Below are 144,179 nucleotides of genomic sequence, written 5' to 3' on the forward strand. Positions count from 1 at the left end.
ACACCCATTTTTCAAGCTAGCATATAATGTCACAAAAACCCAGAAGACAGCTAAATGCAGCACTAACCTTTGATGATCTTCATCAGATGACAACCCTAGGACATTATGTTATACAATACATGCATGTTTTGTTCAATCAAGTTCATATTTATATCAAAAAACAGCTTTTTACATTAGCATGTGACGTTCAGAACTAGCATACCCCCGCAAACTTCCGGGGAATTCGCTAAAAATTTACTAAATTACTCACGATAAAACGTTCACAAAAAGCATAACAATTATTTTAAGAATTATAGATACAGACCTCCTCTATGCACTCGATATGTCCGATTTTAAAATAGCTTTTTGGTGAAAGCACATTTTGCAATATTCTAAGTACATAGCCCAGGCATCACGGGCTAGCTATTTAGACACCCGGCAAGTTTAGCACTCACCATAATCAGATTTACTATTATAAAAGTTTGATTACCTTTTGTTGTCTTCGTCAGAATGCACTCCCAGGACTGCTACTTCAATAACAAATGTTGGTTTGGTCCAAAATAATCCATCGTTATATCCGAATAGCGGATATATTCGAAATATTCCATTACCGTACTTCGAAGCATGTCAAACGCTGTTTAAAATCAATTTTTATGCAATTTATCTCGTAAAAAAGCGATAATATTCCGACCGGGAATCTCCTTTTCGGCAAACAGAGGAAAAATCACAAAGACGGGGGCGGCCGGGGTCACGCGCATAAGCCCAGTGTCCCTTGATCGGCCACTTGAGAAAGGCGATAATGTGTTTCAGCCTGGGGCTGGGATGACGACATTCAGGTTTTTCCCGGGCTCTGAGCGCCCATGGAAGACGTAGGAAGTGTCACGTTAGAGCAGAGATCCTTTGTAAAAGATAGAGATGGCAAAGAAGTTCAAGAATTGGTCAGACAGGCCACTTCCTGTAAAGGAATCTCTCAGGTTTTGACCTGCCATTTGAGTTCTGTTATACTCACAGACACCATTCAAACAGTTTTAGAAACTTTGGAGTGTTTTCTATCCAAAGCCAATAATTATATGCATATTCTAGTTACTGGGCAGGAGTAGTAACCAGATTAAATCGGGTACGTTTTTTATCCAGCCGTGAAAATACTGCCCCCTATCCTAAAACAGGATATCCTTCACGTTGGAATAAAGTGATGAAGTCACAGTCACAGTATGCTTCTTAGTTAATACTTCTCCAAAGGTGGTGTCACTGAGATAAGGAGTAATGAAGGCCTAGACAACAGTTGGTCATAAGTCTATTTCACTACTTCCACTACTTCCTAATTGCATGATTGGTTGTTGGTAGTCATTCCCATGCAGCAGCATGATGGTGGCTCAGTAGCTCAGGCAGAGATCCCATTGCATGTTCTTATGTGGCGCTCCGTAGTCCTCACAAACAGACTGCTGGGTGTAGAGGTCAGAACTGGAGCCAGTCTGTCACATTGCTGACAGTTCAGATTTACTTTTTATCTTGTGGATGAGGGCTTGCCACACAGATCATGTGCCTTGTTACCGTCAGGTGGAGAGCCATAGCGCTATTACTTTGTGCTCTTATACAAAGTTAAAAACCTTGGAAAAGGTAAAGCCTCAGTAATGGGAATTCAGTATGAAAGAAGGCTGAACGACACTTAATTGTTATTCCGACCACCCGTTATTGTTTCCCTGAATGTAGAAATTGCTTTGCTTGTGTACATTGAAAAAACAGGTAATTTTTCCTCAATAAAAATATGAATAACATTTGACCTCACTCAATTTGGTTTTGTCATATTGGGAATGTAGGTTATTATGTAGAACTATATGGGCCCCTGCAGGACGTTATGTTGATTGTATTTACCATATTTTCATTCTTGGTCAATTTCTTTAACAGTGGTTGAAAAATGTCGTTATCATTGCTTTAGCAAGCTGTCTAAAGTGACTGCGGTCACCGAGGCAATTTTGCTGATGGCAGTTTCTTTCTCTCTTTCTCGCTCTGTCTTTCTCTCTCTCTCTCCTCATCCCTTTATTCTGATAGGTGCCAATTACTCCACCTCTGTGGTGAAGAAGCAAGCTTCCCTGTCACTATTGACCCCCCCTCTATCCACCTTCAATGTCAAATCTCGGTCTCCAAAGTGGAGAGAATTACCAAGGCTTTTGTATACAATCAAGACCAAGGAACAGCAGCACTATTCCTGTACACAGAGCTTGACTTTTTCCCTTTTCTACAATCAAAGCTCTCTTCTTCAAGGTTATATCCTCTTTGTCTTTTTTCTTTTTTGGAAAACATTGGGTCAAGAGGACAGTAGGAAGCAGGCCCTGAGGATTTTTACATTTTCTCCTCCGCTGTGTGATTTTATTCTCTCCTGTGCTTGGTGCTTGTTGGAGGGGGCCTAAATGAGGTGGTTTGGCTCAGGAAGCTTGGGGAGAGCAGGAACTCTCCTTGCTCTGCTGCTTCCCCTCTGGGAGCTGGGCTGCTGGGGGTTGATCTCCGCCTCTGGGGGCCAGAACCAGGCACAGCACACTATTGTAGGGCCCTGGGAGATGCTTCGCAGGCACAAACGCAGCTGGGTATGGAACCAGTTCTTTGTCCTGGAGGAATACACAGGCGAAGAACCTCTGTATGTTGGCAAGGTAAGTGTTTGTATGTTGTCAAGGTAAGTGTTTGGACTTAATGTGTGTTTATATACAAGTGTGGATGAAAAACAAACAAGAGCTAGTGTTTAACTTCACCATATTTTCAGATAACATATTACAAGATTTAAACACTCTGATCACATGTACAATATGTAAAGAAAATTCACACTAACTGCTTATTTGTTTCGTTAAACACATCCATATCTATTTTCAGAATAGGTCAATTAAACTAATGTTCCAGAAATTAGTCACTCTCTCAAGTTCAATGTATTCCAAACAGATAAAAAAATTTTTTTATCATTAAGTATCCTTAGTGATCATTTGAATGCTGTTGTTTTTTTGTTCTATATATATATAATTAAAACATTTTTTAGGTGATTTTGTTCAGTGTTGAGACACTCTCTTTCAAGTGTTACCACTCTATCAGCAACACACAGCAGGTGCTAGTAGTAACCACAGCTAATTTGACCACCACATGTAAGTGGACAGTTCCTCAGTGAGGGCCTGAGCTCATATTGAGAAGATGGGCTTTATTTGGTTTTCCTGGATATCTGTTTTCTTGAGGAATTTTCTGTTTTTATTACCAAATCAGGTTTCAGCTTTCCACTAATCTGCAGAATAATAACTCTGGTCTGCATGTGTTTGCAGGCTCTGCACTCTAACTCAATTCCTGACAGCCAGTAAACTAGATAAGTCGCACAAGCAGCAGAAATAAGATGATTTGTAACTCTCCTATCATTTCCTATTGAGTGCTCGAGCGGTTAAATATAGCATTTAAGGAAAATACATATGCAGACCTGTTTAAAGGTTTCCAGCTATATGAAATGAAGGCAAGTTGTTTCCACTTCACATCTTGTTTAAAGTCTTGTGTGTCTTAAAGTATATGCAGTATACCATTAGATAGTATACTGCATATACTGTATTGGACTCAGGGATTATGTATATTTTACTTACAAGTACTTACTATGATTGTGACAGGGAAAAAATATGTTTCTGTATTTTTGTCTTTTGTTAGTCATTTCATTGCTTTCTTTGTACAGTGCTGACATTTAAAAGTTGGAATGAGAGCAGTGCAAAAAGTCAATCTGGGTTACTGATTTGAACCTTTGGCTGGAGAATTTCACCTGCCTTACACCTGGTATTAGTGCTGGGTGATATGGCGAAAAATTAATATCACAGTAGTTTTACAAAATTTTACTGTATGACGGTATTTGACGGTATTTTATGTTTTGAATAATACAAATTCTAAATTTGCTTTATGAGTTGTGCGTGACCTTAGGGTGGCAACAAATTATTCTAAGTGATTTCAATGGGTCTTTCTCCATTCTTATTGTTTTATACTGTTCAATACAACTTCAAACAAAAATGATTTTTTGCATTGTCATCAGTTTCTGCATTTCCTGCACTATATATATATATATATATAAGGTCCCACAGTTGGCAGTGCATGTCAGAGAAAAAAACCAAGCCATGAGGTCAAAGGAATTGTCTGTAGAGCTCCGATACAGGATTGTGTCGAGGCACAGGCCTGGTGAAGGGTACCAAAACATTTCTGCAGCATTGGAAGTCCCTAAGAACACTGTGCCCTCCATCATTCTGTCACGTCCTGGCCAGTATAAGGTTAATTGTTTTTGTAGTTTGGTCAGGACGTGGCAGAGGGTATTTGTTTTATGTGGTTCGGGGTGTTGTGTTTGTGTAAAGGGTGTTTGATTTAGTATTTCCGGGTTTTGGTTTATGTTTAGTTAAATCTATGGTTAGTCTAGTGTGTGTGTTTCTATGTTTGGTTGATTGGGGTTGGGACTCTCAGTTGAAGGCAGGTGTTGTCTATCTGCCTTTGATTGAGAGTCCCATATATTAGGGTGTGTTTGTATGTGTTATTTGTGGGTGATTATTCTGTGTATAGCCTTGTGCCTTACCAGACTGTTTATTTGTCGAGTGTTCGTTTTTTTCGTTATTTTGTATGTTCATTTTTGAGAGTAATTAAAAATCAAGATGAGCATTCACGTACCTGCTGCGTTTTGGTCCTCATTCACCGACAACAACCGTGACAGAATCACCCACCACTCAAGGACCAAGCAGCAGAAGAAGGAGCAGAGGGAATTCGAGTTGGACTGGCGGGAGAAATGGACCTGGGAGGAAGTTCTGGACGGGGCCGGACCTTGGCACCAGGCTGGGGATTATCGACGCCCACAGTGGGAAATTGAGGCAGCCAAGGCGGAGAGGCGGTGGTACGAGGCCAAGTACGCGCTGAAGGAGAAGCACGAGAGGCACCCCCAAGAAATTTTTTTGGGGGGGCACACGGGTAGTTTGGCTAGGCGTAAGAAGAGCCGGAAGCCAGCTACCCGTGGTTATATGGAGGAGCGTATGGGGTGGAGAGCGCTATGTTTCGCTGAGGAGCGCACTATCTCACCCATACGCACGCACAGTCCGGTGCGCGTTATTCCAGCCCCTCGCAGGTGCCGTGCTAGAGCGGGCATCCAGCCTGGTAGGAGGATGCCTGCGCAGCACATCTGGTCGCCGGTACGCCTCCGAGGACCAGGCTACCCAACTCCCGCTCTACGCACGGCTACCATCAGGCCCCTGCACAGCCCAGTCTGCCCTGTACGGGCACCCCGCTCGTACAGGGCTACTAGTTCCATCCAGCCAAGACGGGTTGTGCAGGAGGTAAGATCGAGACCGACTGTGCGCCTCCATAGCCCTGGGTTTCCAGCTCCTGTCTCTCGTGCGGACCCGGAAGTGCGTCAACCCAGTCCGACTCGTCCTGTTCCCGCTCCCCGCACTAGCCTGGAGGTGCGTGTACATAATCTGGTAAGCCCAGTACCAGCACCACGCACCAGGCTACAAGTGCATCAACCCAGCCTCGCCAGTCAACAGTCTTCATCAGAGCTGCCCGCCAGTCAACAGTCATCATCAGAGCTGCCCGCCAGTCAACAGTCATCATCAGAGCTGCCCGCCAGTCAACAGTCATCATCAGATCTGCCCGCCAGTCAACAGTCATCGTCAGAGCTGCCCGCCAGTGAACAGTCATCGTCAGAGCTGCCCGCCAGTCAACAGTCATCGTCAGAGCTGCCCGCCAGTCAACAGTCATCGTCAGAGCTGCCCGCCAGTCAACAGTCATCGTCAGAGCTGCCCGCCAGTCAACAGTCATCGTCAGAGCTGCCCGCCAGTCAACAGTCGTCAGAGCTGCCCGCCAGTCAACAGTCGCCAGAGCTGCCCGCCAGTCAACAGTCGCCAGAGAGGTCAGACTGCGCTGAACTGCCGGAGTGGTCAGACTGCGCTGAACTGCCGGAGTGGCCAGACTGCGCTGAACTGCCGGAGTGGCCAGACTGCGCTGAACTGCCGGAGTGGTCAGACTGCGCTGAACTGCCGGAGTGGTCAGACTGCGCTGAACTGCCGGAGTGGTCAGACTGCGCTGAACTGCCGGAGTGGTCAGACTGCGCTGAACTGCCGGAGTGGCCAGACTGCGCTGAACTGCCGGAGTGGCCAGACTGCGCTGAACTGCCGGAGTGGCCAGACTGCCCTGAACTGCCGGAGTGGCCAGACTGCCCTGAACTGCCGGAGTGGCCAGACTGCCCTGAACTGCCGGAGTGGCCAGACTGCCCTGAACTGCCGGAGTGGCCAGACTGCCCTGAACTGCCGGAGTGGCCAGACTGCCCTGAACTGCCGGAGTGGCCAGACTGCCCTGAACTGCCGGAGTGGCCAGACTGCCCTGAACTGCCGGAGTGGCCAGACTGCCCTGAACTGCCGGAGTGGCCCGAATTGCCAGACTGCCCAGACTGTCCCGAATTGCCAGACTGCCCAGACTGTCCCGAATTGCCAGACTGCCCAGACTGTCCCGAATTGCCAGACTGCCCAGACTGTCCCGAATTGCCAGACTGCCCAGACTGTCCCGAATTGCCAGACTGCCCAGACTCTCCCGAATTGCCAGACTGCCCAGACTGTCCCGAATTGCCAGACTGCCCCGACTGCCCCCCGGCGATGCCAGACTGGCCCGACTGCCCCTCGGCGATGCCAGAGTGGCCCGACAGCCTGGAACGGCCGGAACCAGAGCCACCTCCAGAAATAGGTGGGTTGGGGATGGGGGGTGTAGCACAGTGCCGTCGTTGACGGCAGCCACCCTCCCTTCCCTCCCTTTAGAAAAGGGGAATTTTTTTTTTGGTGTTGCTTGGGGTTACTTTTTAAGGTGCTTCTGGGGTAGCACCTTTAAGGGGGGGTACTGTCACGTCCTGGCCAGTATAAGGTTAATTGTTTTTGTAGTTTGGTCAGGACGTGGCAGAGGGTATTTGTTTTATGTGGTTCGGGGTGTTGTGTTTGTGTAAAGGGTGTTTGATTTAGTATTTCCGGGTTTTGGTTTATGTTTAGTTAATTCTATGGTTAGTCTAGTGTGTGTGTTTCTATGTTTGGTTGATTGGGGTTGGGACTCTCAGTTGAAGGCAGGTGTTGTCTATCTGCCTTTGATTGAGAGTCCCATATATTAGGGTGTGTTTGTATGTGTTATTTGTGGGTGATTATTCTGTGTATAGCCTTGTGCCTTACCAGACTGTTTATTTGTCGAGTGTTCGTTTTTTTCGTTATTTTGTATGTTCATTTTTGAGAGTAATTAAAAATCAAGATGAGCATTCACGTACCTGCTGCGTTTTGGTCCTCATTCACCGACAACAACCGTGACACATTCTTAAAAATGGAAGAAGTTTGGAACCATCAAGACTCTTCCTAAAGCTGGCTGCCCGGTCAAAAGGAGGTCAGGTAGGTGACCAAGAACTGGTCAGGTAGGTGACCAAGAATGGTCAGTCTGACAGAGCTCTAGAGTTCCTCTGTGGAGATGAGAGAACCTTCCAGAAGGACAACAATCTTTGCAGCACTCCACCAGTCAGGCCTTCATGGTAGAGTGGCCAAACAGAAGTCACTCCTCAGTAAAAGGCACATGACAGCACACTTGGAGTTTGCCAAAAGGCACCTAAAGACCACGAGAAACAATATTCTCTGGTCTGATAAAAAAAAGATTGAACTCTTTGGCCTAAATGCCAAGCCTCACATCTGGAATGCTTCACATGCCACCACCATGCTTCACCGAAGGGATGGCACCATCCCAAGCATGGTGGTGGCAGCGACTGGGAGACGTATGTGGCAGGGTCTACAGAAAATCACGGATTACAAAATGAAAACCAGCCCCGTCACGGATATCGACATCTTGCTCCCTTACAAATTAAAAGACTTCTTTGCGCGCTTTGAGGACAATACAGTGCCACTGACATGGCCAGCTACCAAAGATTGTGGGCTCTCCTTCTCCGTGGCCAACATGAGTAAAACATTGAAACGTGTTAACTCTCGCGAGGCTGCCGGCCCAGACGGCATCCCTACCCGGGTCCTCAGAGCATGCGTAGACCAGCCATCATTAAGCTTGAGACCCTGGGTCTTGACCCCGCCATGTGCAACTGGGTTCTGGACTTTCTGACAGGCCGGCCCCCAGGTGTTGAAGGTAGGAAACAACTGCACTGATCCTCGACACTGGGGCCTCACAAGGGTGCGTTCTCACAAACTGAAATGGTCCACCCACACAGAGAGCATGGTGAAGAAGGCACAACAGCGCAGGAGGCTGAGGAAATGTGGCTTGTCACCTAAAACCCTCACAAACCTTTACAGATGCACAATCGAGAGCATCCTGTTGGGCTGTATCACTGCCTGTTACGGCAACTGCACCACTTTCAACCTTCAAGGCTGTCCAGAGGGTAGTGCGGTCTGCACAACTCATCACCGGGGGTAAACTTCCTGCCTTCCAGGAAACCTACAGCACCTGATGTCACAGGAAGTAGAGACATAAAAGGATCTCTAAGGTCAGGGCGTGACACCTATATTGGCATATATACAGCTCTGGAAAAAATTAAGAGACCACTGCAAAATTATCAGTTACTCTGGTTTTAGGTATGTGTTTGGGTAAAATGAACATTTTTGTTTTATTCTATAAACTACTGACAACATTTCTCCCAAATTCAAAATAAAAATATTGTCATTTGGAGCATTTATTTGCAGAAAAATGACAACTGGTCAAAATAAGAAAAAAGATGCAGTGATGAAAAGAAATTAAGTTCATATTCATTTTTAAACAAACAATACTAATGTTTTAACTTAGGAAGAGTTCAGAAAACAATATTTGGTGGAATAACCCTGATTTTCAATCATGCGTCTTGACATGCTCTCCACCAGTCTTTCACATTGATGTTGGGTGACTTTATGCCACTACTGGCACAATTCAAGCAGCTCGGCTTTATTTGATGGCTTGTGACCATCCATCTTCCTCTTGATCACATTCCAGAGGTCTTCAATGGGGTTCAGGTCTGGAGATTTGGCTGGCCATGACAGGGTCTTGATCTGGTGGTCCTCCATCCACACCTTGATTGACCTGGCTGTCTGGCATGGAGCATTGCCCTGCTGGAAAAAAACAATCCTCAGAGTTGGGGAACATCGTCAGAGCAGAAGGAAGCACGTTTTCTTCCAGGACAACCTTGTACGTGGCTTGATTCATGCGTCCTTCACAAAGACAAATCTGCCCAATTCCAGCCTTGCTGAAGCACCCCCAGCTCATCAACAATCCTCAACCAAATTTCACAGTGGGTGCGAGACATGGAGAGGTCTACAAGCCAAAGTGTGTCGCACCCACTGTGAAGTTTGGTGTAGGATCGGTGATGATCTGGGGGTGCTTCAGTAAGGCTGGAATCGGGCAGATTTGTATACTATGGATGTAGCCGATCTGTGTATGGACCCTAAAACATTTTGTATAAATATTAGTTCCGAACAGTGGTTTTAATTGTTCTAGCTAAAATGTTTACACGGGTAATGAATGAGTTAAGGAAATGTGACTATTGCATCTGAAACTGCTATTAAATGAACGTTCTGATTCAGTAACCTACAGCCAGGGGATGGCTACATTACGGGCACATTGTTGTTCTGCTGTTTTTATTTGTTGCTTATATGGTAAGTACGTATTTGTAGCATGAGAAATATAAGAAAAAGCTTTTACTACCGCCAGTACAGGCATTGTAAAAAATACAATGCCTGTCATTAACAAATTGCGTGGTATCAGTTGTCAGTTTCTAATGTGCTTGAGAGATGTAGTGATGTCCCTTTCCCAAGGCCTAATTTATCTCTCCCCATCACTAGTTGCTCCAGTTTCGAGTGCCACACCCCCACCGAGGTATTGGGATTGAGTCACTGTCTCCATATTGATGTAAGCGTGTACTCATGTATCAGTCTGTATGTGAATTGACAAAATTAATGACCGCAATTATGCCAAAATAATGTAGTGTGATTTCATCATCATTTTGGACTCTTCTGTTCCCGCAATTCTTGAGTAAGAATATCTATACACTTATAGGCTGTTCGTTATTACACAGTAAGTCACTCTTAATAATGATCTATACTGAGTCAATAGTGCCACTGTGCCAGCCATGGATAGTCATAATTTGACATCTGTTTGCAAACAATCTGACAGACCCCTTAATGGGATCTGGTAATTTTTCTAAGCAGAAACAGTATGATATATGATATAATGAGAGGGAAATGGGAAGTCATCACTTTGGCCTGGCTGATTCTGCCCCCACTGCATCTGCAGCCCTGCTTGGCTTTAATGCATTCTGGCAGATTGTGAAATTCAGAAGCAAATTTCTCATTATGCCTTGGCACTATGCCTGGGGTAAGTGCACTGTCCTGGAATAACCTGCTGTCACAGCAAGCCGGTGAAAACATACATTAAAGACACTCAAAACTACACAGTGTCAACTGCAAATTGGTGACACGCATATTTAAGCAAGTGGGAATGGCGTCGTTGGAGTAGCGCTTACACTTAACGGACGCTCGGCGGTAAACATTACATCAGTGTATGGTGATTATCGTTTTGTGCACAGGGTGATCGAGTGACAAAATATTTGCAAGTACCAGTGTGGAGTCTGGGCTGAATTAGTTATCTAAGTAGGCATGCAATTCAGTATACATTTTATGCCGAATTAGTTGTCAACTTTCATGTCTAAGCTTTAGATTTTGTGTCTTGGGTACACTTCCCTGAATGTGTAAAGAACTCATTTTTTTTTTTAAGCCATTTTACAAACTTTGAAAAACGTACCCTGTGTTATACTGACTCTGTTATACTGCGCTTGCTCACATCAAATGGACTGTCGTAGTGCACAACAGACAGGACCCTTGTGCTGCAGCTCACTTATTTTTAGAGCCCGCTTCCAAAAGCGGAAACCTGAATAACCATCCAATTAATGGATAACCTTCTTTCCCCTTTCTTCCCTTAATGGCTGCTTTCAGGGCAGTATTATGCATGCTTTTTCCTGCCAAAGACACAACTACGGGCACAACTATAGAAGCAGGAGATCGTAAAACATCTGTGGATGTGCAGCTGGAAAGTTGAGCTTAAAGTAGACTTGGACTGAGTTCACAACTAAGCAAAGTAAACATCATTTTGTAGTAACTCTATCAACAGGTAGTCTGTAACTTCAAAACAAATGGATCTGCAGCTTGGGCTTTACTGATCACCTTCAGTTGCAAGATGCTTTCCACCCTTTAGCTCTTAGATGAAGCATTCCTACTCTGGTGGCAAACATACTCTGCAATAATCCTATAACGACAGTCGTTACATTTTGAAGAATTCACACACACAATCACACACACAGACACACACACAGGAACATGTGTCTGAGATATTAAGATCAGCTCACTCATTAGCATTCTGTTAGAGGTTCCCTTTCAAATGTATTAGCGTCCTACAGCCCGGCGTGCTACAGTGTGCTTCGACTGAGAGGTCAGTCCCAATCGTATCCACTCACTCTCTCCATTCACTTACCACAAACCCATGAGATAGTGCCGTACTGTATGGCTGCCGTCTTGAGAGTTCTGACCCAATTTAACAATTTTGTGACTATTTTGGCCTTTATCCCCCAGAAAATACATGAAATGTATCTGCTATCATTTCTTATGATCAACAAATACTTTTGAACATCAGATCAGCAGATACTAACCTCAATTTTGGCTTCGACTGATCATTCCTGGGCTCTTAATGTACCTCCGATCCAATCTATGTGCTACCTAAGAGGAAAGGTCGGGTGCCCTGTTGAGACTAAGGCAAAGGGAAAACTGGCCACCACTTCCGTCCATTCTATTGGCCAATAAAATGGATGACCTCCGGGACTATTGTAACTGAGATATCATCCGTTTCTTTTAACATGTCTTTCGGGCAAGACACCCCGCATGGCTATCCAACTCGATGGATTCACTATTCTCTGAGTGGACAGGTAATTGGATTCAGATATATCCAGGTGGAGAGGGCTATGTCTCTTCATCAACAACAGATGGTGTGCAGACTCTAGCGCAGTAGGTCTTGACCTATTGTTCACTCGTCTTGGAATACCTGATGGTCAAATGCCAACCCTTCTACCTCCCGAGAGTGTTTTCATCTGTTACAATGACTGCTGTATATATTCCACCTCACGACAACACATAACAAGCTGACACTTAGCTATGAGGCTATAAAAAAGCAGGAAACCATGCACCCGGAAACTGCTTTTCTTGTTGCCAGTGATTCCGCATCACTAAGATACATGATGCCCAACTTCTATCAACACGACCACTGTTACTCAACCCACAAGCAAGCATACATGGCCATCCCTTGTCCCTCCAAATCAGATCATGTCCTGTTTACAAACAGAAGCTCAAACAGGAGGTACCCGGGATGACCTCCATAGAGAAATGGTCCTCCAAATTGGAGGCAACAGTATAATGCAGGACCGCCTTGCTAGCGCTGACTGGAGTATGTTTTGTGACTCTATCGATAGCATCGACGAGCTAACCAGATCTGTCTTGGGCTTCATCAGGAAATGCATCGTAGACGTTGTCCCCACAGTAAAGGTTCGCTGCTTCCCCAATCAAAAGCCCTGGATTAGTAACGAGGAACACGTTAAACTAAAGGACAGAGCTACCGCACACATGTCTATCCCAGCCAACCACAAGGCCACGGCTGCGGACACATACAAGTAAAATAAGTCCAGCTACAACCTACGCAGAGCCATCAAACACGCAAAAGGAAAATATAGGAACAAAGTGGAATCCTATTACACGGTCTCCGATGCTCAATGCACGTGTTCTCAGAGCATGTGCAGACCAGCCGGCGGTCATTTTCAACCTCTTCTTGTCCCAGTCTGTAATCCCCATGTCTCAAGCTGACCACCATCATTCCTGTTCCCAAGAACTCTAAGGCTACCTGCCACAATGACAATAAAGTGCTTTGAAAGGCTGGTCATGGCACATATCACCTCCATCATCCCAGACACCTTAGACCAGGGATCTCCAACATTTTCTAGCCTGATGCTACTTTTAAAATATGAAAGATGTTACACATTTTTCTCTAGTTTTCTTCTCCTCTCCCCTGCAACTCTCCCCTAGGCCCTTAGTGTACAAGATAAAGTAGTAGACTATGTTTTCTGTAGGTGACATGGTAAAATAACGGGGGCCCTGTTTTTTCCCCCCAAGTTCTGTTGCATTTTTTTCAAAATGTAGTTCTGTTTTATTTTTCCTGGTTTTGGGTTTTTCACCCTCAAAATTACAATTGTTCATAGAGAAACAACGGAATGGGATGTTCTGAGTCGAAGTCAATGCTTAAATCACATCAGAAGACCACATTTATATATTTTTGGTGTATTTTCCCATTAATAGCGCATCTGTCCCTAATTTCTCATCTAGTGTGACATCTAATGTGCCGGTCGAGCGATGGCTCTTTACTGCTGCTGCTCATTTTATGGAAAAGTGTGCAAATAACAAATAATAGATACAAATGATGTACTTACTCATTACATACATCAGCCATGTAAGCCTACTTTGCAGTTAACATTCAATTAAGAAGATTTTGGGGAAAGTATCTATTTTAACACACATGACAGATATCACATCAACTGGCTACTAGTGATAGGCATTCCTAGTCTTTTCTGTGAGCCGGAACATTTGGCTCCGTTCACCTAAAAGAGCCGTTCATTTGGCTCCCAAATGGCTCTTTATTCAGTAATGCTTAGAAATTGACCTAAAACTATGAAAACAATGTCAATCTCTATTTTAAATCCTAAAATGTTGCCTACCATTATGTCAGATTATGAAATGTGAGTTCAAATAATTGTTTATCTTAAAACGCAGTGTGGACCAGAATGATGCTCTCTCCTCATCTTCTCCTTATCTTCAGAGAATGATTTTTATAATTTATCTGCAGATAATCGCTGTGTGGAGCTCAAAAGTAATAGTAAAAGTATGCAAATCATGGAGCCAAAAGAACGTCTCTTTCACCTATGCGATTCGCTTCCCGACGATTACCAAAAAGAGCCCTTCAGAAAGAGCCGTCCATTCGCGAATATCCTATCACTACTGGCTACACACGGAGTGATAGACAAATGCCTGTTTGCCTTTTTAAGCCAACAGTGGCTAACTAGGGTTAAATAGTAGCTGGGAGCTTGCGGTGTCTGATATTGTGAGATTTGTTTATGACAGTTTGCACGTGGAACATGTGAAAATTGCATGTACTTTCAGAATAATTTGTTGAGCTACTCATAGGTCTACCTGTTGGAGACCCCTGCCCTAGACCCACTCCAATTTGCATATCGCACCAACAGATATACAGATGATGCAATCTCAATTGCACTCCACACTGCCCTCTCCCACCTGGACAAGAGGAATCCCTATGTGAGAATGCTGTTCAACGACTACAGCTCAGCGTTCAACACCATAGTGTCATCCAAGCTCGACACCAAGCTCGGGAACCTGGGACTGAACATCTCGCTCTGCAACTGGATCCTGGACATTCTGACAGGCAGACCCTAGGTGGTGAGAGTAGGCAACAACACCTCGGCCACGCTGACCCTCAACACGGGGACCCCAGGGATGCGGGCTAAGCCGCCTCCTGTACTCGGTGCACCAAGGCTCAGACAAACAGACTCCGAAACAGCTTCTATCCACTGGCCACAAGACTGTTAACTTCTTTGGGATAGGGGGCAGTATTTTCACGGCCGGATAAAAAACGTACCCGATTTAATCTGGTTACTACTCGTGCCCAGAAACTAGAATATGCAGACAGACCACCTGTTCTCCTGAAAAATGTCTTGATAAACTTGGGAATTGATTTTTCTGTCGATGACAGCAAGCTGTTCAGGCCCTGAGGCAGCAAAGCAGCTGTATGGATACTTTACTGTTGGGGTGAGGTTTTTGATGTTGGTGTGCTGTGTCTTTTTTTCTCCACACATAGAGTTGTGTGTTCCTTCCAAACAACTGAACTTTAGTTTAATCGGTCCACAGAATATTTTGCCGGTAGCGCTGTGGAACATCCAGATCCTCTTTTGTGAACTTCAGACGTGCAGCAATGCTCTCTTTTGGACAGCAGTGGCTTCTTCCGTGGTGTCCTCCCATAAACACCATTCTTGTTTAGTGTTTTACGTATCGTAGACTCATCAACAGAGATGTTAGCATGTTCCAGATAACTGTCCAAGTCTTTAGCTGACACTCTAGGATTCTTCTTAACCTCATTGAGCATTCTGCGCTGTGCTCTTAACCTCTCTTAACCTCTCTTAACCTCTCTGAACCTCTAGCCAACAGCCAATGGCATCGCACGGCGCGAAATACAAAACCAACTAAAATACCACAATTAAATTTTCTCAAACAATCAACTATTTTACACCATTTTAAAGATAACCACGTTGTCCGATTTCAAAAAGGCTTTACAGCGAAAGCAAAACATTAGATTATGTTAGGAGAGTACATAGACACAAATAATCACACAGCTATTTTCAAAGCAAACATATATGTCACAAAAACCAAAACCACAGCTAAATGCAGCACTAACCTTTGATGATCTTCATCAGATGACACTCCTAGGACATTATGTTATACAATACATGCATGTTTTGTTCAATCAAGTTCATATTTATATCAAAAACCAGCTTTTTACATTAGCATGTGATGTTCAGAACTAGCATACCCACCGAAAACTTCCGGTGAATTTACTAAATTACTCATGATAAACGTTGACAAAATACATAACAATTATTTTAAGAATTATAGATATAGAACTCCTTTATGCAAACGCTATGTCAGATTTTAAAATAGCTTTTCGGCGAAATCACATTTTGCAATATTCTGAGTACATAGCTCGGCCATCACAGGCTAGCTAATTTGACACCCACCAAGTTTGGGGCAACCTAAACTCAGAATTACTATTAGAAAAATTGGATTACCTTTGCTGTTCTTCGTCAGAATGCACTCCCAGGACTTCTAATTCAACAACAAATGTTGTTTTGGTTCCAAATAATCCATAGTTATATCCAAATACCTCAGTTTTGTTTGTGCGTTCAGGCCACTATCCGAAGGGTAACGCGCGAGCGCATTTCGTGACAAAAAAAATCTAAATATTCCATTACCGTACTTAGAAGCATGTCAACCGCCGTTTAAAATCAATTTTTATGCTATTTTTCTCGTAAAATAGCGATAATATTCCAACCGGACAATGTTGTATTCATTCAAAGACTGAAAGAAAAAAATGGAGAAGTCTCGTGAAGGTACATCTCAGTCTCACTGTCCCCAGGCAGGCCACTTACAAACTCTGCTGCTGTACTTTGCCCAGAGACAGACACGTCATTCCACTTTCTGAACACTTTAGAGAGCCAATGGAAGCCTTAGAAAGTGTCACGTAACAGCACAGATGCTGTAATGTCGATAGAGATGCAACAGAAGGACAACAAATTGTCAGACAGGGCACTTCCTGCATGGAATCTTCTCAGGTTTTGGCCTGCCATATGAGTCGTGTTATACTCACAGACACCATTCAAACAGTTTTAGAAACTTTAGATTGTTTTCTATCCAATTATATGCATATTCTCATTTCTGGGCAAGAGTAGTAACCAGTTTAAATCGGGTACGTTTTTTTATCCGGCCGTGAAAATACTGCCCCCTAGCCCCAACAGGTTAAAGTAATCTTTGCAGGACAGCCACTCCTAGGGAGAGTAGCAACAGTGCTGAACTTTCTCCATTTATAGACAATTTATCTTCCCATGGACTGACAAACATCAAGGCTTTTAGAGATACTTTTGTAACCCTTTCCAGCTTCATGCAAGTCAACAATTCTTAATCTTGGGTTTCTGAGATCTCTTTTGTCCAAGGCATGGTTCACATCAGGCAATGCTTCTTGTGAATAGCAAACTCAAATTTCTGTGAGTGTTTTTTATAGGGCAGGATAGCCTAGGGGTTCACATACTTTTACCAACCTACACTGTGAATATTTAAATGATGTATTCAATATAGACAAGACAAATACAATAATGTGTGTGTTATTAGTTTAACCTGTTAGGGCTAGGGGGCAGTATTTGCACGGCTGGATAAAAAAATTTACCCGATTTAATCTGGTTACTAATCCTACCCAGTAACTAGAATATGCATATACTTATTATATATGGATAGAAAACACCCTAAAGTTTCTAAAACTGTTTGAATGGTGTCTGTGAGTATAACAGAACTCATTTGGCAGGCAAAACCCTGAGACATTTTCTGACAGGAAGTGGATACCTGATGTGTTGTATTACCTTTAAACCTATGCCATTGAAAAACACAGGGGCTGAGGAATATTTTGGCACTTCCTATTGCTTCCACTAGATGTCACCAGCCTTTACAAAGTGTTTTGAGTCTTCTGGAGGGAGATCTGACCGAACAAGAGCCATGGAACGATGATGGCCCATTAGAAACCTGGCGCGCGAGTTCATGTTGGGTACCCTCGTTCCAATACGTTATAAAAGAGAATGCATTCGTCCACCTTGAATATTATTCATGTTCTGGTTAAAAAAGGCCCTAATGATTTATGCTATACAACGTTTGACATGTTTGAACGAACGTAAATATATTTTTTCCCCTCGTTCATGAAGTGAAGTCCGGCGGGCTTAGATCATGTGCTAACAAGACGGAGATTTTTGGACATAAATGATGAGCTTTTTTGAAAAAAACTACATTCGTTATGGACCTGTGATACCTGGAAGTGACATCTGATGAAGAGAATCAAAGGTAATGGATTATTTACATAGTATTTTCGATTTTAGATCTCCCCAACATGACGGCTAGTCTGTATCGCAACGCGTATTTTTCTGGGCGCAGTGCTCAGATTATTGCAAAGTGTGATTTCCCAGTAAGGTTATTTTTAAATCTGGCAAGTTGATTGCGTTCAAGAGATGTAAATCTATAATTCTTTAAATGACAATATAATATTTTACCAATGTTTTCTAATTTTAATTATTTAATTTGTGGTGCTGACTTGACTGCCGGTTATTGGAGGGAAACGATTTCCTCAACATCAATGCCATAGTAAAACGCTGTTTTTGGATATAAATATGAACTTGATAGAACTAAAAATGCATGCATTGTCTAACATAATGTCCTAGGAGTGTCATCTGATGGAGATTGTAAAAGGTTAGTGCATCATTTTAGCTGGTTTTATGGTTTTGCTGACCCTGTCTTTGAATTGACAAAACATTACACACAACTCTTGTAAATGTACTGTCCTAACATACTCTAAATTTATGCTTTCGCCGTAAAACCTTTTTGAAATCGTAAAACGTGGTTAGATTAAGGAGATGTTTATCTTTCAAAGGGTGTAAAATAGTTGTATGTTTGAAAAATTTGAATTTTGACATTTATTTGGATTCAAATTTGCCGCTCTTGAAATGCACCTGCTGTTGATGGAGTGCACCACGGGTGGGACGCTTGCGTCCCACCTAGCCCATAGAGGTTAAGCAGACTGTGTTTGTTTGTTGTTGTGACTTAGATGAAGATAAGATCAAATTTTATGACCAACTTATGCAGAAATCCAGATAATTCCAAAGGGTTCACATACTTTTTCTTGCCAGTGTATGTCCCCTGGGCCCTGAGAGAGTGAGGTACAGAGCAGAGGCATATCGCTCTCACTTATCACCTTGCCATGAGAAGCATCCTTTGGGGCTTGATTTTCCCACTTTATGGTACACAGTTGGTGGATTTGCTAAGAAACACAGGTAGCAAGAAGAGCTAAATAATTGCTGACTAGTTCAATTCTAGTATGGTTGATGCCCCCTATTAAAACGGAATCTTGCTCATTTGAAGGGAGCACAAGAGGGATACATAGTGTGTCTTGGGAAGGGGTTGTTTGTCTATCATAAGTACTATTATTGTTTGAGGTATGGTTAGAGGTAGGGGATTGAGTTGTTAAAAATTGTTGTCTAAGTTCTGTGTTGACTTTTAAGGATCCAAGTCAGACCTATTTGATATGGTGTCCTCAGCCTTTGTTGAAACTATTGTATAAATACAAAGACCAGGGGGATGTATACATTTCAAAATCACACTCACACAACCTGCCTTGTGGTCTCGCCTGTTTTCATACCAAAAATGTACGATGTTGGCTCACAAAATACTTTGGATCATTCGACATTGTACTCTACAGCTGTTGGGCCTCAAGAAAGTTATGATAGCCCTATTTTTATTCATTTTAATATGTTATTAAAATATAACATATTGCACTATAGCTTGAAATTAATAGGAGTCAATTGCTTTTTTCTCTAAATCAAATGAGACAATGAATGTGAGGGCGTCATTTTCATGGAATGACTAATCAGATTACAGTATCGACATTCATTAACAGTGTATTTTTTTATGAAACCAGTTTAATCTGGGTGTATAAAGTGCTGAAGCGGTTATCCATGTTGTCTAATGCACCAGTAGATAGAAACTATTTTGGAAATGTATCCAAGTCATCAGTGAGGCTTTCAGGTAATACCTGCTGTCAGTAGCTAGGTTAACATCCAACTGACTACAGATTTTCTTGCAAATATTCTAAAACCTGTATAAAGAAAATATGCACTTTTTCCCAACAGTGGTGTGTTTCCAGCAAACGGACTTCTTGCAGATAAAAAATCAGTGTGTGATGGTGTAATGCACAACATTTTTGTTTTTTCCGCTTAACCTCTCTGGGCAAGGCGGGACGAAATTGTCCCACCTACGCAACAGCCAGTTGAATCCTGTGGCGCGATTTTCAAAACCTTTGAAATGCTATTACTTCAATTTCTCAAACATATGACTATTTTACAGCTATTTAAAGACAAGACTCTCGTTAATCTAACCACACTGTCCGATTTCAAAAAGGCTTTACAACGAAAGCAAAACATTAGATTATGTCAGCAGAGTACCAAGCCAGAAATAATCAGACACCCATTTTTCAAGCTAGCATATAATGTCACAAAAACCCAGAAGACAGCTAAATGCAGCACTAACTTTTGATGATCTTCATCAGATGACAACCCTAGGACATTATGTTATACAATACATGCATGTTTTGTTCAATCAAGTTCATATTTATATCAAAAACCAGCTTTTTACATTAGCATGTGACGTTCAGAACTAGCAAACTTCCGGGGAATTCGCTAACAATTTACTAAATTACTCACGATAAACGTTCACAAAAAGCATAACAATTATTTTAAGAATTATAGATACAGAACTCCTCTATGCACTCGATATGTCCGATTTTAAAATAGGTTTTTGTGAAAGCACATTTTGCAATATTCTAAGTACATAGCCCAGGCATCACGGGCTAGCTATTTAGACACCCGGCAAGTTTAGCACTCACCAATATCAGATTTACTATTATAAAAGTTTGATTACCTTTTGTTGTCTTCGTCAGAATGCACTCCCAGGACTGCTACTTCAATAACAAATGTTGGTTTGGTCCAAAATAATCCATCGTTATATCCGAATAGCGGCGTTTTGTTCGTGCGTCCCAGACACTATCTGAAATGGTAAATCAGGGTCGCGCGCATGGCGCAATTCGTGACAGAAAAAATCTAAATATTCCATTACCGTACTTTGAAGCATGTCAACCGCTGTTTAAAATCAATTTTTATGCAATTTTTCTCGTAAAAAAGCGATAATATTCCGACCGGGAATGTCCATTTAGCTAAACAGAGGAAAGAAAACACAGCTTTCGGTCGACGCGGGCATGAGCCTGAGTCTCACAGTACTGTAACCAGCCACTACCCAAACGCGCTACTTTGTTTCAGCCAGTGCCTGCAAAGCCAAGATTCAGCTTTTTGCCGCCTTCTGAGAACCTATGGCAGCCGTAGGAAGTGTTACGGGACAGCTAAGATCCTCACTCTTCAATAAACAGAGACAAGAAGAACGACACCTTGTCAGACAGGCCACTTCCTGCATGAAATCTTCTCAGGTTTTTGCCTGCCATATGAGTTCTGTTATACTCACAGACACCATTCAAACAGTTTTAGAAACTTTAGGGTGTTTTCTATCCAAAGCCAATAATTATATGCATATTCTAGTTACTGGGCAGGAGTAGTAACCAGATTAAATCGGGTACATTTTTTATCCAGCCGTGTCAATACTGCCCCCTAGCCCCAACAGTTTAATTTTCATGTACCGAATAATAATCTAAAGTTCAATGTGTTTCCATCGCATTTTGAACTCTACCGACAGTTTTGTCACAAAAACTATTGCTTTTAATATCAAATGTGCCTACTCTGCTCTTGGCACGTTCACTCTAGCCAACAGCTCGCAGATACAGTGCGGGTAGGCTAGTCTGCATCAATCATCATGTCACCAGAATAAGACCCTCAATATATATTGGATAGGAACATCAAGCTCATTACTGTGCACTTCCCCCCCCCCCCCCCCCCCCCGTGAAGTTCATTACAATTTATTTAATCTGTTGCCTAATAAACTGCATGGTTTCCAAGTCATAGTGGGAGGACCACACACTATATCATCAACATTTGCACAAAAAGCCAGTTACCCCGCCATTTCTCGCATAATTAATTTTACGGACAAAAACAATTCCACTGTGTCGAACAAACAAATTATGTGTCGGCATATGACTTTACTCTCATAACATCTGTGGATGGAAATGTGGTTTGTCCCATAAGATATTCTCTCCCCAAAATTCACAAGTTGTGAATAGTTTTTCTGTTCTGCATTGTTTTGCTTTAATATTGCAGTGAAATAAGGTCAGACTATTTATTTAATTTCAATGCCCATAGGTATTATTCTTGACTTTTCAGACTGAATTCAGTTGTGTCCTTAATTGTCTTGTTGGAAAGAGTTTGTGTGAAGTCATCCTATTCTTGGAATGAGGCCCATTCATTTTCAGTGGAGGAGATGAGTCCATCGTCTAACAGTAATAAATTATGCCCTGGGCTGCAGCTAGCTATGTAAAGCAAAAACTATGGGATGATTTAGAAATGATTGGGATATGATTTAAAGTTCTTGAGTTCTGTGTGACTGTTCTTGATATCCCACAGAAGGGATGTTTAAGACGGTATAATTATTTCATGTGTTTCTTGGGCAGCGGATGTGTATTCAATTCTGCAGAGAATGTGTTTACACATCAAAAGTGTCCCCTCCCAAAGGCCCTCTCATGTTGAGGTTAAAGGTATCTTATTGTTTGAAGTGGTATTGCTTGTTTGAGTTGGTTTTAATCCCATCGGATTTTAGTGGTATTGTAGACTATGTGAACGAGAATTACATTTTTATCCCCCATGTTCTCTTCAGTCACAGGTATCAAGTTTCAGTAACAATAGTTTTTTTCAGTAATAATGAGAGCAAGTCACAGGAGTCATATTATCCACTTTAATGCCTGAGCTATCCACATCCACAGACAATTTTACTCAGGTCTTTTGTGTATGCCGAATGGTTCTTTACTTGAGCACTATTCAATCAAAACAATTAACCGAGATAAAATAAATACCATTCTTCCCAACATTGAGAAGCAAGTTGGAATTTAAATGTGGTTGGCTTTCTAATTGTTTTGCGCTGTAACGCCCTGGCCAGAGAGAGGGTTTTTTTGTTCTCTATTTTGGTTAGGCCAGGGTGTTACATGGGTGGGCGTTCTATGTTTATTTTTCTATGTTGGTTTGTTTCTTTGATTTGGCCGTGTGTGGCTCTCAATCAGGAACAGCTGTAGATCGTTGTTGCTGATTGAGAGTCATACATAGGCAGCCTGTTTTTCCTTCGGGGTTTGTGGGTGATTATTTTCTGTCGTTTTTGTTCATCCTGACAGAACTGTTGGCTGTCGTTTCTTTTCATGTTTTGTTTGTAGTGTTCATTTGTTGATTAAAATCCGTTATGATGAACACATTCTCCGCTGCACCTTGGTCTCTTTCTGACGACGGTCGTTACATGCGCAGCCATTATTGTGTTGAGTACATGATTTCAAACATGCACTCTTGAATTACAAGAAAAAATTGGTTTTCGACTTATGCCACATGACATGGGGATAGACTTCTGTCAAAACGATATGTGTACACCGTGTATTGGCAGATATCTATAGCAATATCTGTACAATAAGTTTTGGCAGGTCTCTATCTACATATGGATTGATTGAATAGGGACCATTGTTTTCTTTCTTTGTCATCTTGTTTTGAAAATTCACATTGTACAATGGTCACAGTGATTTGCATGTGTTTATCCTCCTGGGGTTCCCCAATGGGTAATTTATTGGCTTTAATTTATTGGCTTACAAGCTTGTTTTGGCTGGTCTGTGACTTATTCTTTAGATGTTAGGGACTGCTGGTGAACCATGCTGTGCAGGAATAATCGAAGTGAAACTGGACTACCTGTCACGGCTTTCTTCGTCGGAGGACGATATAGCGAAATCGTCGTCCGAAAAGGTGGACCAATATGCAGCAGAGTTGGTGTTCATTTTCTGAATTTATTAACAAACGTTGAACCCGGAAAAACAAGAAAATAATAAGCACGACAAATGACAGTTTTGCAGGCTGACAAAAAACACGCAATGCAAAAACAATCTCCCACAAAATACAAGACAAACACACCCAACTAATATAGGACTTCCAATCAAAGGCAACACCGAACAGCTGCCTTCAATTGGAAGTCCACCTCAATTAACTCAACATAGAAACACACTCACTAGACTACACATAGAAATACATAAACATAGACCATAACTCAAAACCCGGAAATAATAAATCAAACGCCCTCCTAACTAACACACCACCCCGAACCACATAAAACAAATACCCTCTGCCACGTCCTGACCAAACTACAATAACAATTAACCCTTATACTGGCCAGGACGTGACACTACCGCACTTGCCAGAGTCTTGAAGGTGTCTACAGCTAAGTTTCCCTCCAATTGGTGACAGATTTTCTTGTGAATAATCTTAAATCTGCATAAGAATAATATGCACATTTGCTCATCAGTGTTGTGTTTCCATCAAATTGACTTGTTGCTGATAGAAGTCTGTGCGTAAATACATAGTGCACATACAACAAATTTAGCTGTTAAATTCCCATGTACCGAATAAAAATGTATTTAACCTTTATTTAACTAAACAAATTCTTATTTACAATGATGGCCTACCTTGATATAGGGGAGGCACATGCAAGCAGATGAGGAAATTTGGCTAGATGGAAGAAATTCTATAGTAAAACCTGCAAAAGAGCTAATATAAACCATGGGAAAAAATGTGCTACCCTCCCTTGTGTAAAATAAAAACAACACACAACCCCTCCCAAAGAATCATCAAAGAACCCTTTCTTCCAAAAAATTATTCTTAGGATGTTAAAAGTTCTAGGTAGAACCCTTTGACTTACAAAGAATCCTTGTCTTCCAAAAAGGGCTTTTCTGATGAAAATGGTTGTTGGTAGAAACCTGTCCCTTTGCAAAGAACACTTTTGGTACCACTTTTTCTAAGAGTTTAGTGTTGGCGGCAGACCTGGTTTCAAATACAATTTGACATTTATATATACGTCTATTGTTTGCTCTAGTCTGCCTGCCGTGCCAGGTAAGCAGAGTTTGCACTTTTGTGACTATTCATTGGTTCCATTGCACCAGGTAAGCTCAATCAAGCCCAGATAAAGAATGTGAAATGATTTCAAATAGTATTTGAACCCAAGTTTGGTTGGTAGACGTCTCAAAAAGCTTAAGACAAATGTCACGTCTCTGAAACAGTGACCTAATAGCACATCCTTTCATTTGCTTTATAGATCACAAGGTAATATGTTGCCCATGATAACCTTGATGTTACCACGGGGATGGATATGGCCGGCACCTGGCCCTACCATCCTAGCACATTGTGGCATCTCGTATAACCTAACCTGATTGTCTCCTATGATAGGCCATTCTATTATGGTATTAAGCAAATTTACCGTGAGATTCTATGGGATGATCAGTCAACCCTATAGAGACAGGCCACGTTGCTCACTGGCACCTGGATATTGATGTGTAAATACGGTCACGTTTTTTTTGTTTGTAGCTTTTTAAACACTGTTAAAGCTACTTACTGACACATCTAATCCACAAACGATGCAATGAGTACTTAGAAATGAATGCCAAATACATCTAAAGATTTGGCGCAGAGTAAATAAGAAATTAAAATGAACACACTAATTTCAGTACCGGCTTCCCTTTTCCCAGAAATCATTGGTGCACTCAGTGCTCCTTCATTACACATTCAAATCTAAAGACCCAGAATGGTACCTAAATGAATGCTTAGTCTAGCTTTTAAAGCAACGCTAGTGTGACAAGTCTTGTTAATTCCATACACTCTTAGAAAAAAAGGTGCTAAGTAGAACAATATAGGGTTCTTCGGCTTGTCCCAATAAGGAGAACCCTTTTTGGTGCTAGGTAGAACCATTTAATCTTCCTAGAACCCTCTGAATGGTTCTTTCTAGAACCTTCTATACTGTAAATGGTTCTACCAAGAACCCTTTTATCATCTGAAGCAGGGGCATTCAACTCTTACCCGATGGGATCTGGAGCCTGCTGATTTTCTGTTCTACCTGATAATTAATTGCATCTACCTGGTGGCTCTTTATGACAATACATTACATATATCATAAGGCCTTTCTAAGGGCCTAGTTATAACCTAACACCGTGGTCTGAAACTACTGTTCTACAGGCCACATAAGGCCTGTAAGTCACATTATGCTGGCTTGCAAAGTGATGTGTAATTCCTATAGGAATTCAGACAAAGTGAGGATAACAATTGGAACCTTTAAATCACCCGCAATCTGCATTCAGAATGACTGCCAGGCTGGGGAAGATTGATCACTGAGACTACCTAAATCATCTAAACTGGAACAACCATATCAGTAAGAGGTGCAATAAATCCTACAGATTGGATTAGTTTAGAAAAATGTATGTTATTTATCTTTGTGTAGCATAAGATTAATAAACCATTCAAAGTTAATGCAAAAGTTCAGATATTGAAAAAAAAAGTAAAATCAACATGCAATAGAGCAAGCTGGGAAATGTGATAATGATGAGGGTAGTCTTGAGTTTTTTACTCTATTTAGAGTACATTTTACAAAAATCACACTAATCACACTGGTTATTAACCAACACTGGGGTTCTTTAACACCACTCAGTCACTGAGTGTTAATTTAACTCCTGAATGAAAACTAGAAATGTTACACTGAAAAACACTAGGTAACACTGGCCAATTTGCTGTGTACCTTACACTAGTCTGCTGGTTCACTCAGAGTCCCATCTATTCTCCTACTAATTTGACAGAGAAATCATGGCAAAGATATCAACTATGTCAGTACTGTATATGTACAATTATAAAGGGAATAACAGATACATACACACATATTCCCTTAATATAGCTACACGTTAAAAGATTCTCACACCTATTGTCAATTAACCCAATCTTCTAAAAACAGTTCTTAGGATGAAAAAGAGTTTAGGTAGAACCCTATCCCTCTGTAAAAAGTGTAACTCTTCACTGGCTAATATAAATGTTTAATATACAGTACATTGCTAATGAGAGAACTGGGCCAATTTGTGGCTAGTCAAGCTCAACCCACTGAAGACACAGTGCGTCCTCTTCTCCAAGCACCCCATAAGTAACAGGAAAGGGAAGCTGAAACTTGATGGGCACACCCTCCAACCCCGACAGCCAAGTTCCCCGGAGTCACAATCCATGAGAACATGTCTTGGAGTGCCCATGCAGTGTGTTTGGAGAAGGAACCACCTGAGAGTACTATACAGAAGAAAAAGGGGAAGCCTCCCCAGGAACAACCATCCGAGTGTATCAGTGCTATATCCAGCTGCTCTTTGAGTACGTGACATCGGCCTGGTGTAATGTGAGGAAGTCTCACATCAAGAAACTGCAGACCATCCAGAATCTGGCCATCAAGATGGCATGCAGACTCCCCACGTACACAAACACACAATATGTACACAAACAGAGCTGAGGACAATAGAGGAGAGGATGGCTGTTCTGGGGCACAGGTTTACCATGAGGATGGTGGACAATCCATCTCTGAAGCCCATGATTCAGGAGGAACAAGCTGACATGCACATATTTTATCCAGCACCCTCTCTCTGTGCTTTTTAAATATTTAACATTTTAATACTTTTACTCTGCTATTTCAACCATGGAAGTCTTGAATTTTAAACAGATTTGATCCACTTTTTCTCCCACTGATATTTTAACTTTGGTTAGTCATGGTTTTAACCCAAAATAAAAATAAAAATATTTACAACCTTTTTAACACACCTATGCAGAGTGGGGGCACTGCACTGGAGGCCACCCTTTTTTTAGCCATTAACATTTATTAAACTGCACTGAAAGCTGACATTTTTTGCCTTTTTTTTATGCGCTGGATGTTCACGTTTTACTTGCTCATGCTGTATCTGTTTTAAAATACGGCCCTTAAGGAACTTCACTGGACTTTATGCAAACTGGAAACCATAAATCCTGAGGCTGCATTTATTGTAGCTGGGGATATTAACAAAGCTAATTTGAGAACAAGGCAACCTAAATTCTATCAGCATATCAAATGCAGTACATGAGCGAGTAACACGCTCGACCATTGCTACTCTAACTTCTGCGATGCATACAAAACCCTCCCCCACCCTCCTTTTGGCAAATCTGACCATTACTCCATCTTGTTGCTCCCATCCTATAGGCAGAAAGTAAAACAGGAAGCGCCCATGCTTAGGTCTATCCAACGCTGGTCTGACCAATCGGATTCCACGCTTCAAGATTTTTTTCGATCACGTGGACTGGGATATGTTCCGGAAAGCCTCAGAGACTAACATTAATGTATACACTGACTCGGTGAGCGAGTTTATAAGGAAGTGTATAGGAGATGTTGTACCCACTGTGGCTATTTAAACCTTCCCTAACCAGAAACCGTGGATAGATGGCAGCATTCATGCTAAACTGAAAGCACGTTCAACCGCATTTAATCATGGCAAGGTGACTGGGAATATGGCCGAATACAAAACAGTGTAGTTATTCTCTCAGTAAGGCAATCAACCAAGCAAAGTGTCAGAATAGAGACAAAGTGGAGTCGCAATTCAACGGCTCAAACATGAGATGTATGTGGCAGGCAATCACAGATTAAAAAAAGAAAACCAGCCACGTCGCGGACAACGACGTCTTCCTTCCAGACAAACTAAACACCTTCTTTGCCCACTTTGAGGACAATACAGTGCCACCGACGCGACCCACTACCAAAGACTGGGGCTCTCCTTCTCTGTGGCTGACGTGAGAAAAACATTTCAAAGGGTTAACCCTCGCAAGGCTGCCGGCCCAGATGGCATCCCTAGCTGCGTCCTCTGAGCATGCGCAGACCAGCTGGCTGGTGTGTTTACGGACATATTCAATCAATCCCTATTCCAGTCTGCAGTCACCAAATCAAATTCAAAATCAAATCAAATGTATTTATATAGCACTTCGTACATCAGCTGATATCTCAAAGTGCTGTACAGAAACCCAGCCTAAAACCCCAAACAGCAAGCAATGCATGTGAAAGAAGCACGGTGGCTAAGAAAAACTCCCTAGAAAAAACTCCCTAGAAAGGCTAAAAACCTAGGAAGAAATCTAGAGAGGAACCAGGCTATGAGGGGTGGCCTCTTCTGGCTGTGCCGGGTGGATATTATAACAGAACATGGTCAAGATGTTAAAATGTTCATAAATGACCAGCAAGGTCAAATAATAATAATCATAGTAGTTGTCGAGGGTGCAACAAGCACGTCCGGTGAACACCACATGCTTCAAGATGGCCACCATTGTTCCTTTTCCCAGGAATGCAAAGATAACTGAAATAAATTACTATTGCCCCATAGCACTCACTTCTGTCATCATGAAGTGCTTTGAGAGGCTAGTCAAGGATCATATCACCTCAACCCTACCTGTCACTCTAGACCCACTTAAATTTGCTTACCGCCCCAATAAGTCCACAGACGATGCAATCACCATCACACTGCACACTGCCTTATCCCATCTGGACAAGAGGAATACCTACGTAAGAATACTGTTCATTGACTACAGCTCAGCATTCTACTCCATAGTACCCTCCAAACTCATCATTAAGCTTGAGATCCTGGGTCTCAACCCCGCCCTGTGCAATTGGGTCCTGGACACCCCATGGGCCACCCCAGGTGGTGAAGGTAGGAAACAACATCTCCACTCCGCTGATCCTCAACACTGGGGCCTCACAAGGGTGCGTTCTTAGCACCCTCCTGTACTCCCTGTTCACCCACGACTGCGTGGCAATGCACGCCTCCAACTCAATCATCAAGTTTGCAGATGACACAACAGTGGTAGGCTTGATAACCAACATTGACAGACAGCCTACAGGCAGGAGGTGAGGGCTCTCGGAGTGTGGTGTCAGGAAAATAACCTCTCTCTCTCAATGTCAGCAAAACAAAAGAGATGATCGTGGACTTCAGGAAACAGAAAATGGAGCACCCCCCCTATCCACATCGACTGGACAGCACTGGAGAAGGTGGAACGTTTTAAGTTCCTCTGTGTACATATCACCGACAAACTGCAATGGTCCACCCACACAGAGAGTGTGGTGAAGAAGGCACAACATTGCCTCTTCAACCTCAGGAGGCTGAAAAAATGTGGCTTGTCACCTAAAACCCTCACTAACTTTTACAGGTCCACAATTGAGAGCATCCTGTCGGGCTGCATCACCGCCTGGTATGGCAACTGCACCGTCCACAAACGTAGGGCTCTCCAGAGGGTGGTGCGGTCTGCACAACGCATCACCGGGGGCAAACTACCTGCCCTCCAGGACACCTACAACACCCGATCTCACAGGAAGGCAAAAAAGATCATCAAGGACAATAACCACCCGAGCCACTGCCGGTTCATCCCGCTTCCATCCAGAAGGTGAGGTCAATACAGGTGCATCAAATCTTGGACCAAGAGATTGAAAAACAGCTTCTATCTCAAGGCCATCAGATTGTTAAATAGCCATCAGGCGGCTGCGTACAATACAGACTTGATATCATTGGCCACTTTAATAAATGGAACACTAGTCACTAATAACGCCACTTTAAAAATCTTTACATATCTAGCATTACTCATCTCATATGTATATACTGCATACTGTATCCTACACTATCTATTGAATCATAGCCGCTCTGCCACTGCTCATCCATATATTTTTATATTCATATATTCTTATCCCATTCCTTTACTAGATTGTGTGTATTAGGTTTTGTTGTTGAATTGTTGATATTACCTGTTACATACTGCTGCGCTGTCGGATCTAGAAGCATAAGGATTTTGCGATACTCGCAATAACATCTGCTAACCATGTGTATGTGACCAATAAAATTTGATTAGATTAAACCATTTTTTTCTATCTTATGGAGGAACAGCATGCCTGAGGCGGATTTTAAGACATTTTAACTTGGAAACAGACACACCCCTTTTTAACCCCTAACCAATCCCTTTAAAAACATTTATACTTACCTTATACTTATCCAGAGTGGCATTTTAAAGACATGCTTGACCTTTCAACATGTATACTTATGTAACGCCCTGCCCATAGAGGGGTTTTTTGTTCTTTATTTTGGTTAGGCCAGGGTGTTACATTGGGTGGGCGTTCTATGTTCTTTTTCTATGTTTTTTGTATTTCTTTGTTTTGGGCCGTGTGTGGCTCCCAATCAGGCACAGCTGAAGTTCATTGTTGTTGATTGGGAGTCACACATAAGGAGCATGTTTTTCCTTTGGGTTTTGTGGGTAATTATTTTCTGTTTAGTTTTGTACCTAGCAGAACTGTAGGCTGTCGTTCATTTTCTTGTTTTGTTTGAAGTGTTTCTATTAATTAAATATTGAATATGAACACATCCTCCGCTGCGTATTGGTCCACCTTTTCCGACGATGACTTCTCTGTTTCATCTGACGACGAAGACAGCCGTTACAGAATTACCCACCAACAACGGACCAAGCAGCGGAGGAAGGAGAAGCGCCAGGAGAGGAGCGTTCAGGATTCGTGGACTTGGGAGGAAATCCTGGACGGGAAAGGACCATGGGCTCAAGCTGGGGATTATCGCCGCCCGCAGTGGGAGATCGAGGTGGCGAGAGCTGAGAGGCGCTGGTATGAGGAAAGGGAGCGCAGCAGACACGAGAGGCAGGTCCCCAAAAAAATGTTGGGGGGCACATGGGGAGATTGGCGGAGTCAGGCGGTAGACCTGAGCCAACTCCCCGTGCTTACCGGAGCAGCGTGGTACTGGTAAGACACCGTGTTACGCTGTGGAGCGCACGGTGTCCCCAGTGCGCGTGCATAGCCCGGTGCGCTACATACCAGCCCCCCGCAAGTGCCATGCGAGTGCAGGCATCGAGCCAGGGCGGATGGTGCCAGCTCAGCGCGTCTGGTCTCCAGTGCGCCTCCTCGGTCCAGGTTATCCTGCACCGGCGTTGCATACTGTGTCTCCAGAGCGCTGGGAGGGTCCAGTTCGCCCAATGCCTGCTCTCCGCCCGTGCTGGGCCAAAGTGGGCATTCAGCCTGGAGTAAGCATGTCGAGCGTACATACCAGAACTCCAGTGCTCCCCCACAGCCCGGTTTATCCTGTGCCTCCTCCTCGGTCCAGGCCTCCAGTGGGTCTCCCCATCCTGGTCTGTCCTGTGCCTCCTCCTAGGTCCAGGCCACCAGTGGGTCTCCCCATCCTGGTCCGTCCTGTGCCTCCTCCTAGGTCCAGGCCACCAGTGGGTCTCCCCATCCTGGTCCGTCCTGTGCCTCCTCCTAGGACCAGGCCACCAGTGGGTCTCCCCATCCTGGTCCGTCCTGTGCCTCCTCCTAGGACCAGGCCACCAGTGGGTCTCCCCATCCTGATCCGTCCTGTGCCACCTCCCAGGACTAGGACTCCAGTGGGTCTCGCCAGTCCGGAGCCGCCAGGGACGCCCGCCAGCCGGGTGCAGTCATCGCCGCCCGCCAGCCAGGCGTAGCCATCGCCGCCCGCCAGCCGGGCGCAACCATCACCGCCCACCAGCCGGGCGCAACCAGGGTCACCCGCCAGCCGGGCGCAGCCATCTCCGCCCGCCAGCCGGGCGCAACCAGGGTCGCCCACCAGACCTTCGGCGCAGCCAGGTGCGCCACCTAAGAGGGCGACGCCGCGGTTGGAGCAGAGGCCACGTCCCACACCTGAGCCGCCGTCGTAGGAAGGCCCACCCGGACCCTCCCCTTCAGTGTCATTTTTTGTGGCCGGAGTCCGCACCTTGGGAGGGGGGGGGGGGTTGGGGGGGGGGGGGTACTGTAACGCCCTGGCCATAGAGAGGGGTTTTTTGTTCTTTATTTTGGTTAGGCCAGGGTGTTACATTGGGTGGGCGTTCTATGTTCTTTTTCTAGGTTTTTTGTATTTCTTTGTTTTGGGCCATGTGTGGCTCCCACTCAGGCACAGCTGAAATTCATTGTTGTTGATTGGGAGTCACACATAAGGAGCATGTTTTTCCTTTGGGTTTTGTGGGTAATTATTTTCTGTTTAGTTTTGTACCTAGCAGAACTGTAGGCTGTCGTTCATTTTCGTGTTTTGTTTGAAGTGTTTCTATTAATTAAATATTGAATATGAACAGATCCTCCGCTGCGTATTGGTCCACCTTTTCCGACGATGACTTCTCTGTTCCATCTGACGACAAAGACAGCCGTTACAACTTAGCTGCACTGAACTTCTAAAAACATTCAAGGCTTTTAAAATATAAATTCTGAACAAAAATAAATGCCACATGCAACAATTTCAAAGATTTAATTGAGTTACAATTCATATAAGGAAATCAGTCAATTGAAATAAATTCATTAGGCCCTAATCTAGAGATTTCACTTGACTGGGATTACAGATGCATCTGATACAGATACAGTACCTTAACCATTGTGTGGTGTTCATGTTTTAGTTATTCACCCAATTTTCGCGGGTCTGATGGTCCCACAACATTATTGGATTTGTAAAACAATATAGCCATAACAATTACGTAATAATACTTATGTTGATTTATATCAATTACAGGCGATATAGACAGCATACATGGTTAATATTTGCCCTTTACCTCAGCTAGATCCCATTTATCAATAAAAGCGCAAGTTTTACATACAGTATTTTATGGAAATTATAAATGAGCCCCATTGAACACAAATTAAGGCCAGTCTACACACCACATGAGGTACAGAGATTTACTGTGTGTGTTGCAAGTGTTTTTCTTGCACTTGATGCATTTGTCTTTCTGTCCTTCTTGGGTCCACACACATCGCAGCGCTTCTTATTGCTACTGGCTGCAATCTAGATTGATAGGAATTTTACTAGCATCTCACTCACTTACATATGTAGTTAAAGCAGGCTAAGGTAGGACAGTCAGACACACACACACACACACACACACACACACACACACACACACACACACACACACACACACACACACACACACACACGCAATAACATCACTCACACTTCCAATATTGGAGTTGTTGGTTCTGTGGGTCGGGCAAATGGGGCACCAGCATCCTCCTGAATTGTCCTGACGATGGCTGCAGAAGCTGGGGTCCTTGGGATATGTTGCCTCCTCTGGATTTGAGGTCTTACCAATGCCTTTCCCAGCTCCTCGAGAAGAGCCGTCTCCTCTGGAGTTTCCCTCTGTTCCAATCTGGGTTCAAAGCCATCCAGATGACAAACGCATTGTACGCCGAAATGTCCAAGATCTTGAATTTTATCACAAGTGGCCAGCGTAGGGTTCTACTTTTGCAGTTGTAGCCAGTCACCAGCTTATCTTAATCCTTTTGTGGCATTGTAATCCATTATGATTTCTGGTTTTTGATGTTCCTGGCCACAGATTCTCTCATCCCTATGCAGCGTACACATGAGTACGACATTTGTACCTTTTTTTGGCACGTAGGACACTGAGGTGAGAGATATGGCTTTTTTTTCGTACTGTTTCTTCCATCATCAGCATCCTCATAAGGAACTCTTTAAGGAGTTCCTGATCCAAAAAGTTATCACATGTGATTTTTTGGCCACGGAGTCCCTGTGTCACGTTCAGGACAATCCCTTGGTTATTCTCAGGGGCTCCTTCATCTGGCTTCCACGCATATGATGAAGCAGCATCACAGGCAGCCCAGATCTTGATTCCATATTTTGTGGGTTTAGATGGTATGTAATGCCTGAAGGGGCAGCGGCCCCTAAATGGCATAAGCTGCTCATCAACAGTAACGTTGGGCCCAAGGTTGTAATGCAGGCAAAGGAGGTCCACCCTCACTGACCTTATTGCAGCTAGCTTGTCTCTCTGCCGCCGAGCTGTTCTGGTGTCTCGGTTATCGAAGTGGATAATCCTGGAAATAATGTGGAAGTTTTCCAGAGACGGAAAAGTTCTCTGCCAGTTTTTGCATCCCACAGGGATTCTGTGGACTCCCCATTGGATCTAAAAACACCAGCAAGGATAAAAAAAACAAAAGTATACAAGTAAATGAGTTTGATCCATCTCCTTCCATCTCTCTCCAAAAACATGCCTTCCCTCCAAATTAGCGCAGTCCAGAATGATTTTCTGGATGGTGTCTGTGATGAACAGTCCAAAAGAACACTTTATGTCCTGCACATGAGTAACTGTCATCCAGACAGTCAGTGTTGCATCCTTATCACATAAGGATGCAACTGAGGGTCAATCTCATCCTCTTTTTCCAACTCACTGTCAGACTCCAAATTGACAGAGACATGATCCTCATATTCGGAAAATTCTTAATCTTCCGAAGTGGAATCCTTCCACCCTAGCTTCTCGCTCTGCAAATTAAAATTCTAAGCCCGTCTGAAAAGAGCATGGATCAGAAAACCAGTAAGTGTCTGGAGTGACCACCATATAGTTGATCAGGCTGTTGATTGTGGCCTGTGGAATGTTGTTCCACTCCTCTTCAATGGCTGTGCGAAGTTGCTGGATATTGACAGGAACTGGAACACAACGTCGTGCACGTTGATCCAAAGCCTCCCAAAACTGCTAAGTATGCAGGCCACGGAAGAACGAGGACATTTTCATCTTCCAGGAATTCGGTACAGATCCTTGCGACATGGGGCTGTGCATTATCATGCTGAAACATGAGATGATGGCCGCGAATGAAAAGCGCGACAATGGGCCTCAGGATCTCGTCACGTATCTCTGTGCATTGAAATTGCAATCGCTAAAATGCAATTTTGTTCGTTGTCCGTAGCTTATGCCTGCCCACACCAGCAAACCACTCACCCATCTGCCCAGTACAGTCGAAACCGGGAATTCATCCGTGAAGAGCACACTTCCCCAGTGTGCCAGTGGCCATCGAAAGTGAGCATTTGCCCACTGAAGTCAGTTACTACGTCGAACTACAGTCAGGTCAAGACCCTGGTGAGGATGACGAGCACACAGATGAGCTTCCCTAAGACGGTTTCTGATGGTTTGTGCAGAAATTATTTGGTTGTGCAAACCCACAGTTTCATCAAACCCACAGTGATTATTATTATTTGACCATGCTGGTCATCTATGAACATTTGAACATCTTGGCCATGTTCTGTTATAATCTCCACCCGGCACAGCCAGAAGAGGACTGGCCACGCCTCATAGCCTGGTTCCTCTCTAGGTTTCTTCCTAGGTTCTGGCCTTTCTAGTAAGTTTTTCCTAGCCACCGTGCTTCTACACCTGCATTGCTTGCTGTTTGGGGTTTTAGGCTGGGTTTCTGTACAGCACTTTGTGACATCAGCTGATGTAAGAAGGGCTTTATAAATACATTTGATTGATTGATTGATTGATTGATTGATTGATTGATTAATCAGCTGTCTGGGTGGCTTCTCAGATGATTCCACAGATGAAGAAGCCGGATGTAGAGGTCCTGGGCTGGCATGGTTACACGTGGTCTACGGTTGTGAGGCCGGTTGGATGTACAGCCAAATTCTCTAAAATGATGTTGGAGGTGACTTATGTTAGAGAAATAAACCATCTGGCAACAGCTCTGGTGGATATTCATACAGTCAGCATGCCAATTGCATGCATCCTCAAAACTTGAGACATTGGTGGCATTGTGTTGTGTGACAAAACTGCACATTTTAGAGTGGCCTTTTATTGTCCCCAGCACAAGGTGAACCTGTGTAATGACCATGCTGTTTAATGTGTTTCTTGACATGCCACACCTGTCAGGTGGTTGGATTATCTTGGCAAAGGACAAATGCTCACTAACAGGGATGTAAGCAAATGTGTGCACAACATTTGAAAGATATAAGCTTTTTGTGCATATTTTCAGTGTACTTACCTGGAATGGTCTTAACCTCAAACAATACTTACCTTTTCTGGAAATGACCTGTGTTGTGCGTAATCCTATCTTCCCGCACCTGTTGGACAAAAAAACTAAGCTCATTACAACAACAACCACAACCACTCATACAACCAGTCAATCACAGCCACAAAGCACTCCCCCCTCTGCATCTAGAAGAGCAGAGTTATCCATACCTTTCATTATATTTTTAATTAAGTTGTTTATCCCCCCCAACCCAAAACCCTGACCCTAAATCGAGTCCATATCCCATCCCCAACCCTCCCCCAAACCAAACCCTTACCATAAACCAGGTTTTTATCCCATACACTTCCCTACCCCCTCTTTTATTGTATTTATATCTTTTAAACCAAATAAAGTTTGTTTTAATAAAGTCAAGCCGAGGACAACAACAAACGTTGAACTACAATTACCGCCACCCTTGTCCCTTGCCCAAACCCAAACCTCAACCAGAAATCAAGAGGGATAGAAGAGGGCACAGAGCCCTGAGCTGTCACTACAAGTATCCGTTTGTTGTCTCGTATCATTGCTAAGGAAAATATGTTGGCTGTGATTTGATCTTTCATGAGTAATTATGTGTTTCTCAACCAATTAGCCATTGGACACCGATGATATTCAGTCCTGTATATATGTCTATGTGTGTGTGTGTGTTTGTGTGTGTTTGCGTGCGTGCTGGGTTTGTTTATGAGCAAAGGCATAGTAACTACATAGCTACGAACAAAGGGAACTAGAGAGGATGGTGATCACTAATGCTCCAAGCAATGTTGTAAGGACTGCTCCCTGATAACTATACAGTATCTCTTTTGATACACTCACAAAAGGGTTCCAAAACAGTTCTTAGGCTGTCCCATTAGGACAAACCTTTTTGGTTTCAGGTAAAACCCCGTGTGGAAAGGGTTGTACACTGAATCCAAAACTGTTCTACCTGGAACTAAAATGGTTCTACCGGGAACCAAAAAGGGTTTTTCAAAGGGTTCTCCTATGGGCACAGCCAAATAACCCTTTTAGGTTTTATAAAGCTCCTTTGTTCTATCTAAGAGTGTAGACCATCCAGTACCTAGTTTGACTTAATGGCCTACAACTAAGGCAGAATTTTTTTCACAGCATATGCTTCCTTTTATTTTCCCCACAACATGTATTACAGTAGCCCACAAGTACAAAACACAGTCAGATCAACCAATTCTTTAAGGGTTTTATTTTGGTTTGTTTGTGAACCATGTCATCATCCCCGTGGAAACCCCATTACACTCGAGTGTTCGATCCGCAGTGCTCTGTGAAACGATTCTGCAGGGCGATTGTTGATTAACACGCCCCGGAGCATTAGCTGTAGCCAATAGGCTGTTTGAGTGTACCAGAGCCAGTGTTGCTCACAGGATGCTTCTGTGTATGGACTTTGTATTTTCACTTGGCTCAAAACTGTGTACACAGTGTCCATTGAATAGAAGAAAACTCTCTCACTCTCCTCCTGAGAGATTAGTGGAAATTCAAAGCTTGAAACATGCATCTCTTTCTTCCAAGGCCTCTAGTCGTCTTTGCCGTTTTCTACAAAGTACGTCAGCCAAACAGGGAGGAAGAAAAGAGACATGGACAGTGAAATAATAACAGCACTAACACACTGTGACTGAACAGTACAGCGAAAATTAAAACCCCATTAAGCGACTCCAGAACCATTAAAAACCAAACGACCTCTCAGCGATTGTGATGAAAATGTGCCATATATCGTAATATGGATAACAGGTGAGATATGGCCTTGGTGACATTGTTTTCCTTAAAGTTTTACTCTTCCAGTCTTTTTACACTCTAAGGTAAACAAGTGAACACAAAGCAAACATGATTGTCCCAGGAGGACTGTCTGCATACAAAGTGATGATAAGTGTCATCATTGATTTCACTGGAGCTTTTCTGTTCTGTTCCACTCAACCATTTGTACTCTCGCTGCATCGCTGCTGGCAGTATCTTTAAGGTACGCTGATGTGCTAGGCTCACATCAAGGGAGGCAAAGAGAAGAATTACAAAAGGGATATTTAAAATTTTTTAAGAGAAGCAACTATGGTGCTTGATGACATAATAACAGCAGAAGTTTGAAATAGCACCTGAAAATGAGCAGTGACGGTTTAAAAACAAGTTAGATTAACTGAAGGAGGCGGTATTCTACAGGGATACACTTTTTAATAGGTCCTACTGTGGAACACGTTTTATGTAATTCACTAACTTCTGAATAGATTTAAAGTGAAATACTTGAAGCCCATAGGGTCCCTTCTACTTCTACAGCAGGTATTGAAGAAAGTGTTAAAAAAGCCAAGCGTAAAGCTAACAACTGATGTTTTGAGAGAGAGACTACATACTGCATTTAGCTGACCAGTGACCTTCAGTTGCATGCTTTGTGGGCTGTCAGCTTTGTCCTCCCTGTCCGTGGTATTTACCTGAACACACTGCCACGGATGGCTTTCTCAAGATTAAATGTTGACTCTCTACTGCGGTTGACAATTTACCTCAAGTTTGCCCCTGACAGCAGGGGATGGTGAATAAACATATGGCCTCCCTATTGGAGTGTCAGGAGGAGCACGCTGAGGCATGCCCATGCAACCAATACCATCATTATGCCCCAGACATGCCATTCATCAACAGCCTGATGGAATCCATGAATAAAATACTGTTGGTTTCCGGCTGAGACTCTATTGGATATATAAAACATACACTAAGCCCGCAGCGATAACCAGGCAATCATTTGATACACCTATTGACTTGGAAACAAAAATGGATACAGCCAGATGCAGTGAAGTGCTTGAGAAATAACCCTCCTTCAAACGTACCACACTGTAATCCCTGGGCAGCTCTGGGCTTCACATCCTACAGAATTGTGTTAACACTCAACGCTCCTTATTACTGCCAAAGTGCATTCAGATAGCAGACATACAGCCATGCTCAGAGATTTGAGACTTCTGGTTTCCTGTTTTACAAACAATGTGCACTTTGTTCACTTGTTCAAAGAGTTGTTTTTTAGCACCATGTTTCTGCACATGAAAACCCACCCTTGAACCTATGTTAAAATAATACAGATGAACATAATGGATGGATCATAATGGTGAAGTATATAATTGGATATGTTATTATAAGTCACCAATCCTTCTGAATGTCTCCTATCCACTGACTGGTCTCTGGTCTCTAATAACAGCTCCACTCAGATGTGGACAAAGGGGATGGCAAGGTGAAATACGTGCTCTCAGGAGAGGGCTCCACCTCCATCTTCACCATCGACGAGAACACGGGAGACATCCATGCCACCAAGCGTCTGGACCGGGAGGAGCAGGCCTATTACACGCTTCAGGCCCAGGCCGTGGACCGGATCACCAACATCCCTGTAGAGCCCAGGTCAGAGTTCCTGGTCAAGGTCCAGGACATCAATGACAATGAGCCCAAGTTCATGGACGGGCACTACATGGCCGGGGTACCGGAGATGTCAGCATTGGGTGAGCCTCTTTCTCTGCAACTCCCTCTGTTTGTTTGTCCTTTGTCCTCGTTTCTGTTGTATGTTGTCGGTCTCCCTCTCTCTCTCTTAATCTCACTCTATATCTCTTGCATCTACCCACCGTAATCTTCAATATCCTTAATTTATCTCTCTCCCACTCTCATCTCTCTCACTTCGGATATTAATGAACACAGCCTATGCTTCATTATAAACATGAAACTGAATCTGTGGCATTCATTTGTCTGTCAGGCTGTGCATGATATTCATAGACACAATTGTATTAGCAAGTCGTGAGGTAGATAAATGCTGAAGAGGGTCCTTATCCACACACAGAGGTTGTCTCTACAGTCTTAACTGTTGTGGTTTCAAAACACTGTGGTTTTAAAAGCTCCAATATCTAATCTGACCCTCTACAAAGTAATTACTGCAACCGGTCAGTTCATTTAAGTGGTTCCCATTGTACTGCAGTTTGAATGGTGAAAGCGATGAAATACTTGCTTAGACAAACAAAGACACGAAACCCCAATGTAGAGCAATGAATCTAGCGAGTTCAGAGATGGCAGATTATTCAAATTCAATGGGACATGTAACGGAGCACCTCCCGAGGTGTTTTGCCACGGAAACAAAAGTGTACCACAAGGCACTTGGGGACACCGTGAGCCAATCCTATGTGAATGCAAAATATTGATTAAGCCTCCATTTTAAATTCATGTGACAATTTGCCAGGGAGAGGAATAACAGGCGCCAAATGCCAAGTGCCTTAATGTCTTCCAATCTTCAGGGTTAAGTGATATGACAGCCACAAGCACATGCAGGCGCAGTATTCTCATCATGCAGATCCAGAGACAGGAGAACATTGCATCTATGTGTCTTATCTTGCTCGGGCTGATAGGCATAGATGCAAACAAGTGGAGACATTGAGGTACAGTACAATTTGGTGTGAATAAAGTTGAAATAGAGCCTATGCTAGGCATCTACTGGCAGTGGTAAGAGTATTTTCCAGGCCAATGCATTGCTTTGCTCATAACATTCATAACATAGGCAGTGAAATCTCCTTAGGATTAGGCAGCCCTGAGTCAATAGGGGTACAGTACAGGGCTCTGACTTAACTTCTCTAGGGTAGGGGGCAGTATTTTGACGTCCGGATGAAAGGCATGTCCGTAGTGAACTGCCTGCTACTCAGGCTCAGAAGGTAGGATATGCATATTATTAGTAGATTTGGATAGAAAACACTCTGAAGTTTCTAAAACTGTTTGAATGATGTCTGTGAGTATAACAGAACTCATATGGCAGGCAAACACCTGAAAAAAAAACAACCTGGAAGTGTGGAAATCTGAGGTTTTCAAGTGATTGCCAATACAGTATACAGTGACTTAGGGTTCATTTTGCACTTCCTAAGGCTTCCACTAGATGTCAACAGTCTTTAGAACGTTGTTTCATGCTTCTACTGTGAATAGGGAGTGAACAAGAGCTCCTGGAAGTAGATGAGTGAGAAAATGACATGAGCTCAGAGGCGCGCGCTCACATGAGAGTTAGCTGTGTTCCTTTTCTTTTTTGAATACATTGGAATTGTCCGGTTGGAATATTACTGAAGATTTATGATAAAACATCCTAAAGATTGATGCTATGCATCGTTTGACATGTTTCTATGAACATAAATATAACTTTTTTTTACTTTTCGTCGTGACATTTTGCGCACACTTCCTGCAGTTGGAGTAGTGGACTAATCGCGCGAACAAAAAGGAGGTATTTGGACATAAATTATGGACTTTATCGAACAAAACAAACATTTATTGTGGAACTGGGATTCCTGGGAGTGCATTCTGATGAAGATCATCAAAGGTAAGTGAATATTTATAATGTAATTTTTGTCATTTCTGTTGACTCCAAAATGGTGGGTATCTGTATGGCTTGTTTTGATATCTGAGCGCTGTACTCAGATTATTGCAAAATTTGCTTTCGCCGTAAAGCTTTTTTGAAATCTGGCACAGTGGTTGCATTAAGGAGAAGTGTATCTATAATTCTTTGAATAACTGTTGAATATTTTATAAACATTTATGATGAGTATTTCTGTAAATTGATGTGCTCATTCACCGGATGTTTTGGGAGGGAAAACATTTCTGAACATTACACGCCAATGTAAAATGGGGTTTTTGGATATAAATATGACGCTAGCGTCCCACATACCCCAGAGGGAAGTAGAGGGCTTACACTACAAGGGCTTGGTGTCTCGTGTCCAACAGGGGATAAGAAAGTGAGAGAGAGCAGCTTAGGACGTCATCTGCAGTAAAGGATGAGCTCCCAGTTCCACACACACCGTGAACACAAGCACACCAAGTCACGCTGGTTTATTTACATCGCAGGGTTTCACCTGAAGTTGTTAGAAAAGCATATGAATAATGCATCCCGCTCTTTGTAAATAGCTGCTCAGGGCAATTTACAGTGCAGTAAAATAATGGAGCCGGCCAAGCACCTCGTCCTCCATAACTCCTTTATAGATGTGTTTAAATCATTAATGGGCATAGACCGGCTACCCGTGATGAATGGGTTCAATTTAGGGGAAATCATTAATTTAATTAAAGTAATTAGGCTACGGTTGCTAGTCCTTACGTAGACCTTATGGCCCGGGGATCTGGGAAGACTGTCTTAATCACGCCTCTGGGATGTCAAATAAAAGACAAGGGGCTTGAGGACAGTTGGCCATGTGACAAGGCACAAGTCCCAGGTCTACATGGCAGACAGAGGTGCCCAAGGAGCAGATGAGAGCTCATTACAAGGCATAGGAAATGTAATGTCAGATCAAGGCTTACCTAACGTAGCAGGCATAAAAAACACCTGAAACTAGATCCTCCTACACACTGGTCTTGATGCACTGTTCAAAGTAAATGTGGAGGAGTTAAGATGGAGTGTCGTCTTGATAACGTCCAAAAGCAGAAGTTGCGTCACAGGCTCTCCTTCCATTTCCCCTGAAAACCGGAACATCCGGTTGTTGGGTACATTGGTGAGGCTAGAACAAGGCTACCGCCTCATCAAAATGTTAGTAGGCTACAGATTAAAGAAATTATAATGAACTTCACAGGATGGTGAAAGTGCAAGGTTATGAGCTTGATGCTCCATTCCCAAAAAATCGAGGGTCTTATTCTGGTGAAGTGATGATCGATGCTTGCCTGCAATTTGACAAACTAAAATAATCTCGTATTTTTTGTCCATAATAAGCTCATTATTATTCAACTCCTACCCTACGAGGTCCTGGAAGATGCTTTTAGAGGCAAACACGCTCACACAGTTCTGGGTTGCTCATCTACAGAAAGAAGTGGTCTCCTGCCTGACTGAGAAAGCAGTAGATGCTCTGATCCAATTTGGCGCCACATACCTATGCGAGTCAGGGTTCTCAACTCTGGCCTACTTAAAAAACAAGTACAGAAACAGACTCAATGCTGAGCATGACCTCCATGTTGCACTGTCAAAACCTGAGTCCAGAATAGACATGCTTGTTGAAAACGTCAACCTGTGTGATTTGATCAATCAGTGTATTCCAGTTCAGAATAAACAAATAGTTATTGTATTTTAACAGCAACAGATCCAGCTTTGACTTTCAACAATACTTTCTACAGTAAGATGTGCAGTAGGCCTGATCATTTTTCATCTGTACTGTTCCAACCTAGACAGATATGTGTTTTTAATGGAGAAAAATAAACATGAATAGATATTTATATGGGTATTTCATTTCATTGTTATTTGTTTTTGTCGATATTGCATTTGTTCTAGGCATAAGGGTAATGAAATGTACAAATCTTCCCATAGTTGCATATTTTCATAAGCTTGGGTCACAGGAAAACAGAATTTCTCATTTGGGCCCCAGGCTGAAAAAGTTTTAAGAACCCATGCTCAGAGCACTGCCAACTACCTATTGCCTCAAAGCACAGCAGGGCAATTATGGGTTTGTCTTTGTTTGAATTGTGTCATTCATATTCACATGCCAATTACAAATAAAGTCGAACTCGTATCCAAGCTATAATCCCTGCTTATCTCAAATGGAGGGGAGCAGGTGTGAGCGTGCATGAATATTATCAACTTAATCATGTGTGCCCAATGTTGAATACTCATCAAGACATGACTTAGTACTTGGTGGCAAAACCCTTGTTGGCAATCACAGAGGTCAGACGTTTCTTGTAGTTGGCCAGCAGGTTTACACACATCTCAGGAGGGATTTTGTCCCACTCCTCTTTGCAGATCTTCTCCAAGTCATTAAGGTTTCGAGGCTGACGTTTGGCAACTCGAACCTTCAGCTCCCTCCACAGATTTCTATGGGATTAAGGTCTGGAGACTGGTTAGGCCACTCCAGGACCTTAATGTGCTTCTTCTTGAGCAACTTCTTCTTTGATTTCACATAAGTGTGATTGACTTGGAGTTACATTGTGTTGTTTAAGTGTTCCCTTTATTTTTTTGAGCAGTGTATATATATATATATATTGCTCCAAAAAATAAAGGGAACACTTAAACAACACAATGTAACTCCAAGTCAATCACACTTATGTGAAATCAAACTGTCCACTTAGGAAGCAACACTGATTGACAATACATTTCACATGCTGTTGTGGAAATGGAATAGACAACAGGTGGAAATTATAGGCAATTAGCAAGACACCCCCAATAAAGGAGTGGTTCTGCAGGTGGGGACCACAGACCACTTCTCAGTTCCTATGCTTCCTGGCTGATGTTTTGGTCACTTTTGAATGCCGGTGGTGCTTTCACTCTAGTGGTAGCATGAGACGGAGTCTACAACCCACACAAGTGGCTCAGGTAGTGCAGCTCATCCAGGATGGTACATCAATGTGAGCTGTGGCAAGAAGGTTTGCTGTGTCTGTCAGCGTAGTGTCCAGAGCATGGAGGCGCTACCAGGAGACAGGCCAGTACATCAGGAGACGTGGAGGAGGCCGTAGGAGGGCAACAACCCAGCAGCAGGACAGCTACCTCCGCCTTTGTGCAAGGAGGAGCAGGAGAAGCACTGCCAGAGCCCTGCAAAATGCCCTCCAGCAGGCCACAAATGTGCATGTGTCTGCTCAAACGATCAGAAACAGACTCCATGAGGGTGGTATGAGGGTCCGACGTCCACAGGTGGGGGTTGTGCTTACAGCCCAACACCGTGCAGGACGTTTGGCATTTGCCAGAGAACACCAAGATTGGCAAATTCGCCACTGGCGCCCTGTGCTCTTCACAGATGAAAGCAGGTTCACACTGAGCACGTGACAGACGTGACAGAGTCTGGAGATGCCGTGGAGAACGTTCTGCTGCCTGCAACATCCTCCAGCATGACTGGTTTGGCGGTGGGTCAGTCATGCTGTGAGGTGGCATTTCTTTGGGGGGCCGCACAGCCCTCCATGTGCTCGCCAGAGGTAGTCTGACTGCCATTAGGTACCGAGATGAGATCCTCAGACCCCTTGTGAGACCATATGCTGGTGCGGTTGGCCCTGGGTTCCTCCTAATGCAAGAGAATGCTAGACCTCATGTGGCTGGAGTGTGTCAGCAGTTCCTGCAAGAGGAAGGCATTGATGCTATGGACTGGCCCGCCCGTTCCCCAGACCTGAATCCAATTGAGCACATCTGGGACATCATGTTTCGCTCCATCCACCAATGCCACGTTGCACCACAGACTGTCCAGGAGTTGGCGGATGCTTTAGTCCAGGTCTGGGAGGAGATCCCTCAGGAGACCATCCGCCACCTCATCAGGAGCATGCTCAGGCATTGTAAGGAGGTCATACAGGCACGTGGAGGCCACACACACTACTGAGCCTCATTTTGACTTGTTTTAAGGACATTACATCAAAGTTGGATCAGCCTGTAGCGTGGTTTTCCACTTTCATTTTGAGTGTGACTCCAAATCCAGACCTCCATGGGTTGATAAATTGGATTTCCATTGATTATTTTTGTGATTTTGTTGTCAGCACATTCAACTATGTAAAGAAAAAAGTATTTAATAAGATTATTTATTTCATTCAGATCTAGGATGTGTTGTTTAAGTGTTTCCTTCATTTTTTTTAGCAGTATATATATATATATATATACACACACACACACACACACACACACACACACACACACACACACACACACACACACACACACACACACACACACACACACATATATATATATATATATATATATATATATATATATATATAGAACAGATCTACCTCTTCATAGACTTGCTTCAATGAGAGTATATACATATATACATATACATATATATACATATATATATACATATATACATATATATACATACATATACATATATACATACACATATATATACACAAATATACATATATAGAACATCCCTAATTGTAGCCCATATAGAATAAGGTGTGATTTTTACTGAATATATAACATTGACATTTGTAAGCTTTGTGGAAATGTCACACATACTGTTGATGTGAGAGCCGTTTGTCTACAAATAGCTCTGGTGGACAAAAATGGCTGATGTTGTCTTGATAACTAATTGGATGCTGTCTGTCTACAGGAACAATGGTGGTCCAAGTGGCAGCCACAGACGCAGATGATCCCACATATGGGAACAGTGCCAGGGTGGTCTACAGCATCATCAGCGGACAACCCTACTTCTCAGTGGAACCAAAAACAGGTAGGCTGCTGACTGTTGGGAATAAGAATTGAACATGCAGTCTGGACTGGTCAGACATACTGTATGACTAAATGTTAAAAGTCTAAGCCGTTGGTCTAACAAACACCACTGTAGCTTGGCGACCTTCCACCGCAGATGCGGAAGACTGATTAAGACACAGCTCATACAAAAACTGATATCTCCATCTTAAGCTGACAGATTTTAATGGGATTTTTTTTATTATGTTACTTAGATTGACGCACAGGTGCATAAATATACTCCTAAGGATTTTGAATGTATTTAAAAAAAAAAGTGCTATGCTATCAAACTGTTCAAATGCCTCACATGAAAATGTCAGTTTACATTGTAGCAGATACACATGGTAGCAGTATGTATGCTATCACAAACAGATAATTGGCCAGTGATAAGTAGTGTTATTTTTCAGTGTAACATTTCTAGTGTTGATTCAGGTTTTAAATGAACTCTAAGAATTAAAGCTGCAATATGTAACTTTTTGGGGGCGACCGACCATATTCACATAGAAATGTGTGTTATAGATCTGTCACTCTCATTGAAGCAAGTCTATGAAGAGGTAGATCTGTTCTATAGCGCTACATCTATGCTTCCCTTAAATTACATTTTCTTGTCTTTTACTTTCGGTTTTGTACACCAGCTAAAAATACAATATTTTGTATACAATATTTCAAAGTGATTTATATGGTACAATGATTCTCTACACTATACTTGCTTGTTTTGTCACAAACTGAAATTAAGCAAACTATTACATTTTTTGCAACCAGGAAATGTCTGAGCGATTTCTTCATAATGCATCTTTAAATTAACACTCATTGGTGTAAAATAACCCCAGTGTTGGTGATAATAACCAGAGTTGAGTTTGGGAGTGCTTTACCCTTGGGAGAAAAAAAAATTCCCATCCAAACCCAGCATGCTCTACTGTAGGTTGTTGTTTTTTGGAATGTTTTTATTATCTGTGTTTTTGTATATACATTGATTACTCAATCAATCTTATGCTACACAAAGATAAAAAACATACATTTTTCTAATCTAATCCAATCAGTTAGTTAGATTTATTGCACACATTACTGAAATGGTTGTTCCAGTTTAAATGGTTTAGATAGTCTCCTTTATCACTGTTCACAATCTTGACAGCCATTCTGAATGCAGGTTGTGGGTGAATGAAAATTCCAGCTGTTCCTAACTCTGCCTGGATTCAATAGTAATTATGCTTCACTTTGTAAACCATCGTAATGTGACTTGTAGGCCTGATGTGGTCTGTAAACAATGCGCTCCAGGCCATAGTATTACGGTAAAACTAGGTCTCAAAATAAGGCCTAATGAGATATGTAATGTATTGTCATAAAGAGTTACATTTGTATGATAATATTTACATAATAACTCACTAGATGAAGGCTAAATGACTGAAAATGTATGAATTCAACAACCATTTCTCTGTCACTAACAAATACAGTCATTGGTGGTAACTCTACAATTCACTCTTAAAGGCAAGGGACACTGGAAAATTATATTGGAGGTGTGGCTTAGTGGGGGCATGGCTTTCAGTTAGTTGTTTTTGGCCTCCTGTGAAAGTGGAAGTGTTGTACCAGTTTAGGTGGTCTATGCTTCTACATCAGCATTGTTTGCTGTTTGGAGTTTTAGGTGATGTAAAAAGGGCTTTGTAAATACATTTGATTGATTATGAGGTGATATTATAAAACCTGATTGTCTCAAACTATATACACTTCCTAGTGTTAATACAACTTTATAAGGTGTTATTGCATAACACTAAAAGTGTAAAGTCCCTAACACTGACAAAGTGTAACAGCATCAGCACTAAGCACAATGTTAATTTAACACTGAAAAGTGTGGACCAATATATACTGTGACCCAGTGTTAAATTTAACACTGGCAGTGTTGATTCAACGCTGGAGAATTTTCCATATACATTCTCTAAACTCAAGAATATATATTAGTTTTTTTTGTTTAATTCGACAAATATAAAGCAATGAAACTGCATAACATTGCTGGGATGTGAAGTAGTTGTTCTGACTCTTGGGGTGCTTCGTTGGAGGGTACAGCTGTTGTCCTCGGCTACAGCTAGCTAGTTGGCTCATTAGCCACCACCCCACTGTGGGGGACGCTAGCTTCATGCAAAGCACTCTGGGAAGAAAACAGAACATTGGGCGTAGTTCCATTATTTTTGGCTTATCACCATCTTTTTCTTCTTGCAACACATCCAGGGGAGATCTGCTTACATGCTGAGGTTTTATAAGTCAGACAGACTTATAGACAATAAGTGAACTCACTGATTTATTAAAAGTTAACTTATCATTTTCTTGAATTAACAGTCATCTTTTTACAGAGTCCATGAGACTGGGTGGGCAAGTAGCATCAAGCAAGTCCCCTGATTCAATACCATATGCGTTTCAGGAAGTTCAGACTAGCAGACAGTGGAAGCATTTTCATGCTGTGAAGCCTAGCACATTAGTCTGTGCGGGGAACAAGGTTGATGGAAATTTGACTTCTTGAATGTGTGCTCAAAATGATCTTTAACAGAGTTAGCGAGACCACTTCAGCTCCGCAATAAGTCTCAACTGAGAATTTGTGACATCAATACTAATCAGAGTGAGCCGACATTTGCTTAAGTGATGTTTAAGCAGCATATCTACCCCATAAAGGCTCATTACTATGTCTGCATAGTTATTTTTACTAAAAACTCATCCAGTTCAAAGAATGGAGCCCACACGCAAGCCATGATGTGTGTTTCATTACCTAAGAAGGCTCTTGAAATTTTATATTTTTTATTGTTTTAAGCGGTTGGGATTACTGAAGTGGCTACATAGTGTAGAAAGTGCAATGAAGAAAGAGTACTCTTCAGGCGGTGTAATAGTGCTCTTTGACTTCCTGGAAAGCCAGAACAGACTATGTTTCATGTATTTGCTGTGGATATTTCTGTGAAAATGTATTTTGAGTGGCACCTTAACTTTAGCATATTTGAACAGAATTTGTATGCACTTTACATGTGCAGACACAACATGGAGGAAATACAGTACATACTGCAAAGCTAAATCAAACTAATTGTGTCTGGCACAGGAAACAAGAAAATTAATTTACAATACATTTAAATGTGGCTACCTGTGAAGAAAAGACCAGAGGTGAATGCTGTTTCTATGACTGCAAACTACTAATTAGACCAATTCATTGAAAAAAGCTGTGCCTTAGCGAAGGGGTGACTGACAAAGTGCTCGTGCTGAAATGCACTCCTTGAGCTCGAGCTACACAGTAATACTGCACCACCAGCGATTAAGTGGTTGAGGAATAGTGGTCAAGGAGGTGGACAACGCCAAATGTGACTTGGAGGGTTTGAATCCTGGCTCACTTTGGTCAGGCAAGTCCCTATACTGGGAGTCTTTAATGGCAAATTGAATCCGCAAGGTGCCCTTGGGAAAAAAAGTGCTTAATCCTGAATAGCTTCAATAATTTTGAAGCTGTAAATGTAATGCATAATGTGGGCAAAATGCATAAATTGCTGTGGGTGACTGTGACCTATTAAGCCTCCATTTTGGAATGTAGCTCAGGAAATAGGGCACTTGAGTTTGAAGGGGAAATCAAAACGCGGTGCACTGCTAGGCGTTGAGGCTTGCATGTGGGTAATTGATGAAAGACTCAATTAATAAATGTAGCTATTAATGACTGTCTAGTCCGTCTACTGTTTTCTATGATACTCATTTGGCATTTTGGAATGGCATTAGTAGAAATGGACCATAACTAACAGGGATTAATAATGCACAGCTCCCTGCAAAACACACACACACACACACACTCACACACAAATGCACGCAAGTACTCAGTTTTGTACACCTTAGGTCCGAGATGAGCACTCGAGCACATCGGCAATGCCAGACATGTCTGCTTGCCTCAGACCTCTGTCCTAACGACGGGTGGGAGCGGAAAGGCCAGGTGTCTGTGCGAGGATTCATTATGTTTAAAAAAAAATGTAAGAGCGGGCCTGCATGCATTTCAATTTGATGTATGCGTTACTTCTGCAATGACAGCGTTTAGAGCTTCACCATCATCTTTTTCAGCTCCTCTGGTCATGAGGAAGGAGATCATTTAATTAAATGTAAAATGCTCAAATAAGGGACAAGGCCAATGCCAGTCTAGCTGCTCCCCAACTGTTTTCTCAGCGCTAAGATACCAAATACAGAGACTGGGAGATGGTTCCAAAACCTGGTAATCCCGTTCTGATTAAGATATTGCAGGGCCTTTTGGGAGCTTTCTACTCGAGGTGTTCTCTAATCTGTACAAGTCATGACACCAACCCACGCACACACACACAATTGTGAATCGCCTATGACGGAGATCCTTTTACAGTACTATCCACTCCAGTGACTGGAGGCCATTACAGCTCAGGGTAGGTATAAATCTGGCCTCACATCGTTATGCCACGTAGTGTGCAATACTATAGCTTTGCAAAAAATCCATTATCTCAACCCCTTCATCACATTTTGCATATACAGTAGCATTTCCTCCTGTATTTCAAATATAATAGTAATGTTACTGAAGATGAGTCACAATTATCTACGTCTCGTAATGTTACATAATTGTTAAATGTTACACCACATCCAGACCACCAAGAGATGGGACATTTAACGTATCATACAGAGTCAAGGTGGCGAATGATGACTCAGCTGATACTAGTTCCGTCTGGGTATCTTTCACAGTATGAGTGTAATGAACACAATGGGAGACAGAGATCTGGTTTCAAGCGCAGGGCGCAGCAGGTGTTTACTGTAAAGGACCACAGGAGGAGGCAGGTAGCTGGGTCCAGGGGCAGGCAGAAGGTTTTGGTTCAGTTTTTCTGTGCTCGGTTTTTTACTTAACAAATAGGGAACACTCAAAATGTGCATAACAATTTTAATCAAAATACAGCTGTAGACAGAAGTCAAAGATCAAACATCACACATACAACTGATGTCTCTCCTGAGTTCTGCCAAATAGGAGAAGTCCCAAGTTGCTTTTATCATGCTTGTAGTCAACCCCCTGTGATGTAACTGTCTACGTCACTACCTTCTACTCATGAGACCAAGCGCATGCATCCACAGCTATACAAACATAGTTTCAGCTTTATCTAAAGGCTTAGCAGTAAATGTCCGCTCCCCAAGTTGATTTATAGTGGCATGTCTAACTAGTCCCTTATCTCTTTCCCCTGCAGGGTTCTGTGTTTATCTTTGAGGTGCTTTTCTCACAGACAATTTCTTTATAAGAGGCAGAGACTAGAAAAGAACTGTGAAACAATTTTAAACCTTGTAATATACTTATATTGTTAATCTGTAGACTAGGACCCTATACATGTGGAGGAGGAGGGTCCCATAGCCCCTCCCCTTCTATTAATACAACATAAGCATAATCAATTATTATAATATGTCAAAGATATGGTGCAGCCCCTATCATGACCCCAATTTGACCCCATCAAAGGTCATACACAGGGACCCAAAAAGGCAACAGTTCAGGTAGGGAAAAGGCTCGTAACGTCGTCCGGGAGATCAGGCAATAGGTTGATAACAGGAAATCCGATAGGCAAAAGTACAGGCAGGGAATAGGCAAAAAAGCATCATTATTGAGGCAGACAAAAACTGTCATACATCGGAGGAGTAAATTACGGGAAAAACAGAGCTCCGTATAGAGGTGTGTCACAAAACAAACAATACCTCACAATGATGGGGTACAAAGAACTGAACTAAATAGTGTAAGATAATGACATACAGGTGTGTGAACAGGTGATCAGAATTCAGGTGATTGGGATCTGGAGAGTGAGCTGCGTTCAGGGCATATACGTGTTTGAGAGTGTGAGTTTGAAGCAGACGTTACAATGAGTGAGATCAATTTTTATTCAAATACGTATCTGTGCTCTGGGTTGGAATCTTTCAAAAGATAAGAGTTAGATGTAGAGTATGCCTAGAAGGTGGCTTTTCATGGACAAACTAAAAGTCAACCACCAGGCTTGGAGGTTGTACAATTCCCAGTATACTGTATATGGCCTGTTTTTATCTAACATGGATCAATTGGCTGTAAGTGGACCCCTCTGGCCTACGTCTCCTGTTTAAGTGTCCATCACCTTCATCAATACCTCTCATAGCTACACGGATGGTAGGCCAGAGGGGTTCCTATCCTAGCAAAGTGCTCCAGTCCCCACACTTTTATTTCCTCTTCCCTAGACAAATATCAAGGATCCTAGGCTTTCTGCAGGGAGAGTGGCCTACCCCTCTGCCACCAGCGCTGGGTAGAGGAAATGCGCGGCTGCTATAATGTGTATTTTCCGGCAACCCAGGGACACACGGCACAATGCCGATGCGGGGCCATGCCGTGACAGCCACAGAAGGATTTTAACCTCTATGGGCTAGGTGGGACGCTAGCGTCCCCCCCGTGGTGCACTCCATCAACAGCAGGTGCATTTCAAGAGCGGCAAATTTGAATCCAAATAAATGTCAAAATTCAAATTTTTCAAACATACAACTATTTTACACCCTTTGAAAGATAAACATCTCCTTAATCTAACCACGTTTTACGATTTCAAAAAGGTTTTACGGCGAAAGCATAAATTTAGAGTATGTTAGGACAGTACATTTACAAGAGTTGTGTGTAATGTTTTGTCAATTCAAAGACAGGGTCACCAAAACCATAAAACCAGCTAAAATGATGCACTAACCTTTTACAATCTCCATCAGATGACACTCCTAGGACATTATGTTAGACAATGCATGCATTTTTAGTTCTATCAAGTTCATATTTATATCCAAAAACAGCATTTTACTATGGCATTGATGTTGAGGAAATCGTTTCCCTCCAATAACCGGCAGTCAAGTCAGCATCACAAATTAAATAATTAAAATTAGAAAACATTGGTAAAATATTATATTGTCATTTAAAGAATTATAGATTTACATCTCTTGAACGCAATCAACTTGCCAGATTTAAAAATAACCTTACTGGGAAATCACACTTTGCAATAATCTGAGCACTGCGCCCAGAAAAATACGCGTTGCGATACAGACTAGTCGTCATGTTGGGGAGATCTAAAATCGAAAATACTATGTAAATAATCCATTACCTTTGATTCTCTTCATCAGATGTCACTTCCAGGTATCACAGGTCCATAACGAATGTAGTTTTGTTCAAAAAAGCTCATCATTTATGTCCAAAAATCTCCGTCTTGTTAGCACATGATCTAAGCCCGCCGGACTTCACTTCATGAACGAGGGGAAAAAATATATTTATGTTCGTTCAAACATGTCAAACGTTGTATAGCATAAATCATTAGGGCCTTTTTTAACCAGAACATGAATAATATTCAAGGTGGACGAATGCATACTCTTTTATAACGTATTGGAACGAGGGTACCCAACATGAACTCGCGCGCCAGGTGTCTAATGGGCCATCATCGTTCCATGGCTCTTGTTCGGTCAGATCTCCCTCCAGAAGACTCAAAACACTTTGTAAAGGCTGGTGACATCTAGTGGAAGCAATAGGAAGTGCCAAAATATTCCTCAGCCAATGTGTTTTTCAATGGCATAGGTTTAAAGGTAATACAACACATCAGGTATCCACTTCCTGTCAGAAAATGTCTCAGGCTTTTGCCTGCCAAATGAGTTCTGTTATACTCACAGACACCATTCAAACAGTTTAAGAAACTTCAGAGTGTTTTCTATCCATATATAATAAGTATATGCATATTCTAGTTACTGGGTAGTATTAGTAACCAGATTAAATCGGGTACATTTTTTTTATCCAGCCGTGCAAATACTGCCCCCTAGCCCTAACAGGTTAATCATCGGCTCTCCCCAGGAACGACACGGCCGTGGTGCTTGGTTAACAGAGATGTGAAGCCTTTCTTTTCTTAGTGACATGATTCACTTGGTTTACTGCCGGCTGCAAACACAACCTATTTTCTTACAGGCTTCATTTAAAGTTTTTGGGGAAGCCGCTGTTGTTTTTTGGGGGGGTGGGGGGGGGGGGGGGGGGGTAGTTTGGTAGCCATTAGCCAACTTTTTATAACAGCCAACTTCTTCTTCAGAAAGCTTTTTAAGAATGTTTTGTTCTTTCAAGTTAGAACTTTGTTTCTTTGTCTCTGTGGTGTCCCTAGAATTTCTAAGCAAACAGCTGGAGGTAGGGCTTTCTCCCGTTTTATTATTAACAGCAAATTCTTATTTACAATGACGGCCTACCCCAGCCAAACCTGGACGACGCTGGGCCAATTGTGCCCTATGAGACTCCCAATCACGGCCGGATGTGATGCAGCCAGGATTCGAGTCAGGGACTACAGTGATGACGCTTGCTCTGAGATGCAGTGCCTTAGACTGCTGCGCTACTCGGGAGCCAGAGTGGCACAGCTCCTATAGAGCTACATTTTTATGGAATTGTCTGCCTATCCATGTGAGAGACGCAGACTCAGTCTCGACCTTTAAGTCTTTACTGAAGACTCATCTCTTTAGTAGGTCCTATATTTGAGTGTAGTCTGGCCCAGGGATGCGAAGGTGAATGGAAAGGCACTGGAGTGACGAAACACCCTTGCTGTCTCTGCCTGGTCTGTTCCCCTCTCTCCATTGTCATTCTAATAATATAAGGCCTCAGGGGCTGAGTCACTGGCTTACTAGTGCTCTTCCATGCCGTCCCTAGGAGGGGTGCTTCACTTGAGTGGGTTGAGTCCCTGACCTGATCTTCCTTCCTCTTCTGCCTGCGGCTATGGAACCCTGACTTGTTCACCGGAAGTGCTACCTTGTCCCAGACCTGCTGTTTTCAAATCTCTCTCTCTACCACAGTTTTTCCTAGCCACCGTGCTTCTACATCTGCATTGCTTGCTGTTTGGGGTTTTAGGCTGGGTTTCTGTATAGCACTTTGTGACATCTGCTGATGTAAAAAGGGCTTTATAAATAATTTTGATTGATTGAGAGTTTTGTTAATTTTGTACCTCAGCTGGTTGAGGGACCTTTGTTGAATTGATGGCTTGAAGCTAGCTCTCTCATGCATGTCAGCAAACAGGGTTCACAGGTGTCACAGCAGCTGACACGAGCGCTGTTGATGCTCTTTAAATGGCTACAGGGTAACACAGTGGGAGAAACTAGCAGCAAACCTGATGAATTGATGAATGAGTGGATGGATGGAGGAAAGGGGGATACAGCTAGGATATAGGAGCAGATGGATGGATCCGATCCACACATCCACACATACAGTAGCTCCATAGACAGATACTTTGATCAACATGAACGCATCAGGAGTTAAAAATAAATCAGCTTATCGACTGACATGTTGATTCCTCGTCTTAAACAGGGAACTAAAGCATTGAAGAAGAGGCAGCTGTGGTTCTCCCATTAGGAAAACTTCACCCACAATTAATTAGTTTGTTCTGTATGGATATTGACAAATACTTGGCTTTATTGACCATCATTATGGCGTAGCGAGAGCATGGCAGAGGCCTCAGATAAAGAGGCGGACAGCGGCGTATAATTTCACTAATTGAGCCATTTACTTAGACTGGCCAATAACACTTTTCAGCTTGAGGGCTTTAATGGCATTGATAAAGAAAGACAGAGAGAGAAAAGAAAACACTTAACAGAGTCTTTGATTTGTAAGCATAACAAAGGTTTAGGCAGTTGGTCTAAATACCTCAACAATGTTTTTCCTCAGTGATCCCAGGCTTAATTTGTGAAATGTATGCATCCTTCTGTCAAGTCTCCAAGCTCTGTTCACAATGTTGCTATGAGAGTGTATGCTTTTGGGTAGTCAGCGGCAATGTTCTCTCTTTTTTTCATCACTGAGCAAATTTCAGGTCTGCTGAGCTGTCACGTCCTGACCAGTAAAAGGGGTTATTTGTCATTGTAGTTTGGTCAGGGCGTGGCAGGGGGTGTTTGTTTTGTGTGTTTCGGTGTTTTTTGGTTTAGGTTCCAGTGATTGAGCCTCCAGCGACGCTCCTCAGCCCTGAGCATCCAGCGACGCTCCTCAGCCCTGAGCCTCCAGCGACGCTCCTCAGCCCTGAGCCTCCAGCGACGCTCCTGAGCCTCCAACGAAGCTCCTCAGCCCTGACCCTCCAGCGACGCTCATCAGCCCTGAGCCTCCGGCAACGTCCCTCAGCCCTGAGCCTCCAGCAACGTTCCTCAGCCAATAGCCTCCAGCAACGCTCCTCAGCCAGGAGTCTCCAGCAACGCTCCTCAGCCAGGAGTCTCCAGCGACGCTCCTCAGCCAGGAGTCTCCAGCGACGCTCCTCAGCCCGGAGTCTCCAGCGACGCTCCTCAGCCCGGAGTCTCCAGCGACGGCCCTCAGCCCGGAGTCTCCAGCGACGGCCCTCAGCCCGGAGTCTCCAGCGATGCCCCTCAGCCCGGAGTCTCCAGCGACGCCCCTCAGCCCGGAGTCTCCAGCGACGCCCCTCAGCCCGGAGTCTCCAGCGACGCCCCTCAGCCCGGAGTCTCCAGTGCCGCCTCTCAGCCCGGAGTCTCCAGCGAAAACCAGCTTTTTACATTAACATTTACATTTAAGTCATTTAGCAGACGCTCTTATCCAGAGCGACTTACAAAATGGTGCATTCACCTTATGATATCCAGTGGAACAACCACTTTACAATAGTGCATCTAAATCTTTTAAGGGGGGGGGGGGGGGGTTAGAAGGATTACTTTATCCTATCCTAGGTATTCCTTAAAGAGGTGGTGTTTCAGGTGTCTCCGGAAGGTGGTGATTGACTCCGCTGTCCTGGCGTCGTGAGGGAGCTTGTTCCACCATTGGGGTGCCAGAGCAGCGAACAGTTTTGATTGGGCTGAGCGGGAACTGTGCTTCCTCAGAGGTAGGGGGGCCAGCAGGCCAGTGGTGGATGAACGCAGTGCCCTTGTTTGGGTGTAGGGCCTGATCAGAGCCTGAAGGTATGGAGGTGCCGTTCCCTTCACAGCTCCGTAGGCAATCACCATGGTCTTGTAGCGGATGCGAGCTTCAACTGGAAGCCAGTGGAGAGAGCGGAGGAGCGGGGTGACGTGAGAGAACTTGGGAAGGTTGAACACCAGACGGGCTGCGGCATTCTGGATGAGTTGTAGGGGTTTAATGGCACAGGCAGGGAGCCCAGCCAACAGCGAGTTGCAGTAATCCAGACGGGAGATGACAAGTGCCTGGATTAGGACCTGCGCCGCTTCCTGTGTGAGGCAGGGTCGTACTCTGCAAATGTTGTAGAGCATGAACCTACAGGATCGGGTCATTTTTACATTAGCATGTGACGTTCAGAACTAGCAAACATACCGAAAACTTCCGGTGAATTTACTAAATTATTCACGATAAATGTTCACAAAAACATAACAATTATTTTAAGAATTATAGATACAGAACTCCTTTATGCAATCGCGGTGCCAGATTTTAAAATAGCTTTTCGGCAGAAGCACATTTTGCTATATTCTGAGTAGATAGCTTGCCATCACGGGCTAGCTAATTTGACACCCACCAAGTTTGGCGTTCACTAAACTCAGAATTACTATAAGAAAAATTGGATTACCTTTGCTGTTCTTCATCAGAATGCACTCCCAGGACTTCTACTTCATCCACAAATGTTGTTTTGGTTCAAAATAATCCATAGTTATGTTCAAATATCCTCTGTTTTGTTCTTGCGTTCAAGACACTATCCGAACGGTGACGCGCGGACGCATGTCGTGACAAAAAATTTCAAAATATTCCATTACCGTACTTCGAAGCATGTCAAACGCTGTTTAAAATCAATTTTTATGCGATTTTTCTCGTAAAATAGCGATAATATTCCGACCGGGAGACGTCTTTTTTGTTCAAAGACTGAAAATGTAGAATGGCCCCTTCACGTGCATGCGCCCACCCGTCTCATTGTTCTCAGATTGACCACTATCCAAATGCGCTACTGTTTTTCAGGCAGGGGCTGCAAAGTCATCATTCAATGTTCTGGCGCCTTCTGAGAGCCTATGGGAGCCTTAGAAAGTGTCACGTTACAGCAGAGACCCTCTGTTTTCAATAAAGAGGGTATAGAAGGCCAAGAAATGGTCAGACAGGGCACTTCCTGTACAGAATCTTCTCAGGTTTTGGCCTGCCATATGAGTTCTGTTATACTCACAGACACCATTCAAACAGTTTTAGAAACTTTAGGGTGTTTTCCATCCAAATCAAACAATTATATGCATATTGTAGTTTCTGGGCAGTAGTAATAACAGATTAAATCGGGTACGTTTTTTTATCCGGATGTGAAAATACTGCCCCCTACCCTAGAGAGGTTAAGTGTTTTCTTTAATAAATTAAGAAGATGAGCACTTTACCCGCTGCGCATTGGTCCAATCCTTACGATGCCTATGACATGAGCGCAAACTTCAACTTTGTGAAAATGCTGTGCAACTTCCAGCTGGCGTTTATTGTGAATACTGAGGCTCTACCCGCTTTAAAAAAATTTTTTTTACAGTGGCCATGTTGTCTTCTGTGGCTAATTGATCATAATATAGGCTACTCTGGCCTACCATCAAAAACAATGGAGAAATGCATCCCATAACATTTTAACATGGAAATAGCTGTTCTATCATCAGCCTACAGTAGCAGCCAATGTGTGGTGTTTAATGTAGGCCTACATTTCATAAGACTCCTTCAGACAAGGAGGTGACTGAAAATGTTGCTGTGTTTTTTGATGCAAGAAACCAGTTTACAAAATAAAAAGCATTATTATTCCCATTCCATTATTACAGAGAATCAGACAAATTATGCTACCCTCTGCCTATTTGCTACTTAGCTTTATTCAAGCCTGTCTCAAAATGCAACACTAGCCCTTTAGGACAAAAAAAAAGCTTTTTACCTGACTCGCTTTTCAAATTTGCCTAGAAATGTACACATTTTGTGCTCGTAGGAAGCAATCACTCCCCTATTGCTGACTACAAATGATCTATAACTACGCTAATAACTCACTAAGTAGCAAAGGATATGAACAAAATGTGCACAAGTGGCTACATGCAGCTCTCGCTTTGATCTCAAAACAAGCACATCTACTCGCAATCGCTCATGCTCTCATCACAGTGCAGTTCAAAGTAAATGGCACAGATCCATATATGGCAATGCTCTATTTGCATATAGGCCTACTGCAGCTCTGATTGTCTATGTCACACCGGTCTGTGTAGACTATGGGCTGAGTAGTGCATGTCAATGCAATAGAATCCTACTCCGATGCGCTCTGCCTAAACAAAATCTCTTGCATAGTTTGTTTTGTTTCTGCATGATGCATTAAAAGTGACTCATTTTGAATTCATTTAATCACAATTGCCACAGTAAAGGGAAATGTTGATAGTGTTAACAGGGAAAACTCTCCAACAGTGGTCACCAACCATTTCTGAGTCAAGATCACTTCCTGAGTCAAAATGTAAGCCGAGATCTAACGTAATTCGAGATATATATATTTTTTTACCTAACATAAAAAATGTACGTCTATGCAACATTAACCAGTTAAAAACAGTACTGTAGCAATGAGGTTTGTGGTGTAAGTTAAAGCCCCAATACATTATCACCGCATAATGGCTTTACTTGAATTGCCCTGCCACTGCATTGTTGTTTGGGACATTTTAAAATTATATTTCAAAATTTGAGGTAGGCTACATGATCACACCGGTAATAGATCTGTTGTTGTATTCATTGTGAGGCACAGCTGAATGAGCATTGAAATAATTAGCTTTTTATTTTTATTTTACTGGGCTGATGGTGCCTGCATTTGATGGTCAGTCTCTGCGGAGGGAGAGAGCAGCAGACCTAGGGTCCGCCTCTCAACATCCCTTTCCCTTTCTTCCACTAACACTGACCAAAAAGGATCGAGTTGCACCGCATTATTTCTGCCTCATGCTCAAAATCATGTTGTTACTCCTATGAAAAGAGAAAGTGAAATATTCCTCGATATTAAAAAAGACCCAAGCCGCTAATAATAGCAACACAAGCCTATAGATACGCTTTCCTACTCATTAATTACTGCTGCAGTGCTTGTTGTAGGGTTGAGTGGAAATAGGAAAAACACACATTTTATGGCTTATAAAAGTGTTGACAGTGCTGGCTAAGTATTTAAACATGAACTCAGTCATAAAAACAGCAGCTCCTTGCTGTGTTTGTTGACAGTCTCCTTCTAGTCATGGTTTTAAACATTTTGAAATATCACAGTATCAATTTTGCTGTAGCTTTCTTTTATGCCTGCTACATTATTGCAGGCACGGTAATCTGAGCCATCCGATTGGCCAGCGGTAGATTTATAGTGCACTTGATTTTCTCTCTGGGCCCGCCGGGAAGGCAGGGTTTGTACCTTCAGACACATGAAATGGTTCAAAATGGCAACAGTTCGCCTACCCGGCACACAGGGCAGCTGCATTGGGTGCATCTACGGCAACGAATAACAAAAATAGGAACACATGGCTATGAATGCCTTGGGGAACGACCAGTCGATCGCAATCGCCAGGTGACCACTGCTCTAGAAAATTGAGTGAAATTCAATATCGTGCTTCTCTTTCTGGGCTACTGCTCTTACACGCATGTGCGCAGTTTAGAGGGAACATTGGTCAGCAGGTGTAGGGGTACACACAGGTAAATAAGCTTCTAAAGCATTTTTTCCAAAGACAATATAAATAATTTACTATTATTTACATTAGAGACAAGTGGACCTCTATGCATGACTTCTAATCCATGCATACATACTTAGCCTACTTAGCCTACATACATACTTAGCCTACTTAGCCTTACGGTTGTAAAGACACAATTCTCATGTTTTATTTACTACAAAAGAGAGATTAGAAATGTTAGTTTCCAAATAAGTCATACCAATTTATTTGCATTGTTTAAGCAAATCAAAGTCCGGACCATACAATGTCAAAAATGCCCTACAAGAGAGTTAGAGCAAGGAAACGTACGTGATCCAATTTTTCAGGAGCTACTTAATGAGTAATCTTCCATGTTCTGTTGGAATCCCCAATAAATGCCTTTTAATAAATGAAACTGAGTTACTGTTTTTCCTAAGTAAGTCGTTAACTATGAATGCAACAGTAATTGCCTTGGAAGGATTATGACTTTTTTTCCATTCAAGATTTGTGGTAATTTTGTGGGATTATTGTTATAATTTTTCCAGTTAAGAGTTAAAGTGCTGATTTCAAATGTTATTAGTCGGTGTATTTCTTCCAAAGCAAAGCAACTGCACTGGGCCACGGCCTTTGCTTCAGACTAAAATTTACTCAGGACCTTGCAGAGATACTGTATAAAGTTGACCACAATAGTGTTTGGACTGCACACTTGTTGCAAAAATTAAAGATAATATTGCATGTTTGACACTTTGAGTCCATGTAAATTCTGTATGATGAATAGATTATGACAGAGTAAGACAGACAGGTAATACATTCCTTGACAACACAGGTACAGCTGAGAAAACTATGCTTTCACCCCTTTGCTCTCCGTTCAAAAATGTCCCATCATCCCCGCTCTCTCTCTCTCCTCTCTTGTCACCCCTCTCTCTATCCATTCCTGTCCTTCCCTCCTCTCTCACCACTCTTGTCATCCCTTTCTCTTCTTTCCTGTCATCCCTCTCTCTATCTCTGAATCGCCCTCTTTCTCCTCTCCAGGCATCATCCGGACAGCGCTGCCCAACATGGACCGAGAGGTGAAAGACCAATACGTTTTGGTCATCCAGGCCAAAGACATGGTGGGCCAGATGGGCGGCCTTTCAGGCACCACCTCTGTCACGATCACTCTCACCGACGTCAATGACAACCCGCCACACTTCTCTCGTAGTAAGACTGAGTCCTTTATGCTCTGTGCGTCACTGACACTGACAACATTCAATCTACTGTGTCTCTCTCCCTCGCAGACAATGCCCTGAACCCCTCCATTCACTGTCATCTCAGTCTCACATTTGACATGAATCTCTAAAATCACTCACATTCACAATGACAGTTTTGGGGAGAAAGCTTTGAGTGTAAATGTAGGCTATACTTTATATTGCAGATTCATTTAACCACAGTACCCCTTTCATGCATATGTGTAAATTCGATAAACATTGTGTATCTCTCCATCTGATCATCAGGGTGTTCACAGCACATTTATGACTTTTTTGATCAAAGGCTTCAAATGTAGGATACCCTAGGAGGTATAAACCTCTCCTCCCCTCACTCCATGTCAGAGCAGGGAGTGAGGGGAGAATGTAGATACCAGGATTAGGCCAAAAAAAAATTGTCATCAGCCTATTTCACAGCCCACTAATGGGTTCCAGGTCAGGCGTTGGGATTCAAAGGTGTGAGGTGTTTCTCATGATAATCTGTGGCCCCGGCAATTGCTTTACCGCTGATAGTCCTAACGACCGGCCGCTTTAACCAAGCACTGTTGTCCTAGGAAGAAAGAGGCTTTGGGACCAGACTTGGTGAAAAGCCCCCCCCCCCCCCACCCGTATCCCCCTCACCCCCCACCCAAGGTCATGGGTCAGTATTACACAGCACCACAGTTTATAGAGTCTAGAAACACTAGACCTTGGAGGATAGGAGGGGAGGCTGGAGGAAGGTGGCAAAGAGGGGCATACACCGTATGAGGGAAGGGGAGGAAAGCCTTTTTGTCTTTTAAGGAGCCTCTATTCCATGGCAAATTAATAAGCCATTACAAAGATTACAAGACAGCAAACAATGTCAGGAGGGCAATGTCGGGAGCCACTGGGGTGAGCTCTGCCATAGTGATTGGTGAAATTATGATTGTGAATATGATTCCCTCCTTTTATGCTTTAAGTCGGAGAAGTGCAGACAAGACTTTGGGAACACAATGGGAGAGTTTGCATGTAATAGAATCTTCCAGTAGACATTTCATCCCACCAAAACACACAGTTGAAGTCGGAAGTTTACATACACTTAGGTTGGAGTCATTAGAACTCGTTTTTCAACCACTAAACTTCTGACCCACTGGGAATGTGATGAAAGAAATATTCTGACATTTCCCATTCTTAAAATAAAGTGGTGATCCTAACTGACCTAAGACAGGGAATTTTTACTAGGATTAAATGTCAGGAATTGTGAAAAACAGAGTTTAAATGTATTTGGCCAAGGTGTAACTTCCGACTTCAACTGTATTATGCACGGATCGGGGACTCTTCCATTCACTTTGGTCAAGAAATATTATGTTTCATGTAGCGTGGAGTGGTCAGAATGTGTAATACATTTTCATGTGAATACAAACAACTCCATTGTTCTAAAAGTTGTAGGTTCAAGAAAAAATATTTGTCCTTACCACCATAAATGTATTCAATGTAAAACTACTTATTAAATATAATGTCACTATTTCCTCTTATAAATTGAGAAGAAAAAAAACAAATCCATTAATTTGCTGTTTTACCAGTCATTGTGAGAGAGGGAAATCACAGGCAGCTGGGGGGCAATATAAATATGAGCTGCTAAGGAGTAAGGAAACCACCTCATCTCTAACCACTACTCCGCTATCCTCCAGAGAACTATCAGTACACTGTGCTGGAGTCCTTGCCTGTGGCATCCGTGGTGGCCAGGGTCAAGGCTGTGGATGCAGACATAGGCCCCAACGCAGAGATGGAGTATAGGATCATGGAGGACGGACCTGGATTGTTCAACATCACTACAGATGAGGACACGCAAGAGGGCGTCATCATCCTTCAAAAGGTACACATGCAGAGATTTTGTATCCATCCAAAAATTGTTTTTCTATGGAGCTCATACATTCATGGACAATGTTGTTTTTACACATGCAACACTTCTGACTTTGTCCGTCAAAAGTTTAAGTCAAACTTTTGGCGGACAAAAACGGATAGTGACGAATGCATATCTTTCATCCGTTTCCATCGATCTCTATCTGGCCATGGCCTTGCACTGTCCAAAGATGATGACTCACTCTGAGAATGTGATGGGATGCTATGGCGTAGCAGAGTTGTGTAATATTAATGCTTTGATGTCTAGCTTCAATTGCATTATAGGCATACGTTTTTTTCAGTTGACCAATTATAATGGCTTTTATTTTATAGCCTATAGCACTCATAAACTTCACTTACTTTTTACTTAGTGGTCGAAATATAAAACATTACTGCTATGTCAATAGTTTATTTACTTGCAGGCTATTTTAGTGTTTTTTGAAGGTTTAAAAAGATATCCCCAGGCCACTCAAGAATTTGAGACTGGCCGCCATGAGACTTTGTAGGTGTGAGAGCTATTGTTGGCCCCAAGCCAGTTGTCACCGGGTTCAATCTGATCTTTTGTTTGTTTTCACCATCACCAGTCATAGACGAGTACCACAGAGTGGAAAGTCATACAGACAATAAACACAGACAATAAATCTGTCACATCAATGTCCCATATTATAGGGCTACAACTGTGAGTCAATAAGACAAAAATATGACAATATACCTTCTAAACACTCCCATTTTTAAATGCCTTTCAACGTGATGTGTTGTGTGCCTTTTCTTGCAATTAAAAACTTGCTTTCACACTACACAGTAAGTCAATATAAAAATGTCTGGATGAAAGAGTCTGATTATGTGCAAGGTTGGATAGGGTTGTTGTATTTCTTCAATATACTGGTGTACCACGAGACCATGTTGGCATGAGCGATGCGCATTCAAATACAGTATCTTTATGGCTTGCCCTCACCATTTATAGCAAATGTGGCCAGTGCTTATAAACTAGCCAATCAGAACATGCTTTACCTTGATTGGAAAGTCACTCTGTTGATATCTGGAATTCGGCTGACCTATACTCTCAAGCCACAGTTGAAGTCAGAAGTTTACATACACCTTGGCCAAATACATTTAAACTCAGTTTTTCACAATTCCTGACATTTAATCCTAGTAAAAATTCACTGTCTTAGGTCAGTTAGGATCACCACTTTATTTTAAGAATGTGAAATGTCAGAATAATAGTAGAGAGAATGATTTATTTCAGCTTTTATTTCTTTCATCACATTCCCAGTGGCTCAGAAGTTTACATACACTCAATTAGTATTTGGTAGCATTGCCTTTAAATTGTTTAACTTGGGTCAAACATTGCGGGTAGCCTTCCACAAGCTTCCCACAATAAGTTGGGTGAATTTTGGCCCGTTCCTCCTGACAGAGCTGGTGTAACTGAGTCAGGTTTGTAGGCCTCCTTGCTCGCACACGCTTTTTCAGTTCTGCCCACAAATTGTATATAGGATTGAGGTCAGGGCTTTGTGATGGCCACTCCAATACCTTGACTTTGTTGTCCTTAAGCCATTTTGCCACAACTTTGGAAGTATGCTTGGGGTCATTGTCCATTTGGAAGACCCATTTGCGACCAAGCTTTAACTTCCTGACTGATGTCTTGAGATGTTTCTTCAATATATCCACATAATTGTCCTACCTCATGATGCCATCTATTTTGGCACCAGTCCCTCCAGCAGCAAAGTACCCCCACAACATGATGTTGCCACCCCCATGCTTCACTGCTGCCACCCCCGTGCTTCATGGTTGGGATGGTGTTCTTTGGCTTGCAAGCCTCCCCCTTTTTCCTCCAAACATAACGATGGTCATTATGGCCAAATAGTTGTGTTTTTTAACATGTGGAGCAGTGGCTTCTTCCTTGCTGAGCAGCCTTTCAGGTTATGTCGATATAGGACTAGTTTGGCTGTGGATATAGATACATGTGTTCCTGTTTCCTCTAGAATCTTCACAAGGTCCTTTGCTGTTGTTCTGGGATTGATTTGCAATTTTCACACCAAAGTACGTTAATCTCTAGGAGACAGAATGCGTCTCCTTCCTGAGCGGTATGATGGCTGTGTGTTTATACGCATGGTGTTTATACTTGCATACTATTGTTTGTACAGATGAACATGGTACCTTCAGGCGTTTGGAAATTGGTCCCAAGGATGAACCAGACTTGTGGAGGTCTACAATTTTTTTGTCTGAGGTCTTGGCCGATTTCTTTAGATTTTTCTATGATGTCAAGCAAAGAGGCACTGCGTTTGAAGGTAGGCCTTGAAATACGTCCACAGGTACACCTCCTATTGACTCAAATTATGTCAATTAGCCTATCAGAAGCTTCTAAAGCCAAGACATCATTTTCTGGAATTTTCCAAGCTGTTTAAAGGCTTAGTCAACTTAGTGTATGTAAACTTCTGACCCACTGGAATTGTGATACAGTGAATTATTAGTGAAATAATCTGTCTGTAAACAGTTTTTGGAAAAATTACTCGTGTCATGCACAAAGTAGATGTCCTAACCGACTTGTCAAAACTATAGTTTGTTAACAAGAAATGTGTGGAGTGGTTGAAAAACGAGTTTTAACAACTCCAACCTAAGTCTATGTAATCTTCCAACTTCAACTGTATGTTTTTTTATTAATATGAAATAGCTTTTTCTTTTCTTTCTTTTAATCTATATTTGTCTCTCTTTATTGGTGGTCTTACTTGTTTAGCCGTTAGACTTTGAGACCAAGAACAGCTTTAATGTGCGAATCGAAGCCACCAATCGGAACATCGACCCTGCGTTCGTGCACCTGGGTTCGTTCAGCGACACAACGTCGGTGAAGGTGACAGTGGAGGACGTGAATGAGTCGCCTGTGTTCTCAACGCAGCTCAGCAGGATGGTGGTCTCTGAGGACGCCAGAGTTGGCACCTCCATCGGGAGGGTCTCTGCGCACGATCCGGACTCCTCCAACAGTGCCATCAGGTAGAGCCCAGCTCTTCAGTTATTACACACCATCACAGCCAATCTCTCTGTTGTCCCAGCCAATTTCTGAAGTGGGACCTGTTTCCTAAAACAACTATACCCAGCTGGCCCTATTCAACAGAGTGGTGAATTCCAAGTCATTTCACCAATTATTTTCAACATGTTGCTACACCGTCAGGTTGACAGGAGGTCCAAACACCTTTAGAGTAGGACTGTAAATACACGTTCACCTTCTCACATCTCAGTAGAGACACATTTAAGCACCACCTACACAACACACTTAAACCACTGACACCATGAGTTCTAAACTCCCTCTGTGACTGTGTGACACACACTAAAGCCAGATGGTGTTGTGGTTTTTGAGGGAATGCAACATTTGCAAAAGTGAAATGTCATCAACAAGCGAAGGGCAATCCCCCAGAAGGGTCAACAGTCTGTACCAGCTACATGGCTTTTTTTGTTATATATATTTTTTAATGGCAACCACTCATAAACGCGATCTGCCCCATGTCACTCATGAGACTCCCTCTCATTATGTATTAATTGAAAATTAAAAGTGTTGTGTGGTGATATTCATGCTAGGACCCTTAGGATTGTTAGTAATGTTAATCAGAAAATCTAAGCCATTGTGGGTGTGGCGGCTCTCAGCGTCTTTAATAATCTTGCATAAAATGGCCCTACTAATGGTAACATTTAAATTATTGTGGAACTAATGCAACCAATTATATTGAGTACAATTACATTGAATAGTTCTCTTTGGATATAGGCTTATTGAAGTTGTCATTTTGTCCAGAAATATGAGCTGCTGTATAGGAATGGATAGTGTTTGTTCTGTGTTCAGAGTTAACCCATCTCTGTCTAACTTCTATCTTAAAAAAAGTTTGAGAGCAGTTCTCGTCAAAATCTAAAAGTTGAAGATGTATAGATCTCTCATTCATAGTTCAACATGATTGTTTTATCTAGCATTGTAAATGGATAAGACAACTACATCATTCCACATGTTGACAGCTCAGTAATGATCTGTACCAATGGACTGAATCCAAAAGCACTCTTAAATTGTTCATTTGGCACGTTTTGATGGTACAAAGTTCTTATTCCTCCAAAAGTGTTTCAGAGATACAGTTAATAATTTAAAATCAATAAGAACTTTCTACAAAAGGAAAATACCTCATCATAGCTATGTCTGTCTGTCTGACTTACTGACTGTGGATCGGTGTGTCTGTCTCCAGGTACTCCATAGATAGAAACACAGACCTGGAGCTTTTCTTCATTGTGGATGCTCTGAGTGGGGTCATCAGTACTGCCAAGCCCCTGGACCGAGAGGTCAACTCTGTCCACAACCTCACCATACTCGCCATGGAGAGCCGTAAGAGCACGCACACACAACTTTCCACATCAGGCCTCAAAGTCAGACTAGTCAATGTTTTATAAAGGCCCTGCATGAAGTATTGTAGTCCCTTCTGCGACGGAGGCGAATGTTAATTCTGACCTATGGCGGTCACTGCGACCTCTGGGTCTCCGTGAGTCATGGCGTGTGTGAGGAGCGAGCTGCTGACTAAGGGCAGGCGCAGGCGATGGTAAATCCGCTAGTGAACTATGCTAATGTGAGGAGAGGTGCTGTGATGCCTTTGACTCATCCCTCCACAGCTTCAAGGACAAAGGCACTCGCTCATCCCCTCTGGCCCACTCTGCCACGCAGACACAATGGATAGGAATCATCTCACAAGCTCCATTAAACGACATACTAGTTACTCTACTAAGTAACTATAATCAGTATGAGTTTAAAACCACAATGAAGATAAAATGTACATCAAATTGTCATTGTATCAGTCTTGCACTCAATGCACAAATAGTCACAAAACCAAACATGGTAGTCTTCATCACTCAAGTAAATGCATTGTGATTCAAGCACAAATATAAGCCTAACACGAATGATTCCTTGTTACTCTCAATAGAGTAACACAAAGTAAACATTAATAATAACAGTGCAAAATGTCTCAACAGCCCTTCACTGAGGAAACATTGGCCTCTGACACACAGTCAGAGGCTATAGAATCAGACGTCCAGGCAGTCTCTCTCAGAGCCCAGGACGCCTTATTACGCCTTTTAGAGTAAAATGGGCTTTTGTAACAAAAGAGGGGAAAGAAGCACTTCTTCATGCATTTGAGCCGCGGTCGGATTGCGCCCACATTTCATCCGCGCTCCGACTTTGCTCTAAAGACGCCAATGACAACAAGTCTGTGCCCCGGGGTGCCACGTGTCCTTTTTATTACCAAATCAGCCATCCCCAAATGTCAGCCAACACGTCATCTCTGCTGTCAGCGTGGCTGCCGACGCCAGGCTAAATCATTGTCCATCCAGGCTTTCAGAAGCCAGCCTTTTATTCAGTGCTGCATTTGTGTGAGAGCCTGTGGTACAGGATGGCCAGTGCTACTACAGTCACTTAGGCTGTGTCTGAAATGGCACCCTATATTCTATATACTGCAGTACTTTTGACCAGAGGTGGACTCTATCAGTGGAGGCTCCTCAGAGGAGGAAGGGCAGGACCATCCTCCTCAGTGAATTTCAAAAGTTATCCTTTTAAGATAAAACTATATTAAATATATTCACGTCACTTGTCATGACTTGCCCTTTGGGGAGGATCATATGCGCCCCCCCCCTCGCTCTCTCTCCACAGTTTATGAGGGTCATAAATACCTGCAGGAAAATGCTCTCTCCCACTCTCAGAAATTGACGTTAAATCCCTTTGTTACCACAGAGAGAGACGTTGCGGTACGGTAACATCAAAAAGGTAGAAAAATTAAACAGTATTTCTGTAATCCAAACATTTGGAATGGTCCATGTGTATTTAAAGAACAATCCTGTTGAATTTGTTAATAATTTGCAATGTAACTAAGGACAGTAGAACAACATAACTGTATCTCTGAATGTGTATAATTCTCAGTGATCAGATTCACATTCAAATGTTTGGGAACTGACATGATTAAATATGAAACTATTTGTGAGAAGATGTAATGTGATGTTAGCCTTCAAAATTAGAGAATTGTTTTTCATATGAAGTCTTAACCAAGTGAGTGGCCACGCCCATGTGAGCACAGACATTACGAAAAAAGGAGGGAATGCCCCCTACCCCCTAGGGACTTTTCATTGCAGTATGTAGCAATCAATGTGTAACCTATTCTGTATGTGTTTATGTAATTCTGTGTGATTATTTAGTTAGCAATTAAATAATTAAGCCAATTTGTATATCGCTGATTCATCATTTATGCCAGGGTTCGTGCAGATATTCAAGGATTTTGCGACATTCAGAATGAGGCTAATAGAAGGTAAACAATTAATGACTAATGTCAGATATATTATATCTAAGAGTTAATTTGAGAAATGCTAACTCGTTAAATAAAATGTTTCCATGGTGCTCCAAGATTGCTGATGAGTTGATTGTTACAGGAGTAATTAAATCATCGTAATAATTAAACATAGTTTTTCGATTTGATAAAACAATCGTCAACATTAATGATAGTCCAAAGACACGACACCCAAATAATTGATTAAAAAATACTGTTCTGCAATTAAGGTCTACAGTAGCCTTAACAGCACTATGTAGGGTAGCACCATGGTGTAGCCAGAGGACAACTAGTTTCTGTCCTCCTCTGGGTACATTGACTTCAATACAAAACCTAGGAGGATCTTGGTTCTCATGCCCTTCATAGACTTAGACAGTAATTATGACAACTTCCTGAGGACATCCTCCAACCTATTAGAGCTCTTGCAGCATGAATTAACATGTCCACCCAATCAAATAATTAGAAAATGAATCTAGGATTGAATGCATAAGCTACAGCTAGCTAGCAGAGCATAAAATGTGGTGAGTAGTTGACTCAGAGAGAGAATGACAATAGTTGAAGAAATAAATGTTTTCAAAACGGTTAAAAATTGAAGGAGAAGCAAAAGAGAGAGAGCTATATTTCAGTGATTTTTTTGGTCACTTTCTCTTTCACTTACTTAGCTATCAAATGCAGCTAGCTTGTTTAGCCTACTCAAACACCCAGCTCAATCAGAGAGGGATGCCATGTTAGCTAGCTTGCTATTGCTATACAACACTGGAACTTTTCCAAGTCAAGGTAAGCTTTTAGTTTTATAAATGTATTGCCACCGTGGTCTGCCGGTGTAACTGCTAAACTGCTTGTTGACTGTACTGCATGATTGTAGTGGATTTAGTAATGGGTTACTTGTAGTAGCTATGTTGACTATGGCATTGTGTATAGGCTGTGTGTAGTTGTTACCGGTTATGGCTTGGAAATGTTTTATTTCTCAATATTTTCTCTTGACCTGTGCACCTAAGTTGTAAACTTTCATTCATGGGCTAGGTTGTAACAACCTCATGATGGGTATAGAGAAAACCTATCAATGTTACATTGCGCATCCAATATGCTGTAATAGAAAAAAGGCCATGCTCATAAAATATTTTTGGGTCTTCCCTCATCTTAAACGACACTGACCGCCACTGCTCCAGATAGTGCACTATTTAGGGTATAGGATGCAATGTCGTAAGCATCCCTAGCCATTTTCACCTAAGCTTTAGCTCCGCTCCAATCGTAATTAGCTGCCTGATCATGTTGGCTGATCCTCACCAGAGCAACTAAGGATGACAGCTGATTGTGAATGCCTTGGATATGTCATTAGAATGGGCACTTTTGGCCACAGTTTTGCTCATTTCGCTCAACCTTTGTGATGAATTAAAAAGACATGAGAAAGATTGATAGTAGGGTAAGTGGATGAAGGTTAACAAAGTTAAGTCAGTAAAGTACTGACGGGAACCAGCTATGCTTATAAAATCTTGTTCTCTCTCTCCTCTCTGTCTACTTCTCTCCCTCCCTCTTTTTCAGAGGATCCAACAAAGATAGGAAAAGGTTTTGTGGCCATCACAGTGCTGGACATCAATGACAACGCTCCGGTGTTTGCCATCGAGTATGAGACCCTCCTATGTGAGAATGCAGCTCCTGGACAGGTGAGAAACTGGAGATACATTATCTGATGGGGAAGGAAATTATTGGTACTGCATTCTCCAACCTTGTTGATTCAGTTCATATTCAGATTTACCCACTGCTTATTTGCACTTAACTTGTTATGGATATGGGGCAGTATTTTCATGGCCGGATAAAAAACATACCCAATTTAATCTGATTATTACTCCTGCCCAGAAACTAGAATATGCATATAATTATTAGCTTTGGATAGAAAACACTCCAACATTTCTAAAACTGTTTGAATGGTGTCTGTGAGTATAACAGAACTCATTTGGCAGGCCAAAACCTGAGAAGATTCCAAACAGGAAGCGCCCTCTCTGACTATTTCTTGCCCTTCTTGATCATCTCTATCCAAAACAGGGGATCTCTGCTGTAACGTGACATTTTCTAACGCTCACATAGGCTCTCAGAAGGCGCCAGAACGTTGAATGATGACTTTGCAGGCCATGGCTGAAAAACAGTAGCGCATTTGGATAGTGGTCGATCTGAGAACAATGAGACTGGGGGCGCGTGCACGAGACGACTCCATGTTTTTATTTTTTCGTCTTTGAACGAAAACAGGGTTTCCCGGTCAGAATATTATCGCTTTTTTACGAGAAAAATCCCATAAAAATAGATTTTAAACAGCGTTTGACATGCTTCGAAGTACGGTAATGGAATATTTTGAAATGTTTTGTCACGAAACGCACCGGGCGCGTCACCCTTCATTACCCTTCAGATAGTGTCTTGAACGCACTAACAAAACGCCGCTATTTGGATATAACTATGGATTATTTGGAACCAAACCAACATTTGTTATTGAAGTAGAAGTCCTGGGAGTGCATTCTGACGAAGAACAGCAAAGGTAATCCAATTTTTCTTATAGTAAATCTGAGATTTGTGAGGGCCAAACTTGGTGGGTGTCAAAATAGCTAGCCATGATGGCCAGGCTATCTACTCAGAATATTGCAAAATGTGCTTTCACCGAAAAGCTATTTTAAAATCGGACACCGCGATTGCATAAAGGAGTTCTGTATCTATAATTCTTAAAATAATGTATGTTTTTTGTGAACGTTTATCGTGAGTAATTTAGTAAATTCACCGGAAGTGTTCGGTGGGAATGCTAGTTCTGAACGTCACATGCTAATGTAAAAAGCTGTTTTTTTATATAAATATGAACTTGATTGAACAAAACATGCATGTATTGTATAACATAATGTCATAGGAGTGTCATCTGATGAAGATCATCAAAGGTTAGTGCTGCATTTAGCTGTGGTTTTGTTTTTTGTGACATTATATGCTAGCTTGAAAAATGGGTGTCTGATTATTTCTGGCTGGGTACTCTGCTGACATAATCTAATGTTTTGCTTTCGCTGTAAAGCCTTTTTGAAATCGGACAGTGTGGTTAGATAAAGGAGAGTCTTTAAAATGGTGTAAAATAGTCATATGTTTGAAAAATTGAAGTTTTGGGATTTTTTAGGAATTTGTAATTCGCGCCACGCCTATCATTGGATATTGGATCAGGTGTTCCGCTAGCGGAACGTCTAGATGTAAGAGTTAAGCATCCCATTAGATGAGAACTTTTAACATTCAAGATATTGCCTTACCCACACGCAATATTTGATTCCCATTGGCAACCTGAGAAACAAATGTAAATAAAATCAGCATCAGCCTCAGACTGTGTATCATCCCTTTTCAAAGCTTGAGGTCAAGTCGAGGGAGACACATTTGTCAGATCCACATTTTTAGATCAAATTGCAGGCATTGTTGGTGTTTGTATCCTTCATTAGAGATGTTAGTCATTTCTGCTGCTGCACCTAGCTGAATAATGAAAGTGTTTGAATTTTCCAGTGGCTTGGCTCTACAATGATATCACACACTACAATGATATTTCATGCCGGGGCAGAGTGGGTGTCTGCCCGGGTCTAATTTCTCATTCGGCGTGTGTGTCTATGTGTGTGTGTGCGTGTATAATTAGAGGATCAGTGTAGTGGGCACTAGACAAAAAATTAATCACAACATGATGTAAACAAAACGGGAAGGCTGGAATATATATTGGCCTCAATGTTGCTAAATGACTTGTGCTCCGGCGATGCCGATTCGTCTACTCCTGGCATTTGGAAAATAGGATCAGAGGGGGAGGGGGAAGAGAGAATGTAAAACTGAATAAGTACAATTGCTCAAAATGATGCATTGATTTGAGAATTACTATTCGGCTCTTTTAAATACAGTTGAAGTCGGAAGTTTACATACACTTAGGTTGGAGTCATTAAAACTCGTTGATCAACCACTCCACAAATTTGTTGTTAACTATAGTTTAGTATTGGGAAGTCAGTTAGGACATCTACTTTGTGCATGACACAAATAATTTTTCTAACAATTGTTTACAGACAGATTATTTCACTGATTATTCACTGTATAATAATTCCAGCGGGTTAGAAGTTTACATAGGCTAAATTGACTGTGCCTTTAAACAGCTTGGAAATTCCAGAAAATGATGTCATGTCAATTAGCCTATCAGAAGCTTCTAAAGCTATGACATCTGACGCACTGGAATTGTGATACAGTGAAATATAAGTGAAATAATCTGTCTGTAAACAATTGTTGGAAAAATGACTTGTGTCATGTCGATAAAGGACTCGTTTTACTGTGGATATAGATACTTTTGTACCTGTTTCGTCCAGCATATTCACAAGGTCCTTTGCTGTTGTTCTGGGTTTGAGTCAATTGGAGGTGTACCTGTGGATGTATTTCAAGGCCTACTTTCAAACTCAGTGCCTCTTTGCATGACATCATGGGAAAATCTAAAGAAATCAGTCAAGACCTCATAAAACAAAAATTGTAGACCTCCACAAGTCATCCTTGGGTTCATCCTTGGGAGCAATTTCCAAACGCCTGAAGGTACCACATTCATCTTTACAAACAATAGTACGCAAGTATTAACACCATGGGACCACGCATCCGTCATACCGCTCAGGAAGGAGACGAGTTCTGTCTTGTAGAGATTAACGTACTTTGTTGCGAAAAGTGCAATTCAAATCCCAGAACAACAGCAAAGGACCTTGTGAAGATGCTGGAGGAAACAGGTACAAATGTATCTATATCCACAGCAAAACGAGTCCTATATCGCTCAGCAAGGAAGAAGCCACTGCTCCAAAACCGCCATATAAGTGAAATATACAGTGAAATAATCTGTCTAAACAATTATTGGAAAAATTACTTGTGTCATGCACAAGTAGATGTCCTAACCGACCTGCCAAAACTATAGTGTGATAACAAGAAATTTGTGGAGTGGTTGAAAAACGAGTTTTAATGACTCCAACCTAAATGTATGTAAACTTCCGACTTCAACTGTATACAGTGAGGGAAATAAGTATTTGACCCCCTCTGCAAAACATGACTTAGTACTTGGTGGCAAAACACTTGTTGGCAATCAGAGGTCAGACGTTTCTTGTAGTTGGCCACCAGGTTTGCACACATCTCAGGAGGGATTTTGTCCCACTCCTCTTTGCAGATCTTCTCCAAGTCATTAAGGTTTCGAGGCTGACGTTTGGAAACTCGAACCTTCAGCTCCCTCCACAGATTTTCTATGGGATTAAGGTCTGGAGACTGGCTAGGCTACTCTAGGACCTTAATGTGCTTCTTCTTGAGCCACTCTTTTGTTGCCTTGGCCGTGTGTTTTGGGTCATAGTCATGCTGGAATACCCATCCACGACCCATTTTCAATGCCCTGGCTGAGGGAAGGAGGTTCTCACCCAAGATTTGACGGTGCATGGCCCCGTCCTTTGATGCGGTGAAGTTGTCCTGTCCACTTAGCAGAAAAACACCCCCAAAGCATAATGTTTCCACCTCCATGTTTGACGGTGGGGATGGTGTTCCTGGGGTCATAGGCAGCATTCCTCCTCCTCCAAACACGGCGAGTTGAGTTGATGCCAAAGAGCTCCATTTTGGTCTCATCAGACCACAATACTTTCACCCAGTTGTAATCTGAATTGTTCAGATGTTCATTGGCAAACTTCAGACGGGCATGTACAGTGGGGCAAAAAAGTATTTAGTCAGCCACCAATTGTGCAAGTTCTCCCACTTAAAAAGATGAGAGAGGCCTGTCATTTTCGTCATAGGTACACTTCAACTATGACAGACAAAATGAGAAAAAAAAATCAAGAAAATCACATTGTAGGATTTTTTATGAATTTATTTGCAAATTATGGTGGAAAATAAGTATTTGGTCAATAACAAAGGTTTATCTCAATACTTTGTTATATACCCTGTGTTGGCAATGACACAGGTCAAATGTTTTCTGTAAGTCTTCACAAGGTTTTCACACACTGTTGCTGGTATTTTGGCCCATTCCTCCATGCAGATCTCCTCTAGAGCAGTGATGTTTTGGGGCTGTCGCTGGGCAACACGGACTTTCAACTCCCTCCATAGACTTCCTATGGGGTTGAGATCTGGAGACTGGCTAGGCCACTCCAGGACCTTGAAATGCTTCTTACGAAGCCACTCCTTTGTTGCCCGGGCGGTGTGTTTGGGATCATTGTCATGCTGAAAGACCCAGCCACGTTTCATCTTCAATGCCCTTGCTGATGGAAGGAGGTTTTCACTCAAAATCTCACGATACATGGCCCCATTCATTCTTTCCTTTACACGGATCAGTCGTCCTGGTCCCTTTGCAGAAAAACAGCCCCAAAGCATGATGTTTCCACCCCCATGCTTCACAGTAGGTATGGTGTTTTTTGGATGCAACTCAGCATTCTTTGCCCTCCAAACACGACGAGTTGAGTTTTTACCAAAAAGTTATATTTTGGTTTCATCTGACATTCTCCCAATCCTCTTCTGGATCATTCAAATGCTCTCTAGCAAACTTCAGACGGGCCTGGACATGTACTGGCTTAAGCAGGGGGACACGTCTGGCACTGCAGGATTTGAGTCCCTGGCGGTGTAGTGTGTTACTGATGGTAGGCTTTGTTACTTGGTCCCAGGTCTCTGCAGGTCATTCACTAGGTCCCCCGTGTGGTTCTGGGATTTTTGCTCACTGTTCTTGTGATCATTTTGACCCCACGGGGTGAGATCTTGCGTGGAGCCCCAGATCGAGGGAGATTATCAGTGGTCTTGTATGTCTTCCATTTCCTAATAATTGCTCCCACAGTTGATTTCTTCAAACCAAGCTGCTTACCTATTGCAGATTCAGTCTTCCCAGCCTGGTGCAGGTCTACAATTTTGTTTCTGGTGTCCTTTGACAGCTCTTTGGTCTTGGCCATAGTGGAGTTTGGAGTGTGACTGTTTGAGGTTGTGGACAGGTGTCTTTTATACTGATAACAAGTTCAAACAGGTGCCATTAATACAGGTAACGAGTGGAGGACAGAGGAGCCTCTTAAAGAAGAAGTTACAGGTCTGTGAGAGCCATAAATCTTGCTTGTTTGTAGGTGACCAAATTCTTATTTTCCACCTTAATTTGCAAATAAATTCATAAAAAATCCTACAATGTGATTTTCTGGATTTTTTCCCCTCATTTTGTCTGTCATAGTTGACGTGTACCTATGATGAAAATTACAGGCCTCATCTTTTTAAGTGGGAGAACTTGCACAATTGGTGGCTGACTAAATACTTTTTTGCCCCACTGTATATGTGCTTTCTTGAGCAGGGGGACCTTGCGGGTGCTGCAGGATTTCAGTCCTTCACGGCGTAGTGTGTTACCAATTGTTTTCTTGGTGACTATGGTCCCAGCTGCCTTGAGATCATTGACAAGATCCTCCCGTGTAGTTCTGGGCTGATTCCTCACCGTTCTCATGATCAATGCAACTCCACGAGGTGAGATCTTGCATGGAGCCCCAGGCCGAGAGAGATTGACAGTTCTTTTGTTTCTTCCATTTGCGAATAATCGCACCAACTGTTGTCACCTTCTCACCAAGCTGCTTGGCGATGGACTTGTAGCCCATTCCAGCCTTGTGTAGGTTTACAATCTTGTCCCTGACATCCTTGGAGAGCTCTTGGGTCTTGGTCATGGTGGAGAGTTTGGAATCTAATTGATTGATTGATTCTGTGGACAGGTGTCTTTTATTCCGGTAACAATCTGAGATTAGGAGCACTCCCTTTAAGAGTGTGCTCCTAATCTCAGCTCGTTACCTGTATTAAAGACACCTGGGAGCCAGAAATCTTTCTGATTGAGAGGGGGTCAAATACTTATTTCCCTCATTAAAATGCAAATCAATATATAACATTTTTGACATGCGTTTTTCTGGATTTTTTGTTGTTGTTATTCTGTCTCTCACTGTTCAAATAAACCTACCATTAAAATTATAGAGTGATCATTTCTTTGTCAATGGGCAAACGTACAAAATCAGCAGGAGATCAAATACTTTTTTCCCTCACAGTAAAACGAGTCCTGTATCAACGTAACCTGAAAAGCCACTCAGCAAGGAAGAAGCCATTGCTCCAAAACCGCCATAAAAAAGCCAGACGACAGTTTCCAACTGCACATTGGGACAAAGATTGTAGTTTTTGGAGAAATGTCCTCTGGTCTGATGAAAGACAAATATAACTTTTTGGCCATAATGACCTTTTGTTATGTTTGGAGGAAAAGGGGGAGGCTTGCAAGCCAAAGAATACATTTACATTTACGTCATTTAGCAGACGCTTTTATCCAGAGCGACTTACATACCATCCCAACCGTGAAGCACGGGGATAGCAGCATCATGTATTGAGGGTGCTTTGCTGCAGGAGGGACTGGTGCACTTCAAAAAATAGATGGCATCATGAGGTAGGACAATTATGTGGATATATTGATGCAACATCTTAAGACATCAGTCAGGAAGTTAAAGCTTGGTCGCAAATCGGTCTTGCAAATGGACAATGACCCCAACCATACTTCCAAAGTTGTGGCAAAATGGCTTAAGGACAACAAAGTCAAGGTATTGGAGTGGCCATCACAAAGCCCTGACCTCTATCCTATAGAACATTTGTGGACAGAACTGAAAAAGTGTGTGCGAGCAAGGAGGCCTACAAACCTGACTCAGTTACACCAGCTCTGTCAGGAGGAATGAGCCAAAAATCACCCAACTTATTGTGGGAAGCTTGTGGTAGGCTACCCGAAGCTTTTGACCCAAAACAATTTACAGGCAATGCTACCAAATACTAATTGAGTGTATGTAAACTTTTGACCCACTGAGAATGATGAAAGAAATAAAAGCTGAAATATGTCATTCTCTCTACTATTATTCTGACATTTCACATTCTTAAAATAAAGTGGCGATCCTAACTGACCTAAGACAGGGACTTTTTACTAGGATTAAATGTCAGGAACTGTGAAAAACTTAGTTTAAATGTATTTGGCTAAGGTGTATGTAAACCTCCGACTTCAACTGTGGGACTTGACATTGGTTAATAAAATTTCCCATTTGTTGTCTATTTTTGGATGCCTTCTCAAACAGCTGCAATTGAATATGCATTCGCACATCAAGTCCTTTCTTGAGTTGGGCTCGGGGATGAAACAATTTTTGAACGTCTGAGTTTGTGGGGTTGAGTATGAACGAGTATGTATGTTTCCCACATCTGTTATGGGGTAATGATGTTAGGGATAATATAGGATGAATCACAATAATTCTTTGCTAAAATAATAATTGCTTGCCAAAAATGTAATTTTTGTAATGGCAATCCTAGTTATAGGTAACAATCCTTCACATGAACTGCCTACATTATTACGCATATTATTCGTTACTTGAGGAAATTAAGATATGCAAGATTTTTTTTAAATAAATACTGTATATTTTTTAATAACTATAAACCCTGCCATTCAAAAGTTTTGGGTCACTTAGAAATGTCCTTGTTTTTGAAGGAAAATCACATTGATCCATTAACCTCTCTCGGGTATGTGGGACAAAATCGTCCCACTTAGTCAACAGCCAGTGGAATCGAGTGGCGCGATATTCAAAAACCTTAAAAATGCTATAACTTCGATTTCTCAAACATATGACTATTTTACACCATTTTAAAGACAAGACTCTCATTAATCTAACCACATTGTCTGATTTCAAAAAAGGCTTTACAACGAAAGCAAAACATTAGATTATGTCAGGAGAGTACGCAGCCAGAAATAATCACACACCCATTTTTCAAGCTAGCATATAATGTCACAAAAACCAAAACCACAGCTAAATGCAGCACTAACCTTTGATGATCTTCATCAGATGACACTCCTAGGACATTATGTTATACAATACATGCATGTTTTGTTCAATCAATTTCATATTTATATCAAAAACCAGCTTTTTACATTAGCATGTGACGTTCAGAACTAGCAAACATACCGAAAACTTCCGGTGAATTTACTAAATTACTCACGATAAACGTTCACAAAAAGCATAACAATTATTTTAAGAATTATAGATACAGAAGTCCTTTATGCAATCGCGGTGTCAGATTTTAAAATAGCTTTTCGGCAAAAGCACATTTTGCAATATTCTGAGTAGATAGCTCGCCATCACGGGCTAGCTAATTTGACACCCACCAAGTTTGGCGTTCACTAAACTCAGAATTACTATAAGAAAAATTGAATTACCTTTGCTGTTCTTCATCAGAATGCACTCCCAGGACTTCTACTTCAACCACAAATGTTGTTTTGGTTCAAAATAATCCATAGTTATGTTCAAATATCCTCTGTTTTGTCCGTGCGTTCAGGTCCCTATCCGAACGGTGACGCGCGGACGCATGTCGTGACAAAAAATTTCAAAATATTCCATTACCGTACTTCGAAGCATGTCAAACGCTGTTTAAAATCAATTTTTATGCAATTTTTCTCGTAAAATAGCGATAATATTCCGACCTGGAGACGTTGTTTTCATTCAAAGACTGAAAGAAGAAAATAGAGTCTTCACGTGCACAAGCGCACCCGTGTCATTTTTCTCAGATCGACCACTATCCAAATGCGCTACTGTTTTTCAGCCAGGGACTGCAGAGTCATCATTCCCCATTCTGGCACCTTCTGAGAGCCAATGGGAGCCTTAGAAAATGTCACGTTACAGCAGAGATCCTGTGTTTTCGATAAAGAGGCTATAGAAGGCCAAGAAATGGTCAGAGAGGGCACTTCCTGTATAGAATCTTCTCAGGTTTTGGCCTGTCATATGAGTTCTGTTATACTCACAGACACCATTCAAACAGTTTTAGAAACTTTAGGGTGTTTTCTATCCAAATCAAATAATGATATGCATATTCTAGTTTCTGGGCAGGAGTAATAACCAGATTAAATCGGGTACGTTTTTTTATCCGGATGTGAAAATACTGCCCCCTACCCAAGAGAGGTTAAAATAACATCAAATTGATCAGAAATACAGTGTAGACATTGTTAATCTTGTAAATGACTGTTGTAGCTGGAAACGGATTATTTTTTATGGAATATCTTCCTAGCAGTACAGAGGCCCCTTATCGGCAACCATCACTCCTGTGTTCCAATGGCACGTTGTGTTAGCTAATCCAAAGGCTAATTGATCATTAGAAAACCCTTTTGCAATGATGTAAACACAGCTGAAAACTTTTGTGCTGATTAAAGAAGCAATAAAACTGGCCTTCTTTTGACTAGTTGAGTATCTGGAGCATTAGAATTTGTGGGTTCGATTACAGGCTCAAAATGGCCAGAAACAAAGATCTTTCTTTTTTAAGGATAGAATCCCACTGATGGGATTGCTAGCATGGCGCGAGATTCAAAACAACAAAAATCTAATAATTTCAATTTCTCAAACAATCAACTATTTTACACCATTTGAAAGATTAACATCTCCTTAATCGAACCACATTGTCCGATTTCAAAGAGGCTTTACGGCGAAAGCATAAAGTTAGATTATGTTAGGAGAGTACATAGCCAAAAAAGTACACACAGCCATTTTCAATTCAAGGACAGGCGTCACCAAAAGCAGAAAACCAGCTAAAATTATGCACTAACCTTTGACAATCTTCATCAGATGACACTCCTAGGACATTATGTTAGACAATACATGAATTTTTTTGTTCTATCAAGTTCATATTTATATCCAAAAACAGCATTTTACATCGGCGCGTGTCGTTGAGAAAATGTCTCCCCCAAAACTGCCAGTGAATTTACAAAAAAATACTCATTATAAAACGTGGTTAAAGTATTAAACTGTTATTCAAAGAATTTTAGATCAACATCTGAATGCAACCGCATTGACAGATTTCAATATAACTTTACTGGGAAAGCACACTTTGCAATAATCTGAGTAAACTGCTCAGAAAAATACACTACGCAATACAGATAGGCGTCATGTTGGAATCATCTAAAATCATAAATAACATTACAAATATTCCCTTACCTTTAATAATCTTCATCAGAAGGCACTTCCAGGAATCCCAGGTCCACACCAAATGTTGTTTTTTTCGATGAAGTTCATAATTTATGTCCAAATAACTCCGTGTTGTTCCGTGTTGTTAGCGCGTTCAGTAGGCTACTCAAAATGTAGGGCGCGGGAGGGAAAAGTCACGACGAAAAGTAAAAACAAAAATCTATTTAAGTTCATTCAAACATGTCAAACGTTCTTTAGCATCAATCTTTAGGGCCATTTTTAACGTGAAACATCAGTAATATTTCAACCGGACCTTTCCTGTGTCTTGAAAAATGTTTTGAAAAAAGTCTCATCTCACATGAACGCGCAATAATGAAGTGACGACATCCCAGGGACATCAACTTCCCTTCCTTCTCATCCGGTCTCTGTTCATCATAGACGCTTCAAACAACTTTATAAAGACTGTTGACATCTAGTGGAAGCCATAGGAAGTGCAAAATGAATCCTTTGTCACTGTGTGTTCCATTGGCAATGACTCCAAAATAGTACAGCCACAAGATTTTCATTTCCTGCTTGTATTTTTTTCTCAGGTTTTTGCTTGCCATATGAGTTCTGTTATACTTAGAGACACCATTCAAACAGTTTTAGAAACTTCAGAGTGTTTTCTATCCACATCTACTAATAATATGCAAATTCTATTTTCTGGGCCAGAGTAGTAACCTGTTTAATTTGGGTACGTTTTTCATCCGGCCGTGAAAATACTGCCCCCTAGCCCCTAGAGGTACTCATCAGTCTATTCTTGTTCTGAGAAATGAAGGCTATTCCATGCGAGAAATTGCCAAGAAACTGAAGCCGCTGTGTACTACTCCCTTCACAGAACAGCGCAAACTGGCCCTAACCAGAGAGAAAGAGGAGTGGGAGGCACCGGTGCACAATTGAGTAAGAGGATAAGCACATTAGTGTCTAGTTTGAGAAACAGACGCCTCACAAGTCCTCAACTGGCAGCTTCATTAAATAGTACCTGCAAAATACCAGTCTCAACATCAACAGTGAAGAGACAATTCTGGGATGCTGGCCTTCTAGGCAGAGTTCCTCTGTCCAGTGTCTGTGTTCTTTTTCCCATCTTAATATTTTGTTTTTATTGGTCAGTCTGAGATATGGCTTTTTCTTTGCAACTCTGCCAAGAAGGCCAGCATCCTCTTCTTCACTCTTGACTTTGAGACTGGTGTTTTCTTTCAAAAACAAGGAAATTTCTAAGTGACCCCCTTATATATTACAAAATAATATATGGGGGATTGGAAATGATGCAGAAAATTACATCGATGAAAGCTACATTCTATCTGCAGTATTAAAATTGATCTACCCCATAAAAGAAAAGTTATCTCTGTCAAGCAGTGAATTTCAGACACAGATTCAACCACAAAGACCAGGGAAGTTTTTCAATGCCTCTCAAAGAAGGGCACCTATTGGTAGATGGGTAGAGAAAAATCAGACATTGACTATCCCTTAGAACATTTACATTTACACCCAGTCACAACAAAGATAGAGGCGTCCTTTATAACTCAGTTGCCAGAGAGGAAAGACACCGCTCAGGGATTTCACCATGAGGCCAATGATGACTTTAAAACAGTTACAGAGTTTAATGGCTGTGGTAGGAGAAAACGGAGGATGGATCATCAACATTGTAATTACGCCACAATACTAAGCTAATTAACAGAGTGAAAAGGCAGCCTATACAGAACAAAAATATTACAAAACAAGCATCGTATTTGCAACAAGGCTTTAAAGTAATGCTGCAAAAATGTAGCAAAGCAATTAACTCTACCAATGATCAACTACCAACTTGAAAGAGCTTGAAGATTTTTGAAAAGAATAATGGGCAAATGTTGCTCCTAGAGACTTACCCCAAAAGACTCTTTAATCACTGATTCTACAAAGTATTGACTTAGGGGTGTGAGTACTTATGTAAATGAGATATTTCTGTATTTAATTTTCAATAAATTTGCAAACATTTCTAAAAACATGTTTTCACCTTGTCATTATGGGGTATTGTGTGTAGATGGGTGAGAATGTTTTTTATTATGTTTTGAATTTAGGCTATGACACAACAAAATGTGGAATAATCAAAAGGGGTATGGATACTTTCTGAAGGCACTGTATCCAAATCATTCAAACATATTTTTTTAAACTGCAAGATATTCAGAAGCAAGGACATGGACACTGGTGCCCTCCGATGGTAGGAGTCTTTCTCACCTCCTGTGTGGTCTGTCTTGTGCCTCATGTCTACTGTTCAACAGCACACTAATCAGACAGGACACAGCGATGGCATGAGAAAGTCATAGAAAGCAGAATGAGCCTCAGCAGTGTGAATTTTGATTTTATTTTATTTGGATCTCTTTTAGTCCCCATTTGGAATAATCTTCCAAGAGTCCTTAAACATTAAAATACAATTTATAATACGAACACATTTTCACATATAACACACTATTACAAACATACATAATATACTAACATAATGACCCAATAAATACTCAATCTAAAAAATATTGATTCTTCATCTACTATAGTCCCACAACATTTCTATGTATTATATTTAAATCGTATTAAAATAATGTTTAAATGTATATATTGAAAGGTTTCTGGTTTGCTCAGTTAATTTATTCAATTTCTTAATTGCTCTAAATTGAAATGTTCTTTTGCCTATTTCTCTTTTCTGTCTGGATAACGCATAGATGGTGGACAATCTATTCCTAGTATTTACGGAATGTCTGTCTCTTACCAACTGAATGCCATTGTGAATAGAACTTGGCCATTTTTAAATGATGTATATGATGAAATAAAATAAGCATGTTTTTTTCAATTATCTTGTCGATTGATGACCAACTAAGAACATTGCGCATGACTGCAACAGAAGAACCATATCTCCACCTTAAAACAATCCTTGCTGCTCTGTTCTGTGCAATCTGCAGCCTCCTAACTTCACTTGATGATGCATTTCCCCAGACCACAGAACAGTAGTTCACCTGACTCTCAATTAATGCTTGTGTTATTTGCTGAATAATTTTTCCTGGTAAAAATTTAGCTATCCTTCTGATTATGCATGCTGTTCTAATCTTCTTCTTTTTTTTTTTTACATAGATCAGTTATTTGAGACGACCATGATAAGCAGTTGTCTAGCTGCACTCCCAATAGTTTGGTTTCTGCCACTTCTTCAATTAGTACTCCTCCCATACTTAATTGTATCCCATGCTGTTTTGGCCTTTTCCTAGTGGAACAGACCAACATAACTTTGGTTTTCTTGGTGTTTAAAACAAGTTTGTTTTGGCAAACCCACTCCCTGATATTCTCCAAATCTCCTTGTAAAGCTTGCTGTACCTGTTGAACCGATTGTCTTGCTGCATAAATTGTAGTATAATCTGCAAATATTGTAGCTTGAGTTTCAGCTAAGGCATAGGGAAGGTCATTGGTATATATTAAATAAAGAAGTGGCCCAAGCACAGTTTAACACATGAGGGGAAGAAAATGAACCATTGATAGAGGTGGACTGTTTCCTATCAATTAGATATGACTGTACCCAATTCAATGCTACTTCCTTAAAACCATAATGCATTAATTTTGTCAAAATGATTTCATGATCCACTAAATCAAATGCTGCACTGAAATCTAAACATAATACACCCACAAACTTGCCATTATTCATAGCATTGAGCCACTGGTCAGTCATGTCAACCAATGCAGTGGTAGTGGAATGGTTTTTGCGATAAGCATGCTAATTGGCTGTAATCAGATCATTCTTTTCCATGTACTCCCATATTTGTCTACTCACAATACCCTCCAATATCTTACTGAGTGTAGGGAGTAGACTAATTGGTTGACTATTGGCAGGAGTAATGGGTTCTTTGCAGTCTTTCGGAATAGGACACAGTTTCACATGCTTCCATACATTTGCAAACATCCCCTTTTCCAGTGACCAATTAAATATGTTTCTCAGTGGAACTGCAATCTGGGAAGCAGCACAGCGAAGCAAAAAATTGTCCATAAGACCATAACCTGTAGATTTACCATCAGGTAATGACTTCAATAGGTTTAACACCTCCTCCACTGACACCATTTGCAGACTAAAAGAGCAGACCTGGATGAGTGATTACTCAGCCGAACCATACTGCTTACTGTGAGACACCAGGGTCCTTCAGGTGTGGCTGAGAGCCCTGGGGTGGAAAGGCTCTGCTGCTGCTGAGATGGCTATATATTATGCCTGAGATGCCTCTCGACTGCCAGACAGCCAGTTGGCTGTACATCCACCTTAACCTCACAGGTGCATACTCTTATTATAGACCTGAGGTCCATAGAAAGCAAGGTTGCTGTTTAACCTGTATGGGCTAGGTGGCAGTATTTTCACAGCCGGATAAAAAATTTAACCGATTTTCCCAAAAACGAGAATATGCATAGTATTAGTAGATTTGGATATAAAACCCTCTGTAGTTTCTAAAACTCTTTGAATGGTGTCTGTGAGTATAACAGAACTCATATGGCAGGCAAAAACCTGAGAAGATTCCAAGCAGGAAGTGGCCTGTCTGCAAATTTGTAGTTTTTCTTTCTAGTCCCTTTCGAAACTACAGTATCCCTGGGGTTACGTTGCACTTTCTAAGGCTTCCATTGGCTCTCTAAAGCCTTCAGAAAGCGGGTTGAGGCGTCTCCTGTCTCTGGGCAGAGTATGGTAGCTCAGTTTGTCAGTGGCCTGCCTGGTGACTAAGAGATTGGAAATGCGCAGTCCCGCGACCATGCTGTTTTTTCTTTCCCTTCTTGAATGAATACACTATTGTCCGGTTGGAATATTATCGCTATTTTACAAGAAAAATACAATGAAAATTGATTTTAAACAGCGTTTGACATGCTTCTAAGTACGGTAAAGGAACATTTCGATTTTTTTTGTCTCAATATGCGCTTGCGCGTTACCCTTTGGATAGTGACCTGAACGCACGAACAAAACAGAGGTATTTGGACATAACTATGGATTATTTGGAAAAAGAATAACATTTCTTGTGGAAGTAGCAGTCCTGGGAGTGCATTCTAATGAAGATCAGCAAAGGTAATACAATTATTCTAATAGTAATTCTGAGTTTAGTGAGCCCCGAACTTGGCGGGTGTCAAAATAGCTAGTCGTGATGGCTAAGCTATGTACTCAGAATATTGCAGAATGTGCTCTCGCCGAAAAGCTATTTTAAAATCGGACATAGCGATTGCATAAAGGAGTTCTGTATCTATAATTCTTAAAATAATTGTTATATATTTTGTCAACGTTTATGGTGAGTAATTTAGTAAATTCACCGGAAGTTGTGGGTGGGAATGCACATTCTGAACATCACAAGCCAATGTAAAAAGCTGTTTTTGGATATAAATATTAACTTCATTGAACAAATGATGCATGTATTGTATAACATAATGTCCTAGGAGTGTCATCTGATGAAGATCATAAAAGGTTAGTGCTTCATTTAGCTCTGTTTTGGGTTAATGTGACATATATGCTTGCTTGGAAAATGGCTGTGTGATTATTTGTGGCTATATACTGTCCTAACATAATGTAATGTTTTGCTTTCGCTGTAAAGCCTTTTTGAAATCGGACAATGTGGTTAGATTAACGAGAGTCTTGTCTTTAAAATGGTGTAAAATAGTCGTATGTTTGAAAAATTGAAATTATTGCATTTTTGAGGATTTGTATTTCGCGCCACCCTCTTCCACTGGCTGTTGAATAGAGTGGGACGGTAACGTCCCATCTTGCCCATAGAGGTTAAAGAAAACTGTTTTAGGAAATGGTATATCAGTTTTTTGAGGAGGTGTTTGATATACATCTGGAGTTGAAGTGTTGGATTGTTGTCTGTGGGGTTGTAGCCAGGGTTGGGTAGGTTACTTTCGTAATGTAATCCATTACAGTTACTATCTACCATTACCCAAACTCAGTAACGTAATGTGATTACTTTCAGTTACTTTTGGATAACTTTCCCCTTAAGAACCACTAGAAGAAGACAAAAACGATCCATCAAACATATTTAGTGTGTCGTCATAGTGGTCTCTGACTTGTGGTCAGACTCGCTGAGGTGGAACAAACTTAAACTTGGCGCCTTTTTTTCAGTCCTGAATTGAATGTCATTGACAAAACAGAAAGGCTTCACAATGTTTTTTTTTGCTAACATCCTTTCTGAATTAGAACATAATCTAAGAAATAATCATCACATTTTTAAAGCATCTGTATTCTGATTACAATATTTGCGCTGGTAATGTAACTGATTACAGTTACAGTTTTTTGTAATCAGATGGCATGTAAGTGATTGTAATCAGCTACTCCCCAACCTTGGTTGTAGCATACCCATTCTTGCACATCTCTCCCATCTCTGATTAAGGAGATTGTGTCAATGATTTACACCTGAAATCAGGATTGTGTTGATATTTTTTGGTCTCACATTTTTTATTCTCACGCCACAAAGAATCCTAACCAAATGTGCTGTTTTCTGTATTTTTTTACGCATTGTTTGTAACTTCTTTTGTACATATTGTTGATGCTACTGTCTCTTATGACCAAAAAGAGATTCTGGATATCAGAACAGTGATTACTCACCTGGAACTGGACAACATTTCTTCTTTAACCTCTCTATGGTAGGTGGGACGAAATCGTCCGCACTATTCAACAGCCAGTGACACATCAGAGCGCCAAATTTAAAACCACAAAATGTCATAATTCAAAGTTCTCAAACATAGGACTATTTTACACCATTTGAAAGACAAGACTCTCATTAATCTAACCACATTGTCCAATTTCAAAAAGGCTTTACAGCGAAAGCAAAACATTAGATTATGTTAGGAGAGTACATAGACCAAAATAACCACACAACCATTTTCCAAGCAAGGACATGTGTCAGTAAAACCCAAAACACAGCTAAATGAAGCACTAACCTTTGACGATCTTCATCAGATGACACTCCTAGGACATCAAGTTACACAATACATGTATATTTTGTTCGATCAAGTTCATATTTCATCCAAAAACAGCATTTTACATTGGCGCGTGATGTTCAGAAAACATATTCCCACCAAAAACTTCCGGTGAATTTACAAAAATACTCATCATAAACGTTGACAAAATACATAACAATTATTTTAAGAATTATAGATACAGTACTCCTTTATGCAACTGCTGTGTCAGATTTTAAAATAGCTTTACGGAGAAAGCACATTTTTCAATATTCTGAGTACATAGCTCGTTATCACAGAAAGCTATACAGACACCCGCTAAGTTCGGGGCAATCTAAACTCAGAATTAGTATTAGATAAATGCTCTTACCTTTGCTGATCTTCGTCAGAATGCACTCCCAGGACTGCTACTTTCACAAGAAATGTTGTTTTTGTTGTAAATAATTCATATTTATGTCCAAATACCTCCGTTTTGTTTGTGCGTTCAGGTCGCTATCCAAAGGCATAACGCGCGAGCACAATTCGAGATACAAAAATTCAAAATGTTCCATTACCGTACTTAGAAGCATGTCAAACGCTGTTTAAAATCAATCTTTATGGTATTTTTTACGTAAAATTGCAATAATATTCCAACCGGACAATAGCGTATTCATTCAAGGAGAAAAAGAAGGAACAGCGTGCTCGCAGGACCGCGCATATCCAATCTCTTTGTCCCCACGCAGTCCACTCAGTGACCAAGCTCCTATACTCTGCCCAGTGACAGGAGAATGCTCAATCCAGTTTATGAAGGCTTTTGACAGCCAATGGAAGCCTTGGGAATTGCAACGTGACCCCACAAATACTGTAGTTTCGATAGGGACTAGAAGAACTACAATTTTCAGATCCTCCACTTCCTGGTTGAATTTTTCTCAGGTTTTTGCCTGCCATATGAGTTCTGTTATACCCACAGACACCATTTAAACAGTTTTAGAAACTTAAGAGTGTTTCCTAACAAATCTACTAATAATATGTATATTCTAGTTTCTGGAAAAAAGTAGTAACCAGTTTCATTTGGGTACGTTTTTCATCCGGCCGTGAAAATACCTCCCCCTACACCTCAACAGGTTAAAGTTCCTTGGTGTCCAAAGCACCAACTATCTTGGTCCAAACACACCAAGAAAGTCGTGAACAGGGCACAACAACACCTTTTCCCCCTCAAGACACTGAAAAGATTTGTCATGGGTCCTCAGATCCTCAAAAATATCTACAACTGCACAAACGAGAGCACCCTGACCGCTTGCATCACCGCCTCGTATAGCAACTGCTCGGCATCTGACAGTAAGGCACTACAGAGGGTAGTGGGTACAGCCCAGTACATCACTAGGGCCTAGCTTCCTGCCATCCAGGACCTATATACTAGGCGGTGTCAGAGGAAGGCCCCAAAAAATTGTAAAATACACCAGTCACCCAAGCCATAATCTGTTCTCTCTGATACCGCACGGCATGCGGTACCAGAGCGCCAAGTCTAGGTCCAAAAGGTTCCTTAACCTCTCTAGGGTAGGTGGCACCAAATCGTCCCACCTACGTAACAGCCAGTGTAATCCCGTGGCGCGTTATTCAAAAACCTCAAAAATGCAAAAACTTCCATTTTTCAAACATATGACTATTTTACACCATTTTAAAGACAAGACTCTCGTTAATCTAACCACACTGTCCGATTTCAAAAAGGCTTTACAACGAAAGAAAAACATTAGATTATGTCAGCAGAGTACCCAGCCAGAAATAATCAGACACCCATTTTTCAAGCTAGCATATAATGTCACATAAACCCAAACCACAGCTAAATGCAGCACTAACCTTTGATGATCTTCATCAGATGACAACCCTAGGACATTATGTTATACAATACATGCATGTTTTGTTCAATCAAGTTCATATTTATATCAATAACCAGCTTTTTACATTAGCATGTGACTAGCATGTGACTAGCATTCCCACCGAACACTGCCGGTGAATTTACTAAATTACTCAGCATAAACGTTCACAAAAAGCATAACAATTATTTTAAGAATTAAAGATACAGAACTCCTCTATGCACTCGATATGTCCGATTTTAAAATAGCTTTTCGGTGAAAGCACATTTTGCAATATTCTCAGTAGATAGCCCGACATCACAGGGCTAGCTATTTAGACTCCCAGCAAGTTTAGCACTCACCAAAGTCAGATTTACTATAAGAAAAATGTTATTACCTTTGCTGTCTTCGTCAGAATGCACTCCCAGGACTTCTACTTCAATAACAAATGTTGGTTTGGTTCAAAATAATCCATAGTTATATCCAAACAGCGGCGTTTTGTTCGTGCGTTCAAGACACTATCCGAAAGGGTAAATAAGGGTGACGAGCATGGCGCAATTCGTGACAAAACATTTCTAAATATTCCATTACCGTACTTCGAAGCATGTCAACCGCTGTTTAAAATCAATTTTTATGCCATTTTTCTCATAAAAAAGCGATAATATTCCGACCGGGAATCTGCGTTTAGGTAAACAGACGAAAGAAAAGAAAGCATTCGGTCGACTCGGGCATGCGCCTAAGCCCATAGTATTCTGATCGGCCACTTGACAAAAGCGATAATGTGTTTCAGCCAGAGGCTGCCTCGATATCGTTCAGCTTTTTTCCGGGCTCTGAGAGCCTATGGGAGCCGTAGGAAGTGTCACGTTAGAGCAAAGATCCTCAGTCTTCAATAAAAAGAGCCAAGATGAAACACAACTTGTCAGACAGGCCACTTCCTGCATGGAATCTTCTCAGGTTTTGGCCTGCCATTTGAGTTCTGTTATACTCACAGACACCATTCAAACAGTTTTAGAAAATGTAGGGTGTTTTCTATCCAAAGCCAATAATTATATGCATATTCTACTTACTGGGCAGGAGTAGTAACCAAATTAAATCGGGTACGTTTTTTATCCGGCCGTGTCAATACTGCCCCCTAGCCCTAACAGGTTAACAGCTTCTACCCCTAAGCCATGAGACTGCTGAAAAATTCATAAAATGTGCCTTCATACTATTTGCACTTACACCCGCCTTTGTTTTTACACTGCTGCTACTCGCTGTTTATTATCTATGCATAGTCACTTTACCCCTACTTAAATGTAAGAATTACCTTGACTAACCTGTACCCCCGCACGTTGACTCGGTACCGGTTCCCCCTGTATATAGCCTCGTTGTTGTTATTTATTGTGTTTCTCATTATTTTAATTGTTTTACTTTAGTTTATTTATTAAATATTTTCATAACTGCATTGTTGGATAATGGCTTGTAAGTAAGCATTTCACGGTAAGGTCTTCACCTGTTGTGTTCGGCGCATGTGACAAATCAAATTTGATTTGACAAAGGCGGCATAACCTTGGTGAGAAATTATTCTTGTCTTGGTTGAGGTGTTGGAAATGATTAATTTGTCTAATTGAGATGTTGGATTATACTGTAGAGCACAGGTGTGAAACTGCATGGAGGGCCGAGTGTCTGCGCGTTTTCGCTTCTCCCTTGTCCTTGATGAATTAAGGTAACTCCCCACACCTGGTTGCCTCAGGCTTAATTGAAAGGAAAAAACTAAAACCTGCAGACAATAGCCCTCCATGGAATGAGTTTGACACCCCTGCTGTAGAGCATTCCATTTCTGTCCATGCCTTTTGAAAATCTGTCTTAATAAGACACTGCTTTTTCAAATTTTAATAGAGAGCTCTCTGCTGCCCTATAACCTAGCCTATACATCACATGCATTTGCCCTTGTCACATCATGATACATAGGGAAATTGCTAAGCCTTTACATGCCATCACCCTCCTTACTTGTTCTCATACACTACAGTGTTGTGTCAGAAGCAAACCTAGGGCCATATACATAAAGTGTCTCAGAGTAGGGGTGCTGATCTAGGAGCTGAAAGGCAAACCCTAGATCAGCACTACTATTCAATTTTTGAATACAGGCCTAAGGCTTGAATTCATTTTCTTTCAAATACTTTACTTGATTGAGCTTGCCTGGCAAGATGGGACCAATTGATTGTTCTAAACCCTGTCCATCTGGCTCTCCAGACAGGCTAAATTAAATGCTAATTTCAAAAATAAAATCTAATGTTATTGTTTTTTTCAGATGTTAATGCAGGTGCAGTGAAATGCTTATGTTTCTAGCTCCAACAGTGCAGTAATACCTAACAATGCAAAACAATACACAAATTTCAAAAATAAAAAGGAATTAAGAAATATCCGAACGAGCAATGTCAGAGTCCGGACTAAATACATACTATGTACTGTATATTATGGTGTTTATAGACATTATGGACAGTATATGAATAGGAAAGATGTGTACAGCTGTAGTTATATAGGATGAGCCTTGACTAGAATACAGTATACAGTATACTGTACATATGAAGTGGGTAAAACAGTAAGTAAACATTATGACAGAAGACATTTTAAAGAAAACCAATACTCTTTGAACCCAGGTCTGGTCAAAGAATGGCCTGCCTTTGGTGCCCTCCTTAACTCCTGTAGAATGGCCAGCCCAATGTTTCACGGTTGACCTATTGAAACACATGTATCACACGTGTTCTCCAGATAGAACTTGAAGTTCAGATGCCCCGTCTTGTTTTTGAGTGGTTACTGCCTGTGGCATTATGCAAATGTCCACCTAAGAAAAGAAAAAGAAAAAAAAGAAGGAGAAAAGGTTGACATTTGAACACTATTTGAATAACATGGAACAGTCAAGCCATCTATTTGCTATCAGGATGGGTGGACATTGTGGCTGTACAAGGCAAGGCAGAGCCTTCCTACATTCTAATTAACATGTTTTTCTCCATACGTCCACTCTTGGGGATGGAACAGCAGAGAGCACACAAATAAACTCCTATAGACTCTATCTGCACATCCGCCTCCTTCCCAACAACTTAGTGTTTAGTTAAAAACCCACAGCCGCTCACTGGAAGACATCTCCCCAATGGCCTGATAGACGAAATTTGCCAGTAGTTCGGGCACCGTGGCTCTTTAGCGCAGATTAGCCAAAAGCCTGGTGTTTGGAATAACCTGCCCTTGTTCAGGCTTAACTTCTATGGGCTACGTGGGACGCTAGCGTCCCACCTGCGGGACACAGCCAGTGAAATATCAGGGCGGCAAATTCAAAAACAACAAAATGTCATAATTCAACTTTCTCAAACATACAACTATTTTACACCATTTTAAAGATACACTTCTCCTTGATGTAACCACATTGTCCAATTTCAAAAAGGCTTTACAGTGAAAGCAAAACATTAGATTATGGTAGGAGAGTACATAGACAAAAATAATCACACAGCCATTTTCGAAGCAAGGACATGTGTCAATAAAACCCAGAACACAGCTAAACGAAGCACTAACCTTTGACGATCTTCATCAGATGACACTCCTAGGACATTATGTTACACAATACATGTATGTTTTGTTCGATAAAGTTCATATTTATATCCAAAATCAAAATATATAACAATTATTTAAAGAATTATAGATAGACTACTCCTGGATGCAACCGCTTTGTCAGAGTTTAAAATAGCTTTACGGAGAAAGCACATTTTTCAATATTCTGAGTACATAGCTCAGCCATCACAGAGAGCTATATAGACACCCGCCAAGTTCGGGGCAACCTAAACTCAGAATTAGTTTTAGAAATATTCTCTTACCTTTCCTGATCTTCGTCAGAATGCACTCCCAGGACTGCTACTTCCACAAGAAATGTTGTTTTTGTTCTAAATAATACATATTTATGTCCAAATACCTCAGTTTTGTTCGTGCGTTCAGAGCACTATCCAAAGGCATAATGCGCGAGCGCGGTACCAGAGACGAAAAGTCAAAATGTTCCATTACCGTACTTAGAAGCATGTCAAACGCTGTTTAAAATCAATCTTTATGGTATTTTTAATGTAAAATTGCGATAATATTCCAACCGGACAATAGCGTATTCATTCAAGAAGAAAAAGAAGGAATGGCGTGCTAGCGTGACCGCGCATATCAAATCCCTTTGTTGCCAGGCAGTCCACTCAGAAACTGAGCTCCTATTATCTGCCCAGTAATAGGTGAAGGCTGAAACAACTTTCTGAAGGCTGTTGACAGCCAATGGAAGCCTTAGGAAGTGCAACGTAACCCCACAGATACTGTAGTTTCGAAAGGGACTAGAAAGAAGAACTACAATTCTCAGATCCTCCACTTCCTAGTTGACTTTTTCTCAGGTTTTTGCCGGCCATATGAGTTCTGTTATACTCACAGACACCATTCAAACTGTTTTAGAAACTTCAGAGTGTTTTCTATCCAAATCTACTAATAATATGCATATTATAGTTTCTGGGCCAGAATAGTAACCTGTTTAAATTGGGTACATTTTTCATCCGGCCGTGAAAATACTGCAATCCTAGCCGAAACATTTTAATTAGGGGCGGTCTCATGGCACTAGCTCTATCCAGAGACGCCACTTGTTACGGATCATTGGTGCGTCTGTCTACTACAATAAAATTAATTGATATTACAATGGAGTGGAGGGGAAAGCAGGGAGGTCACACGCTTCTAATAATTTCCATCTCTGTAGCCATTACATACGTGAGTAGACTTTCTTGGCATTCCACTGCCCCCAATCTTCCAACCTGCGCCAAATAGACATAGTCCCACCAAGCATCCCCTGACTTTACAGTGTGTTCATTTTAGTTTTCTGTTGGGTTCCTGTATTGACTGAAGAATGAAAAGAAACAGAAGTTACTTATAGCTACCATAGTGAGCTGGCAATTTTTTTTATGAATATTTAAATCTGTTGTTCATAAGTGTAAATATTTAATGTTATTTTCTAACGATCTCAGCTATTAACATATTAAGTGTGTGTTCCTGTTCTAATTAGCAGTTCATTATAGATATTTCTTTCAGGTGAGAGTCGGAAACAACAAATGTAAATGAAGGTAGGAGTTGGAAACAACAATGTCATGGGCACATGTTTCGGTAGTGAGAGAAACAGGGACTGAGTTCAGTCTATTTTTATTTAAGTTTTACCTTTATTCTATGCTTTCACTGAATAACAAGACCCAGGTGTCTTTTTCAAATGAGGCGTGCAATATACAGAAATTCACATATTAAAGGCAATATACACACAATAAAATAATCAAATCAGTCAAGTATAGTAATTAATCATTCTTAAAATGACCAAAGGGAACTACATTTTCTAACTGAAGCCTTCACTGGAGTTCATTCCATATGTGCTCATTCTATATTTTTTGGCTGGACGAGACTGGTTTTAATACACAACAGTCCAGAGTTGAGCTGGCTGACTTATAGAAATTAACAGAGATTGAAAGATGGCTTTTATTGAGCGTTGTGAGTATCGACAGTGACATCATAAACATTCTACTATAGTGGAGTTTTTTTGTTTAGCTAGCTAAACAATGAACAATAATCCCAACTCATAACGTTACTACCCTGTATGAATCTGCAGGTAGCTACAGTGAGGGAAAAAAGTATTTCATACCCTGCTGATTTTGTACGTTTGCCCACTGACAAAGTAATGATCAGTCTGTAATTTTAATGGTAGGTTTATTTGAACAGTGAGAGACAGAATAACAACAACAAAAATCCAGAAAAATGCATGTCAAAAATGTTATAAAATGATTTGCATTTTAATGAGGGAAATAAGTATTTGACCCCCTCTCAATCAGAAAGATTTCTGGCTCCCAGGTGTCTTTTATACAGGTAATGAGCTGCGATTAGGAGCACACTCTTAAAGGGAGTGCTGCTAATGTCAGCTTGTTACCTGTATAAAAGACACCTCTCCACAGAAGCAATCAATCAATCAGATTCCAAACTCTCCACCATGGCCAAGACCAAAGAGCTCTCCAAGGATGTCAGAGACAAGATTGTAGACCTATACAAGGCTGGAATGGGCTACAAGACCATCGCCAAGCAGCTTGGTGAGAAGGTGACAACAGTTGGTGCGATTATTCGCAAATGGAAGAAACACAAAAGAACTGTCAATCTCCCTCGGCCTGGGACCCCATGCAATATCTCACCTCGTGGAGTTGCAATGATCATGAGAACGGTGAGGAATCAGCCCAGAACTACACGGGAGGATCTTGTCAATGATCTCAAGGCAGCTGGGACCATAGTCACCAAGAAAACAATTGGTAACACACTACGCCGTGAACGACTGAAATCCTGCAGCACCCACAAGGTCCCCCTGCTCAAGAAAGGACATATACATGCCCGTCTGAAGTTTGCCAATGAACATCTGAATGATTCAGAGGACGACTGGGTGAAAGTGTTGTGGTCAGATGAGACCAAAATTGAGCTCTTTGGCATCAACTCAACTCGCCGTGTTTGGAGGAGGAGGAATGCTGCCTATGACCCCAAGAACACCATCCCCACCGTCAAACATGGAGGTGGGAACATTATGCTTTGAGGGTGTTTTCTGCTTCACCGCATCAACTTCACCCCATCAAAGGGACGATGGATAGGGCCATGTACCGTCAAATCTTGGGTGAGAACCTCCTTCCCTCAGCCAGGGCATTGAAAATGGGTCGTGGATGGGTATTCCAGCATGACAATGACCCAAAACACACAGCCAAGGCAACAAAGGAGTGGCTCAAGAAGAAGCACATTAAGAAAATCTGTGGAGGGAGCTGAAGGTTTGAGTTGCCAAACGTCAGCCTCGAAACCTTAATGACTTGGAGAAGATCTGCAAAGAGGAGTGGGACAAAATCCATCCTGAGATGTGTGCAAACCTGGTGGCCAACTACAAGAAACGTCTGACCTCTGTGATTGCCAACAAGGGTATTGCCACCAAGTACTAAGTCATCTTTTGCAGAGGGGGTCAAATACTTATTTCCCTCATTAAAATGCAAATCATTTTATAACATTTCTGACATGCGTTTTTCTGGATTTTTTTGTTGTTATTCTGTCTCTCACTGTTCAAATAAACCTACCATTAAAATTATAGACTGATCATTTCTTTGTCAGTGGGCAAATGTACAAAATCAGCAGGGGATCAAATACTTTTTTCCCCTCACTGTACCTGTTTGATAGACAAAATTACTCTATAGGCTGCTATATCCATAGATTTGTCTGTCAATTCCTCCACCCACCATGCACGTTTTAAAAAGCTTACCTTCGTGTCAGTGAAGGGCTGTTAAGTTAAAAACAAGACTTGAATTGAGGGGGAATGAGAAGGCCTGCCTTTTACTAAATAAGATGTCAAAAAGCACAGGCCTACCCCTTGTTAGCTTAAGATTTTGAGGAAAATAAAACTGATCCAATTATATAAAGTGATTGAAAACACCACTTTGGTCCGCCATGCTTTATGCTAGAAACAAGCTGTAAAATACACAGGACAGACATGACTTCAATGCATATGGGGATATCATTGTTTCGTTTCTTTGACATTGAGACTGAGCTCAACAACCTTCTATAGCTGAGGAGACAAAAAAATAGACTTTGTTTGGGAAGTATTCTAATTCTGTCACTATCAATTGATTAAGCTATTTACTTCCTGTACAATAGAAAATGTTTAAAACCAGAGAGCTTTTAGGGAAACTCTTGTGAACTTCTCTCGTTGGTTTAAGCCATGGCATCAGAGTAGCCAGAAGTTAAAGCTTACATTTTTCTGAGTCTGTACGCCGACTCTGTCTGGGGTGGAAATATAGGACTAACTTTTAAAAGTACCATGCTCAGATTCCTAATGATGTCTAAGATTTAATTATTTTCAAACATGGACAGTTTCGTTGCAAACCAGACACACTGATTTGGCATTGGAGGAATATGATACGATGAACACACAAGCCTTTCTCTCTGTCCATTTTAGCCTGTCATTTTGGTAATTTGTGTGGTATCAAAAAATAATCTGCTATTATTCAAAATTACATAGAATTACATGAAATGTTTATAAATTCGATTTTTTTCTTGGACCTGCAAATATGATGATAGATTCATGCAATGCTTTTACTATAAAGGAGATCTTTCCACCCCTACTCTTGTCCACGGTGGTTTGTGAACCCACAACCTTCTGGCCTGCAGCCCTGTGCACTATTAAAATTCCTGCGTTGCCTTGTAATGCTTTCCGGACAAAGAACAGTTTCTAAAACTGCATATCTAAGGCTCTGGTGTGTCCAAGTGAGGGTAAATGGTAGACATGTTCTCTGCTATCCACTTAGTTTTAATTATTATTTACATTTTTACATTTTAGTCATTTAGCAGACGCTTTTATCCAGAGCGACTTACAAATTTTATTTTGGGTATAGGGAGGGTTTAGGTAAAATATATTTTGCTGAAGGGAGGGGCCACCATTTTCACTTCATATAGGTCAGATTTTCTCCATGTAATCCTTATTATTGTCACAGGTGTCGTAGGGATTGGACCAAAACGCAGCGGGAATATGTTTCCTAATCTTCTTTTTTATTGAAGAAGGAAAACAAAAATAAACACGTATACAAAATCACCGATGAAACAGTCCTGTAAGGCTACTAAGCTATACAAAGAACAACTACCCACAGAAAAAACACCCCTACTAAATAGGACCTTCAATTAGAGGCAACGTGGAACAGCTGCCTCCAATTGAAGGTCAAAACAATAAACTAGACATAGAAATAGAAAAACTAGAAAATAAAACATAGAAATACCAAACATAGAACACAACCCAAAAACCCCGACAACACAAAACAAACACACCCCTGCCACGTCCTGACCAAACTACAATAACAAATAACCTCTTTTACTGGTCAGGACGTGACAATTATAAATAACGTTCACTCCCTAAAATATAAAATTATATCACTTTTGCTACAAACTGTCAAAATGTAGACCATAATTGACATGTTTCACTATAACTAAACCTAAAACACATTGTTTTCAATTTTTTTCATGAAAGGTACTATAACAGAAAACTGGCAGTTTAAACGAAATAACAATTTTCCATTTATCAAATCCCTAATGGTAACACCATCTGAGGAGAATTATAGTATTTCAACCACATGTGAATCTGCAATTACAAATGTGAAAAACAATAACATTTGCAGTTTCGTTTGATAAAACCTTTCACGTGAATATCTCAATTTCACATGGGGAATTGCAAGTTCACATGTGAAAAACAATCACATGTGGAAATTTTTCACATATGAAACTGCAAATTAGATTTTCACGGGATTTATTTTCACTTGAACTTGCAATTTCACATGTAAAAGTGAGATTTCCACATTTTGATGTTTCTTTTTACATGTGAAACGGCAACTGTGATTTTCACATCTGAATGTTTTTCACGTGAAATTTCAATTCAATATGTGAAAGTGAGATTTTCACATGTTGAATGTTTTTCACATGTGAATCTGCAATTCACATGAGGTGAAAACATCTTATTCTCCTCAAGTGAAAATGTTATGTTGTAAAGTAAACATTAATACATATGTAAATATGGTTTCACATTTGAAATTTAAGATGTGAAAACAGCTATTTTGGATGTGGATGTGGTCCATGGTTTTTGAGGGATGTCTTAAGTTTGAGGTTTTTCTTATTCTCTCTGGCTTCAAATTTGGACAACTTGATTTGAAGCAGTGGTGACAGTACACTATGCTAGACTGTAGATGTGTGAATGGCTGTGTATATCATTCACTATGATGGCCCTGGGATTGCTTCCCAAATGGTACCATATTCCTTTTATAGTGCATTACTTTTGACCAGGGCCCAAACTGCCACTTCGAGAGGCACCACACATTTCAGTTGCTTTAGTCAGACCGCTACATAATCGTGATGTTGACACAAGTCTGTGTAGAGGTTAAGTTAAATGTTAGTTTATTGTACTCTGATAAGGGGATATTTGACATGTTAAATGTTGGTTTATGAGTAGTTACAGTGCATTCTGAAAGTATTCAGACCCCTTGACTTCTGCACATTTTGCTACACTACAACCTTATTCTAAATGTATTAAATAAAACATTTTCGTCATCAATCCACACACAATACCTCATAATGACAAAGCAGAAACAGGATTTTAGATTTTTTTTCTCATTTATAACAAAAAACATCAATACCTTATTTACCTTTGCTATGAGACTCGAATTTGAGCACAGTTGCATCCTGTTTCCATTGATCATTCTTGACATGTTTTAACAACTTGATTGAGTTCACTTGTGGTAAATGTTATTGATTAGACATGATTTGGAAAGGCACACACCTGTTTATATAAGGTCCCACAATTGCATGTCAGAGCAAAAACTAAGCCATGAAGTTGAAGGAATTGTCCGTAGAGCTCCGAAACAGGATTGTGTCAAGACATAGATCTTGGGAAGGGTACCAAAAACATTCTGCAGCATTGAAGGTGCCCAAGAACACAGTGGCCTCCATCATTCTTAAATGGAAGAAGTTTGTAACCATCAAGACTCTTCCTAGAGCTGGCCACCGGGCCAACTGAGAAATCGGGGGAAAGGGGCCTTGGTCAGGGTCACTCTGACAGAGCTCCAGAGTTCCTCTGTGGAGATGGGAGAAGGACAACCATCTCTGCAGCACCACCAATCAGGCTTTTATGGTAAAGTGGCGAGATGGTAAAGTGGCGAGTAAAAGGCACATGACAGCCCGCTTGAAGTTTACCAAAAGGCACCTAAAGGACTCAGAGCATGAGAAACAAGATTATATTGTCTGATGAAACCAAAAACTCTTTGGGCTGAATGCCAAGCGTCACGTCTGGAGGAAACCTGGCACCATCCCCATGGTGAAGCATGGTGTTGGCATCCTTATGCTTTGAGAATGTTTTTCAGCTGCAGGGACTGGGAGACTAGTCAGGATCAAGGGAAATTTGAACAGAGCAAAGTACAGAGAGATCCTTGATGAAAACCTGCTCCAGAGCGCTCAGTACCTCAGACTGGGGCGAAGGTTCACCTTCCAACAGGACAATGACCCTAAGAAGACAGCCAAGACAACGCAGGAGTGGCTTCGAGACAAGTCTCTGAATGTCCTTGAGTGGCCTAGTCACAGCCCGGACTTGAACTCGATCTAACATCTCTGGAGATACCTGAAAATAGCTGTGCAGCGACGCTCCCCATCCAACCTGACAGAGCTTGAGAGGATCTGCAGAGAAGAATGAGAGAAACTCCCCAAATACAATTGCTCCAAGCTTGTAGCGTCATACCCAAAAAGACTCAATGCTGTAATTGATGCCAAAGGTGCTTTAACAAAGTACTGATTAAAAGGTCTGAATACTTACGTAAATGTGATATTTCAGTTATTTATTTTTAATACATTTGCAAACATTTCTAAAAACCTGTTTTTGCTTTGTCGTTATGGGTTATTGTGTGTAGATTGATGAGGGGGAAAAAACTATTTAATCCATCCCTATAATGTTTCAGAGAGAATCTCATCCCTAAAAGGCTGCAGTAGGCTCCTCTTGCCAAATAAGAACTTACTGCAAGTGTTAAGTGATGTAAAATCATAGCCAACGTTACAAAATAAATATTTCCTATCAATCAAAATCTGCTTTATTTGCACCATTTTAGTTACACTATTGCATTGGCCTTGTGTTAAGCGAGATTTAAGCTAGTTTGTAAATTAATCCTAGCCTGTGAATGCAATTAGGCACCATGTTCAACCAGCACAGTTAATGAATTCTTATGGAGATGCCAGACTAAAACAAAGAAGCTACAGATATGGATTTATGACCTTTAGCGGCAACAATTAGGCAATTGTATCAATCAAACAATGAATCAACCGATCAGCTTCACAATTTGGTTGTGTCATTAGAGGTTCAGACAATCATAGTGGTTGTGTGTGGTCATGTGTTCCACAGGTCATCCAGACCATCAGCGCCGTGGACAAGGATGAGCCTCCCAGTGGTCATCGCTTCTACTTTGCCCTACCTGCGTCTGTGGCTAGCAACACCAACTTCACTCTCCGAGACAACAAAGGTAGGTGTCTCCTCCTCGTCAAATTACTCAAATTATCTCACAACTGTCCATTATTGACAACAGAGAAGAATGTGAGGAACATTTTTAATGTAAGGGATCAGGGTTTGTAAGGTATGTAAGATCAGGGTCAACCATGGCCACAACAGTACTGCAAATGTGGATTGAGATGTGTTCTTTGTAAATATTGGATTTTCAAACATTAGACATTTCAAGACCTTTTTGATTGAAAGTATTTGCTGAAATATACTTTCTGAGGATGATTCTGATGGCTTATTCATGTTTCTTTCACCTTTAAATCCATTCAATGGATAAGAATATCTATGAATGTTAATTGCAGGTTTAGAAGTGTGGAGGCAAAAACAGGTTTTGAAATGTAATGACCCAATTTGAAAGTATAATTTAATCTCTAATGGTATCATGCCCATTTGCACAAAATATTTTCCTCCTATGTCCATTTTTTCTGGCTTGGACTACCCTGACATTATGCCTCTGAGCTTTCTCTTCTATTCCTCAGTTGTTACTATTCATATGTCACTGCCCAATTGAAAAAATAATATTGTGTGTATATATACTACGGTAGGAATACTATAGTATACTGTAGTATTTACAGTTTACTATAGTATAAATACTGGTGAAAAAAAGTGTTGTATATACTGTAGTAATTGCTGTAGTGTTTTTGCTGACTAGTATACTGTAGTATTTACTGTTGTGTTTTTGCGGACTGTAGTATACTGTAGTATTTACTGTGGTGTTTTGCGGACTGTTGTATACTGGTGTATTTACTGTAGCGTTTTTGCGGACTGTAGTACAAAGCATAAAAAGCAAAGCAAAAACAAAGCATGAAAACAAAACAGTATAAAGTTGTCGCTGCAGCTATAGTATATGTGATTTGTGAGATAAAGAAATCTCCTATATTAAAGTTGTTTTAAATTAGAGATGATATCAATCATTCTAGGGTTGATCCACAGTCTGTAGGCTCATCACAGACTATGCAGAATTTGATCTCTAAATACTCTTCCCCTTCTTCCTGACTGATCATGTTCATGACCCTCCCTTCCAGACAACACGGCATCTATCGTAACGAAACATGGAGGGTTTCGTAGACAGGAGCAGATGCTGTACCGACTGCCCGTGTTGATTGTCGACAGTGGAAGCCCCGCCCTCAGTAGCACCAACACCTTATCAGTGAACGTGTGTGACTGTGACTCGGACGGTGTGGCCCAATCGTGTGGAGCCATGCCATACACACTTCCTGCCGGCCTCAGTACAGGGGCCCTGGTCACCATTCTGGGATGCATCATTACACTGCTGGGTATTTTTTATTTAACCTTTATTCAACTAGGCAAGTCAGTTTAGAACAAATTCTTATTTACAATGATGGCCTAACAGAAGGCAAAAGGCCTTCTGCAGGGATGGGGGATTAAAAATAAAATAAAAATATAGGACAAAACACACATCACGACAAGAGAGACACCACAACACTACATAAAGAGAGACCTAAGACAACACATGAAAACACAGCATGGTAGCAACACAACATGACAACAACATGGCAGCAGCACAACATGGCAGCAATACATGGTACAAACATTACTGGGCACAGACAACAACACAAAGGGAAAGAAGGTAGAGACAACAGTACATCACGTGAAGCAGCCACAGCTGTCAGTAAGAGTGTTCATGATTGAGTCTGAATGAAAAGATGGAGATAAAACAGTCCAGTTTGAGTGTTTTTTGCAGCTCCTTCCAGTTGCTAGCTGCAGTGAACTGAAAAAAGGAGCGACCCAGGGATGTGTGTGCTTTGGGGACCTTTAACAGAATGTCACTGGCAGAACGGGTGTTGTATGTGCAGGATGAGGGCTGCAGTAGGTATCTCAGAGGGGGGAGTGAGGCCTAAGAAGGTTTTAAAAATAAGAATCAACCAGTGGATCTTGCGACGGAATTACAGAGATGACCAGTTTACAGAGTAGTAGAGAGTGTAATGATGTGTCCTATAAGGAGCATTGGTGGCAAATCTGATGGCCGAATGGTAAAGAACATCTAGCCTCTCAAGAGGACCCTTACCTGCAGATCTATAAAGTACGTCTCCATAATCTAGCATGGGTAGGATGGTCATCTGAATCAGGGTTAGTTTGGCAGCTGTGGTGAAAGAGGAGGGATTACGATAGAGGAAACCATGTCTAGATTTAACCTTAGCCTGCAGATTTGATATGTGCTGAGAGAAGGACAGTGTACCATCTAGCCATACTTCCAAGTACTTGTATGAGGTGACTACCTCAAGCTCTAAACCCTCAGAGCTGGTAATCACACCGGGGCATTCTTCTTACCAAACAACATGTCCTTTGTTTTGGAGGTGTTCTGAACAAGGTTAAGGGCAGAGATAACTTTTTGGACACTAAGAAATCTTTGTTGTAGAGCTGAGTATAAGCTGAGCATAAGACTGTTTCATGTGCATGTAAATGGTTGAGAGAGCTTCTTTACTGCTTGAGCTGTGTTGTTGATGTAAATTGAGAAGAGCTTGGGGCCTAGGATCGAGCCTTGGGGTACTCCCTTGCTGACAGGCAGTGGCTGAGACATTAGATGTTCTGACTTTATACACTGCACTCTTTGAGAGATAGTTAGCAAACCAGCCAAAAACCCCTCAGGGACACCAATACTCCTTAGCCGTCCCACAAGAATGGAATGGTCTACCGTATCAAAAGCTTTGGCCAAGGTTGCAGTGACACATCCATAACCTAACCGAAAACCAGATTGCATACCCAAGAGAATATTATAGACATCAAGAAAGCCAGTCAGTTGATTATTAACAAGTTTTTCCAACACTTTTGATAAACATGGCAATATATAAATTGGCCTATAACAGTTAGCATCAGCTTGATCTCCCCCTTTAAATAAAGTATGCACTGTGGCTGCCTTCCAAGCAATGGGGGCCTACCCAGAGAGGCGAGACACAATAAAAAGGTCAGAGATAGGCTTGGGGAAGATCAACCATGATGACATCTATGGGTAGTATTCTCATGTTATCTCCAGGTTCTTGAATGTCCGTTTTCAACGTTTTTTGAGAACTTACTAATGTGATTGTACAGTGCATTCGGAAAGTAAGGCTGTAACGCAACATTATGTTGCGTTACAGCCTTATTCTAAAATTGATTACATTGTTTTTTCCCCAATAAAACCTACACACAATAACTCATAATGACAAAGCAAAAACATGTTTTTAGGCATTTTTGCAAATTAATTAAAAACTGTAAATGTCACATTCAAATAAGTATTCAGACCCTTTACTCACTACTTTGTTGAAGCTGCAGAAATTACAGCCTTGAGTCATCTTGGGTATGAAGCTACAAGCTTGGAGCACCTGTATTTGGGGAGTTTCTCCCATTCTTCTCTGCAGATCCTCTCAAGCTCTGTCAAGTTGGATGGGGAGTGTCACTGCACAGCTATTGTCAGCTCTCTCCAGAGATGTTCGATCAGGTTGAAGTCCGGGCTCTCGGTGGGCCACTCACGGACATGTCCCAAAGACCCTCCTGCATTGTCTTTGCTGTCTGCTTAGGGTCATTGTCCTGTTGGAAGGTCAACCGTCACTCCTTTCTGAGGTCCTGAGTGCTCTGGAGCAGGTTTTCATTAAGGACCTCTCTGTACTTTGCTCCATTCATCTTTCCCAGTCCCTGCCGCTGAAAAACATCCCCACAGCATGATGCTGCCACCACCATGCTTCACCGTGGGGATGGTGCCAGGTTTCCTCCAGACATGATGCTTGACATTCAGGCCAAATGGTTCAATCTTGTTTTCATCAGACCAGAGAATCTTGTTTCTCTTGGTCTGAGTCCTTTATGTGCCTTTTGGAAAACTCCAAGCAGGCTGTCATGTGCCTTTTACTGAGGAGTGGCTTCCATCTGGCCACTCTACCATAAAGGCCTGATTGGTGGAGTGTTGCAGAGATGGTTGTCCTTCTGGAACGTTCTCCCATCTCCACAGAGGAACTCTGTAGCTCTGTCAGAGTGACCTTCGGGTTCTTGGTCACCTCCCTGACCAAAGCCCTTCTCCCCCGATTGCTCAGTTTGGCTGGATGGCCAGCTCTAGGAAGTCTTGGTGGTTTAAGAATTATGGAGTTCTGTGTTGTTGGGGACCGTCAATGCTGCAGAAATGCTTTGGTACCCTTCTCCAGATCTGTGCCTTGACACAATCCTGTCTTGGAGCTCTACGGTCAATTCCTTCGCACTCAAGGCTTGGTTTTTGCTCTGAGATGCACTGTCAACTGTGGGACCTTATATATGAGGGTGTGTGCCTTTCCAAATCATGTCCAATCAATTGAATTTACCACAGGTGGACTCCAATCAAGTTTGAGAAACATCTCAAGGATGATCAATGGAAACAGGATTCACCTGAGCTCAAATTCGTGTCTCATAGTAAAGTGTCCATATACTTACGTAAATAAGGTATTTCTGTTTTTATATTTAATACATTTGCAATCATTTCTAAAGTCCTGTTTTACCTTTGTCATAATGGGGTATTGTGTGTAGATTAATGATTTTTAAAAATGTATTTAATCCATTTTAGAATAAGGCTGTAACGTAACAAAATATGAAAAAAAATCAAGGTCACTGAGGACAATGTCAGGACCTTTTTAGGACATTCTCAGGACTTTCCTTTTACTAGTCCTTTGGACATTGCATGATGATTCCAAGGGAACGTTCTCTGGGGGACCTTTTTATAGTTCCTGGTTTGACCTGTGGACATCTTTAGGACGCTCTTGGGACATTGTGTCATGGTGATCTGAACATTCTTGGGGCGTTGTGTCATGGTCCCTTGGAGGTTTTGTCTAGATACAGGAATGTCCCGGGGACGTCCTGCAGAAAGTTTTTAGGACGTTCTTTCGACATTGTGTCATGGTCCCCTGAAGGTCTTGTCCACGGTTTGTCCCAGAGGACCTTTTTAGCATGTTCTTGGGACATTTTGTCATGGTCACCTAGAAGTTTTGTCCCGTGGACATTTTAAGGACTTTCTTGTGACATTGTGTCATGGTCCCCTGAATGTTCTTTGGACTTTTTGTCATAGTCCACCGAAGCTTTTTGTCATGTAATGGTCCCAGGTGTTCCAAACCATTATAAGTAAAGAAATTAAACGATAAGGGGGTTTTAAGGCAAGTGGTATCCTGTTCAGCTAAAATAGTGTACACGTCTTTAATCACTGACAATTTGATTACATTTGACATGATCGCTACTGACTTTACTATATGACCCCACCTGGGATTTGAACTCAACAACCTCTGGATTTGGGGATATGCAGATTTTTCTGCTGCACCACAAACTAGAATATCAGAAGTCCCCTGCACATTTATTACCTACAATACATCTCTGCACTTAGCAAAAGTGAGCCATCTGCAATGCTATTTTGGTTATCAGTTAATCTGACTATTCTCTAATTGATTTAATTTACTTATTTCAGCAATTTGAGTTTGGGTTTTCAGTATAGTTGTCTAATATTGGTGGGTCATATTATTCTGTTTTAATGTTACTCCTGAATCACCACAACAAATGTAATAGTTTTTCTTCAGTGTATTTTTTAACAGAGCTGAGATTGATTTTGAAGTGGAAAGTCTTGAAATCAGTCATTGAGTATGTTTACATGCACAGTAATAATTAGATATTAAACTGATTATGGCAGTAGGCAGATTATGCAAAAGTCATCTAAACACCTTACTCCGCTTATCTTAATCGGAGTCTGTTCAAAATCAAAGTAAGCGAAGGCCGATTAAAATACCTGGTTTTCTGAGAAATCGTTCAAATTATTATGACATGTAAACCTTACACCGCTGGAATGCCGATTATTTGATTTGCGCATTTGCTAGCACCAGCCGAGCAAGCCTCCCTCTTTAGCTTGAGTGAAGCGAATTCGGAGCAACTGAATGTATGCGTCATAGAAGTAGTTTTCACAGAATCAAATATGCTTCCCAAAAATAACATGGTCGCTTTTCAAGTACAAAACTTGAAAATAGAGGAGAGCTGCACACTCTAAGAGCTCAGATGCAAAAATGTAATGTCCAACGTTTCGACAGGCAAGCTGTCTTCATCAGGGTAGAATCACAAACACTGCAGGGTGACTCGTTTATGTATTGTCAAAAGACACACACAGGTGTCTGTAATCGTGGCCAAGTATGCCCTAATATCATTGGTTAATTCTCAAATATTAAAATGACATACAAAGAACAACATACAAAAAACAAATGGATAGCATACGATCATAGATTCAATTTAGACTACATAAGCCTACAAACAATTACAATGGCAAAGTCACAATAATCACAAGAATGGCTTCAGATTAAAGTCTACGTTGAGGCCGAAGGGAGCAAGGGTCCTCCTCCGCTCCTCCCTGCCTCCCCCTCTTGCATTAACACACAACCCTTTTCTCTCTCCTCTCTGTCCTTGCTCCCAGATCTGGCGTCTCCATCAACGCATGTTTGAATCTGTGGCACTGCAATTGGGGGCGTGATTGCGAGTGATTGCATTGTTTTGGCTAAGAGGAGAGCCCAGAGGAGAGAGTCCAGGGGTGTTGCTGTTTCTGCGTCCTCAGGTGCTGTCAGCACCAGGTGTCCTCCAGCCATAGTAGACTAGAATAGGGCCTTGTTTTCCAAAAGCCTTTGTAGCATTATGATCATTGTTAGAACCTTCTTACGATGTATCGTTGGTATGTGAGGTGTTTCCCAGAGCCTTCATTAGTAATGTGGCTCTTAAAAACATTTGCACATCTACTACTGATCCAGACCATACGTAGAGCAGTCAAAGTGATCATTAAATCCTTTATTCACAAAATATCTCAATTAAACATAGAATCAAGATGTTCAGGCTGTCTGACTATGAGTGCCGATAACTTCAGATTTATTTTTGGACCTTCCTCTGACACAGCCAAGTATATAGGTCCTGGATGGCAGGATGCTTGGCCCCAGTGATGTACTGGGCTGTACGCACTACCCTCTGTATCGCCTGACGGTCGGATGCCGAGCAGTTGCCATACCAGGCGGTGATGCAAGCGGTCAGGATGCTCTTGATTGTGCAGCTGTAGAACTTTTTGAAGAACTGGGGATCCACACCAAGTCTTTTCAGTCTCTTGCGGAGGTAAAGGCATTGTCATGCCCTCTTCACGACTTTCTTGGTGTGTTTGGACCATGATAGTTTGAACTTGAAACTCTCGACCCGCTCCACTACAGCCCTGTCGATGTGAAAGGGGCGTGTCCAGCCCTCCTTTTCCTGTAGTCCACGATCATCTCCTTTCTTTTGCTCACGTTGAGGGAGAGGTTGTTGTCCTGGCACCACACTACCAGGTACTCTGACCTCCTCCCTATAGGCTGTCTCATCATTGTCGGTGATCAGGCCTACCACCGCTGTGTCATCAGTAAACGTAATGATGGTATTGGAGTCGTACTTGGCCACGCAGTCATGGGTGATCAGGGAGTACAGGAGGGGACTAAGCATGCACCCCTGAGGGGCCCCCGTGTTGAGGATCAGCATGGCAGATGTGTTGTTGCCTGCCCTTACCACCTGGGGGCGGCCCGTCAGGAAGTCCAGGATTCTCACATAGGTGTTCATTTTGTCCAGGTGGGATAGGGCAGTGTAGAGTGCGATTGAGAATGCGCCATCTGTGGATCTTTTGGGGCGGTATGCGAATTGGCGTGGGTCTAGTGTTTCCGGGATGATGGTTTTGTGAGCCATGACCAGCCTTTCAAAGCACTTCATGGCTACCAACGTGAGTGCTACAGGGTGGTAGTCATTTAGGCAGATTACCTTCACTTTCTTGGGCACACAGATTATGGTGGTCTGCTTGAAACATGTGGGTATTAAGAAAAACCCTGGAATGAGTAGGTGTGCCCAAACTTTTGACTGGTACTGTATATCTATGTTTTACCTCTAAATAGGCTTTGTTTTACAATAAAAGATAACACACACTGCATTTTAAATAACCTGTTGGGGGTAGGGGGCAGTATTGACACGGCTGGATAAAAAAACGTACCCGATTTAATCTGGTTACTACTCCTGCCCAGTAACTAGAATATGCATATAATTATTGCCTTTGGATAGAAAACACCCTAAAGTTTCTAAAACTGTTTGAATGGTGTCTGTGAGTATAACAGAACTCATATGGCAGGCAAAAACCTGAGAAGATTTCATGCAGGAAGTGGCCTGTCTGACAAGGTGTCGTTCTTCTTGTCTCTGTTTATTGAAGAGTGAGGATCTTAGCTGTCCCGTGACACTTCCTACGGCTGCCATAGGCTCTCAGAAGGCGGCAAAACGCTGAATCGTGGCTTTGCAGGCTCTGGCTGAAACAAAGTAGCGCGTTTGGGTAGTGGCTGGTTACAGTACTGTGAGACTCAGGCTCGTGCCCGCGTCGACCGAAAGCTTTGTTTTCTTTCCTCTGTTTAGCTAAATGGACATTCCCGGTCGGAATATTATCGCTTTTTTACGAGAAAAATGGCATAAAAATGGATTTTAAACAGCGGTTGACATGCTTCGAAGTACGGTAATGGAATATTTAGATTTTTTCTGTCACGAATTGCGCCATGCGCACGACCCTGATTTACCATTTCGGATAGTGTCTGGGACGCACGAACAAAACGCCGCTATTCGGATATAACGATGGATTATTTTGGACCAAACCAACATTTGTTATTGAAGTAGCAGTCCTGGGAGTGCATTCTGATGAAGACAACAAAAGGTAATCAAACTTTTATAATAGTAAATCTGATATTGGTGAGTGCTAAACTTGCCGGGTGTCTAAATATCTAGCCCGTGATGGCTGGGCTATGTACTTAGAATATTGCAAAATGTGCTTTCACCAAAAAGCTATTTTAAAATCACTAAATTGTTAGTGAATTCGCCGGAAGTTTGCGGGGGTATGCTAGTTCTGAACGTCACATGCTAATGTAAAAAGCTGTTTTTTGATATAAATATGAACTTGATTGAACAAAACATGCATGTATTGTATAACATAATGTCCTAGGGTTGTCATCTGATGAAGATCATCAAAGGTTAGTGCTGCATTTAGCTGTCTTCTGGGTTTTTGTGACATTATATGCTAGCTTGAAAAATGGGTGTCTGATTATTTCTGGCTTGGTACTCTGCTGACATAATCTAATGTTTTGCTTTCGTTGTAAAGCCTTTTTGAAATCGGACAGTGTGGTTAGATTCACGAGAGTCTTGTCTTTAAATAGCTGTAAAATAGTCATATGTTTGAGAAATTGAAGTAATAGCATTTCAAAGGTTTTGAAAATCGCGCCACAGGATTCAACTGGCTGTTACGTAGGTGGGACGAATTCGTCCCGCCTGCCCCAGAGAGGTTAAACAGTCAGCAATAATCTAATGAATTCAGGGCTTGTGAAATTATACCTAGGCTAAATACATGCCTTACACAACCATAAGACCCACTAATAATCAAATTATTTTAGCAAAATAGTTTATGTTGTTGCAATAATCACTGATCTGGCTTTTAGGTCTGTCTATGAAAATGCCATTTTTTTGACAAATTTAACCAGAAACATGCATAATAATAATTACCAACTTCTTGTAGCAGGCATTGTTGAAGATAACACATGTCTCATAAACAATCTCTCAAGCACAAGCCCACATGCTAGTGAGTAGCAAACTAATCTTTATATTTAAAGTCTAGCCAGCTTGGATCTGTTTGCTAGTTAAAATGGTAGAACAGTTGAATTGTTATGAACACACCCTTGTGTCCGTGTCCAGCTGTTTGAACACCATGCTAGCCTGTTCACTTTGTTCAGATGTAGCCTAGTGCTTAGAGCATTGGGCCAGTAACCAAAAGGCTGCTGGATCAAATCCCTGAGCTGACAAGGTAAAAATCTGTTGTTCTGCCCCTGAACAATGCAGTTAACCCATTGTTCCCTGGTAGGCTGTCATTGTAAATAAGAATTTGTTCCTCACTGACTTGCATGGTTAAATATTAAGAAAGTGGCCTATCTTATTTCTCAGAAAGAGAATAAGTTGCCAATGCCTAATATAATTTTTTTTATGCTCATTGCACATTTATAAAACAAAAATTAGACAGCTAGTTTAACAGTCTGTGGCTAAAATGCTGCTAGCGCTAACCGCGTGCGACAGAAACTGAGCATATATTTTCCAGAATCAATATTCATTGATACTCCTATTTTAGTAATGTCTGCTCTTTGTGCAGTTTGAGGTTAAATTCTTGTCTATTACAGTAAAATAATGTATCAATGTGTTTCGGTGTCTATAAAACTGATTATGTTGGATCAAACCTCAAATGCAAATAGCAAGTTGAAACCGCTTGTTGTCAGAGAGGAAGAAGTTATATTTAATCTTTGTTGTTGTAAGTGGCAGAGGTTTGGTGTGTGTGTGTGTGTGTGTGTGTGTGTGTGTGTGTGTGTGTGTGTGTGTGTGTGTGTGTGTGTGTGTGTGTGTGTGTGTGTAAATGGGAAGATGCACAGTCACAGCAAAATAAGGCTTCATGTTCATTATATAAATAGGCCCGTTTAACCCCCTAGAGTTGATTTCCTTGCCCAAGCGTAAATTAGCATAATAAAAAAACTCACAAAATCACGTGTAGCCTCCGAACTGTTGAAATGGAAAGATGAGAATCTCACAAACACAATGGTGTTCTCTGTTTTGCTCTACGACACCCACAAGCGTCTAGGGACTCAGCCGATCTGCCAACTTCTGTCTCTGGCAACCAAACAGTTTGGGCTACACACTAATAATGCCTCTATGGAAAGGTGACACTCCCACTAACATGTACATGTTGGTTGTTTTGCTCTACGATGCCCACAGGCCTTACAAGTCTCGTCTGAATGTCCCCCAGTACCAGTTGAAAAAAATTAATGGAAGTACAGTGATATCGGAAAGTATTTTGTTATGTTACAGCCTTATTCTAAAAAGGAATATATATTTTTTTTATCATTCTACACACAATACGCCACGACAAAGCAAAAACACCCTTTTAGAATGTTTTGCTAATTTATTTAAAATAAAAACAGATACCTTATTGACATAAGTATTTGGACCATTTGCTATGAGATTCAAATTTGAGCTCAGGTGCATCTTGTTTCTATTAATCATCCTTGATATGTTTCTACATATCAAGTCCACCTGTGGTAAATTCAATTAATTGGACATGATTTGGAAAGGTACACCTGTCTGTATAAGGTCCCACAGTTGACGATGCATGTCAGATTAAAAGCCATGAGGTTGAAAGAATTGTCCATAGAGCTCCAAGACAGGATTGTGTCGAGGCACATATCTGGGGGAGGGCACAAAAAACATTCTGCAGCATTGTAGGTCCCCAAGAACACAGTGGCCTCCATCGTTCTTAACTGGAAGAAGTTTAGCAGGCTCAGGTCAGGTAGAGGTCGGAAAATCCAGAGGTGGAGCAAAGGTACAAGACGGCAGGCAGGCTCAGGGTCAGGGACAGGCAGAGTGGTCAGGCGGCTGGTACAGGGTCAGGACAGGCAGAGTGGTCAGGCGGGCGGGTAGAGGGTCAGGACAGGCAAGGGTCTGGAGGAAACCTGGCACCATCTCTACAGTGAAGCATGGTGGTGGCAGCATCATGCTATTTTTCAGCAGCAGGGGCTGGGAGACTAGTCAGGATCGAGGCAAAGATGAATGTAGCAAAGTACAAAGAAATCCTTGATGAAAACCTGCTTAAGACCTCAGACTGGGGTGAAGGTTCACCTTCCAACAGGACAACAACCCTAAGCACACAGCCAAGACAACGCAGGAGTGGCTTTGGGACAAGTCTCTGAATGTCCTTGAGTGGCCCAACCAGAGCCCGGACTTGAACCCAAACAAACTTCTTTGGAGAGACCTGAAAATAGATGTGCAGCAATGCTCCCCATTCAACCTGACAGAGCTTGATAGGATCTGCAAAGAAGAATGGGATAAACTCCCCAAATACTGGTGTGCCAAGCTTGCAGCGTCATACCAAATAAGACTCTAGGCTGTAATTGCTGCCAAAGGTGCTTCAACAAAGTACTGAGTAAAGGGTCTGAATACTTATTTAAATGTGATATTTCTGTTTTTTATTTTTTATAAATTAGCCAACATTTGTTTTTGCTTAGTCATTATGTGGTATTGTGTGTAGATTGATGAGCAGAAAAAAACTATTTAATCAATTTTAGAATAAGGCTGAATACTTTCCGAAGGCACTGTATAGATATATATGTGTATGTATATATGTGTGTATGTATGTGTATATATTTAATTATTTTTATCAGGCGGTGCTGCTGCACCCCTAATTCCCATGGCTATGGATACTATAGGCCTCTATGTAGAAAAAAAAGAGGAAGACACAGACAGAGATGCTTTTTCCTAAGAGAAAGAAAGAGAGAAAATTGATCAGACAGAAAGAAAAGCAGCAAGGAGTCATGCTGTCAGAAAATGGTCACCAAACAGCAGTCAGAAGAATCTCCATTCATCTGTGTCTTCCCCACCCCTTCTACCCCTACATTTTCTCTATTATTATGAGCTGTGAAGCGATGTTTGCATTTGCTTTCCTGGTGGCCTCACACTAGCCCGCGGAAGCCAGATGCAGTTAGGGGAAGAAATATGGGTTCACAGAGCGATATTTCACTGCACCAGTGCGACATTGATGGATGACGGATCATTAGACATTTGCCAGTTTGCTTTGGTGAGGAGAGTTATGGTTTTGGGAGGTGGAAGTAGTGCACAAAATGGAGGATAGAGGAGAGAAATGTATTGATGCAAGGATATATTCATCTGAAATGTTTCAACATTTCATTTTCATATTCATCAAATATGGGCTATTATTTAATGTAGATGTATCATCCTAAATGTACTATGCCTTTATATTAAAGAAATGGTCATTGCAAGTATTCTAAACTGGTGATGAATAAAAATTTACCCAGACCCCCCTTCCTCCTTCTCCTCCTTTCTCTCTCTTTCTCTTCTTTTCCGTTGTTCAGTGATGGTGCTGCTGATCGTGTCGATGCGTCGGAGGAAGAAGGAACCGTTGATTCTGGAGGAGGCGAGGGACGTGAGGGAGAACATCGTCCGCTATGACGACGAGGGTGGAGGAGAGGAAGACACGGAGGCCTTCGACATGGTAGCCCTCCGCAACCTCAACGTCATCAGAGACCCCAAGGTCCGGCGAGACGTCACCCCTGACACCCACACCTTCTTCCCCTACCCAATGTCCTCCTCCTCGCAGCCTGTCTATAAAACCCTGCCAGACAATGTTGTTTTCCGAGAGTTCATCTGGGACCGGCTGAAAGATGCAGATGTTGAGCCGTCAGCTCCGCCGTATGACTCTTTGCAGACGTACGCCTTTGAGGGGAGTGGCTCGGTAGCTGAATCGTTAAGCTCCTTGGAGTCGCTAAGTACAGACTCGGAGCAGAACTATGACTATCTCAGCACCTGGGGGCCACGTTTCAAGAAGCTAGCAGACCTGTATGGCAACAGCGACGGCAAGAGCAACGGCAACAGCGTGTTGTCATAGCCAAAGCATTCCTGAACTTAGACAACAAATGTGTTGTGATAAAAAAAAGAAAATGAACAACTAAACTACCAAAGGGCAGAAAAGGGGGTGAGAGTCTGTGAAAACAAAGTCAGATTGGAAAAATACAAATTACTTCAAAGGTTGGGTTTGTTTATCTGCCTTGGATTTTGGATTTCAAAAAGGGTGACTTGGCATGTTTTGACAAGTCATTTCAAAAGTGAGTTGATGGAAGAGGAAACCTTGTGAGCAAAAACATTAAAAGGTTTCAAAGTTGGGCTGAGGTCCAGCGTACATGGTAGGCTACAGTATATTTATCTGGAGAAACCTGTTCTCTCATTCCTGACATGGGCACAGACCCAGCAGTCTTGCTTTGATGAATTCTCTTGCTCTTTTCGTAAGAAAACAAAAACACTTTTTTTTCCTGAAGTGCCCAGTCTCCGTTGGCTAATCGGTAGAGTAGTCACTCAACTGTTCATTTGAAAGTCATGAAGAGTGTCAACGTTTTGTTTTCGTTCTGTGTTTTTCACAGAGATTATGAAGAAAACGTATTAAGTCAGACTCACAAAGAAAAACCAAACATCAAATCAAATTTTATTGGTCACATACACATATTTAACAGATGCGGGTGTAGCGAAATGCTTTTGTTCCTAGCTCCAACAGTGCAGTAATATCTAACAAATCACAATACACACAAATCTAAAAGTAAAATAATAAATATTAGTACAAGCAATGTCGGAGTGACATTGACTAAAATACAGTACAATAGAATACAGTATATACATATGAAATGAGTAAAGTAGTATGTAAACATTATTCATGTGATTAGTGTTCCATTATTAAAGTGACCAGTGATTCCATGTCTATGTATATGGGGCAGTAGCCGGCTATTAATGGCTATTTAACAGTCTGATGGCCTTGAGATAGCGGGGTGAACAGGCCATTGTTTCAGGTGGTTGATGTCCTTGATGACCTGTTTGGCCTTCCTGTAACAACAGATGCTGTAGGTGTCCTGGAGGGCAGGCAGTGTGCCCCCGGTGATGGGTTGGGCAGACCGCACCACCCTCTGGAGAGCCCTGCGGTTGCAGGTGGTGCAGTTGCCGTACCAGGATGCTCTCAATTGTGCATCTGTAAAAGTTTGTGAGGGTCTAAGGGGCCAAGCCAAAACGCTGTTGTGTGATGTGTACGCCGAGGAACTTGAAGCTTTCCACCTTCTCTGCTGCGGTCGATGTGGATGGGGCATGGTCCCTCTGCTTTTTCCTGAAGTCCATGAGGGAGATGTTATTTTCCTGCCACCACTCTGCCAAGGCCCTCACCTCCTCCTTGTAGGCTGCCACGTCATTATTGGTAATCAGGCTTACTATGGTTGTGTCGTCCACAAACTTGATGATTGAGTTGGAGGCGTTTGTGGCCACGGGTGAACAGGGAATACAGGATGGGGCTTAGCATGCACCCTTGTGGGGCCCCTGAGTTGAGGATCAGTGAAGGGGAGGTGTTGTTTCCTACCTTCACTTGGAGAGTTCTATCGTGTTGAAGGCTGAGCTATAGTCAATGAAAAGCATTCTTACATAGGTATTCCTCTTGTCCAGTTGGGATAGGGCAGTGTGCAGTGTGATGGCAATTGTATCGTCTGTGGATCTATTGGGGCAGTAAGCAAATTGAAGTGGATCTAGGGTGTCAGGTAAGGTAGAGGTGATATGATCCTTAAAACCTCTTACGACACCAATCCCGTTAGCGGGATTGAGTTTGACAATAGCCAGTGAAAAATCAGAGCGCCATATTCAAAACCACAAATCTAATAATTTCTATTTCTCAAACATAGGACTATTTTACACCATTTTATAGATACACTTCTCCTGAATCGAACCACGTTGTCCAATTTCAAAAAGGCTTTACAGCGAAAGCGAAAGCAAAACATTAGATTATGTTAGGAGAGTACATCGACACAAAACAAACACAGCAATTTTCAAAGCAACTACATGCATCACAAATACCCAAAACACAGCTAAATGCAGCACTAACCTTAGACGATCTTCATCAGATGACACTCCTAGGACATCATGTTACACAATACATGCATTTTTTTGTTCGATAAAATTCATATTTATATATAAAAACAGCATTTTACATTGGCGCGTGACATTCAGAAAATATTTTCCCTCAAATACTGCCTGTGAATCAGTGCCACAATTTACAAAAATACTTGTCATAAACGTTGATAAAATATTAAACTGTCATTCAAAGAATTATAGATGAACATCTCCTTTATGCTAACGCTGTGAAAGATTTCAAAAAAGCTTCACGAGGAAAGCACTCTTTGCAATAATCTGAGTACTGAGCTCAGAAAAATACACTAGGCAATACAGATAGCCGCCATTTTGGAGTCATCTAAAATCATAAATAGCATTAGAAATATTCCCTTACCTTTGATGATCTTCATCAGAAGGCACTTCCAGGAATCCCAGGTCCACAATAAATGTTGTTTAGTTCGATAAACTCCATAATTTATGTCCAAATAACTCGTTGTTCGCGCGTTCAGTTCAGCTACTCCAAATGTAGGAAGCGCGCGGACAATGTCACGACGAAAAGTAAAAAAAAGTTGGATTTACGTTCGTTCAAACATGTCAAACGTTGTAAAACATCAATCTTTAGGGCCTTTAGAACGTGAAGATTCAGTAATATTTCAACCAGACGGTTCCTGTGTCTTGAAAAACGTTTTGTAACAGAGGATCCTCCCTCCTGAACGCGCACCAATGAAGTGATGTCCTTCCCTGGGTGACCAACTTCCCAGCCTTCTCATTCGGTCTCTGTTCATCGTAGACGCCTCAAACAACTTTGTAAAGACTGTTGACATCTAGTGGAAGCCTTAGGAAGTGTACAATTATTACTACGTCACTGTGTGTTCAATATGAAACGACTTGAAGAGAGCCCATGCATCCAGATTTCCACTTCCTGGTAGGATTTCTCTCAGGTTTTTGCTTGCCATATGAGTTCGGTTATACTCACAGACATAATTCAAACAGTTTTAGAAACTTCAGAGTGTTTTATATCCAAATCTACTAATTATATGCATATCCTAGCTTCTGAGTTTGAGTAGGAGGCAGTTTAATATGGGCACATATTTTTTTCCGAAATTGTCAATACTGCCCCCTATCCTTAAAGAGCTGTAAGAAGTTTAACTAGCCTCTCAAAGCACTTCATTATGACAGAACTGAGTGCTACGGGGTGATAGTAATTTATTTAAGTTATCTTTGCTTTCTTGGGTACAGGAATGATGGTGGACATCTTTGAAGCAAGTGGTGACAGCAGGCTGGGATAGGAAGAGATTGAATATGTATGTAAACACTCCAGCAAGCTGGTCCGCGCATGCCCTGAGGATGCAGCTAGGGATGTCGTCTGGACCGGCAGCCTTGGGAGGGTTAATACGCTTAAATGTGTTACTCACATCGGTCACGGAGAATTAGAGCCCACAGTCCTTGGGAGCGGGCTGAGTCGATGACACTGTGTTATCCTCAAAGCGGGCGGAGAAGGTGTTTACCTTGTCCGGGAACAAGACGTTTGTGTCCGCGACGTGGCTGGTTTTCCCTTTGTAATCTGTGATTGTCTGTAGACCCTGCCACATGCGTCTTGTGTCTTAGTCCCTGAATTGCGACTCCACTTTGTCTCTGTACTGACGTTTTACCTGATTGATTGCCTTACGGAGGGTATAACTACACTGTTTGTATTCAACCATATTCTCAGTCACCTTGCCATGGTTAAATGTGGCGGTTCATTGCTATTTGTGTCAAGTAGTCAAGTGTACAGATCTGTTGAAAAGGAACCAATGCTGTTAATTTCCTGAGAGAGCCCTGAAATCTGCGTACATTTTCTCCTCTTAACATTGCATTTAACAGATGTTAGAATGTGGTGTTTCCCTTAGGCTCAATCAAGTCCAATTTTGTGTAATAATGATCTATTAACAATGATGTAACGTTATGGTTGAGATGGAAAATCCATATCCACCTGGATTGAACCTTTAAATAAAGTGTTTTTCATTATTTGCAAAGGAATTTGGAATTCACAGTCCAACATTTACTCTTTAAAAGAGCTTTGCCCAAGGAATTCAGTCGATGTTGGATACTTGCAACTTTGACTTTAATTAAGTGTAGGCTTTTTTTGAATGGGTTTCAATGCTGTGCTGAAATTACATTTTATACCTTTATTTAACTAGGCAAGTCAGTTTAGAACAAATTCTTATTTTCAATGACGGCCTAGCACAATGACGGGTTAACTGCCTTTTTCAGGGGCAGAATGGCAGATTTTTACCTTGTCAGCTCAGGGATTCAATCTTGCAACAATTTTGGTTACTAGTCCAACGCTCTAACCACTAGGCTACCTGCTGCCCCATGGGTTACATAACTAAAATACATTGCTCTCCTGTAGCTCACAGTAAATGCAGAAAATTTGTTTGTCCAAAAATTATTTTGCAGAATGAATCATTTTGTTAATTGGTAAGTCTGGTGAGAAAACAGGAGGCAAAGGAAGTATTTTCTTTCAAACAAAATGCCTTTTAAACTGTTCCCATTGGAAGTCAGCATGTTAATCAAAAATGATTCTTATTTATTTTGAAGAGGCATAAATATGTGATGTTTGCGGAAGTTTTTATCATTTTTGTGGACAATAAAAATTACATTCACTTCCTCAAAAGACTGAGGGGACTTTCAATTCTTTTGAACATAAAAAAATATGTATGTCAGTGTCGTATCTTATCAAGGTGAACCAGATAGGCTTTGAGAAAAAAAATGAGGGCTGTTTTGAGGAGATGGCGATGCAGAGCTGCCTTTTTCCTGCAATGAATATCAGCAGGCGTAAGACGCAGACACACACAAACATACATTTTCTTTGCACAACTCTGGGATCCAGATGGGGGGTAGAGAAAGAGAATGAAAGAGAGGGGTACAGAGGGAGGAGGAGAGAAAGTTTTCTGTTTGTTTCACGTGTCCTCTAGATGAGGCTTTGTACATGAAAGGCCAGTCGGAAACAAAGCAGGCTTCACGCTCTGCAAAGGCGTGTGTGATGAATGGCTTGCACGCTCTTGGACCTCTTAAAGAGCCTTTTGCAAATTAGCCAGACGCTCCTACTGTGGTGATCAGCCTCCTAGCTGCGTGTGCTAATAGTTCTGGTCAGATCATGTGAACAGTGGCATTTACACATACACATTTTTGCACTACCTATGGTGTGTGTGTGTACTTTGCATGTACTCTGTTTGTGTCTGTGTGCATACAGTACATGCACATGTGCTTGCCTTGCGTGCGTCTGTGTTGTTGAGAGAGAGAGCAAGCACGTACCATGGGATTGCATGCTTATGTGTATGAATATCTCACCGCATGGTTTCATCTGTTTTGATAAAGTTTTGTGATGCAATATGCAGAAGAGGCAGCTTCTCGGGCTTCTTCTCGACAGCTTGCCAAGGTGCATGAAAACAACTGACAGTACTGTAACTCATTGTGATGCAACAGCATGCAATAAGATTGCTATGCATCTTCACTTGGGCCGGTAAATATGCTCGCACTCCTTCACTTGGGCTGGTAAATATGCTCGCACTCCTTACAGGTATTGACATAGTTTCCAAAGCTTTGAAGAAAAGCAAAGGGAGAACATCTGAAGGGTATGAACCATGTGTCACGGCTGTCGGAAGGATCGGACCAAAATGCAGCGTGTTCATAGTTCCACATATTTATTTAGACTGTGAAACTTAATGCAATACGAAAATAAACTGAAGGACAAAACAACAAACTGTGACGCAGGAGAAACAAACACTACCCACAAAATATAATCACCCACAAAAACAGGTGGGACAAACATCAACTGACATAGGAGGCGCCAGACTAGTAACACGCACCTCAGGGCGAGTGCGGGGAGCAGGAACAGGACACCCCAGACTGGGCAGGCGCACTGGAGGCGTAATGCGTGGAGCTGGCATAGGAGGCGCCAGACTAGTAACCCCGCACCTCAGGGCGCGTGCGAGGAGGAGGCACAGGACGTACTGGGCTCCAGAGGCGCACCGGAGGTCTGGAGCTTAGGGCTGGCACCCCCATCCTGGCTGGATGGTTGTTTGAGCCCAGCAAGGGCGGAGCGCCGGCACAGGACGAACTGGGCTGTGCTGGTGAACGGGGGGGGTACCGTGCGTAGAGGAGGCGCAGGATAACCTGGACCGAAGAGACGCACTGGAGACCAGATACGCTGAGCCGGCGCACTTCTTCCTGGCTGACGGCCATCTCTAGCACGGCAACGGTGAGGAGCTTGCACCGAGTGCACCGGGCGCACCGCATAACACGGTGCTTGCTCGGTCACTCGCTCCCCACGGTAAGCACGGGGAGTTGGCTCAGGTCTTAAAACAGCCTTAGTCATTCTGCCCGTGTGCCCCCCCCCCCCCCCAAATATTTTGGTGCTTCCTTCGTTGGGCTAGCTCCTCGTAATGTCGCCGTTCCTCCCTCGCTGTCTCCACCTGCTTCCATGGCAGGGTCTTGTCCCCTGCCATTACCTCCTCCCATGTCCAGGACGTCCTCCATTCACTCATCTCCCTGGCCCAGGATCCCTGCTCCTCCTGGGCACCCTGCTTGGTCCTCTTTTGGTGGGTGATTCTGTCACGGCTGTCGGAAGGATCGGACAAAAATGCAGCGTGTTCATAGTTCCACATATTTATTTAGACTGTGAAACTCATTGCAATACGAAAATAAACTGAAGGACAAAACAACAAACCGTGACGCAGAAAAAACAAACACTACTAACAAAATATAATCACCCACAAAAACAGGTGGGACAAACATCAACTTAAATATGACCTCCAATTAGAGACAACGACAACCGGCTGCCTCTAATTGGAGGTCATGCCAAACAAAAACCAACATAGAAATACAAAACTAGAAACTGAACATAGAAATACAAAAACAGACAAACACCCCCTGTCACGCCCTGACCTACTCTACCATAGAAAATAACAACTTACTATGGTCAGGACGTGACACCATGGGCCATGAGGAGCAAAGATAAGCATGTGTACTAATTAATACTGACACTACTGTGCCGTATTGGCCACTCAAGAGTTGTAATGCGAAGAAACAGGAACAGTTATCGTAACTTGAGCCAACTTTTTTTCACAATCCAATTAACTAATTTAGAAAGATTCGTTCAAAGACTATACCTAACTGTTTGACTTATAAGCAGTCAAATCTGCCCTTGAATCCTTGGATTATGTTTTCTACAGTACTATACCATTTGACAGACAATACATCCTTTCATGTGTTATTCACATCAAAATGCTACTCCATCACATTCTTGTAGACCTTAAGACTATATTTGGATTCTTTCTGCTGGATGCTTGAACTCATTGACTGAGGCAGTCTCATAGTCTATTCCTACCACACACCACACACACAGTACCATCCTGACACCAAGCTTGTTTGTATGTGGAAACAGAGATAATTAATTGTCATGTCACACAAGTTCATAATTAGGCTTTTGTGTCTTTCGTCATCCTAAAACAATACTCTCTTAGTCTCACAATGAAAATTGGTGTAATACTGTACTGTACATCAGTCACTTGGTGATCCAGCCCCACCCAGTACATTTCTCATAATCCTGCCATTATAATAAAACCTTACTCTTTGACATCCATACTTACTAATGACACAAGTATCCTATTGTTTTTGATAGAGATGGTGTTGAGTTTTACAGTAGTTTCAAATATCAGCCTTGAATGCGGTTTTGATTGTTGATATTGACCAGACTACACCTGTCAATCAAAATCCAGCACCCAGAGCCTGGGGGTACTTAGGAGCAGTCAGTGATTCGCTGTTATCAGGGACTCAATCTGTACCGGGGCAGATTACTCCCTGCTGGCCCCGGAGGCTTGGTGTTTTGGGGGGTAACTTCAGGCCCTAGACGTTCCACGTTATAACTATATCACCAACAAATTGCTCTGAGGAGGGGGCCATTTTTAAAGACAAGGGAGGGTGGAGGGACATCTTATTCTGTACATTGTCTGGTGGAACACTGTTAATGGAGTCTGACCTCTTGGCTGCCTGCAGTTGGAATCATTTTCTGTAATGGCCTTCATTTCACAGCCAGGCAGTGGGATCGAGAGGAGGCGAAGGTGTACAACAGATTTGTCAGTAATCATTCACTGTCAATTTTGTTCTAATATTCTATGTGGTTGAGTACATTCAAGACTATACAATGTACACTCTTGTATTTTCAACTTAACATTTCCCCAACAGTACGGTATGTATTTCCCAAGTCATCAGAGACCAGTGTTTCTGGCTGGCTGTTGTTATTCTGTTGTTTAAAAAAAAAGATTTAACTATGCAAGTCAGTTAAGAACAAATTAATATTTACAATGACGGCCTACCCCGGTCAAACCCTAACCTGGAACCTAACCAGGGTCTGTAGTGACGCCTCTAGCACTGAGATGCAGTATCTTAGACCGCTGTGCCACTCGGGAGCCCGTTGTCTCTCTCTGTAAGGATAAGCAAAGTGTCAATGCATACCACATTTGTTTTCCTTCAGTGCCTCTCGCTCAACAATGTAATGAATGCACAGGAAGCAAACCTAGGATTTGAAGTGAGGAAAAAAGTTGGGTAACAATTTCACAATCAAAATGTATAACAATTTGAGAGAGAGAAACTGTACACAACATCTCAGACCTTTTCATTATATACAGCCTAGAAACATCCTGGCAGACAGTTTTTGACCATTCTCCATGAAGTAATAATCCAAAAGGAGTGTGAAGAGAGTTTACTCATCTGCAAACCTACTTTGAGGTCCGTTTGCAAGGCGCATAGACACTATTATTTAACTTGAAGGGTATACAGTGCATTCGGAAAGTATTCAGACCCCTTCATTTCTTCAACATTTTGTCATGTTACAGCCTTATTCTAAAATTGATTAAAAAATATGTTTTCTCTCAATCTACACACAATACCCCTTAATGACAAAGCAACAACAGGTTTAGACTTTTTAGAACATTTATTATAAACAAAAAACTGAAACATTACATTTACATAAGTATTTAGACCCTTTACTAAGAAATCTGTTGAAGAACCTTTGGCAGTGATTACAGCCTCGAGTCTTCTTGGGTATGATGCTTGTAACGCCTATTCCCGTTCCCTGTCTCCGGCACTCAACTTCGCCGGTCTATTAACCACCAGTCCTGGCAACCTTCATTACGCATAACTGGCAACCATCATTACACACAACCGCTCCCCATCGTTATGCACACCTGGAAGTATTGGTTTTGTTCAAGTTCGGTAAGCGTCTCCTGTTTTGTTTATCTTCTTATTCTCATTATTAACCTGTTGGGGGTAGGGGGTAGTATTGACACGGCCGGATAAAAAACGTACCCGATTTAATCTGGTTACTACTCCTGCCCAGTAACTAGAATATGCATATCATTATTGGCTTTGGATAGAAAACACCCTAAAGTTTCTAAAACTGTTTGAATGGTGTCTGTGAGTATAACAGAACTCATATGGCAGGCAAAAACCTGAGAAGATTCCTTACAGGAAGTGCCCTCTCTGACAAGATCTTGTTCTTCTTGTCTCTGTTTATTGAAGACTGAGGATCTTTGCTGTAACGTGACACTTCCTACGGCTCCCATAGGCTCTCAGAGCCCGGGAAAAAGCTGAATGATATCGAGGCAGCCCCAGGCTGAAACACATTTGCGCGTTTGGCAAGTGGCCGATCAGAGGACAATGGGCTTAGGCGCGTGCACGAGTCGACTCCATGCTTTATTTTCTTTCGTCTTATTACCTAAAAGCAGATTCCCGGTCGGAATATTATCGCTTTTTTTACGAGAAAAATGGCATAAAAATTGATTTTAAACAGCGGTTGACATGCTTCGAAGTACGGTAATGGAATATTTAGACATTTTCTGTCACGAAATGCGCCGTGCTCGTCACCCTTCTTTACCATTCGGATAGTGTCTTGAACGCACGAACAAAACGCCGCTATTTGGATATAACAATGGATTATTTGGGACCAAACCAACATTTGTTATTGAAGTAGAAGTCCTGGGAGTGCATTCTGACGAAGAACACCAAAGGTAATAACATTTTTCTTATAGTAAATCTGACTTTGGTGAGTGCTAAACTTGCTGGGTGTCTAAATAGCTAGCCCTGTGATGCCGGGCTATCTACTTAGAATATTGCAAAATGTGCTTTCACCGAAAAACTATTTTAAAATCGGACATATTGAGTGCATAGAGGAGTTCTGTATCTATAATTCTTAAAATAATTGTTATGCTTCACCAAAATCCCATTTACTATAACAAAAATGGTCTTACCTTTCCTGTTCTTCGTCAGAATGCACTCCCAGGACTGCTACTTCAATAACAAATGTTGGTTTGGTCCAAAATAATCCATCGTTATATCCGAATAGCGGCGTTTTGTTCGTGCGTTCAAGACACTATCTGAAAGGGTAAATAAGGGTCGCGCGCATGGCGCAATTCGTGACAAAAAAAATATAAAAATATTCCATTACCGTACTTCGAAGCATGTCAACCGCTGTTTAAAATCCATTTTTATGCCATTTTTCTCGTAAAAAAGCGATAATATTCCGACCGGGAATGTCCATTTAGCTAAACAGAGGAAAGAAAACAAAGCTTTCGGTCGACGCGGGCACGCGCCTGAGTCTCACAGTACTGTAACCAGCCACTACCCAAACGCGCTACTTTGTTTCAGCCAGAGCCTGCAAAGCCACGATTCAACTTTTTGCCGCCTTCTGAGACCCTATGGCAGCCGTAGGAAGTGTCACGGGACAGCTAAGATCCTCACTCTTCAATAAACAGAGACAAGAAGAACGACACCTTGTCAGACAGGCCACTTCCTGCATGAAACCTTCTCAGGTTTTTGCCTGCCATATGAGTTCTGTTATACTCACAGACACCATTCAAACAGTTTTAGAAACTTTAGGGTCTTTTCTATCAAAAGCCAATAATTATATGCATATTCTAGTTACTGGGCAGGAGTAGTAACCAGATTAAATCGGGTACGTTTTTTATCCAGCCGTGTCAATACTGCCCCCTATCCCCAACAGGTTAAACTCACCTTCTGCACCTGCTTCCTGACTCCTAGCACATACATTACAACGCTACAGGCATGGCACACCTGTATTTGTGGAGTTTCTCCCATTCTTCCCCACAGATCCTCTCAAGCTCTGTCAGGTTGGATGGGGAGTGTCACTGGACAGCTATTTTCAGGTCTCTCCAGAGATGTTCGATCGGATTCATGTCTGGGCCACCCAAGGAAATTCAGAGACTTGTCCCGAAGCCACTCCTTGGCTGTGTGCTAAGGGTCATTGTCTTGTTAGAAGGTGAACCTTTGCTCCAGTCTGAGGTCCTGAGCACTCTAGAGCAGGTTTTCATCAAGGATCTCTCTGTACTTTGCTCCGCTAATCTTTCACTCGATCCTGACCTGTCTCCCACTCCCTGCTGCTGAAAAACCTCCCCACAGCATGATGCTGCCACCCCATGCTTCACCGTATGGTGATGAGCAGTGCATGGTTTCCTCCAGATGTGACGCTTGGCATTCATCAAAGCAGGAAATCTTGTTTCTCATGGTCTGAAAGTCCTTTAGATGCTTTTTGGCAAACCCCAAGCTGGCTGTCATGTGGCTTCCGTCTGGCCACTCTACCAGGCCTGTTTGGTGGAGTGCTGCAGAGATGTTGTCCTTCTGGAAGGTTCTCCCATCTCCACAGTGGAACTCTGGAGCTCTGTAAGAATGACCATCGGGTTCTTGGTCAACTCCCCGACCAAGGGCCTTATCACCCGATTGCTCGGTTTGGCTAGGCGGCCAGCTCTAAGAAGAGTCTTGGTGGTTCCAAACTTCTTCCATTTAAGAATGATGGAGGCCACTGTATTCTTGTGGACCTTCAATGCTGCAGAAATGTTTTGGTACCCTTCCCCAGATCTGTGCCTCAATACAATCCTGTCTCGGAGCTCTACGGACAATTCATTCGAACTCATGGCTTGGTTTTTGCTATGACGTGCACTGTCATCTGTGGGACCTTATATAGACAGGTGTGTGCCTTTCCAAATGATGCCCAATCAATTGAATTTAACACAGAGGGACTCCAATCAAGTTGTAGAAACATCTCAAAGATGATAAATGGAAACAGGATGCACCTGAGCTCAATTCCAAGTCTCATAGCAAAGGGTCTGAATGCTTATGTAACTAAGATATTCCTGTTTTTAATTTTTTATAAATTTGCAAACATTTCTAAAAAAACTGTTTTCGCTTTGTCATTAAAGGGTATTGTGTGTAGATTTAATAGGGGGAAAAGTATTTAGTCCATTTTAGAATAAGACTGTAACGTAACAAAATTTGGAAAAAGTTAAGGGGTCTGCATACTTTCCAAATGCTCTGTACTTTTCAGACGAGACTGTAGTTTCAACTCTGCAGCTATCTGGGGAGTCAGTCCTCGCTAATGTAAACCAGTGAATATTTATTTATAAGTTTAACCAGCATGAAACAAAACTTAATGATTAAGTATTCTACTTTTTCCATTTTCACCAACAAAACTTCTCACCTAGAAGTCTGACCATCCGTCCCAGCATGCTGGTAGCAGGGATACGGCCTCCGCCTTGACTACGTGACTTTTCTCCCCTCGCTGCTGTTCTTTTGAACAAGAGAAAAGGGGGGAAAGAAAGATCAAAGGACTCTGCCTTCAGCAAGAGAAATGTCAAGCCTGAGGGCTGTGTATGGTTCCACCCAAATTAGACTGGTTCCAGATCTGCATAATATAAATAATTATATTGTGAGCTGTGAGTGCAACAGCTTACTCCTTGCGTGCCCTGGGTATTAGAGAGGACTCCAAAAGTAGGCCAAAGATGTAGAAGCAGCAAGAACATTTGAAAAATCTTCACAAAGATTTTAAATAAATGAAAAACTTCAAGTTAATTCAAATTTGACCCATTATTGAAACATGACTTTCCATGTAACATGACGCCTTATAGCAATTTAAGATATAATGACATATCACAGAGTTGTGTGGAGAGGGCACTAAAGAGGGGAGCAGGAGAAATTAGAAGCATTTTATTCATCAAGCCTAACTATCGTTCAGTTACAGTATTTGTGACGGCTAACAGTATGCAGTCAACGACAATAAATTATTGGTAAGTAGTAGAGTGACAGATTCACTATTAAAGTTCAATATTCAGTGAGTAAGGCTACAGTATGTGCAATCTACCAATATGAACATGTTGAATGAATGGTTTGGGGAGAAAACAAACTTGTAATAATTAATGTTGAATCCAAAATGATTAACCTTTAAGGCAGGAATGTCAAATAAATCATTCACTCTTAACTGTTTCATTGTTATAATTTACATAGAAATGGCAAAGCAAAATACCAGTAGTTATTAGATTTCCACTATTTTTGTTGATTGGGCATGATCAGAATTTCTCTACACTGTTCCCATACAAAGACTTCTTCCACAGAGAAAATATTAATTTCTGCTAATCTCTTTATACATTTTGTTACTTAGTAGAAATGACGGGATATAGCTTGTTGCACAATGTAGAATGAAGCACACTATACAAGTACCATGTCTTGAACAGAAAACTTGACCTTGTTTTTGGCATTCGCATAGCATATACAACAGTAAAGAATTGGAGTAATGAGAAGATGATACATGGGAAAACTTCTATACATCGGCAAAACATGTCAGAGCAACATCAGCATTAACTTCTCTAGGGCCGGCGGGACTAAATCGTCCCACCTACGTAACAGCCAGTGGAATCCTGTGGCGCGTTATTCAAATACCTTAGAAATGCTATTACTTCAATTTCTCAAACATATGACTATTTTACACCATTTTAAAGACAAGACTCTCGTTAATCTATCCACACTGTCCGATTTCAAAAAGGCTTTACAACGAAAGCAAAACATTAGATTATGTCAGCAGAGTACCCAGACAGAAATAATCAGACACCCATTTTTCAAGCTAGCATATAATGTCACAAAAACCCAGAAGACAGCTAAATGCAGCACTAACCTTTGATGATCTTCATCAGATGACACAGCTAGGACATTATGTTATACAATACATGCATGTTTTGTTCAATCAAGTTCATATTTATATCAAAAAACAGCTTTTTACATTAGCATGTGACGTTCAGAACTAGCATACCCCCCACAAACTTCCGGTGAATTTACTAAATTACTCACGATAAACGTTCACAAAAAGCATAACAATTATTTTAAGAATTATAGATACAGAACTCCTCTATGCACTCGATATGTCCGATTTTAAAATAGCTTTTCGGTGAAAGCACATTTTGCAATATTCTAAGTAGATAGCCCGGCATCACAGGGCTAGCTATTTAGACACCCAGCAAGTTTAGCACTCACCAAAGTCAGATTTACTATAAGAAAAATGTTATTACCTTTGGTGTTCTTCGTCAGAATGCACTCCCAGGACTTCTACTTCAATAACAAATGTTGGTTTGGTCCCAAATAATCCATTGTTATATCCAAATAGCGGCGTTTTGTTCGTGCGTTCAAGACACTATCCGAATGGTAAAGAAGGGTGACGAGCACGGCGCATTTCGTGACAAAAAAATGTCTAAATATTCCATTACCGTACTTCGAAGCATGTCAACCGCTGTTTAAAATCAATTTTTATGCCATTTTTCTCGTAAAAAAGTGATAATATTCCGACCGGGAATCTGCATTTAGGTAAACAGACGAAAGAAAATAAAGCATGGGGTCGACTCGGGCACGCGCCTAAGCCCATTGTCCTCTGATCGGCCACTTGCCAAAAGTGTAAATGTGTTTCAGCCTGGGGCTGCCTCGATATCATTCAGCTTTTTCCCGGGCTCTGAGAGCCTATGGGAGCCGTAGGAAGTGTCACGTTACAGCAAAGATCCTCAGTCTTCAATAAAAAGAGCCAAGATGAACAACAACTTGTCAGACAGGCCACTTCCTGTAAGGAATCTTCTCAGGTTTTTGCCTGCCATATGAGTTCTGTTATACTCACAGACACCATTCAAACAGTTTTAGAAACTTTATGGTGTTTTCTATCCAAAGCCAATAATTATATGCATATTCTAGTTACTGGGCAGGGGTAGTAACCAGATTAAATCGGGTACGTTTTTTATCCGGCCGTGTCAATACTGCCCCCTACCCCCAACAGGTTAATGAGCCATAATCAACAAAGGTCTAATTAGCACCACTTTGTCCTCTTATGTATGTTTGTCATCATAAGCCAAGCTCGGGATGGGATGTGTGGGTGTCATGTGTGTTAGTTTATCATGTAGACATGGAAAATTGTTACACGCAACATGGAACCACTGTTCAATCAATGTGATCTATTTGAGTGTGCCACCTGCCATGAAGAGGGACTGTAGGAAAGCTTGTTCTTAAATAGACTTGGAAACTGACTTGCTGAATCAAGGCACATCCAAGGTGCGAAATTCAAGTTTTGGGTCTCGATTCAATCCGTATCATGGAAGTCCCTCAGTATAGCGCGATTTATATTTAACCTGTTAGGGCTAGGGGGCAGTATTTGCACGGCTGGATAAAAAAAATGTACCCGATTTAATCTGGTTACTAATCCTACCCAGTAACTAGAATATGCATATACTTATTATACATGGATAGAAAACACTCTAAAGTTTCTAAAACTGTTTGAATGGTGTCTGTGAGTATAACAGAACTCATTTGGCAGGCAAAACCCTGAGACATTTTCTGACAGGAAGTGGATACCTGATGTGTTGTATTACCTTTAAACCTATGCCATTGAAAAACACAGGGGCTGAGGAATATTTTGGCACTTCCTATTGCTTCCACTAGATGTCACCAGTCTTTACAAAGTGTTTTGAGTCTTCTGGAGGGAGATCTGACCGAACAAGAGCCATGGAACGATGATGGCCCATTAGACACCTGGCGCGCGAGTTCATGTTGGGTACCCTCGTTCCAATACGTTATAAAAGAGTATGCATTCGTCCACCTTGAATATTATTCATGTTCTGGTTAAAAAAGGCCCTAATGATTTATGCTATACAACGTTTGACATGTTTGAACGAATGTAAATATATTTTTTCCCCTCGTTCATGACGAGAAGTCCGGCTGGCTTAGATCATGTGCTAACAAGACGGAGATTTTTGGACATAAATGATGAGCTTTTTTGAACAAAACTACATTCGTTATGGACCTGTGATACCTGGAAGTGACATCTGATGAAGAGAATCAAAGGTAGTGGATTATTTACATAGTATTTTCGATTTTAGATCTCCCCAACATGACGTCTAGTCTGTATCGCAACGCGTATTTTTCTGGGCGCAGTGCTCAGATTATTGCAAAGTGTGATTTCCCAGTAAGGTTATTTTTAAATCTGGCAAGTTGATTGCGTTCAAGAGATGTAAATCTATAATTCTTTAAATGACAATATAATATTTTACCAATGTTTTCTCATTTTAATTATTTTATTTGTGACGCTGACTTGACTGCCGGTTATTGGAGGGAAACAATTTCCTCAACATCAATGCCATAGTAAAACGCTGTTTTTGGATATAAATATGAACTTGATAGAACTAAAAATGCATGCATTGTCTAACATAATGTCCTAGGAGTGTCATCTGATGGAGATTGTAAAAGGTTAGTGCATCATTTTAGCTGGTTTTATGGTTTTGGTGACCCTGTCTTTGAATTGACAAAACATTACACACAACTCTTGTAAATGTACTGTCCTAACATACTCTAAATTTATGCTTTCGCCGTAAAACCTTTTTGAAATCGTAAAACGTGGTTAGATTAAGGAGATGTTTATCTTTCAAAGGGTGTAAAATAGTTGTATGTTTGAAAAATTTGAGTTTTGACATTTATTTGGATTCAAATTTGCCGCTCTTGAAATGCACCTGCTGTTGATGGAGTGCACCACGGGTGGCACGCTAGCGTCCCACCTAGCCCATAGAGGTTTTAACACTTTCTGTACTTTTGAAACTGTTTTTAGAGACTGATCCTTCAAATGTTTCATATTCTATTTCGGTATTTATTTAATATATTCTGAAGTAGATAAGTTTCTCATTCCTCAGTAGAAACTGCCAAGTGGCTCAATTCAGTTATTTCAAAATGGTGCCACATCCAGAGTGTTTTTCTATAATAAAACCATTGGGAACAATGAAAAGGTGATATTATCCTGGTGCTATTTAATTGAGTTTGACCAAGTCCACGGCTCTAGATGTGTTTGCCTAATCTCCCTGCAGTGGTGTTGTCTCGTTCTCTCCCTGGGAGACAGCGGAGGCCGATAAACTTTGCAGCTTGCTCGTACCTGCACACCACAACCTCTGCATTTTTCATAGGATGGGGACTAGAGCATCTTCAAATGGCCTGTCATTTCCTTTTACTCTCCATCACAATGACCATATGCCGCAGACACTAGAAGAGGACTGGGGGAGGCAGTTTGAGTGTGAGCCTGAATTCACAGACACTAACACATGATACATATACAGGTTTACCATGTGGTGGATAGATACAGAGTAGGACGCTTGGGAACTCAAAATCTGCCATGGCAGATTTCAATCTTGTGCTGTTTCGCTGTCTCCTCCCACGGTTTACACCCCCACAAAGCTATCACATATCGGAAAGTAAACACAGTATGGTGGATGAAGCAGTCTTCCTCCAAAACAGAAGTGAATTTTCAGAAGTGTTGGAAAGTTTGTGCGGGGGAAACATCCACAAAAGTTTAGTTTTTAACTAGTTATTTAGACTATACATCTGAGAATAAAGATCATTAGATTATTAGGTCATGAAAACTAAAGATTTAGATATAGAACAGGTCTTAAATGTACAGCATCAGCTGTTATATACAAGGAAAATACATGTACTGTGCAGTAAATGAGTAGCTACAATAGTTAAAATGTTGATTTAAAGTACACTGACATTGTTTTTTCTGCTGCTATTTTAACTTGCAGCTCTTTGACATCTTGTCAGCTACCTTTGAGACTTACCTTCCAGGATGGTGTCCATTGTGTTATTTGTATTTAAACTGTTTGGAATAGGGGGCAGTATTTTCACGGCCGGATAAAAAAACGTACCCGATTTAATCTGGTTACTACTCCTGCCCAGAGTAGGCCAAAACCTGAGAAGATTCCAATCAGGAAGTGCCCTGTCTGACAATTTGTTGTCCTTCTGTAGCATCTCTATCGAAAATACAGCATCTGTGCTGTAACGTGACATTTTCTAAGCCTTCCATTGGCTCTCAGAAGGCGCCAGAAAGTGGAATGGGGTGTCTGCGGTCTCTGGGCGAAGAACAGCAGGAGAACCTATAATACATGCATGTTTTGTTCAATCAAGTTCATATTTACATCAAAAACCAGCTTTTTACATTAGCATGTGATGTTCAGAACTAGCATTCTCACCACAAACTTCCGGTGAATTTACTAAATTACTCACGATTAACGTTCACAAAATGCATAACAATTATTTTAAGAATTATAGATACAGAACTCCTTTATGCAATCCCGGTGTCAGATTTTAAAATAGCTTTTCGGCGAAAGCACATTTTGCAATATTCTCAGTAGATAGCCCGGCCATCACGGCTAGCTAATTTGACACCCACCAAGTTTGGCCCTCACCAAACTCAGATTTACTACAAGAAAAATTGGATTACCTTTGCTGTTCTTCGTCAGAATGCACTCCCAGGACTTCTACTTCAACAACAAATGATGTTTTGGTTCCAAATAATCCATAGTTATATTGAAATAGCTCCATTTTGTTCGTGCGTTCAGGTCACAATCCGAAAGGTGACGCGCGAGCGCATTTCGTGACAAAAAATGTCAAAATATTCCATTACCGTACTTCGAAGCATGTCAAACGCTGTTTAAAATCAATTTTTATGCGATTTTTCTAGTAAAATAGCGATAATATTCCAACCGGGCAACGTTGTATTCATTCAAAGACTGAAAGAAAAACATGGAGTCGTCTCGTGAACGCGCATCTCCAGTGTCATTGTTCCCTGCCTGACCACTCACAAAAACTCCTGCTGTTTTTCGCCCAGAGACTGCAGAGACATCATTCCACTTTCTGGCACCTTCTGAGAGCCAATGGAAGCCTTAGAAAATGTCACGTTACAACAGAGATGCTGTATATTTGATAGAGATGCCACAGAAGGAGAACAAATTGTCAGACAGGGCACTTCCTGTATGGAATCTTCTCAGGTTTTGGCCTGCCATATGAGTTCTGTTATACTCACAGACACCATTCAAACAGTTTTAGAAACTTTAGAGTGTTTTCTATCAAAATCTACTAATTATATGCATATTCTCGTTTCTGGGCAAGAGTAGTAACCAGTTTAAATCGGGTACGTTTTTTATCCGGCGTGCATATACTGCCCCCTTGCCCCAACAGGTTAACAAAGATAGCTATAGTGATGAACTGTTGTTGTTTCTTTGTCATTCACTGAATTTATCTCAAATTGGGACAGGTGTCTCAAAATGGGACTCTTGTTTAAAGGCCACTGAATGCTAGCCGGCTGGAGTAATACAAAAGATGCTCTCAAATGACATTCTGCACCATAAATAAGATGTCCACATTTTGTGCATTCTAGCAATCGATTTATCAATGTAGTCTGAATATGTTGTGCAGATGAAGGGCAATAAGTAATAATTAGAATTTGTACAATTTGTCTTGTTTTCAATCATTAAAAGGTTTAATAATTGTTGATTCATACCCATGCTAACATGACATATCCGGTTTACCTACATGTCATCTATCTATTTTAAGTTGACAAAACGTTGACGTAACTAAACTATGAAAAGCTACTATGGACTAAGGCACAACGCTTTATTCAGGAATGAAAAGGGCCTTCCTTTGAGAGATACAATGGGGAAAGTATGACTGATCTCTCTGCAGCTGCATTTCGAAGTCGTCGTACTAGGAAACTGATCTATTTCCCCAAATCCTGCTACACATGGATCTGCACTTTGATGAAGCAGCAACCAAGCTGTCTGCCTCCATTAGCAGGCTCTCTGATTCTCCACTGTGCACTGACAACCGCTGGTGTGTGTGTGTGTGCGTGCCTGTGTGTGCGAGTGTGAGTGAGGAAGTTTTGAGAGCAACTCAGATTGAAATTCATCACGAGAGCAGCCTGATTTACATATTTTGAGACTTTTTGGACAGTCTGAAGGATTTGGGAAGAAAAAAGATTTGGGTAGAAGGCTGTTTATGATGAGTAAGATGAAATCCCACATCTTTTAAAGCAGACACCCTTCAAATACCCATAAAATGTTCACTCAAGGAAAACTCATACTTAACTCATCATTTAATTTGCATTAAAGTGGTAATTGGTAGCTTCAATGCAGCCACTAGAATATTCGAGATGCCATTTTGATTGTCATGTAAAGATATTGGTCTTGTCAAGGTTGTTGTCGGTGAATGAGGACCAAAACGCAGCAGGTACGTGAATGCTCATCTTGATTTTTAATTATCTTCAAAACCGAACATACAAAAAAACGAACACTCGACAAATAAACAGTCTGGTAAGGCACAAGGCTATACACAGAATAATCACCCACCAATCACACATACAAACACACCCTAATATATGGAACTCTCAATCAAAGGCAGATAGACAACACCTGCCTTCAACTGAGAGTCCCAACCCCAATCAACCAAACATAGAAACACACAACCTAGACTAACCATAGAATTACTAAACATAAACCAAAACCCGGAATTACTAAATCAAACACCCTTTACACAAAACACACCACCCCGAACCACAGAAAACAAATACCCCCTGCCACGCCCTGACCAAACTACAAAACAATTAACCTTATATACTGGCCAGGACGTGACAGTACCCCCCCCTTAAAGGTGCTACCCCAGAAGCACCTTAACAAAAAATAACCCCAAGCAACACCAACAAAAAGTCCCCTTTTCTAAAGGGAGGGAAGGGAGGGTGGCTGCCGTCAACGACGGCACTGTGCTACACCCCCCCTCCCCAACCCACCTATTTCTGGAGGTGGCTCTGGCTCCGGCCGTTCCAGGCTGTCGGGCCACTCTGGCTTCGCCGGGGGGCAGTCGGGGCAGTCTGGCAATTCGGGACCGTCTGGGCAGTCTGGCAATTCGGGACAGTCTGGGCAGTCTGGCAATTCGGGACAGTCTGGGCAGTCTGGCAATTCGGGACAGTCTGGGCAGTCTGGCAATTCGGGACAGTCTGGGCAGTCTGGCAATTCGGGACAGTCTGGGCAGTCTGGCAATTCGGGACAGTCTGGGCAGTCTGGCAATTCGGGACAGTCTGGGCAGTCTGGCAATTCGGGACAGTCTGGGCAGTCTGGCCACTCCGGCAGTTCAGGGCAGTCTGGCCACTCCGGCAGTTCAGGGCAGTCTGGCCACTCCGGCAGTTCAGGGCAGTCTGGCCACTCCGGCAGTTCAGGGCAGTCTGGCCACTCCGGCAGTTCAGCGCAGTCTGGCCACTCCGGCAGTTCAGCGCAGTCTGGCCACTCCGGCAGTTCAGCGCAGTCTGGCCACTCCGGCAGTTCAGCGCAGTCTGGCCACTCCGGCAGTTCAGCGCAGTCTGGCCACTCCGGCAGTTCAGCGCAGTCTGGCCACTCCGGCAGTTCAGCGCAGTCTGGCCACTCCGGCAGTTCAGCGCAGTCTGGCCACTCCGGCAGTTCAGCGCAGTCTGGCCACTCCGGCAGTTCAGCGCAGTCTGGCCACTCCGGCAGTTCAGCGCAGTCTGGCCACTCCGGCAGTTCAGCGCAGTCTGACCACTCCGGCAGTTCAGCGCAGTCTGACCTCTCTGGCGACTGTTGACTGGCGGGCAGCTCTGACGACTGTTGACTGGCGGGCAGCTCTGACGATGACTGTTGACTGGCGGGCAGCTCTGACGATGACTGTTGACTGGCGGGCAGCTCTGACGATGACTGTTGACTGGCGGGCAGCTCTGACGATGACTGTTGACTGGCGGGCAGCTCTGACGATGACTGTTGACTGGCGGGCAGCTCTGACGATGACTGTTGACTGGCGGGCAGCTCTGACGATGACTGTTGACTGGCGGGCAGCTCTGATGAAGACTGTTGACTGGCGAGGCTGGGTTGACGCACTTGTAGCCTGGTGCGTGGTGCTGGTACTGGGATTACCAGATTATGTACACGCACCTCCAGGCTAGTGCGGGGAGCGGGAACAGGACGAGTCGGACTGGGTTGACGCACTTCCGGGTCCGCACGAGAGACAGGAGCTGGAAACCCAGGGCTATGGAGGCGCACAGCCGGTCTAGATCTTACCTCCTGCACAACCCGCCTTGGCTGGATGGAACTAGTAGCCCTGTACGAGCGGGGTGCTCGTACAGGGCAGACTGGGCTGTGCAGGGGCCTGATGGTAGCCGTGCGTAGAGCGGGAGTTGGGTAGCCTGGTCCTCGGAGGCGTACCGGCGACCAGATGCGCTGCGCAGGCATCCTCCTACCAGGCTGAATGCCCGCTCTAACACGGCACCTGCGAGGGGCTGGAATAACGCGCACCGGACTGTGCGTGCGTATGGGTGAGATAGTGCGCTCCTCAGCGAAACATAGCGCTCTCCACCCCATACGCTCCTCCATATAACCACGAGTAGCTGGCTTCCGGCTCTTCTTACGCCTAGCCAAACTACCCGTGTGCCCCCCCCCAAAATTTTCTTGGGGGTGCCTCTCGTGCTTCTCCTTCAGCGCGTACTTGGCCTCGTACCACCGCCTCTCTGCCTTGGCTGCCTCAATTTCCCACTGCGGGCGTCGATAATCCCCAGCCTGATGCCAGGGTCCGGCCCCGTCCAGAACTTCCTCCCAAGTCCACTTCTCCCGCCAGTCCAACTCGAACTCCGTCTGCTCCTTCCTCTGCTGCTTGGTCCTTTGGTGGTGGGTGATTCTGTCAAGGTTGTTGTCGGTGAATGAGGACCAAAACGCAGCAGGTACGTGAATGCTCATCTTGATTTTTAATTATCTTCAAAACCGAACATACAAAAAAACGAACACTCGACAAATAAACAGTCTGGTAAGGCACAAGGCTATACACAGAATAATCACCCACCAATCACACATACAAACACACCCTAATATATGGAACTCTCAATCAAAGGCAGATAGACAACACCTGCCTTCAACTGAGAGTCCCAACCCCAATCAACCAAACATAGAAACACACAACCTAGACTAACCATAGAATTACTAAACATAAACCAAAACCCGGAATTACTAAATCAAACACCCTTTACACAAAACACACCACCCCGAACCACAGAAAACAAATACCCCCTGCCACGCCCTGACCAAACTACAAAACAATTAACCTTATATACTGGCCAGGACGTGACAGGTCTATAGAAGTACAGTATAGTCAGTGGAGGATCTTCAGTGTAGGAAGGGGAAGACCATCCAACACAGAAATTCACAGAAAAATAAAGAAACAATTAAAAAAGTAATATTTTTTTAGATAAAACTATACTAAATATGTTCACGTCACCAAAATACCTGCAATGAATGTAGTCTCAATAGCACCCTCTAGAGTAGCTCCATGGTGTAGTCGGAGGACAGCTATTTTCCGTCCTCTGGGTACATTGACTTCAATACAAAACCTAGGAGACTCTTGCTCCTCACGCCCTTCCATAGACCAAGATGGTAATTATGATGACTTCCAGAGGCCGTCTTCCAACCAATCAAAGCTATTTACAGTATGAACCGACATGTTGTCTTTCCATTCAAAGGATCAGAGGATGAACCTTGTACTATTCATGTGTGATTTAGAAGCTTGGTGAGTTGGTGACATTGTAGAATAGATTGAGATCGTGAGTAATGATAATTGAGCATTTTTAGGATATTATTCAAATGTAACTATATATACAAAAGTATGTGGACACCCCTTCAAATGTATGGATTTGGCTATTTCAGCCACACCGTTTGCTGACAGGTGTATAAAATCGTGCACACAGCCATCCAATCTCCATAGACAAACACCGGCAGTAGAATGGCCTCACTGAAGAACTCATTGGCATTCAACGTGGCACTGTCATAGGATGTCACCTTTCTAACAAAGTCAGTTCGTAACATTTTTGCCCTGCTAGAGCTGCCGCGGTCAACTGTGAGTGCTGTTATTGTGAAGTGGAAACATTTAGGAGCAACAACAGCTCGGCTGTGAAGTTGTAGACCACACAAGCTCACAGAATGGGACCATAGCACGTAAAAACATCTGTCCTCGCTTGCAACACTCACTTATGAGTTTCAAACTGCCTCTGAAAGCATCGTCAGGACAAGAACTGTTCATCGGGAGCTTCAAGAAATGGGTTTCCATGGCCGAACAGCCGCACAATTCCCCATAATATTTTACTGTAAATATATTTATGAAATACACTGCTCAAAAAAATAAAGGGAACACTTAAACAACACAATGTAACTCCAAGTCAATCACACTTCTGTGAAATCAAACTGTCCACTTAGGAGGCAACACTGATTGACAATAAATTTCACATGCTGTTGTGCAAATGGAATAGACAACAGGTGGAAATTATAGGCAATTAGCAAGACACCCACAATAAAGGAGTGGTTCTGCAGGTGGGGACCACAGACCACTTCTCAGTTCCTATGCTTCCTGGCTGATGTTTTGGTCACTTTTGAATGCTGGCGGTGCTTTCACTCTAGTGGTAGCATGAGACGGAGTCTACAACCCACACAAGTGGCTCAGGTAGTGCAGCTCATCCAGGATGGCACATCAATGCGAGCTGTGGCAAGAAGGTTTGCTGTGTCTGTCAGCGTAGTGTCCAGAGCATGGAGGCGCTACCAGGAGACAGGCCAGTACATCAGGAGACGTGGAGGAGGCCGTAGGAGGGCAACAACCCAGAAGCAGGACCGCTACCTCCGCCTTTGTGCAAGGAGGAGCAGGAGGAGCACTGCCAGAGCCCTGCAAAATGCCCTCCAGCAGGCCACAAATGTGCATGTGTCTGCTCAAACGGTCAGAAACAGACTCCATGAGGGTGGTATGAGGGCCCGACTTCCACAGGTGGGGGTTGTGCTTACAGCCCAACACCGTGCAGGACGTTTGGCATTTGCCAGAGAACACCAAGATTGGCAAATTGGCCACTGGTGCCCTGTGCTCTTCACAGATGAAAGCAGGTTCACACTGAGCACATGTGACAGACGTGACAGAGTCTGGAGACGCCGTGGAGAACGTTCTGCTGCCTGCAACATCCTCCAGCATGACCGGTTTGGCGGTGGGTCAGTCATGGTGTGGGGTGGCATTTCTTTGGGGGGCTGCACAGCCCTCCATGTGCTCGCCAGAGGTAGCCTGACTGCCATTAGGTACCGAGATGAGATCCTCAGACCCCTTGTGAGACCATATGCTGGTGCGGTTGGCCCTGGGTTCCTCCTAATGCAAGACAATGCTAGACCTCATGTGGCTGGAGTGTGTCAGCAGTTCCTGCAAGAGGAAGGCATTAATGCTATGGACTGGCCCGCCCGTTCCCCAGACCTGAATCCAATTGAGCACATCTGGGACATCATGTCTCGCTCCATCCACCAACGCCACGTTGCACCACAGACTGTCCAGGAGTTGGCGGATGCTTTAGTCCAGGTCTGGGAGGAGATCCTGCAGGAGACCATCCGCCACCTCATCAGGAGCATGCCCAGGCGTTGTAGGGAGGTCATACAGGCATGTGGAGGCCACACACACTACTGAGCCTCATTTTGACTTGTTTTAAGGACATTACATCAAAGTTGGATCAGCCTGTAGTGTGGTTTTCCACTTTAATTTTGAGTGTGACTCCAAATCCAGACCTCCATGGGTTGATAAATTGGATTTCCATTGATTATTTTTGTGTGATTTTGTTGTCAGCACATTCAACTATGTAAAGAAAAAAGTATTTAATAAGATTATTTCTTTCATTCAGATCTAGGATGTGTCGTTTAAGTGTTCCCTTTATTTTTTTGAGCAGTATATTTAGGTTAAAAAATTTGTTCTTGACAATTTTTTTCAACTATACCGTGGGTTTTCCATCCTCCCAAATGTTACCAGGCACCAGCCTCCACTGAGTATAGGATATAAGCAGGTGGTAAGTATTCCCCTGCCCCTGTTTCGAGACAGGTGTCTGATAATGGTCCATTCTAAATCAAAACAAATTTCATACATATATATTTATTTAGTATATGTAAAGACATGATTAAATCAAGAATAGTCTGTTGGGTGACAATATTAGCCTATCACTTGTGAATGATACTTTATCACTTTGTGTGCAGTAAGGAAAGCCAGACTATGGTTTGTAACTGCACATGGGGACAAAAATCTTACTTTTTGCAGAAAGGTCCTCTGGTCTGATGAAACAAAAATAGAACTGTTTGGCCATAATCACCATTGTTATGTTTGGAGGAAAAAGGGGGACGCTTGCAAGCAAAAGAACACCATCCCAACCGTGAAGCACGGAGTGAAAGCATCATGTTGTGGGGGTGTTTTGTTGCAGGAGGTACTGGTGCACTTCACAAAAAAGATGGCATCATGAGGCAGAAAATTATGTGGATATACTGAAGCAACATCTCAAGACATCAGTCAGGAAGTTAAAGCTTGGTCGCAAGTGGGTCTTCCAAATGGACAATGACCCCAAGCATACTTCCAAAGTTGTGGCAAAATGGCTTAAGGACAACAAAGTCAAGGTATTGTAGTGGCCATCACAAAGACCTGACCTCCAATCCTAAAGAACATTTGTGGGCAGAACTGAAAGTGTGTGCAAGCAAGGAGGCCTACAAATCTTACTCAGTTACACCAGCTCTGTCAGGAGGAAGGGGTCAAAATTCACCCAACTTATTGTGGGAAGGTTGTGGAAGGCTACCCGAAACATTTGGCCCAAGTTAAACAATTTAAAGGCAATGTTACCAAATACTAATTTGTGTAAACTTCTGCCCCACTGGGAATGTGACGAAAGAAATAAAACATTTCACATTCTTAAAATAAAGTGGTGAACCTAACTGAACTAAGACAGGGAATTTTTACTAGGATTAAATGTCAGGAATTGTGTAATGGTTTTCTTTAGAGAAGTAGAGGAGTCAGGTGCAAGACACAGGGATAAATGTAAACAATATTAATAAATCTTCTCATAGAAAAATACATCTTTTGGAGAAACACCTCCAACTACACAAAACAGGAAACAATCACCGACAAGACAAACAGGAAATGCAGAGGTTAAATATGAACATAATTAGGGAAATCAAAAACAGGTGTACACAATAAAGACAAAACCAAACGAACAGTGAAACATCGATCGGTGGCAACTAGTAAGCCGGTGACGTCGCCCGCCGAACACCGCCCGAACCAGGAGAGGGGCCGACTTCGGTGGGAGTCGTGACAAATTGTGAAGAACTGAGTTTAAATGTAATTGGCTAAGGTGTATGTAAACTTCCGACTTCAACTGTATATACACTACATAACCAAAAATATGTGGAAACCTGCTCGTCGAACGTCTCATTCCAAAATCATGGGCATTAATATGGAGTTGGTCCCTCCTTTGCTGCTATAACAGCCTCCACTCTTCAGGGAAGGCT

The 144,179-nt window shown here is 42.0% G+C and overlaps 1 protein-coding gene across 3 annotated transcripts; it reads left to right on the top strand.

Annotated features, from left to right (window-relative positions):
• Positions 1–2,294: 2,294 nt before the first annotated feature.
• LOC106578734 (cadherin-7-like) lies at positions 2,295–119,843 on the top strand. Of its 3 annotated transcripts, XM_045702227.2 has the most exons (12): positions 2,295–2,624; positions 39,391–39,685; positions 46,211–46,330; positions 61,939–62,106; positions 63,800–63,984; positions 66,745–66,998; positions 68,228–68,405; positions 68,797–68,803; positions 71,927–72,006; positions 103,054–103,171; positions 104,232–104,483; positions 116,121–119,843. In XM_045702227.2, exons 1-12 carry the CDS (start codon positions 2,388–2,390, stop codon positions 116,651–116,653), a joined length of 2,427 nt encoding a protein of 808 aa, XP_045558183.2. In that variant the 5' UTR covers positions 2,295–2,387; the 3' UTR covers positions 116,654–119,843. The 3 variants fall into 3 exon arrangements, with proteins under 3 accessions (XP_045558183.2, XP_014013339.3, XP_082821833.1); XM_014157864.3 differs by lacking the exon at positions 68,797–68,803 and having other exon boundaries at positions 68,228–68,364; positions 71,885–72,006; XM_082965707.1 differs by lacking the exons at positions 68,797–68,803; positions 104,232–104,483 and having other exon boundaries at positions 68,228–68,364; positions 71,885–72,006.
• Positions 119,844–144,179: the final 24,336 nt, after the last annotated feature.

The sequence above is a fragment of the Salmo salar genome, chromosome 19, assembly GCF_965601325.2.
Source record: "Salmo salar chromosome 19, fSalSal1, whole genome shotgun sequence".
In the NCBI taxonomy this organism is placed as follows: Eukaryota; Metazoa; Chordata; class Actinopteri; order Salmoniformes; family Salmonidae; genus Salmo; species Salmo salar.

Coding starts and splice junctions, on each gene's coding strand:
- LOC106578734 (XM_045702227.2), top strand. CDS start 2,388: ATGAGGTGGTTTGGCTCAGGAAGCTTGGGGAGAGCAGGAACTCTCCTT. Junction 39,686..46,210: donor ACCGGAGATGTCAGCATTGG/GTGAGCCTCTTT, acceptor GTCTGTCTACAG/GAACAATGGTGGTCCAAGTG. Junction 63,985..66,744: donor GCGTCATCATCCTTCAAAAG/GTACACATGCAG, acceptor TTACTTGTTTAG/CCGTTAGACTTTGAGACCAA.